Source organism: Capra hircus, chromosome 11 (genome assembly GCF_001704415.2).
Source record: "Capra hircus breed San Clemente chromosome 11, ASM170441v1, whole genome shotgun sequence".
NCBI classification, from domain to species: domain Eukaryota; kingdom Metazoa; phylum Chordata; class Mammalia; order Artiodactyla; family Bovidae; genus Capra; species Capra hircus.
Window position 1 is genome coordinate 7,327,230 of NC_030818.1, and position 144,179 is coordinate 7,471,408.

At 44.3% G+C, this 144,179-nt stretch overlaps 1 protein-coding gene across 2 annotated transcripts; it reads left to right on the forward strand.

The window, feature by feature from the left end:
• Positions 5,845-55,842, forward strand: TMEM182 (transmembrane protein 182). Of its 2 annotated transcripts, XM_005686303.3 has the most exons (5): positions 5,845-6,161; positions 6,399-6,498; positions 8,136-8,234; positions 37,404-37,541; positions 52,978-55,842. In XM_005686303.3, exons 1-5 carry the CDS (start codon positions 6,030-6,032, stop codon positions 53,196-53,198), a joined length of 690 nt encoding a protein of 229 aa, XP_005686360.1. In that variant the 5' UTR covers positions 5,845-6,029; the 3' UTR covers positions 53,199-55,842. The 2 variants fall into 2 exon arrangements, with proteins under 2 accessions (XP_005686360.1, XP_017910455.1); XM_018054966.1 differs by lacking the exon at positions 37,404-37,541.

Genomic DNA, 144,179 nt, shown 5'->3' on the forward strand with positions numbered 1-144,179 from the left:
GAACTATGGAATGAGGTTTGTGACATTAGGAGACAGGGATCAAGACCATCCCCATGGAAAAGAAATGCAAAAAAGCAAAATGGCTGTCTGGGGAGGCCTTACAAATAGCTATGAAAAGAAGAGAGGCGAAAAGGAAAGATATAAGCATCTGAATGCAGAGTTCCAGAGAATAGCAAGAAGAGATAAGAAAGCCTTCTTCAGCGATCAATGCAAAGAAATAGAGGAGAAGAACAGAATGGGAAAGACTAGAGATCTCTTCAAGAAAATTAGAGATATCAAGGGAACATTTCATGCAAAGATGGGCTCAATAAAGGACAGAAATGGTATGGACCTAACAGAAGCAGAAGATACTAAGAAGAGGTGGCAAGAATACACAGAAGAACTGTACAAAAAAGATCTTCACGACCCAGATAATCATGATGGTGTGATCACTAATCTAGAGCCAGACATTCTGGAATGTGAAGTCAAGTGGGCCTTAGAAAGCATCACTACGAACAAAGCTAGTGGAGGTGATGGAATTCCAGTTGAGCTGTTTCAAATCCTGAAAAATGATGCTGTGAAAGTGCTGTATTTATGCCAGCAAATGTGGAAAACGCAGCAGTGGTCGCAGTACTGGAAAAGGTCAGTTTTCATTCCAATCCCAAAGAAAGGCAATGCCAAAGAATGCTCAAACTACCGCACAATTGCACTCATCTCACACACTAGTAAAGTAATGCTCAAAATTCTCCAAGCCAGGCTTCAGCAATACGTGAACCGTGAACTTCCTGATGTTCAAGCTGGTTTTAGAAAAGGCAGAGGAACCAGAGATCAAATTGCCAACATCCGCTGGATCATGGAAAAAGCAAGAGAGTTCCAGAAAAACATCTGTTTCTGCTTTATTGACTATGCCAAAGCCTTTGACTGTGTGGATCACAATAAACTGTGGAAAATTCTGAAAGAGATGGGAATACCAGACCACCTGACTTGCCTCCTGAGAAACCTATATGCAGGCCAGGAAGCAACAGTTAGAACTGGACATGAAACAACAGACTGGTTCCAAATAGGAAAAGGAGTACATCAAGGCTGTATATTGTCACCCTGTTTATTTAACTTATATGCAGAGTACATCATGAGAAATGCTGGCCTGGAAGAAACACAAGCTGGAATCAAGATTGCCAGGAGAAATATCAATAACCTCAGATATGCAGATGACACCATCCTTATGGCAGAAAGTGAAGAGGAACTAAAAAGCCTCTTAATGAAAGTAAAGGAGGAGAGTGAAAAAGTTGGCTTAAAGCTCAACATTCAGAAAATGAGGATCATGGCATCTGGTCGCATCACTTTGTGGGAAATAGATGGGGAAACAGTAGAAACAGTGTCAGACTTTATTTTGTGGGGCTCCAAAATCACTGCAGATAGTGATTGCAGCCATGCAATTAAAAGACGCTTACTCGTTGGAAGAAAAGTTATGAGCAGCCTAGATAGCATATTCAGAAGCAGAGACATTACTTTGCCAACTAAGATCCATCTAGTCTAGGCTATGGTTTTTCCAGTAGTCATGTATGGATGTGAGAGTTGGACTGTGAAGAAGGCTGAACGCCGAAGAATTGATGCTTTTGAACTGTGGTGTTGGAGAAGACTCTTGAGAGTCCCTTGGACTGCAAGGAGATCCAACCAGTCCATTCTGAAGGAGATCAACCCTGGGATTCTTTGGAAGGACTGATGCTAAAGCTGAAACTCCAGTACTTTGACCACCTCATGCGAAGAGTTGACTCATTGGAAAAGACTCTGATGCTGGGAGGGATTAGGGGCAGGAGAAGAAGAGGATGACAGAGGATGAGATGGCTGGATGGCATCACTGACTCGATGGATGCAAATCTGAGTGAACTCCGGGAGTTGGTGATGGACAGGGAGGCCTGGCGTGCTGCGATTCATGGGGTCTCAAAGAGTCAGACACAGCTGAGCAACTGAACTGATACTATGTACAGGATGAGAATGCTTATAAAAATAATCTCATGAAATTACAGACTGTGGTCCTGTTGTCATAGTGTTGGATGGGGGAGGGAGCAGGGAGGAGGGCATACAAGAGACTCAAGAACCACAGCACGAAACAGAGACTTAAAGAGGTCCTTAGAGCCACAGAAACCGGCAGTGACGGTTCATGGGCAGTAAAAATCTGTCTCAGTAGTGATCAAAGGGGAACAATTGATTGTAGGGTCATCACTCAGCCTATTGTCTGTGTCTAGGACTTGGGACCACAAACCTTTATACATAACCTTTAGGGCCAGGTGTGTTTAGAACTCAGAATTTGGGGGATTTTGAAAAAGTAGCAATATGTGTGTGCTGTACATTACCTGCCACCCCCGCCACCACACCCCCATGGAACCTGGTGAGCACTGTAACCAAACACATTTGTGCTTGTGCAGTCAAATGTATAAGAACTCACACTATAGTTTATTTGCATCCTCGTGCCAGTCAGATTTGGTTTGCTAAAAGCTTTTATTTTTCAGAAATTTTGAATGTTGGAATGGCAGATAAAGATTGTGGATCTATAACACAGTATTCCAAGACAGAAATGAATTTACCCTCAAATCTGCACAGAACCACTTTGGTTTCTGAAAGTTAGACTTCTTTTTTTATTTACACACTTGTTTGCACTTTTGGACGTTAAGCATTGTCATTCCTGTATTTTTTAAGAATAAAGTAAACCAGAATTAATTTTTTTTGTAGAATGTTTAGATAGCTTCAGTAGATATGTTGAGATAATTAAGACTATTGCAATATCAAGATTGGAAATTATGACCTTAAAAAAAATGTTTTGCTCCTTATCACTCACAAACTAAACATGACTTGGGATTTCTGCTAAGTTGTAGTGTGTTTACTGATTTAAAAAAAAAAACACAGTTAAGTAAATAAAAAGACATTTAAACCAGTTAAATAGCTCAGGCTGTGTACTTACATTACAGCCAGGAGTCATAATACAAGTAGATTTTTATTTTACTTTGGTGCTCCATGTATGTCAACCATGATAAACACTGAGGATAACGATAACTGAGCTAAAGGAGTTAAGTTTTATGAAATCAGAATTAGTCTCTAGTATTTTTCTCAAACAGTTGCCCATGAATGAATGGTTGAAAACAATTAGATTGGTTAATTCGTAGCTGCTTTGGTATACATATACACACTCACACGTGTGTGTGTGTATGTGTATATATATATATATATGTATATACATTTTTATAATGATGCTTATTCACTTTTGGATAAACCAAAAATGGTGAAAAAAATATTAGTTGATGAACCTCTTCCAGAAAGGTGATATTTTGTGTGTGACAGAGATCAAAATTGAGATGAATTGTAGCAATAACAAAATCCTACACTATTTTTATACTTATTTAAAAAAATCTAGTTGTTTGTATATATGTGTGTGTTTGTGAATGCATATGCTAAAGATTTGGTATTCATGCATAGGTTTTTTATCATAAGCCATTACGATATAAATAAAATAAAGTAAACTTTTCCTATTAAGATTCCTTTTCCTTTCCAAATAACAACATCATCACCTACAATAAAACTGCATGACCACAACTACTGTTACCTTGGGAGGGGGTGTGGGGTGACCAGAAGCTTATTACTACAACCTCTGTGTACCTCATTCCAATGAATCGTTTCTTCCCCACTAGCTCATGAACTCCTCATGGTCAGGGCCTGTGTATCTAATGAAATGCCTGGACAGTCACAAGCTCCCAATAAGCACTTCTTGAAGATGCATTCTTCTTACCCATCCCCCAAGAAAAACCCCTTAATTTGATCTTACATTGCATTAACTATAGAACAGCATCTTTAATAGTTTCCTACTGCTGCCGTAAAAATGTAACAATACAAAGTTAGTGGCTTAAAACAATACGAATTTCCTTTTCTGCAGTTGCAGAGGTCAGAAATCCCCAAAGTCAAGGTGTTGGTAGGCAGCATTCCTTCTTGAAGGCTCTTGGGGAGAGTCTGGTTTTTTGTTCGTATGTTTTTTGTTTTTACCTCTTCCATGCTCTACAAGCTGCCCACATTCCTTGGCTTGTAGCCTCTCTCCTCTGTCTTGAAACTGGCAAGTCTCTAACTCTTTCTGGAGTCACATTTCTTTCTCTGACCACTGTCAGGAAGGATTCTCTACTTTTCTTTTAAGGGTTCATGTGTGTAGATTGGGTCAACCTGTATAATCTAGGTCATTGCTGTGTAAGGTAGCGTATTCATAGATTATGTGGTTATGTTTAGGATTAGGGTGTGGACATCTTTGGGAACCCATTATTCTGCCTGTCAGGGGCTTCCCAGGGGGCTCAGTGGTAAAGAACCCACCTGCCAATGTAGGAGACGCAGGAGACGCAGGAGACGCAGGTTTGATCCCTGGGCCAGGAAGATGACTAGAGGAGGAAATGGCTACCCGTTCCAATATTCATGCCTGAAAAATTCCATGGACAAAGGAGCCTGGTGGGCTATAGTCCGTGGGGTTGCAAAGAGTCAGACACAACTGAGTGACTGAATGTGCACATGAACACACACACACACGCAGACACACACACACACACACACACACACACACACACAATTTCGTTTCTAAGGATCCATCCCATGTCAAACAAAAGTGGTGAAGGAAGCTGGCAGAGGTCAGATGCCTCTTCAGAAGATGCAGAAACCCATGTTACACCTGAATACAAAAGACAGTAATCACTAGAGACAGTGAAAGTTTTCAAATATTGCACAAATACTTTAAAAATTCCCTGTGGCGTATTTAGACATGGAGTGAAAACAAAGAAATGAGCCAGAGATGCTAGACATGAAGAATGTGTAGACACATTGCTATTCGGTGACTTGTATGGGTGTCAAGGAAGACCCCCTGTTTTAAGGAGGTTGAATATTTAAAATGAAAGAAACAAAAAGAAAATGTGGGCTGTATTTTCTCATTTTAATCTAGAAAATAATATACTTTTGAGACTTGTTTCGTGAGTCTACTTTGGGGATGATCATTCGGAATACCTTGTATAGCATCTGGGAACTGCAATTTATGTCATAGTATGTGCTACGTAAAAGTATTTTTGTTCTACTTTAAGAGTTTATGTTACCATATTCTTGATCTTTTAAATATACTTATGAATTTCTAGGTTATGAACGTGAACTGTACTTGGTGTTATGTTAGATCAGTTGACCCACTATTTTATATTCCAAAAATATCCGGAAAAAAAAAAAAAAACTAATTGCGATCCTCAGAGGACCTCACCAGGCTCCACCGTCCCTGGGATTCTCCAGGCAAGAACAGTGACTGGAGTGGATTGCCATTTCCTTCTCTAGTGCATGAAAGTGAAAAGTGAAAGTGAAGTCGCTCAGGCCTGTCCGACCCTCAGCGACCCCATGGACTGCAGCCCACCAGGCTCCTCCATCCATGGGATTTTCCAGGCAAGAGTACTGGAGTGGGGTGCCATTGCCTTCTCTGGTGATTGCACTACTCACACCTTTCTTCCAGTTATATCCAAGAGAGGTCTTTGTGGTTCTTTACACCTGTGATTTATCTTCCCTTGTAGCGGGTCTTCAGTGTCTCCAGGGTTGTCATGGTCATTCGGCATCAAGAGGAGCCTGTTCAGACACTTAAGACTTTGGGCCAGTGTGGCCGTGACCTCACACCATTCTGTCATCTTTCCACTCCCCTGGATTGCCCCACAGCAATAAGGATGATTCTGGCCAGTTCCTGATACTACCCCCTCCACCGTCAGGGGAAGGTCAGCTATTTTTTGATCCCCTGGGGAGAGAGGCAACTCCTCAGTCAGTGTCCTAAAATAGCCTGCCATTCTCAGCTGCCGGACTGGAGGCCCTCCAGGGGAACGCAGAGGCAACACGAATCCACCGCCCGTGTGAGTAGGACTCCACTGAAACACCAGCTAAGAGCCGCTTCTCAAGAAGATCCTGCCTGCTCAGAAGTCTTTATTCTTTTTTTTTCAACTGAGGATCTGGGTGTCCGCTCTCATTTATTTTCTCATTTTAGTTCAACAGAAACCAGTGAACTGAAAATGAGACTAAATATTGCCATCTTCTTTGGGGCTCTCTTTGGCGCTCTGGGGGTTTTACTCTTTCTGGTGGCTTTTGGATCAGATTACTGGCTTCTCGCGACTGAAGTAGCAAAGTGTTCAGGTGAACAAAATGTGCGTTTCTTCTTCATAATATTGTTGTACTTGGTGGTAATGAGAATAGCCTCATGTATCTTCTGAGAATCCAAAAATAGCAGTGGAATGTCTATTTCTTCTCAGAAGAGAGATGTAGAAAGCTAATGATCATCATTATTTGGGAAACAATACGTTGCTTAAAAAATTTCCCAGATGTAATTATTCAGATTGTGTTCCTTGTGTTGATACCAATTACTTCATTTGTGTTCTGTACAGGTAGAAAACGTCACTTTCCACCATGAAGGATTCTTCTGGAGATGTTGGTTTAATGGGATTGTGGAAGAAAATGATTCCAATATCTGGCAGTTCTGGTACAGTAAGTACAATTCAGCCTTATTTCCCCCCACCCCAACCCCTAGCTTGTCAATAAAAAAGAACAGTTTCTTATGTTGGTGCACGTCACTTACAAAACAAGATTGGATTCTTAGCTGTGGAATCTCAGTGGGGTATCTTTCAAAGGTTCCTTTCAAAGGTTCCTGATTCTTTTTCAGTAAACAGAATTGGCTATAGAAATAACTATTTTATTTTCTAACATAAAATTGTAGTCCATATTTACAGCAGAATTGGACAATCCACTGTTTCCTTGCTCACATTTAAAATACATCATCCTTAACAAACAAATATTCTCTATAGTGTGTTTTTGGAATGTCTATTATTGCTATGTTGCAAATAAATGTTTTTATTTTGAGAGCTATGAATCCTTGAAGTCACAAATTTAAAAATTCAGAATTAGAGATGTATTATTTTATAGTAATAGCTTCAAAATTAAAAAAAATCTTTAATGAGCAGTGACAGATGAAAGCTTGCTCTATTAAGGCTTAAACCAAGTTTGTGGGCAATATCAAGAAATACTTTGCTTTTGATGTTTCCATTCTCTCACAGAAACTTTAAAGTTCTTTTTTGAAATAAAATAGCTCCTTAAAAATACAGTTGCATTCTTTCAACTGTATTTTCTATATTGTTGTTAATCTTTGAAAATCAATTCACTGAAAATAGCTAGCCTTTATCTTATTGCATCCAACAATGAAAGAACTGTTTATTACCTTCTGACTTACTGTGGGTTGAAATTATTAGTCTTCTTCTCAAAACTACTCCTGTGATAAATCAAAGTATGGCACTTAAGTCAAGATTATGGAGTATATCGTAAAAATTTGAGATCACAGAAGATAGGCCAATAGTAAATTGGCATATGTTAAAGGAACAAAGTTATGATGAAATGGCGTTTTGAGAGAAATATTTCATAGAGTTTCTGATTGTCATTTGGGGGAGGAGAATAAGCATGTGATCTGCCGATGAAAATTATCTAGGCTTTGGTAAAGTGAAGTAAGTCAGACTTTGCAAGAGGAAGAGTTTGCCAAGACTTAGAGAAGGAAAAAATATTTTACTCCTTAAGGGGTATATGATGAAGTCATCAAGATTTCAAACAACATTAAAGTTCTTTCTTGTGGTTTCTTCAAATACTAAAAATAAACTTTAATCATTAACTTGTATGGTCTATCATCTACATCTCTTCCCTGAAAGTAGAATATAGAAGAAAATTTGCATTAGTTAGAACCAATCATAGTTAGATCTAAATTTATTAGGTTTTTAAACAACAACATTTTGTGTGTGTGTGTGTGTCTGTGTCGGGCATTATGTTAGGAACTGGAGAATACTGTTGTGAAAATGAATGAAATCTGGTGATTTCAACTGTAGGTGATATTAAGGGCATTCTCTCCACTGGATTAGGTCATGAGCTAGATGTTTTAGATGAATCCACTTTCCAGGTCTCCTGTGCTATTCCATGTGAGACTTTTAAGGAAGTTCCTCCCTATTCAATAATTCTCTGAATTTGTTGATCTGTAGTTTTATTTTGCTTGTGTACCCCCCACCGCCTGTATTTCTCTGCTACTGGGAACAAATCTTCAGGCAGCCTCTCAGTAACAAATACGTCTGTCTTGCCTTCCTTCCCAGCCAATCAGCCCCTGTGGAAGAACTGCACCCACGCTTACCTGTCGCCATACCCCTTCCTGAGAGGCGAGCACAACTCCACCTCCTACGACTCTGCAGTCAGTAAGTACTCAGTCCGCAGGGCACCTCCAGAAGGGTGGTCTTTCTGAAACACTCCCCCCATAGCAGCTTTGTGGGCAATCAAAAAATAATTTATAATTTCAATGTGTTTTTTTAATATCAGTCATGTATAAAATAGTAAATAAGATGTCATTTTTATTTATTTATCTTTGATGTGGACTTTTTTTTAATCTTTATTGAATTTGCTGCAGTAGTGCTTCTTTTGTATGTTTGTTTGGCCATGGGGCATGTGGGATCTCAGTTCCCCGACCAGGGATTGAACCCACATCCCCTGCATTGAAAGGTGAAGTATTCTCCATTGGACTGCCAGGGAATTCCCAAAATGTCATTTTTTAAAATACCATTTATAATCTTAATAAAATACAACTTTGGTCCAAAATCAAAGCCCATTTGTTTGTTGCTTATCATGATAATTTTTTACAAGTGTGTTTGTTTTCTGATATGAAAATAATGGTATTCATCAGGAAGATGGGCTTCCCGGGTAGTTCAAATGGTAAAGAATCTGCCTGCAATGCGGGAGACCCAGGTTCAATCCCTGGGTTGGGGAGAACCCCTGGAGAAGGGCATGGCAATCCACTTCAGTATTCTTGCCTGCAGGCTACAATCCATGGGGTCGCTAAGAGTCGAACACGACTGAGACACACACATCAGGAAGAACTGCTGCGGAAGATGTAAAACTCGTCCTACAATGGAAACCACTGTAATATACACCCTGATTTTGAAACATTTTTGCCATTGTCATACATAAGAACATGATTGCGTGCTAAGTCATTTCAGTCATGTCCGACTTTGTGACCCTGTAGACCGTGGCCCTCCAGGCTCTTCTGTCCAAGGGGATTCTCCAGGCAAGAGCACTGGAGTGGATTGCCATGCCCTGCTCCAGGGCATCTTCCTGACCCAGGGATTGAACCCACGTCTCTTATGTCTCCTGCATTGGCAGGCAGGTTCTTGACCACCAATGCTGCTATTGCTGCTAAGTCGCTTCAGTCGTGTCCGAGTCTGTGCGACCCCATAAACGGCAGCCCACCAGGCTCCCCCGTCCCTGGGATTCTCCAGGCAAGAACACTGGAGTGGGTTGCCATTTCCTTCTCCAATGCATGAAAGTGAAAAGTGAAAGTGAAGTTGCTCAGTCAGGTCCAACTCTTAGCGACCCCATGGACTGCAGCCTACCAGGCTCCTCTTGTCCATAGGGATTTCCAGGCAAGAGTACTGGAGTGAGGTGCCATTGCCTTCTGCGATGCTGCTATTAGGTTACTGTATTTCTACCAAATGATGAAACTTCATTGTATATGATATTCCGCAGAAGAAGGAGAGCCCTATGCTGTTGACTGGGAATCATGATTGCCCAGCTTCTTTCATGTTTTCATACTACTATTTCTATAGGAACTGTATAAACTTAGTTTCTGTAGAAAGTATACAATATTTAGCACATAAATCTAATTTTTAAAAGTATATAAGCTCAATATGTCAACTTTATTCTCAGCTGGTTTCATGAAGTTTTTCATAAGAGAGTGCTTATCCTAAGCTGAAAACTAAGGGTTGGTACAGAATTTAGTGGTGTCATTAACAGGGCCAAAAAAAAAATCTGTTTTTCAAAGAGAATACATAACATTTAATATTCTGGATAAATGTGTATTAGTCAGGATTCTCCAGAGAATCAATAGGAATTGTATGTGTGTGTACAGAGAGGGAGACTGAGGTTAATTGATTGATTGACTGAAGGAGAGATTTTAAGGAATTGGCTTGCGTGTAAGAATTAAAGATTAAAAAAAAAAAAAGAATCAGGAAAAAAAATAAAATGAAATAAAAAGAAGATAAAAAAAAATAAGGAATTGGCTCATGCTGTTGTTTGAAAGGCTGTTAAGTTTGAAATCTGTGGGGCAAGGCTGCAGCTGGAGATTCAAATAACAGCTGATGTTGAGGCCTTGACTCTGAGTGCTAGAGACTTGGGTAGAATTTCTATGGTGCAGTCCAGGGGAGGGTTCTTTCTTCTTCAGGAAGCCCTTTTTTGTTCTTTAAATCCTTCAGCTGATTGCACGAGGCCCAGCCCCTCATACCGTGGGATAATCTACCTTACTGATAGTCTGCTGATTGTAAACACTGACACATCAGAATGCCTTTATAGCTGTTTTTAGGCTGTTTGATCAAGCAGCTGGGCACCATCGTCTAACTAAGCTGACACATAAAATTAACAACCACAGAACTCAATGAACTTTTACATCCGTCGTCCATTTTTTCGTCTTTATGTACAATATGAATTTCCATACATTTTAATTTTGTTTTGAGTTTGTCAGAGGGGAAAGCATCTGCTTATATCACATTATTAACATGACGTGTTATGGAGCAGGTGTGGATCCGGGTAGGAAAAGGGCTGAAGCTGTGCTTGTCCACCAGACTTGCCTGTGCTCAGAGGGCCTGTGGCTGCTGGTCTTGATTATGAGGGTGGTACAGATGCTCTTTCCCGTAAAAATCTGCTTGGCTGCAACCAAAAATAGATAAGTACAGTTCCCCCATCACTTCATCATTGTTTTAAAAAACAGTCGTCTCAGTCACACTTGCCAAACCTTCTCTTACGTCATTTACGATGTGGACCTTCTCACTGATGATAGAGGACGTGGCGTGGGGAACAGGCAGATACACTGCTTTATGTTATAAAAAGTTACATTACAGAGAGTTACGGAAACGCTATCCCTTGCTTGTCATTCTTTCTAGGACATTAGCTATTTGCATAAATATTTGCATATTGCTGTTGCTGATACTCGTGTGTTGGGGTCCTGTGATAAGATAGGTGCGGTAGGCTCCATATACTTAAAAGTGAATCTGCATATTTGAAAAATTCGCACCTCGAAGAGATAGTGTGTGTGTGCTAAGTTGCTTCAGTTGTGTCGGACTCTTTGTGAGCCCATGGACTGTAGCCTGCCAGGCTCCTCTGTCCATAGGATTTTCCAGGCAAGAATACTGCAGTGGGTTGCCATTTCCTCCTCCAGGGGATCTCCCCAACCCAGGGATCAAACCCAAGTCTCTTAGTCTTCTGCACTGACAGATGGATTCTTTGCCATTAGCGCCACCTGGGAAGCCCTAAGAAGATGGTGGCGAACTTGCAAAGCAGGGTAACGCTATCTGTGCATAATAATGATGGGGAAGGGGTGAGTGCATGTCAGCGAAATTGCGCTGCAATTATGTTTAGAATTATGCTGCGTTACATATAATTACTATGTCACTTTTTGGATCAAGTGACAAACCGTGTTCCATTTTTTTAAAGTTGTCACACTCCTCTTTGGCATACATATTGCAACTTCTTACTTTAAGCAAAAACACTAAGGAAAAATGACCGAGGTGAGAAGAGGTATGTCCTATAACAGAAATAGTATATGCAGGTGATACCTGACATTATATTTGGGTGATTATTTTATTGTTTCTTTTATCCAAGAGAAAGATACAGACTTCATCAAAAAGATTCCATCTGGTTGAAAGTGTGTGTTTCCTACTTGATAAAGCCACGAGATTTCACTAGACTCCAGAACTATCTGTCAACTTCATAGCTCAATAATTATCAGGCATTATACATTTGCTGGGATTTCCTGATGGCTAAGATGGTAAAGAATCCACCTACCGATGTAGGAGTCACAGGTTTGATACCTGGGTTGAGAAGATCCCCTGGAGAAGGAATTGGCACTCCTGTATTCTTCCCTGGGAAACCCCATGGACAGAGGAGCCTGCTGGGCTACAGCCCATGGGGTCGCCAAGAGTCGGACACGACTTAGAAACTAAACAACAACAACGGTGCCTTTGTCAGCTTATCTTGGGAAAATTCAAAGTATTGTTTGTGAAATCTGATGTATTGTGGCCAGGCAAATTACTGGCAGAATTGCCATTAGCTAGCTACAGTTAGCTAATACTAAAATCACTGAAAATGATACAGTGGTGGATAGCTTTCTGGAAAGACTATTTTAGAATTATTGGACATTACTGATGAAATTATTTTATTTCACGATAAGGGGGCTGAGACTCAGAGAAACCGTGTGATTTCTGTCTTCACACAGTTGATCACTGGCAGAACTAACCCAAGGTCCAAGCCTCTGGGTTTTGTTTATTGATGATCTTATCAACTACAGTGAATGAAAAAAGGCTGATTTTAGTTCTTACTATTAAATCTTTTAAAGTAAAGTCTTTTAGTTGGATCTCAATAAAAGAACAAAGTAAACTTATGTTGGCTTTTTTTACCTTTCTGTTTGATCCTGACTTGTATGTATGTACAGTCTGGTCTAATTCACTGTTTCCTTTATTTGTCTTTTAATCTCAAATGCATATTCTAAAATCCATTTATGTTCAAATCTTGTTATTTGGATGGTTGCCCAAGCTTAGAGGGGCTGATCTAATTCTCAGAATTGTTTTCTGAAGTAGTACTGTGTACTTCGAAGTCCATTAAACAATTTCATTACCTCTCGATATCTGTCAGAATTCAGATTTTCTGGTTTGTTTCATGCTTAAATTTAGTCATAGTCCATTAATTTGCTAACATCAGGTGATGGTGTACTGAACGTAGATTAATTTTCAAGGTAACTCAACCCTTGAGCGAGTCAGTCATTTCTGTATGGCGTCCCCTTGGCCTGTAACCACACCCACCAAGGTGCTCCTCTACCTAACTGCAGCTGTTCGTGAATAGTCAGCTCTTTCATTGTTTATTGCAGTTCCCTGAAGGCACAGACTGTGACCTAGTCATGTTTGTATCACCAGCACTTAGCATAGTGCTGGATACTTAGAAGATCCTTCAGCGTTTGTATGACACGACAATGCCAAATTGCGGTTTGTATTTTCAGCGATAAACTATTTTAACTTTATTACTTCCAAGTGGAAAGGGCTTCCTTATGAAGTAGAATGTATTGAACATAATTTCTGTTTTTCCCTGATGAGTTGGAACAAACATGCGGACACAGGCTGGCCACACGGCCTTCTTTGCGCTGCTCAGAACCAGCATTTGCGCTCTCACTGCAGGGCCCAAGGGTGTCCACCCTTCTCCCCAGGTGTTCCTCCCTCCTCCCACGCCCTCCTCCCCATTTCCCTGCTGAAGCAGGATCACCCACCGAGCCAGTTCAGACTTCAGCTCCTAAGGAAGACGTCCTTGCTGCCCTTGCCCCCTCTAACACGGAGGCTAGACCAGGCTCTCCTTTATAAAACCCAGGCTTTCATTTGATAATTTATAGCACAGAGTTTAAATATTTACTGCAGAATTATTTTGTTCATATATCCCTTCCCGATTTAACTCTACGCTCCACAACTGTAAGGTCTTTTATGTTTGACTCACCGCTGTTTCCACTCTTGACTGAATATTTTTGTAGAATTAGTATTTCTTGAGAGTCTGCACTAACTAGACTGGACTGTGTGCTGACACTGATGCCTTGAATAACTACTGACGTGTGTAGGAATTTTTAAACCTTTACTCAGTGGACCTCGTTTACTCTGAAAATGGTTTTTTCATACTTCTGGTAAATTTTTTAGGTCTACACCATTGTTTTCATGAGTCAGCTCTCTTTTACCTTTATTGCCAATATTTATTTACTACTCTTTTCTGGTCTGCTCATTCTTCAGTCTGATAAAAAAAAAAAGGTAGGGTGCTGTGAATGATACAAGACTAGAAGCAGGAAGGCAACTAGGCAAGGTGTTAGTCAGCAGTTCATGAAGCTGGAAGTAGCCAAAAACAAATAGCAACTGGAGAATGAGGGTTACTTTTGTCCCACAGTAAGAAGGTCAGAAGCAGCTGCTGTCATGATGCTGTCAGGGACCCTGGCCTTTCAAAGCCTTTGCTTCCACATCCTTGGCAGATGGCCAGCCCCTGTCATCCTCTCCCATCTTCAGGAGAACAGGCGTGTCCCTGGAATTCTCCAGTAGATTGCTGCCAATGCTTCCCTTGTCAGAACCATGTCACATGGCTTTGCTGGGCTGGGGCTTGGGGTTGCTTGCTTTCCAGGCTCTATGGCAGGGGAGGAGAGGAAGAGGAGAAGGGGAAGGGGGAGAAGAGTTCAGAGGGCTGATGGACCAACCTACAGGATCCTCCTCACGGACCAGCATCTTGGTCCTCCCTGGATGTTATCAGGGCAGGACAAGGGATGGGGCAACAAAGGTCAAGAGGAGCTGATGGGCATAAAGGATATTAAAGAGTTAACATGTAAATTTCGGAGCCAAACAGAAGAAATCTAGGGGCGTCTAGGCTGATAAAGAATCTAGGGGCATTTAGGCTGCTCTCTAAATAAGATGTAATTCAGTTTATATAACATCAGTTCAGTTCAGTCCCTCAGTCGTGTTTGACTCTTTGTGACCCCATGGACTGCAGCACCCCAGGCCTCCCTGTCCATCACCAACTCCGGAGTTTACTCAAACTCATGCCCATTGAGTTGGTGATACCATCCAACCATCTCATCCGCTGTCATCTCCTTCTCCCACTTCAATCTTTCCCAGCATCAGGGTCTTTTCCAGTGAGTCAATTCTTTCCATCAGGTGGCTAAAGTTTTGGAGTTTCAGCTTCAGCATCTGTCCTTCCAATGAATATTCAGGGCTAATTGCCTTTAGGATGGACTGGTTGGATCTCCTTGCAGTCCAAGGGACTCTCAAGAGTCTTCTACAACACCACAGTTCAAAAGCATCAATTCTTCTGTGCTCAGCTTTCCTTATAGTCCAACTCTCACATCCATACATGACTGCTGGGAAAACCATAGCTTTGACTAGATGGACCTTTGTTGGCAAAGTAATGTCTCTGCTTTTTAATATGCTGTTTAGATAGGTCATAACTTTTCTTCCAAGGAGCAAGCGTCTTTTAATTTCATGGCTACAATCACCATCTGCAGTGAGTTTGGAGCCCAAGAAAATAAAATCCGTCACTATTTGCACTGTTTCCTCATCTATTTGTATGAAGTGATGGGACCAGATGCCATGATCTTCGTTTTCTGAATGTTAAGTTTTAAGCCAACTTTTTCACTCTCCTCTTTCACTTTCACTAAGAGGCTCTTCAGTTCCTCTTCACTTTCTGCCATAAGGGTGGTGTCATTTGCATATCTGAGGTTATTGACATTTCTCCTGGCAATCTTGATTCCAGCTTGTGCTTCATCCAGTCCAGCATTTCTCATGATGTACTCTGCATATAAGTTAAATAAGCAGGGTGACAATATACAGCCTTGATGTACTCCTTTCCTGATTTGGAACCAGTCTGTTGTTCCACGTCTGGTTCTGTCTGTTGCTTCTTGACCTGCATACAGGTTTCTCAGGAGGCAGGTCAGGTGGTCTGGTATTCCTATCTGTTTAAGAATTTTTCACAGTTTGGTGTGATCCATACAGTCAAAGGCTTTGACGTAGTCAATAAAGCAGAAGTAGATGTTTTTCTGGAACTCTCTTGCTTTTTCAATGATTCAGTGGATGTTGGCAATTGGTGTCTGGCTCCTGTGCCTTTTCCAAATCCAGCTTGAACATCTGGCAGTTCATGGTTCACGTACTGTTGAAGCCTAGCTTGGAGAATTTTGAGAATTACTTTGTTAGCATGTGAGATGAGTGCAATCGTGTGGTAGTTTGAGCATTCTTTGGCATTGTCTTTCTTTGGGATTTTTAGAATGAAAACTGACCTTTTCTAGTCCTGTAGCCACTGCTGAGTTTTCCAAATTTGCTGGTATATTGAGTGCAGCACTTTCACAGTATCATCTTTTAGGATTTGACATAGCTTAGCTGGAATTCCATCACCTCTACTAGCTTTGTTCATAGTGATGCTTCCTAAGGCCCATTTGACTTTGCATTCCAGGATGTCTGGCTCTAGGTGAGTGATCACACCATCTTGATTATGTGGGTTATGAAGATCTTTTTTGTATAGTTCCTCTGTGTATTCTTGCCACCTCTTCTTAATATCTTCTACTTCTGTTAGGTCCATACCATTTCTGTGCTTTATTGTACCCATCTTTGCAAGAAATGTTCCCTTGGTATCTCTAATTTTCTTGAAGAGATCTCTAGTCTTTCCCATTCTATTGTTTTCCTCTATTTCTTTGCACTGATTGCTGAGGAAGGCTTTCTTATCTCTCCTTGCTCTTCTTTGGAACTGTCCATTCAGATGGGTATATCTTTCCTTTTTTCCCTCGCCTTTTGCTTCTCTTCCTTTCGTAGCTATTTGAAAGGCCTCCTCAGACAACTGTTTTGCCTTTTTGCATTGGTTTTCCTCGGGGATGGTCTTGATCACTGCCTACCGTATAATGTCACAAGCCTCTATCCGTAGTTCTTCAGGCACTCAGTCTATCAGATCTAATCCCTTCAATCTATTTGTCACTTCCACTGTATAATCATAAGGAATTTGATTTAGGTCATACCTGAATGGTCTAGTGGTTTTCTCCACTTTCTTCAATTTAAGTCTGAATTTAGCAATAAGGAGTTCATGATCCTAGCCACAGTCAGCTCCCAGTCTTGTTTTTGCTGACTGTATAGAGCTTCTCCATCTTTGGCTGCAAAGAATATAATCAATCTGATCTCGGTGTCAACCATCTGGTGATGTCCATGTGTAGAGTCTTCTCTTGTGTTGCTGGAAGAGGATGTTTGCTATGACCAGTGCGTTCTCTTGGCAAAACTCTATTAGCCTTTGCCCTGCTTCATTCTGTAATCCAAGGCCAAAGTTGCCTGTTACTCCAGGTATTTGCTGACTTGCTACTTTTACATTCCAGTCCCCTATAATAAAAAGGACATCTTTTTTGGGTGTCAGTTCTAGAAAGTCTTGTAGGTCTTCATAGAACTATTCAACTTCAGCTTCTTCAGCGTTACTGGTTGGGGCATAGACTTGGATTACTGTGATATTGAATGGTTTGCCTTGGAAACGAACAGAGATCATTCTGTCATTTTTGAGATTGCCTCCAAGTACTGCATTTCGGACTCTTCTGTTGACTATGATGGCTACTCCGTTTCTTCTAAGGGATTCTTGCCCACAGTAGTAGATATAGCTACTACATAACATACAGTCTAGGTAAAATGGTCACTTTCCTCCAGACAATAAATATTATTTTAGTGTATTTCTTTCCAGTCCTTTTTACATGCATATTGTACTTTGTTTTGATCCTTATAAATAAAAACGTGTATCTCACTTTTTAATTTTTAAGTTAGCTAATATTTCTCCATGTTTGTGCCTAATAGTTTCTCAGATTTTAAATGTTAGCTGCCACCTCCACATTAAAAATACTTTTATGTGTATAACATTTGTCATAATTTGTGTTAGTTCTTTGGATTATATTTACATAAATGTGAATCAAAAGGTAGGAATAAAATTGCATTTTTATTATTTTGCCAAGGTGCCAAATTGCTTGCCAACCAGTACTGAACCGTGAAGTATTTCAACTAAGAACATGTGGTAGGAAGATGGAAATATGAGAATCAGGAGGAGAGGGCCTGTTTTGGAATGAAGACTGGGAATTTAGTTTGGATTTAGACACATTAAATTTGGGTTGAGAGTGGAATACCAGTTTGAAATAATTCAGCCAGTAGCTTGATGTGCAGGACTGATTTAAAAGACTTTAATTAGCATAACAGATACCAAGAATTGCAGAGATGGTTTTTGAGACAATATGATCTTTAAGAGAGGTCATAGTAAAGAAGGTGGTAAAATATCAGTTATCCTTAGAAGGAAAGAAGCAAAGGCAGTCCAGGAAGGAGAAAGAGAGAGAAGCAGGGAGAGGCGAGGCGATGGCTGGCTGGTGTGCTGTCAGAGGGGTCTGCACAGGCAGCAGTCTTGGGAAGAACAAGGCTGACCTCAGTGCAGGCGTGGAGTGGATGAGGATGAGAACAGGCAAGAGAGGTTGGCAATACCCCGGTGGTGCAGAGGTTCTGCTGAGCTCTGGTAGCTCCCTCGCCACCAAGGTGAGGCCCGTGGAGCCAGCTTCTTTGAAGTCTAGACCTGCAGGCGCTGCTGGCTTGGCCTGAGACCCCAGCCCTTCTGCTCTCTGTCCTCCTTTCTGTGCACGGGCCATCCCCTAGGGCTGAGCCCAGGGCCCAGCTCTCTCTCCCTGGCAGTGCTTTTTCTCCATCATTTTCCTGTACATTCTGACATCGGATCCTCCTGGGAGCCAAGCCCTACCCCAGGCTTCTCCTCCTCTTCTCCCGAGAGAGAAGTCAGAAGGCAGTGATCCTCCTCATGGGGCAGGGCAGCAGAAGGACGGAACGTGAAACCTCACACCGGGTGTCCAGGGAGCCCGGCAGCGAGGAAGTGGAGAGCTTTGCTGTTAGCCAACCCTGGGCCTTGAGAGAGCAACTCAAAGAGCACAGCCTTTTAGAAAGCTGCTGCTGCTGCTAAGTTGCTTCAGTCATGTCCGACTCTGTGCGACCCCATAGACGGCAGCCCATCAGGCTCCGCCGTCCCTGGGATTCTCCAGGCAAGAGCACTGGAGTGGGTTGCCATTTCCTTCTCCAATGCATGAAAGTGAAAAGTGAAAGTGAAGTCGCTCAGTCATGCCTGACTCTTCGCGACCCCATGGACTGCAGCCCACCAGGCTTCTCCATCCATGGGATTTTCCAGGCAAGAGGACTGGAGTGGGGTGCCATTGCCTTCTCCTTAGAAAGCTGCAGGTCCCCGCAAAACAGCCCCATGCTTTACTCTGCAGGGCAAACTAAACCATAAAAATGCATGCCCTTGCACTGGACAGCTTGAAGCAGTGAACAACTGAATTAAGGTTTCAGTCTAGGGTCAACATAAACGCTTAAACAATTGAGGAGACAGATCAACATGTCAGAGGAAACTAATCTCACTGGAGTGTCTCGCCGCCACCCCCACCCCACCCCACCCCACTCCACTTGGAATTCCAGTATGCTAGTGTAGCGTGTCTTATTTGCCAATTCTTTTGTTCGCATACAATGATTCTGGACATTGTCATAAATTTACAAGATAGTTTTAAATACTTCTGCTCTGTGTTAGTTGTGTAGGGGAAAAAAGCATGCTCTGCAAAGTTTAATAGAAAATACAATTCAGTCTTTCTCTCTTTTTTTTCTTTTCTGGTCACAAATGTCAAGTACCTAGTTATTTGGAAATACGTTCCATGCTCAGTTGCTCGGTCGTGTCTGTCTCTCTGTGACCCCATCGACTATAGCCCGCCAGGCTCCTCTGTCCATGGGATTCTCCAGGCAAGAATACTGGAGTGGGTTGCCATGCCCTCCTCCAGGGGATCTTCCCACCCCAGGGATCAAACCCAGCGATAGAATCCGCATCTCCTGCATCGGCAGGTGCGTTCTTCGCCACTGCGCCATGTGGGAGGCCCCTATTAAACAGGACTGCTGGTCATTTATATCAGTGTACCTTGGCCTCCCTTCCCAGAGGACCCGCTGCATGCAGCCTGGACAGAGGGTGTCGGTCATATCTGTGACGCTGTCAGCTACATGCACAAGTAGAAACCCCCTCTAACGAAAGGACACCTCCTGGCCCCATGGACCAGGGTTTCTCAGCCTTGGCACGTGGACACTGGGGCCAGATGACTGTGGTGGGAGGACGGTCCTGTGCATTGTAGGACATTTAGCAGCATCTCTGGTCTGTACCCACTAGATGTCAGAGGTACCTCTTGGTGTGACCATCAAAAATATCTCCAACCATTGCCAAATGTCCTGGGGTATCTGGATGAGCACAGAACCACCTCAATGAGAACTACTGGGACACTTTGGACATTCATCCCCAAGATTCCAACCCAGGGCCCAAGCTCCTCTTCAGAATTATACCTGTATTATCCACACTCTGTGTCCAATTCCAAGTCTGGACCCCAAATAACACTTAGTTTCCTCTGTCTTCTTTTGTATTGGATATTTAAACCAGAAAGGAGCAAGAAGACCACCTTGGCCTCAATTTTATCTTTAACTAGCATCGCTTCTGCCTCAGGCTTCAGACCTTTTTTTGAGAAAACAGTATTAAGTAGATTTGATGAAAAAAAAAAATGTATTGAGTGTTTGCTGTATGTTGGGCACTGTTCTGGGTGCTCTAGAGCCAGCCCTAGATTCTTGCCCTCATGGGGCTTTCATTGCAGTGGGAGGCAAAAAATAAAGCAGTCACATACTCGGAGAGAAATAGAAGGAGAAAGAGTGTGTGTGGAGGGGACCTCAGTATTAACTACGGTGACGGGGAGTCTGCACAGAAAAGGTGATGTCTGTTTTGAGTTGACAGCTCTGAGTTGGATGGGGCTGCCACCAGCTAAACTGTCAGTTTCCTGACCCCTCTTTTGGGACCTAGGTAAATGCTGTTTGGAGTGCTCAGCACAGGGACTGGCTCTTGGCACAGGGTCTGTGGGCGTTACAAGCTGGGCTTTCGGTCGGCAAGTCTGCGTTCACTGTCTGGGGCCGTGACTTCCTGTCTCTGGTCTCCCCCAGATTCACCTCACTTGTCTGTGAAAGGAAGATAAGCTTAATATCAATCTCATGCTGTGGTTAAAATAGAAAGAGAGAATAGTACAAATGCTTAGCATAACGGTTGCCATGTCTTTGGTATTCAATAAATGTCAGTCATTCTTAATATGCTATACTAACTTACAAGACCCTAAAGAAGTCATCCCCAAGGCATGTCAGTTCATCCTAGCTTCTCCCTAGTGGAATGCTCTCTGCTCTCTGAGTGCATGCGTGCGTGTGTGTGTGTGTGTGTGTGTGTGTGTGTGTGTGTGTGTGTGTATGACCACATCAAGCATTTGGTACAGTTTCTGGTCAAGAATAAGAACTTCATAAATAAAGCTCGTTATTAATGTCATGATCCCCATCATCCTAGTACATGAGAGTTAATATAACCACATGTACTGGCCAAGATTGGCTACTATTTATGTGACAATGTTGATTAATATGGACTCAACAAACACTTGTGTATTCACTATTCTAAGTTCTGGGAAACAACAGTGAACAAAAGAGTTGGAAATCCCTGCCCTCATGGGGTTGCCATTCCAGTGAGGGGAGGCAGAAAAAGTGGCATAAAGGGAACCAATTTTGTAGTACCTTGGAAGATGACAGGTGTCCAGAGAAATGTAAGATAGGGAAGGAACCTGAAGACTAAGGAGCCTGGGGTTGCAGAGGTGGAGGAGATATGAGCTCTGTTATGGGAGGTGTCTATCAAGGTCTTTGGACCATTTTTTTTTAAGGTGTTTGTTTTCTTATTGTTGAGTTTTAACAGTCTGTTATCTACTTCAGATCAGTGTTTTTATCAGTTGTCTTGTGCAAATATTTGTCTTTTCATTCTCTTGCCATTGTCTTTTCCAGAGCAGATGCTTTTAATTTTAATGAAGTCCAGCTTATCAATTATTTCTTTCATGGATTGTTTCTTTGGTGTTGTATCTAAAAAGTCACCACTATACTCAAGGACATCTAAAAAGTCATCACCATACCCAAGGTTCTCCCTGTAATATCTTTTAAAGATTTTATAGTTTTTCATTTTACTTTTAGGTCTGTGATCCATTTTTAGTTAATTTTTGTGAAGAGTGTAAAGTCTGATTCTAGATTCCTTTTTTCCTGCATGTAGATGTCCACTTGTTTCAGGAGCATTTTCTCTCTCTGCTCCTTTGCCAGATGTCAGGTGGTTATACTTCTGTGGGTCTATTTCTAGGCTCTCTGTTTTGTCGTTGATCTGTGTATGTCTACTCCTTTGCCAGTACCACGCTATCTTGATTACTCTAGCTTCACGGTAAGTCTTGAAGCCGGGTAGTGTCAGTACTCCCACGGTGATTTTCTTCTTCAGTGTTGTATTATTCTAGGTCTTTTGCTTCTCCATATAAACTTTAGAATCAATTGTCTATATCTACAAAATAACCTGCTGGAATTTTGACTGGAGTTGTACTGAATGTCTGCTGCTGCTGCTAAGTCTCTTCAGTCGTGTCCGACTCTGTGTGACCCCATAGACGGCAGCCCACCAGGCTCCCCCGTCCCTGGGATTCCCCAGGCAAGAACACTGGAGTGGGTTGCCATTTCCTTCTCCAATGCATGAAAGTGAAAAGTGACAGTGAAGTCGCTCAGTCGTGTCCGACTCTTCGCGACCCCATGGACTGCAGCCCACCAGACTCCTCCGTCCATGGGATTTTCCAGGCAAGAGTACTGGAGTGCGGTGCCTGAATGTCTAGATTCAGTTAAAAAGAACTGACAGCCTGATAATGTTATCTTACTACTCTAGACATGGAACATCTCTCCCTTTATTTATTTTTTTCTTTTGTTCATCAGATTTATAGTTTTCTTCATATAAATCTGATATATATTTTGTTAGATTTAAACCTAAATATTTATTTTGGAGGGCTCTAATGTAAATTATAAGTTTTTAATTTCAAGTTCCACTTGTTTATTGCTGGAATAAAAAAAAAATTTGTATATTAACCTTGTATCCTGCAACCTTGTTATAATCACTCCAACAGTTTTTTTTTTTATGGATTCTTTCAGATTTTCTTCATAGACAATCATATCATCTACAAAGACAGCTTTATTTCTTCCTTCTCCATATGTTTACCTTTTGTTTCCTTTTCTTATCTAATAGCATAATTAGGATTTTCAGGGCAGTTGAAATGAGTGGTGAGAGGAGACATCCTTGTCTTATTGCCTAAGTTAGTGGGAAACTTTCCAGTTTCTCGCCATTAAGAATGATATCAGCTGTCTGTGTGTGCTTATAGGGTTTCCTAAATATACATTATCAACTTGAGGAATTTCCCCCTCATTCCTAGTTCGCTGAGAGTTTTTATCATGAACTGGTGTTGGATTTTGTCAAATATTTGTTCTACGTCTACTGATATGATCATGTGGTTTTTCTTTCTTAGCCTTGTTGATGTGGTGGGTGATGGGTCATAGTAACTGATTTCTGTATGGTGAAGGTGTCTTGAATACCTGGGATAAAGTCTACCTGGTCATCATGTATAATCATGCATTGCTGGATTCAGTTAGCTAATATTTTATTGATGATTTATGAGAGATAGTGAGTGTAGTTTTCTGCCGGAGCCAGCACAAGGAGTCCCGCCCGTGGCAAAGGTCATGAGGTTAAGGGGCCTGACAGGCAAAGGCGAGTCGGGCCTTAAGGGAGCCTCGCTGGATCTGCTCCTGCATCTGCCCCAAAACCAGAGTCTGCCTGCCTTACCGCATTGTGCCTTTCACCCACTCTTCTGACATTATACGGGGGGCTATCCCCCACCACCTCTCTCTGAAAAGGAGTTAACTTAGGACTCCAGTTAATAAATCTCCTAGGCGTGACAAGGGTGTTTCAGTCCAAAAACCTCTCTGCTGGCAGACTAGCTTGTGTGACAGGATTATCCACACTCTTGCTACTACGTACATGATTGTTTACAACCTCTCAACCATAAACAGCACAGAGAGTTTGGAGTATTTTGAAAGTCTTAGTTAGCATAGGGTTTTTCTAAAGATAAAAATCATGTTGGTGAAGGGTTTCATTGCTGAGTTAATGAATGCTGCCAGGCCTCCATATCCTTAGGCACCTGGGAGTATGTTAATCGATGTAATTGGAATGTAGAAAAAGAAATATAGTAGTTTTGATGTTAGCAATACTAGACTTTTGAGTTAACGAATTTTCTCTTTTGTTATAGATCACTGTCCTCCTCTTTCTTTGTTATAAATCATCGTGTCCTTGCTATGTAAAACTGTAACTTTATCACTATCTTAAGACTAAAATAGGTCTTAAGGGGAAACAAGTTTTCTGATCGATTAACCTTTATCAATAGAAAGAAAGGTGGGGCCATAAAATGTTCATCGGTCTCCAGACCAGAAGGTATCGTAAAACAAACATAAGACCCTTGTCAGAACAAAGAACTGCTGAGAACACTGTCTTTAGATAAGGGTCGGAGCAGCTGACCCTGCGTGACTCTGTTTCTTACGTTTATCTCTATGTACAACTAAAAGTATAAAAGTGGACCTGAAAAATAAAGAAACAGACCAGTTCCTGGAATGACTGGTCTCCTCATGTTATTCTTTCTCTCACCTTCTGGCTGAATTCCCATCTGGAGCGTGGAGGCTTGCCAAGCCTACTAATTTTGCCGGGGCTTCTAAGATCTGACCAGGGAGGCTTTTGTGTCTCCTCTCCTTCGGGAGAACGGGAAGACGCCTGTGGCCTACGTAGGTGGTGCAAACTCCTTGTCTCGGAGTTTTATTGGTTTTCCACGTAAACCAAGTTATTCAGCCTCTTTTCTCCACTAATATTTCCTACTACACTATCCTTTTCTAATCTCTGTTTATATCTGTAATCAAATAAGTTCTTTCCTAGGACGCCGACTCCGTCCCCACTTCAAATTCCCTGGATCCACTGGGGCTGGACCCCGGCAGTTTTCTTTCCCTATAAATGTCTGGTTTTGATATTAGGATAACACTGGCCTCATAGAATGAGTTAGAAAGTATGACATCTGCTTCTTTCCCTCTGAGATATTGTAGAGAGAGAACTGGCATAATTTCTTTAAATATTTGGTAGAACTTAACAGTAAACCCATCTGGATTGAATCCATGGATGTGGACCTGATGGCTTAGGGGGGACAACTGCATATTTATTGAAAAATTCCACGTATCAGTGGACCCGTGCAGTTCCAACCCATGTTGTTTCAGGGTTTCAACTGTGTATCCGGTTGATTGATGACCTTGTTGAGCCTGGCTGTGTCCTTTCTGATTTTCTGCCAGATGGATCTGTCCACTCTGATAGAGAGGTGTTGAAGTCTCCCAATTTAACAGTGTATCCTTCTTATCCTCCTCTAAGTTCTGTCAGTTTTTGCCCCACATGGTTTAATACTCTGTTGTTATGTACATACACATTAAGTCAAAGTCTACACTTAACAGTGTATGGAGCTTCCCTGTTGGCTCAGATGATAAAGAATCTGCCTGCAACTTAGGAGACCCTGGATCGGGAAGATCCACTAGAGAAGGGAATGGCAACCCACTCCAGTATCCTTGCCTGGAGAATTCCATGAACAGAGGAGCCTGGCAGGCTAGTCCATGGGGCTGCAAGAGTTAGAATGACTGAGTGACTAACACTTTTACTGTTTTTCATCCTATTTATACTTAACGTTCTTATTGATCTTAACCCTGCCGTTTTAATTTTCGTTTTCTGTTTGTTCTCTCTGTTTTTCATTTCTCTTTTCTTTATCCTGCCTTTCTAAGGGTGACTTGGATTTTTAAAAATTTCATTCCATTTGAATTATCTGAAGTTTTTTTAGAGTATCTCTCTTCTCTGTGCCATTTGACTGTCTAGATCATCCACTGCATTTTTATTTGGGGCTATTATATTTTTCATCTCTAAATTTTCCTTTTGGTTCTTTTTTATATCTTTCATTTATTTGCCAGTAACTTTTGTTTTCTCTTCAGTTTGGGTCAAGCATGTACATGTTTACTCTTTGAGACATTTTTATCATGACTCGCTCAAAGTCCTTCTTAGATAATTCTAACGTCTCTATCTTCATTGCCATCTACTGAGTGATCTTTTCCATTGAAGTTGAAATTTTTCTGGTTTTTGGTATGACCTCATTTAAAAATGAAGCCAGATCTTTGACTTAACCATTGAAAAACTCCATAAAGTTAGAAGACTGAAAAAACACAGAGGGTGATTGCAGAGAAGAAAGCATTTAAATGAGAGATTAACATCAAAGATCCTTTAAAAAAATCCCATGTATTTGGCAATTAAATGTCTGCTGCACCTGGTCTTAAGTCTCTGGATATATTCCAGTGTCTCCTAGTTTAAAGTCTATGGGAACTTGAATAGAATTTGTATCCTACTGTTGTGTGAAAATTGTATAAATCTTAATTATGTGAAATTGGTTCATAATGCTCTCCAGGTATACTATATTCTTCTACTTCTCTGTACATTCATTCAGTTAACTTCTGAGAGTTTGATATTGAAACTCCAACTAAGAAATCTTAATGTATCTACTTAAAACAATTGTAATATATAGTGAAACTATATATAACTTTGTTCTGTATTTTCCAAATCTCCTGTAAATGTGTCATCATATTTCACAATTTAAAAAATAAAAAAGAACGATGAAAAAAAATGAAGCCAAGGATTTGGACATATTATGTTAGTAAACACGAGATCGTCTGTTTTTTTTCTTTTGGCTTTTTTGACACTGCTCCTGCAGGAGAAGGGTGGGCATTGCCTCAATAAAATCAGGTGGGATGGAATTCCAGGTTCCCCATTTAGACTGTGTTGACATAAGGAGGAGCCCTCCTTGGTAGTTCTGGGGCATAGTGAAAGTTCTGGCTTCCCACTATGCTTCCGTTGATGCCATCCTGACCAGGAGGGGCAGGACTGAATCATTACAACTTTAACTATAATTTCCACTTACATGATAGGTTTGCAAAGGAGTCCTCATTACTATGGTTGGTGGGGAAAGTCCTAAATCTTCACTGGCCTCCTCTCATATCGCCCCAGGGAGAGGGATGTCTAACTTCCACGGTGCAGGGGTGGAAGTCCAGGGTCCCCACATGGTCTCCACTTTCACTGTGAATGGTGGCCCCGTTACTCTACGAAAATCAAAGTCTTGACCCCACATTCAGCTTTGTCTTCTGCATCCTTGCCTGTGAGTGGAGCAGGGAGGGCACCTTACTACAGCCTCTCGGGAGTCAAAGACTAGGCTCCCTTCTTGGTCTTTGCTCATCAGAGTGGGGTTGGGACCAGCATTTATTCTCTGTGTTTTTTTTAAAATTATCTTATTTTTGACTGCATTGGATCTTCATTGCTGCGCTTGGGCTTTCTCTAGTTGCCTCAAGCAGACAGCTATTTTCTAGTTGTGATGTGCAGGCTTCTCACTGAGGTGGCTTCTCTTATTGCAGAGCATGGGCTTTAGGGTGCGTGGGCTTTAATAGTTGCAGCACACGGGGTCAGTACTTGTGGCTTGTGGGTTCTGGGGTGCACGCTCAGTAGTGGTGGTAAAAGGGCACCATGTGGAATCTTCCTGGACCAGGAACTGAACCCGTGTCCCCTACATTGGCAGGAGGGTCCTTGACCACTGAACCATCAGCGAAGCCCTCTGTGGTGTTTGACTTGTGTCAAGTGGTTATTTTCTAAAAGTTTCTTGCTTTGATAGGCAGTCCCTTACCTGGTTCTTTGGTGGTGGTGGTGGTTTAGTTGCTCAGTCGTGTCCCACTCTTTTGCGACCCCCAGGACTGTAGCCCACCAGGCTCCTCTGTCAACGGGATTTCCTTCTCCAGGGGATCTTCCCGACCCAGGGATCAAAGCAAACTGTTTTTGTTGGAAAGTGTTTTGACTGTGAATGTTGGCATTTCTGGATTGCTTACTTTTGCATATGCGCTGCACGTTAGTGCCTGGTGGTGATAAAAGCCTCGCCTCCCTTCCCTCTTCAGCACGACCCCAGCAGGGGGCTGGTCTGCTGCTGTGGCCCTTGCTGTTTCCCAGTTGTTGGCTCCCTGTGCTCTAAGTATTGGATGAATGAGCGAAAATAAAACCTGAACTCACCATCCCATCATTCCCTGGACTCCAGGTTTCCCAGTCGGCCTTCTTCTCTCCCGTCTTTCGGCCTCTTCTGTTTGTTTCATAGATGATCACCAGGGATTTTCGTGGTGACTAAAAGAAGCAACAGGGGAAGGTACGTGTGCTTCATCTTCCTGGAAGCAGAAGTTCACTTTATCTAGTTACATTCTGAAGGCACAGCTGACCGGATTCACGGATGGCCTGGTGTGAGGTGTGAGGGAAAGAGCAGAGTGAATGAGGACACTTTCTTAGCAACTGGAGGGGTGAAGCTGTTATTTTTAGTGGTCGGGAAGGCTGAGATAGATTGCTAAGAGGAAGCTTGGGTAGTTTTCGGACATGTTGAGTTCAGGACACCTAGTGCAGATATTATGTAGGCTTTGGGGTCCCAGAGTTTGGAGTTAAAGTGGCCCTTTGGGCAGAAAGTGTGCATTTGGGAGACATTGCTTGGGGGTGTATTTAAACCATGAAGAAAAATAAGACCATTTGGAGAGTGAGATAGAGAGAAAGGAGGTCGGTCCGAAGTCAGAGCCCTGAGATGATCTGTTGTTCAGAAGTCAGGAAGAAGAGGAGAGACCCACAGAGGAGACTGGGGATAAGCAGCGAGGGAAGAGGGAAGAAAACCAGGAGAGCATGGTGTTCTGCAAACCAGAGAGGGAGTGCTTTCTAAGAGAAGGGAGTGATATGCTTGGCCAAATGCTACCTGGAGGTGGAGTGAGGCGTGGATGGAGGTCTGACCCTTGAATTGAGCAGGCTGTCCACAATAACTTGACCTCGTGCTTTGCAATCTAGATTTATTTCTTCTCAGGCTCACTACCCCTATATCCCCTTTAACACATACATCACATTTTGTGTAATCTCTCTTTTCTTTCTTTTACCTTTAAATGAGAGTATATGAATGATGCATGTAAGTGTCTTGCTTGATAAATTTCAGTACTGACATGTGGGATTAATTAGATCCAGTGAGTTTATCAATTATTGCAGCTGTTAATTGCTCAAAGACACCATCATCATTGCTTCAGAGTTGTTCACTGATCCATATTTCTTGTTTCTGCGTATTAAAACCTACTAATCTGCTGACAAATATATAAGAAGAAAAAAGTTATAAAAATCTTTAATATCACAACAAAATGACTTATTCCATTTCCTGTGACAGGCTCCTATTATGTGCAGTCATTGAACAAACCCACCTACTTTATTTTACAAATACTGCCTCCCTGGATCTTGAGACCATACTGTCAAGTAGAATTCATTGCTACCTTTTCAAAGCCAAGGAAACCTAGAGCATTTGGGTTTCTCAACTCAGAGTTCAGCTCTGCAGTGAGCTGCTTCCATTTCCGCAGTCGCCTTCTTGATAACATTGTAAGGGAAATTATGCCTTATTTTTCTAACAAGCAATATATAGTTTAAAACAAAATCTATTTGTTATTTAGGAGAGAATTGGCGAGTTCTACTATATTTAGTTTTGGTATGGTGACTCAATGTGAGTTTTTTTCTTTTCTTTTTTACTCTTTATTGCTCTTTACAAACAAGTTTGGGGTTATAGAAGTAAAACTCAAGTGATTTTTAAATGTAGTTATTTTAAAACATGACTGATTTTTATAAAGTGCTTTTTCTGGGACTCAGATCCATTGCTCCGGGACTGCATGTGGCCGTGATAGAGCATCGATCTAGTGTTGTTAAGGGAAGTGTCACGTCTTGTGAAAAGCCAAGTGTTAACTTGTTCCCAAAGCAACAGCTGTTGCGACACACTGTGAAGGGCATTTGCCCTAATAGCTGGTTGTGTTGAGGAGCTCCAGAGGGAAGTCTTCCAAAGATGTATCTTATCACTGCAAATAAATAAATAAAACCAGATCCCCCACTACATCATGTACAAAGTAGCTATGGGAATGCTGTGTTTGATCTTTTCAATGGTTTTCTGCCTAAAATGTGCAGTTTCAGCAGGCTGGTCTTCTCTAGTGGAGAGCTGGAAGTTCGGTCTATGCAGTTCATTATCAAAGGGAAATATTGACTATTCACTTGTTGAAACTCTAACCAGGGAAGTTGGAAGTGACTCCTGACTGCTCTACCTTTTTTTTTTTTATCAGGAAACAAACAGAAAACCAGGGAAGCTGGATAGTGATCACTTCTCAAAGCACGCAGCAAATAGAAGATAAGTCGGTGAAGACTCAGGGGTGCCGATAGGCATATCTGCCCTGTTCCTTCAGACTGAGCCCCAGAAGAGGCCTAGTCAGTGAGAGATGGGGAGAGGGGTTTAGGTCCTTGGTGAATGCTGACTTTGAACAGCAAAGACCAGTGGAGAAATTGTGACTCTGTTGGTGAATAAGCAGTGTGAGAGTTTGTTTTGGAGTGAATGAGGCAGGCTTGCCCTGCTAGGGGGACAAGCCATCTTGTCTGTCCCCAGGAGACAGTCATTTCACACCTGCGAGCTAGCACTCCTCCCTTGGGGGTTCACATCCCAAACCGTGCAGGTCTGGGTTCCAAGCTGGCCAGCTACTCTTCCAAGGTGTTCGCTGACGGGACCGGCCCCTGCTTGCCTGCAGGGCCCTGGCACCGCAGCAGCCAACGGGTACTCTCAACTCTATTCCTTTATTTTCTTCCTAGAAACTTTTAAACTCCCTTTTGTTATTACAAAAGTCCTTGATAAGGTCTCTTGCCATTACATTTTACTCATAGACAGGCTAGTTTCCATGAAGTATTGTTAGATCTTTTGGGGTGCCTTTATCTCTAAGTATTTTACCCTTTAAAAAAAAATCAAGAAAATGTAAATGTATAAAATAAAGAGAAGGGAGTATGGGTTTTACTTCCTTTGTTTCTCTTTCTCTCTGAACAATGACACCCCCTCACCCAAAACCAGACTGCAAACCTTTTGCCAATGGTGTGATTATTGATAGATTAAAGCTCTATGTGGATGAAACACCTGTTTTAATTTATCAATGATTTTTTGTGTTGTTTGTAGGGAAAGTTTCATGTAATGTGGGCCAAAGTGTTCTCCTGGTGAACAGCTGTATTCTACAAGGACCCTTGTGACGTCCCTCCGGCCTCTCTCTCTCTCACCACTTCCCCAGCACCAAAGCTTTCCCTCTCTGTGCTCTCACGCTAAGCTCCCTGCACACAGCTCTTTCTTCCTTGATTTTTGTTGATGGTTTCTGCTCTCTGCCTCCATTTCCTGTATTCCTGCTCTCCCGTTTAAGAAGCAATTCCTCCAAGGAACCTTCTGTCATACGCCAAGACTGGGTCACGTGCCCTTCTTTACTCCTGGGCGCTGTACCACGGGGTCCTGCCCTGGCACTTGGCATAGCTGCAGTCATCTGACTGTGGCTTTCCCTCCCAGCAGACTGCTTGGTAGCACATGTTGGACATTCTTCATGGCATATCACCTGTATGTACTTATCTAGCACAGTGCCTGGTACACAGTAGATTTCTCAGTCCGTGTTTGAGGGTGGGTGAAGGAAAAAGTGGAATTTAATTCAGTTGTTAATCGCTTCTTTTGTTGGTGTTTTATGAGAAAAATAGAGGAGAAATCTCAAATCATTTTAGTGCTGTGCAATTCCTAAACTAACTTTTCTGAGAAAGAAGTAGAGAAACTACTTTTGAGTCAACTCCCTTAGAGAAAGATTCCTGGATGTACAGTTGTGACAAAAACCCATAAAATTCCTCAGAGAAATGTGTGTCTAGGGTATTACAGATTTTTTGAGGCAAATCATCTGAAAGATATGGCCTCAGGGGTCCTAAGAAACTTACAACAGAATATTCACCATCAAATAAACAAGGATTTGCTATACTTATTTTCAATTGTCTGCCCAAAGATTTGGGTAAACAGGTTCATATTTAATGTTTAAAAAGTATGTGAATAAAGGGATCCTAAGATTGTTCCTTTTCTGGCTCAATATGAAGGACAGCAGGTTGTCTCAGGAATAGACCTGACTTTTTCAGAGGGAATCCATTAATGAGGAAATCTGTCTCTCTGCTAGCATTGTTAGAGTTCGGCAGGGTCACCTACAGAAGTTCCCAGTGTTCTTGATCATTTCTGTGCACTGGGTGTTGAGGAGTGTAGGAAGGACAGGGACGCAGTCCTTGGTGCTCCCAGCATCTAGGTGTTCACATCTCCCCACTTGAATGCTCAGCTCTTCTCTTCCTGTGCCCGCTTCTCCCTAGGAGTGATTCCAGTGATAATGGCCCCCTCCAGTCATCGTGATCAGAGGCCAAGACCATCGAGGGGTTGCCATTGTGAATGAGTGTGCTTTGTTCTTTCCCATGGTCATTAAACATCTCAGCAACCTTGACTGTATATGTTGAGATTTCAGTGGGGACTGAGTGATAAGTTAGCAATCATCCGCTTATTCGCATTTTGTTGAGCATCCATTGCATGTCAGGTATAAAGCTTTCCCTAGAGTAGGAAAGATGGGCCAGACTGCGTCGTTGCCCTGCAGGAGGGCCCCGGCCAGAAGCGGACGTGGGAATGTCAAGAAGGACAGTGCAGAGCGCTGTCCAGTGATGGGCAGGCTTCGGGAACTCTGACAGAGTGTGAGGCCAGGCTCCACTCCACGCTGACCTGCATCCGCTCTTGCAGCCTTCTTAAGGGCGTGGTAGGATAGCTGTCAGTTATCACAGTATAGAGACAGAAGAGACGGACTGACAGAGGAAAGCTTGACGATTATGTGTGCGCACGGAGGCCTTTGTAGAAAGGTGAGACCTGAAGAAGCTGATAGGCCTGGGAACTTACATATCTTTTAGCAGAGTGATGAACATGGAGGTGTGACAAGACAAAGGAAGAAGAAATTTGAGCCTGGGTTGTGAATTGTGGGAAAGTGACCAGGAGAAATATATGAGAGAAACTCACAGAAGACATGGTTTGTTTCGGTAGGTTTGTTTTGGTAGGTTTGTTTGGTAGGTTTGAAGACCCATCCTTATGCTGACTTGCTGTCTTTTTTGTGGCTGTGAAACTCCTCCTCTGGAGGTCCTCATTTCTCCAAAGTTTCTCCTTCCTCCCGTCAGACAATAAAAACTCCTACCAGCGTGTGTTGATTCTGTGTGCATTGGTCCCCATTTGACCCCAGCTCACAGTAACCCTGGTACCAGCCTGGCATGTGTGGGGGTGGCCTGTTCTGATGTCCTTCACCTGGCTTCTGAGAACCTTGCCCTCCTCCCTGCCACGACCTTGAGGACGCCAGAAGGGCAGCCCAGACAGTGACTAACGACCGTGGGTGTGCCCCAGCTCTGCCAGTGAGAGAAGCCACGCTCCTCGGCGTCGGGGCCTTTCCCAAGGTCACAGCCACCGCCGGCCGGGTGGCAGGGGCCCCGCACTCCGAGGCACCTTCTGCCTCAGCTGTTCCTTCGCAGCCAGGCTTACAAGAGGAGAGTAAATGGTTCTCTTTGTCCTGAAAGTCCACGGCCTGGGCAGAGCACGTGACTTGGCGCGTCCTCTGCTGTGGCGCTCAGACACGGCCGTGCCGGGCAGCCTGTCTTTCTGCTCCGGTGCTGGCATCTCTGTATTTTTAGACCTGACGTCGCCACGGCAAGCGGTGTGCGGCGATGCAGGGCCGGCTCGCTGGCCTGAGCAGCAGAAGCGGCTTGCCCGAAGCTACCGCAGCATATGCCGCGGGCCCTCGTTGGCCGACGAGGACAGGGGAGGGGGTGGCAGTGCTTTGTTTTGGCTTCATTTTAGAACGGCTTATAGCACTCCACACTGTCTGTGCTCCAGGATGTGTCGAAACACAGGACCGGCTTTCTGAACTAGCTTCATGAGGTGTCTGAGGCAAGATGGCAAGCTTTGAAAAAGGAACACCACTGAAGTTTACCTTGAAACTGCAAAGACAATATTTACATTTTTATAGACACAACAGAGTAATTAATCAAAACACTATAGATTTGGAATCGTCATTTGGATTGACTTTCCCCTCTCTGCGCTCTGTATGAAAGAGGGTTTGTTGTGTAAATTAAAGTATTACAAAAGCCAGTCCAGGTGTCTTGGTACCTTAATGGAACAGCCTGTGCGGCGTACAGACCTCAGCCATGAAGACAGCCTTTGTCCTGCTGGACTCTCACCGCCCCAACAGCAGAATCACTAAAGCTCGGGGTGCTTCTGCTGCCCTCCCCTCTCCCCACCCAGCCGCAGCCCCCCGCCCGGAGGCTCTAGTAACTGCTTCACTTGTTTGCCCTGGTCTGTCCTTTCTCCTGCCAGTTCATTCTCTGTCCATCTACAGGAATGATGTGTGTGTGTTAAGTTGCTCACTCGTGTCCGACTTTGCGGCCCAATGGACTGTAGCCCGCCAGGCTCCTCTGTCCATGGGATTGTCCAGGCAAGCATACTGGAGTGGGTTGCCATTTCCTTCTCCAGGGGATCTTCCTGACCCAGGGATTAAACCTGAGTCTCCTGCACTAGCAGGTGGATTCTTTACCATCTGAACCACCAGGGAAGCCCGTGAAAGTAGTACTGTAAGGGTGAAAGTTTAATCGATTTAGGAAAATAAACTGAGTACTTCAGGAGAACCATTTCGTCTGTTGTTAGTTATTTAACAACAACGTCTGTTGTTAATTATTCATCCTCCTCCTCATTACAACAGCCAACCAAGGACCACTTTGTTAGGTTAGTTCACCAATTATTTAGAATTAACAACTTCATTTCTTTGAAAACAGTAGTTAATTCTGGCTTCTCAGAGAGTGATTCAGATGAAGCTTTCCTTTAATTAATCCAAATTGTGATGATGTAGATCACATGTAAATCTATTCATATTGTATATCTTACTTCTAAGTTCTAAGGAATTAATAGAAATTCAATATTATTTAAGTTGAGCTTTGGGTTGTATTTAATGGTAGAAATGGATTTTTAGAGATGTTTTCACTTGGCACAGTTCAGAGCTTTCAGAGACAGAACTTGCAGTTTTCATGGGCTCATATTAAGAACAAGGAAACAGATCGAGTGTTCTCGGAGATACATTCAAGATCTGGGAGTCTTAAACAATATATAAATCACTAAGCAGACAAGAACATACCTTAAACTTTTTAGTGCCTATGTACTAGAATTGAAAGCTTGCCGTATCCTAGACCCATGAGGTTAATAGATATCTTTTATATATTGACTACATTGTTGACAAGAGCATTTTATTACAAAGCATGTAAAAATAATAGTAATAACAAATATTTTTGATTCTTTATTACATGCAACTACTGTCCATGTGTTTTCAATCCTTCCTATAAACTTATTTTAAGGATAGTGCTTTCTGGTTTAGAAAACTGTTCTATTGGAGTCACACAGTTAGTAATCTCTCAAAACACATGCAACGTAATTCACTTCATGTTGAAAATTCTCGGATCGCCTCAGTTTTACTTCAGACAGTGAAGGAACTACCCAATTCCGAGACGATTCTTCATTACAACCGAACATTTCCATTCTGGAATCGAAGAGTGCCACATATGCAAAGTAGGTAATATAATTAGCTAAGAAACAGGAAGTTCTAAGAAATTCTGAAATAGGCTGAGAGTTGCGCACTTTGGAACGCCGAAGCGCGGGCAGAAATAAAGACTGTGGTGACTGCCGTAAGGAAGTTCACTTGGAAGCTGTGTCTGTATGGTCGCAACTCTCCAGGCAGCCAGAACCCCCTCCAAGAAGTACCAGGCTGTTGCTCCTGCCTTTTCCCAGGGACTGAGAATCCAAAGTCAAGCGGTTGTGCTAGAGCAAACCAGGGCAGGAAGTAGCAGGTCTCAGGGTCAGCAGTTCTTGGGGGCGTTTACCCCCCATCTCCCTCCGGCTCTCTTTTGCTCTCACCCTCCCTGGATGCTTTCTCTCTCTGGCAGTCCCTTTGATATGGTTAGGAGTGCTTTTAAGGGCTCCAAAGTGCTGTGGTACCCAGAGCTGTCAGTCTCCGTGCAGAAAAGAATCCAGCAAGAGGCAAAGGAATAGATGAGAAGTGATCTCTTAGAATAAGGTTAGCTGTGAGGTTTATGAGCAGACAAGTGAGAAATGCAGTGCCCTGGAACTTCCTGGGCTACAGTTTCATAGTCAAAGGAGAGAAGTGGGGAGGGGGAGAAGAGCTTCTTTGTTTTTCTCGAATGGATGTCATGCTTCCATTAGCGGCTCCTCCTCGAGGTTGAGTGGGCAAGTATTCTTGTCTCTGCATGGTCAAGCTAGGTCCACACATTATTGGGTTTTTGTGTGTACAGAAGGTGTCCTAACGGGTTGCTAATTTCCTGAGCTCACTGGACAGGATGTGGGGTGACTAACACCTAAGTTTAAGTAACTGTCAGTGGTGAATACTCAGGTCACTCTGATTCCAAAAGCTGTGTTTCTCTACTGTACTATGCTTTATAATTTGTCATGCTCCACTTTCCCCGGACCACTGCTTATTGACATTTACACCCCGCTTGCCACCAAACCACCTCCTAATAGTGCAGTGAATGAGGTGCATGAAAGTGTAAGCTGTGAGGCTCCTCTGTCACCTAGTAACTCTGGTCGGACAGGGAAGGCAAAGGTTTGTCTCAAAGCCTTCCCTCTTACTTCCCACAGTCAAGTCGACCAGTACTTTCCTGCCCTGTGCCCTGCGGAGCTGGAATATAACCACAGAGAGTCTCCTTACACGGTCAACCCAGCAGCCATGCCCCACGAGGCACATTAGCGTGTGAGGTGAAAGCCCGCCCTTGTGTTCTTGCCTTCAAAACCCAGTTACACAAAATGTAAAATTCCTCTTCCTATTTAACTACAGTGGCTCCTCTGCTCAATATTCCATCTTCCCATCCTCTTTCCTCTTAAAGATTCCAGCTGATTTATATACATTTTGCCAGGTGGGCTTGTTGAGAAAAATCATTCTTTACTTTCTTATGAAGTTTCTGTATTTTCATAAAAAGTATAATTTCCCCAGTATGTTGTACTACACTTTCCCTCATTTACACATGTAGGAATTTGTTTTTGTGTTTTAGCCTTTGGGAAATGACAAATTTGTTTAGTGGATCAGTAATTATCCCACTCAAAAATGGTCATTAGAATTCCTCTTTATTCGATTACTATATGTCACCAAATCTATTTATTTATCACCAGCTGCATCCATTAATTCAGACTTACTGACCCTTGACTAAGAGACCACTATAACTTTTCAAATCTTTCTAAGAACAAATATTAATAGAAAGTAGTAAGTCTTAAAAATATTTTAAGTCTCAGTCTATACAAACCTTTTTTTTTTGGCTTTGCTTGTCATTTTTATTACCTTAAGACTATTTTCCAATAGAGTCACAATCTAAATAAGAGCCCACTTTTTGTTTAGGAAACTTGGGGGACTGTTACCAGCTTCTCAGGGATCACTGCAGTACAAGCATCATCTGGGCAGGAAGTAAGAGGCAGTGTTTGTGGATGCGAATGCCTTTTTATGTCTTTGTCCATTTGGTGTAAACTCCTGTGTGTGACCCATCTGGGAACTTGCTCAAGAGGAGTCTTTCTAGAACTCTGAGTGTTCCCATTTCTAAATGGATAAGCTGGTCAGAAAAAGAGCTCCCAGAGTATGTTAAGCTTGCACGTGGTGTAAATACCAAGCTTGTGTTGATAGAAGTTCGGCATCATTGAATCCAAAGTCATCTGGTGAGGCTTCGTTTCAAAGATAACTCAGGACCACAGCCTGGGAGGCTGCCCGGCAGTGCTGGGGCTGAAATTAGAAACATGGAGAAGAGAGAAACTTACTGTGCGACAGTCTGCCGTGTTCACAATCTAAGTGTGCCTTACTCTTCTCCTTTTCTCCTGGGACCTGCAGTTTACCGTGGCTTCTGGGCAGTCCTGATGCTTCTGGGGGTGGTCGCCGTAGTGACTGCAAGCTTTCTGATCATCTGCGCAGCACCCTTCACCAGCCACCTTCTCTACAAAGCCGGGGGAGGCGCCTACATCGCCGCAGGTACGTCCAGTGTGAAGGCTGTGATTTCTAGCTGTGGACTATGTCTTTATATTTTCCAGTTCTGGTTTCAGAGGTGAGACTTCTAGGAGTTAGTAATATGCTAATATGCACATAGAGTATTTCCTGAGTACTGCCTAGGTGGCACACACATTTCCAGGGACTTTGTGTTTTCCATTTGCTCATTGTATCCAGGTTCTGTGAATGAAGACAATAGGCAGGAAAGCTCTGCTATAGGAGCCTTTTAATCTCCCTTGTCCTGTTAAAGTTCCACGTGTAAAATGGGTATGTCGACACGTCTGTCTATAACATCTGGATGTTTGTGAAGCCTCTTGTGTGTGCCTAAGAAGATAGCCCATTACAGTATTACAAACCCTCATGATTTATTTATCTCAGGTGAAAATCAATTTTTTTACAACATCATCATTCCATTTTCATAACTGTGGTTCATATGTGTTATCTAAGCACCTTCTCTGTAAAACCTGCATTTAAAATAAAATAGCTATTTTAAACTAAAATAGTCACCTTCTAAGTGAAGTCACTCAATTGTGTCCGACTCTTGGCGACCCCATGGACTGTAGCCTACCAGGTTCCTCCATCCATGGGATTTTCCAGGCAAGAGTACTGGAGTGGGTTGCCATTGCCTTCTCCAGAGCATCTTCCCGATGCAGGGATTGAACCCGGGTCTCCTGCATTGTAGGCAGACGCTTTACCGTCTGAACCACCAGGGAAGTCCACCAGTCCTTCTAAGTGCCATTGAAATGATCATACAAATAGTACAAATAGAAAAATAGCCGAATAGGTGAGTTTTGTGAATTTTAACACTTTTTTCTCTTCATCTGGAATTAAAATTCAGAGCACCAACCTGAAAACACAAGTGCAATATCTTTTTGTAAACATAAGAATTCTAGGAATTTAGACAAACTTCAGCTTAAGACCCAACTGTGGAGGAGGAAATGGCAACCCACTCCAGTATTCTTGCCTGGGAAATCCCATGGACAGAGGAGCCTGGTGGGCTACAGTCCATGAGGTCAAAGTCGGACACAACTGAGCACTAACAAGACCCAGCTGGACCTGCCTTTGCTGTGTTGCAGGATCACATGAGAAGGTCCAGGGGCTTCACCTGAGACTGTAGTGGCCGTGGAGGGCGGGACAGGCTGGGCGGCTCAGTGGCCTTTGTAGTTGCTGCAAAGGCAACTCATGTTGCTGCCCAGAATCACTTAACCAATGGTCAGTTAACAAAATGGCTTCTTTAAGCATTATGTTTGTATGAAAATTATACTTAATTTTGCAGAGGGAATAAGAAGAGTAATCTCTGCTCAACAAGCTTAAAAAACCCCACAAAACAACAGCAATGACAACAAATGAGACCAAAGCCCACCCTGGGGACAGGGGCCCTATGTAACCTATTCTGTCTTTCTATTCATCTCTTATTTCAACTGTTCTCTTCACTGAGTCTTCAGGGAGCCTTTATCAAGGGCCCAGATTTACCCATCTGAGCTCATGATTTTAAAAATAACTTTAAATATGTGGAATATAGTTTACATACCACAAAATGTACCATTTTGAAGTGTGTCATGCTGTGTTTTGAGTACCTTTCCAGAGCTGGACAAAGATCAGCAGTATCTGATTACAGAATATTTTTTTTCTTATCTTATTACAAAGAAACCTCATCCTCCCCTCCCCTTCTCTCCCCTCTAGCTCTGGTAACCACCAGTCCACTTTCTGTCCCTGTGAGTTTCCTCTTCTGGACATTTCATGTCTGTGGAATCACACTGTGTCTGGCTTCTTTGACTTAGATCTCACAACTGATAATCTCTCTATACTTCATAATTCCATTAGACCAAATCCCTTATTCAGATATTAAAAGATGATGCTGTGAAAGTGCTGCACTCAATATGCCAGCAAATTTGGAAAACTTACCAGTGGCTACAGGACTGAAAAAGGTCAGTTTTCATTCCAACCCCAAAGAAGGGCAATGCCAAAGAATGTTCAAACTCCGGCACAGTTGCACTCATCTCACACACTGGTGAAGTAATGCTCAAAATTCTCCAAGCCAGGCTTCAACAGTATATGAACCATGAAATTCCAGATGTTCAAGCTGGATTTAGAAAAGGCAGAAGAACCAGGGATCAAATTGCCAACATCCATTGAATCATAGAAAAAGCAGGGAGAGTTCCAGAAAAACATCTATTTCTGCTTTATTGATTACATCAAAGCCTTTGACTGTGCGAATCACAACAAACTGTGGAAAATTCTTTAAGAGACAGGAGTAACAGACCACCTGACCTGAGCAATCTGTATGCAGAGTACATCATGTGAAATGCCAGGGTGGATGAAGCACAAGCTAGAATCAAGATTGCTAGGAGAAATATCAATAACCTCAGATATGCAGATGACACCACCCTTATGGCAGAAAGTGAAGAGGAACTAAAGAGCCTCTTGATGAAAGTGAAAGAGGAGAATGAAAATATTGGCTTAAAGCTCAACATTCAGAAAATGAAGATCATGGCATCTGGTCCCATCACTTCATAGGGATGCAAATAGATGGGGAAACAATGGAAACAGTGAGAGACTTTATTTTCTTGGGCTCCAAAATCACTGCAGATGGTAACTGCAGCCATGAAGTTAAAAGACGCTTGCTCCTTGGAAGAAAAGCTATGACCAACCTAGACAGCATATTAAAAAGCAGAGACATTACTTTGCTGGCAAAGGTCTATCTAGTCAAAGCTGTGGTTTTTCCAGTAGTCATGTATGGATTGAAAGTTGGATTATAAAGAAAGTTGAGTGTTGAAGAATTGATGCTTTTGAACTGGAGAAGACTCTTGAGAGTCCCTTGGACTGCCAGAAGATCCAACCAGTCCATCCTAAAGGAAATCAGTCCTGAATATTCATTGGAAGGACTAATGCTGAAGCTGAAACTCCAATACTTTGACCATCTGATGGGAAGAACTGACTCATTGGAAAAGACTCTGATGCTGGGAAAGATTGAATACAGGAAGAGAAGGGGACAACAGAGGATGAGATGGTTGGATGGTATCACTGATTCAATGGACATGAGTTTGAGCAGTGTCAGGGAGTTGGTGATGGACAGGGAAGCCTGGCGTGCTGAAGTCCATGGGGTTGCAAGAGTCAGACACGACTGAGTGACTGAACTGAACTGGAATCCCTTATATGCCTTAAAACTGAGCATCTTCTTCACCAAATATATTTTCTCACCCAAATCACACTCTACTCTCACTTCATTCAAAGGTCTAGTTATGGTGTATATTTCCCCATGATCCTCCCAGAAATAATCTCCCTCTACTAAAATGTGTAAACCTTTCTTTCTTCTTCTTTGCTTTTCCATCTTCTTAAACCTTTCTCCATAAAGGGAATATGAACTAGCAGTAGTCCAGTGGTTACATTATGGGCAACATGTTTGTTTTAAACTCAGAGATACTGTGATCCTGGGTTTCATCTTATTAGAGAATTGTGTGTGTGTGTGTGTGTGTATGCAGTGCTGTTGAAAAAACTGTTGGTCATTTTTTTTCCATTTTATAATTTGTTTGAGAAAATTGTGTATCTAAAGAATTAGTTTGGTTGAGGACTCTGAAGAAAGATGAAGCATCTGATTAATATTTGACTAGTAGGTTTTCTCTCTTCCGTGGCTCTCTGGCTGCATTGGGTATAGGGCTGAGGTCCTCTTGGCTCAGGACTTTATGCAAAAGGGAGGAGTCAGTGTGTTCCAGGAGCCTGGTCCTGAAAGCCACTCAACCAGATAGTTACAAGATTTCAAATCTGACTTGTAATTTCCTTCACAGACCAATTATTTACTGTTTGTGCATGGCCGTTTATTTCCTAAGAACACAAGGAGGTATTCCATTGGATGAGATTTTTTTTAACTACTTTTTTTTTTTTAATCAGTTTAGACAGTAAAAGTGATATTCTCAGGAATACCTGAAACTTACTGTCTAGTAGCAATTTCCACCATGAGACACATCTTTTAAAGCAGTTATGGGGCTTTAATAAATCATCCATAGGCCTGAGTGTTAGAGACAAATTTAAAAAATTTTTCAGTTGTCTACTATTTCCACCCCCAGATATTTTAATAGGCAATTAATACTCTCAGAATTGGAAATGGAAACTTACAGACTATTCTATAGGGACATTAGGAAAAGGTGCTCTGATCACTGGGTTTTGGGGGCAGCCAGGATTTTTCTGTACTGTATTTAACATGGAACCATGCATGTAGTCATTTACTGAGTTAAACTGGATCAAATTTATCAAGCTTTCTAGTGGTTAGAGGTCACGTTTTCAAAACGATACCCCTCATTCCAGGGGGCAAGTATTCCAAAACCCCTCCTTTTCAGGGCTTGCTGGTCACTCCAGACCTCGCTGTCTCCCCATGCCAACTCTCCGTACTGGGCTTGGCAGTCGGGAACAGGTGTGGCCCGGGCCCGCAGTTGCCGGAGCTACTTCATCCACACCACAAACAAGACACTCTCTTTATTTGGACAGACGGCCTTGAGAGGGCGGAACGACATTCCGACTGGCCTTGCTGGTGTGTGCACGCAGGACTGTGGCATCAGCACGCAGAGGACTCTGGCATCAGCACGCAGAGGACTCTGGCATCAGCACGCAGGCCGCGTGGGCACATCCCACGCACGGCCGTGGCGTGCTGACGTCACAGCTGTCAGTGTGAGCAGGGGCGGGGTCCGCGGTCTTCCTCGCGCTCTGTCCGCGGCTCGGGCAGAGTCCGAAGGCCCTGTGTCGTCACTTCCTGCTCTGGGCCAGACGCCTTCTCTGGCCGGGCCATGTGTTCCCCATGGAAGTTCAGTTCCGGACCAAGTGCAAGGTGGTCATTAGGATGCGACAGCCCCCGAGTCTGCTTAAGTGAGCCTCTGCCACACCACTCCAAGGCCCGAAGAGTTGCTGAGCCTTCTTCTCGTGTGAACTCCGTGGGGCAGCTATGGAGGGCTGACTCACGGCTTCTCCGCACCCTGTGATACCCGATATGATGGGAATGATGTCGGAAGGTGTGGCATTAAAAACCATTTGAACTATGTGGAGAAGATCATTGTGTGGCTGAGTGTTCCTGCTGCTGCTGCTAAGTCACTTCAGTCGTGTTCGACTCTGTGCGACCCCATAGACTGCAGCCCACCAGGCTCCCCGCATCCCTGGGAACGCCGGCCAAAGCGACGTCAATGTAGGAATTGCTGTGCATGAGTAAAATCCCGGAGTGTACAGGAAATAATGAGGACAGGGTTTGGGATGTTCTGGGACACTGACATTGGGTGAATTTTATCAGCTTATCAGGGTATAAAGAAGGCTGAGTGCCAAAGAATTGATTGTTTTCTAACTGTGCTGGAGAAGACTCTTGAGAGTCCCTTGGACCGCAAGATCAAACCAGTCAATCCTAAAGGAAGTCAACCCTGAATGTTCATTAGAAGGACTGATGCTGAAGCTGAAGCTCCAGTACCTTGGCCACCTGATGCGAAGAGCCAGCCACCTATTTAGATAGGACCCCGATGCTGGGAAAGATTGAGGGCAGGAGAAGAGGGCAGCAGAGGATGCAATGGTTGGATGGCATCATCGACTCAATGGACATGAGTTTGAGCAAACTCCGGGAGATGGTGAAGGACAGGGAAGCATGTTGTGTTGCAGTCCAGGGGGTCACAAAGAGTTGGACACAACTCAGTGACTGAACAATAGGGTAGAGAGATTCTTGAAATTGAAATCACCTTTTCCTGAATGACAACCTGGGATTATATATTTTTCTGCTGGATGTAGAGCTCCACAGAGTCTCAGCTGGGTCAAGAGGGCTGGGAAACTTCTGAATCTTGGCTAAATGCCTTGTTAGCATCTCATGTTAGTGAGACTGCACACTCGTCTTGTAAGTCAGAGGAACATCGAAGCCCACACTCCAGGCCCAGGGTATGTTAGCCAAAGGAAAGGACACCTTGGCAGTGCAGTGAGTCCTTTGGAAGGTGATGGAGGCCAAGTTGTGGCCTGAGTCCTGCCCCACTCAGTAACCACAGGGCACATCCTTTCCTTGTCCAGACAGCTGTTTCACACGCTGCCGTGGCTCACCAGGGACGTGAGCGGAGTGAGTGGGGTGAGCTATACAAACCCTCTGCCCCCTGCGACAGACACCGTAAGCATGTCCTTCTAGTCTGGAGGACAGTGCTTTCTAAGAGGGTAGGAATGGGAGCCCCTTAAAACGGGTCAGGGGGTAAGTGGATGTGAAGGGAACATGACATTCTTCTACAAGAGGGTAAAACTGACTCAGAAGCACATCGGGTTTGTGGTGTGTTTTCTTATTCCTTTAAAAGGTCAGTGGAATTTGTAGTAGTTCATGGTGAACCACACTCATTTCTAGAGAAAACGCAGATGTGATGGATGCATACTGCAGGAGACGTTTTTTACCTTAATGCCAGAAAAAGTAGCTCATAGAATCCCAGGGACGTATATCGGGTATTCACTCTCCTTTGGCTGAGACCAAACACGTGGCTCACAGGAGGCTCGGGGATCATGCCCGGCTCCTCACATCTTCCTCCAGATAAAGCCAAATAGTCAGAGCGGAGGAGAGTGTGGAGGAAACAGACCAAGAGCAGGACGGATCAGAGAAGAATTGCTGATGGCCTGGAGGCAGGCGTTCTCCACTTACAGGCACACGCACCTCTCTGAGTACCCCTGCCCTCTCCAGTCCCTGTAGTGAGAGACCCAGACTATAAATAGCCACTGACCCCAGGGCAGCTGAGGGGAACTGGCCTTGGAGGGCCTGCAAGGGCTTGCCGGTGGCTTTGCTAACGCTTCTATCTTCTTAGCAGGCAAGAAGTGGGCTTTCAGAGAAAATCAAAAGCATAACTTCTCAGTATGGAACCAAATATGTACCAAAATACAGGACTTGAGCATTTTATTCAGGGCTCCGGTCTGTTGGAGGTGGGCGGTGGAGGGAAATAGTCATGAATACTAAGTAGGCACTGCTGATCTGTCAGGCGGATGTACTGTTGAAGGAGAATTAGTGTCTTGGACTTTCCGGAAATGCAGAATGGCTGCTCAGCTTTTCCTTGTGCTCAGTCCCGAGTCTCAGGTGTACAGGTCTGCCTTCTAAGTAGGAACAGAGGAACCAGTGACTCTTATGTTTCTAAAAGTACCTGTTTTTGTACACTTGCTTTGCATCTTCAGTTGTCACATTTGGGGATTTGTCTAGGAAAATCATCATGTTGGATTCTGATACTATTCTCATGTGGAATTTTAATGTCCTCAATCTGACTTTTTTTTTTATTTTTATAAATATCAAGTACCAGAGTGAGTCAGCCTTGGCTGGTATTAAATAGGGAAGAGCTTAGAAGAGTTGTTATTTACAAAAATACTTTAAAGTCTTAGTGCTTTTCTTTCTCAGATGCATCTTTGAAAGTTGCTTTTTTCCTCCACATTGCTTCTCAGCTGAGATTTGCGGCACAGACTGTTAGAATCAGACTTGCCCTCTCTTGGTTTTGAATGGGAGTCAACGTGATAGACACAGGGGCACCTCACAGAAGTGGTGGGTTTGCTTCCAGACCCTTCTCTGCTATAATCCATTAGTGTGCAATACCATTATGTCTAAAAAGCGGTTGAAATAGTGTGAGGACGGCCACGATGTGACGCAGAAACACAAAGTGAGCAAATGGCGTGTGGAACGCAAAGTGAGCAAATGGTGTGTGGAAAAATGGCACTGACAGACTTGCTCGGTGCAGGCTGCCACAGACCTTCACTTCACTACGAAATGCAGTATCTGAGACGCACAGTCAAGTGAGGGTCGGTAAAATAAGATCTGCCTGTATGTGGCACTAAAGCGAAGGGACAAGTCCCTGGAAGAGGAGTTCAGAAAGGACGCATCACAGTCAGTTTAACCTCTGAGCCAGGTGATGGCTGCAGAGGGGAGGCGGGTGTGAGGGGGAGAGAGGAGTCACCCCCGCCCCCACCACCCCAGCCTTGGTTGCACCATCCTTGCTGGGGACCATCTGGACTGTGGTCAACTCCTGCCCAGGTGAATCGAGGATGTGAGAAGCCTGCTCAGTAATAGCTTTGGTGAAAAGTTTTTGAAAAAAGCTTCAATTTGAAACTGGGATAAGTAAATGCTCCCCACCCCCTTTTAAAAGATGTGTCTGAGCTGAGAACTAGAGTAACAGGCCTGCAAATGAATGCATTGAATAATTAACCTCCAGCCTGAGGAGTCTTAAACATGTCAGGTGACAAGACTTTCTGGCCTATAAATAGGATCTCTGGTTTGGAGTGAATTCTGCCAAGGTGGACGGGCAGAGTGTGTTTCCATCTGCCTCCTTTTCCTCTTCCAAAGTACGTGGATTATTAACATCTACTGTTTACTCGGTACTGTGAGGGGTTTAATTTGTTTGCAAATATTCTGTTTCATTCCACACCCTTTCCCCAAACTGTCATTTGCTGGAAAATAACTAGTATTGAGTGGACAAGGCATATTGCTTTCTTCACTAGATTATGTTATGTGTTTTCTGAGGCCTTTTTTCTCTTCACATACACTTTCTTATTAGAAGAGAATCACGTGAGGTATAGATTTGTCTGAATGATCAGATCGACACGGGCTGGATTTTCCTAGGAAGAATCTCTGCTTCCTATGACCAAGGGGCTGCTGTGGAGGGGAAGGAGGCTTGCTTGACTGGACAGTGGAAACAGAAAACGTCCTTAATACGACTAAGCACCAGTCTGGATTCACCTGATGCGCTTTCTGAAATATCCCCTAGACGGGGGCTGTGAGGTGACGGACGCCACCTGGTGGAGGATTCCAGCAAGGCCCGGGCAGACACGTGAAACCACCTTTTCCCTCTCTGCTTCCATGAAGTCTCAGAAAGGAGAATCCACGGCAAGCTGCTTCTGTGCCTCTTGGCCCGTCCTGAAATAGTCCCGTCACATGAGAAGCTCTGACGCGTCAGAAGGTTTCAGAGGATGATATTTCTAGCCACAGCAAGAGCGTAGGCCAAAGCTCAGTGTTGGCTATGTGCTCGTCCTGTCTGGGGCATCTTACTCCTGGAGCGCTTTCCTCTGTTCCTTTCTCTTATTGCCCTCTTCGGTGGGCACTTGCGTCATCTGTATTTTACCAGTGATGAATCGGAGACACAGAGACGTTAGAAACATGCTTAGTGTTGCTCAGCTACTAAAGTTTAAACTTTCTAAGCAGTAAACCTGAACCTGGGTAGACAGATTGCAGCCCTGTGCTCTTCAACCACCAAATACTTCCTGAAACTCAGTTACCACCAGCAGACCCTTCCTTGGCCTTAAATGAAACTGCTTCTCAGATCAAACCCCTCACTACTTAAGAGTAGATATGGATATACGTGCACAATCATTCTCTATCTATCAATCGTTGTTTCACAAGAGGGTACAGAGTATTGAGACTTCCCTGGTTGCCTAGCGGTTATGACTCCATGCTTCCAGTGCCCGAGATGTGGGTTCAATCCCTAGTCAGGAAACTAAGATCCTGCATGCCAAGGGGAATGGCCAAAAAATTGAAAAAAAAAAAAAAGTAGAGGGAGAGAGAGAAAAAGTACAGAGTATTGAATATAAAGGGTGTTAGTGTTGGAAGTTATCATGCCAATCTAAAAAAGTAGTATTTGAAAAATCTGATAGATAATACCCAATACATAGGCTTCATTGACTAAAGACATTAGACCAGCAAATGACCTTTGTACAAAAAAAGTGCTCTCCAGGTTGCATTGGTGACATTTGTGACAGAAACTATGCGTAGTGATAAGCTTGAATGACTCCTCACCACATGGCCAATAAGAAACCCGCCTTGTTCGTGGTATGCCATAATTATTTGTCCGTTTATTTGTTTTATTATGATCACAAAGCTTCATGGGCTTTGGGACCATATTTTGATTATGCTTCCAGTAAGCTCTTTTATGAATTTGTATTAGACTTGAAAAAATAGAAATTATAAAATTCAATTGGAGATAAGTTACACTTTCAAACTGTATGACCTAATTTAAATATAACTTCATTTAAAACAATTATTACCTGAATATTGGCAATACTTTCTAAAATCACTGTGGCAAGTGGGTTTGAAATATCATACACTTGTCTCTCAAGACAGCTATTGCTTATGTTTTTATGAGTTTCTTTTTGTAGTTAAGATTTTTCCATAGTATTAGTGCTTCACTTGGGGGGTGGACCAAATCAATAATTGTTGTTGTTCAATCCCTAAATCGTGTCTCACTCTTTGTGTCCCTATGGACTGCAGCACGCCAGGCTTCCCTGTCTTTTTACTATGTCCCAGAATTTACTAAAACTCATGTCTGTTGAGTAGGTGATGCCATCCAGCTATCTCATTCTCTGTTGCCCCCTTCTCCTCCTGCCCCCAAACATTTCCAACATCAGGGTCTTTCCCAAGTGTTGGCTCTTTGCATCAGGTGGCCAGAGTATTGGAGCTTCAGCTTCTGCATCAGTCCTTCCAGTGAGTATTCTGGGTTGATTTCCTTGAGGATTGACTGGTTCGATCTCGTTTCAGTCCCAGGGCCTCAAGAGTCTTCCCCAGCACCAGTTTGAAAGCATTGGTTCTCCATCGCTCAGTCTTCTTTATGGTCCACCTCTCACACCCATACATTCTTGATCCATACATCAATAATGCTGCTGTTCATCAGCAGTCACGATATCCCACCAATAGGAGACGCATCTCTCTGGGTGTGGACACACATCCTCTCCTCCCACCCACCCCCACCACATTCACTTTCCAGCACAGGTAGCCGCACACTTCCACCATACTTTTTTTTTTTTTTTTTTCTCATTCATTTTGTTTCTGGTTTTGTTATATTTTCAAACTTACAGAGAAATGGTAAGCCCCTTCACCCGGAGACTCCCTTGGGAACATTTGGTAATTTTCCCAGCAATGTCTATTAAAGAAAGCGAAAGAATCAAGCCCTGGAATACGCCGTGTTTAGAGGTGTCATCCGAGTATCCATCAAACCAGAACAAGTCCTTCATTGACCTTCATGAGCAGGGCTCTTTCGAAGACTACAGGCCTGTGGTTTTCTGGCACGTTCCTGAGTTGGTTTGCCTGATGCTTGCCCAGTACTGGGCTTAGGTTCGTCCCTTTGCTGCAGCCGCACAGCCGTTACATTGTGTTCTCACTGAATCTCTTGAAGTGGTAAGTGACACCAGCCTGTCATGTCCCTGGTTTTACCAACTTTGATCCCTTGAGTGAAGTGGGATTTGCCAGGTTTCTTCAGTGTAGCGTTGATGTTTTTTCTTTACGACTAATACGCATTTCGTGGGAAGAGACTCTGAGCCGGTATAAACATTTATTTCCCATCTAAATTTCATCCACTAGTTTTAGTATCCATTTTTGTTTCTTGCCTGAATTAATTCTGACTTAAATGATCGCCGAGCGGTGATTTCTGATTCAGCTCTTCCTTCTGTATTTATAAGTCAGCATTCTGAATGAAAGGCATTCCCGTCTCCCTACTGAAATTTATTCACTTGCTTATTTATATCTCTGTGGACTCTTGGATCCCTCTTTTATTTGATGAGATGTAATGGGCTTCTATCATTATTTGTTTAATCGTCAAATGTTCTTAGAACTGGCTAGGAGAAGCCCCAAGATGTGTTTTCTGAATGCCCACACTGTTCTCTGAGCACATCTGCACTTTTTTGGTATAACATGATGTTCCAGATTCGTCTTGTACTTTCTGTACCAGCCTGGACTCAACTGTTTCTCAGAGATGCCCCGAACCCCTGTTTAGAAGCCAAGATCTAGATGCCCAGTGTGCTCCGTGGAACTGGGGTGGTGTTGCTCCCAGACTTTCACAGGGAACAGCCAGGAAGTGTAGCTAGGTACACACACGCACAAAGGTGTGTGCACACATTTGCCTCCGTATTCATTCATTTATCCATCTATCTAAAACCACGAATTCACACCAACACATTCAATTCTAAAAAACATCATAGGGTTCATTCTAGCTTTCCCCCCTTTTCAAATTTGTGACTCCCTTCTCAGGAGTGAAGAACTTGACTCCAGTTCACCTGGATATATGTATGTGGATGATCAGTCCCGCTGGAAGCAATAGTCTCCTGACTCTTCTTTCAGCTACTTAACTTCATGCAGCCCCCGTCATAACTTTTTGCTGCCGTATTAGCTAATCTGTTGGCCTTTGGTGTAAATACTGATAGTTTCCCCATGTTTGTTTGTTAATTTTCCTTCTCTTTTGTCTGTCTGCGTGCAAGCACACACACACACACACACACACACACACACACACGACACTGGCGATGTAATGGGTTATGAAGAGTAGGGAAGCAGTTTTACCCCAGGGGTATAATCATAAGCTGATCTGTTATGAAGTAAATGGACTATTTCTCCAACCAGTGAACAAGACTGTATTGATAGAAACCACTATTATTCGTTGCTTTCAGGATGTAATTGCTCTTCAAAGAACAGCAATGATTAAATGTAACTGAATTCTTCCTTATCATGGATCGTCTGCATGATGTCCTACAATACTTTTTAATAATTTTATTTATTTATTTGTTTATTATTCTCGGCCGTGCTGGGTCGTCACTGCCGCCTGGACCTTTTCTCTAGCTGCGGCAAGCGGGAGCTACTCTCTAGTAACGTGCGAGAGCTTCTCATTGCTAGGGTCCTCTCTGGTTGCAGAGGACTGGCTCTGGGGCACGCGGGCCTCCATAGTTGCAGCTCCCAGGCTCTAAAGCACAGGTTCTGTAGCTGTGGCGCACAGGCTGCGCTGCTCCACAGCGTGTGGAAGCCACCTGGCCCAGGGATCGAACCCATGTCTCCTGCATTGGCAGGCGGGTTCTTTACCGCTGAGCCACCTGGGAGGCCCTACAATACTTTAAAAAATATGGTCTAAATTCAGTAAGTTTACAATTCTTGAAGAAAAGATGTATAAAGCTACTAGTTTTTCACCAAGGAAATTTTTTAAAATAAAAATACCTGAAAGCAAAAGAGATTCATGTGATGCAAGGAAAATTAAAAAAATATATATTAACAAATAATAAAAAATGGTTTGCAAGGTGTTTGCATAAGGCAAAGGGTATGCAGATGACCAAGCCACACCTTTACATTAGCAGAGCACACTGTCTGTGTATTTGCTGAAAAACATGCATTGAGAGGCGCAGAGTTGCTAGGCAGCACATGGCCTCACCATACTGTTGTCACAGTCTGAGGCGTGGCTCTGCGAGAAGCTTGCTGGCCGGCTCCGGCTTCGCTGCTGCCTTGTGATCAGCCGTCGTGCAGTGATTAGACTGCTCTATTCTGTGCTGCAACGTTTACGGTCACGTTCAGAAGGCAGCGTGACGGATGGTTCTTATTAGTGAAGCCATTGTGTTGACCCTTCACAACTCTGGAGCTTGTATCGCAATCAGGGTAAAGTTTCAGCTCTGGTGATGATATACTTTGACATAACGTGTGGGCCCTTCTTCTCAAGATTCTTTATGAAACTGATGACCCAGGAGGGTGAGGACACCTAAATACTTTAGGAACATGGTTAACTCCACAAGAGCGATGGATGGCTAGACTTGTAACCCACGTTAAAAGCTCTCTTCTCTCCGTGTTTCCTGGCCTCTGCACCTGATCACAAGGTGGTGCTTACCTTCCAGACAGACTAGTAATTAGAATGTGGAGCTTTTATACCCGATAGTTCAGTTCATTCATTCAAAGGGTACAGTAGATCCTTAACAAGTTTAGATTGAACTTTTTGAGAAATTATAAGTGACCTCAGGTATATTCTTGTTGTTGTTCAGTTGCTAAGTTGTGTCTGACTCTTTGCGACCCTGTGAACTGCAACATGTCAGGATTCCCTGTCCTTCACTATCTCCCAGGGTTTGCTCAAACTCATGTCCTTTGAGTCAGTGTTGCCATCCAACCATCTCATCCTCTGCCACCCCCTTCTCCTCTTGCCCTTAATCTTTCCCAGTGTGAGGGTCCTTTACAGTTAGCTGGCTCTTCGCATCAGGTGGGCAAAAGATTGGAGCTTCAGCTTCAGCATCAGCCCTTCCAGTGAATATTCAGGATTGATTTCCTTTAGGATTGACTGGTTTGATCTCCTTGCTGTCCAAGGGACTCTCGAGAGTCTTATCTAGCACCATGATTTGAAAGCATCAGTTCTTAGCACTCAGCCTTTTTTTTTTGGTCCAGCTCTCAATATCCACACATGACTACTGGAAGTATATTTTGCTTTGGGACAAATTCGTGTATGGGGACCTGTCCCTCATTCAGGGATGCATCAACTTAGCAGCTCTCGAGACTGCAGCTCAGTGCAGTGGTACCACCTCCTTCTGTCACGGTAACAGTCACGTGGAAACACATGTGCCTGGTAGTAGCCTCAGATTTCCGCATTCATAAAGCTCTTCTGTCATGTTATTTGATAAAGTCCAAGGTCCAACACTATGGCACTTCTCTGCCCTTATAATCCCAACAGTATTTTTGAATAGGTGGATTGCAGTTTTATATTGAAATGGATCATAAGTTATGCTGCCTTCTGGTTAGGAGTTTCCCTCCCTCCTCTCTTTCTTTCTTCTTTTCTTTTATTTAATAAGGCTCTTGATCGCAAATCCACAGAAAGTTTGTTAAGGAGTCACGTGTGTTCTTTTATATTAGTTCAGTGTTACCATCTCTGTTTTTTTTCTGGTACTTATCTTACTTGGCTTCTGTTTTCACTGTCACATTTAACTACAGCACCAGTTAGCTGTAATTATAAATGTTACATTGTTATAACAGTAGTCAGAAAGACTTTGAACTAAAAATCAGCTAGGAAAGCTACCAGCTGAGTTTGCATAAACCTGAAACTAGGGGTTCAGAGTACCTGTTTCATGAGTATGTTGTACATGTTGAAAGAAATAACATATAACAGTGCTCATCACAAATAAGACATAAAATAAAGACGGATAAATGTTGGAAAGTAAATTCTGCTAGGCAGGGCTTCCCTGGTGGCTCAGACAGCAAAGAATCTGCCAGCCTTTCAGGAGACCTGGGTTCAATCCCTGAAGATTCCCTGGAGAAGGGAATGGCAGCCCACTCCAGTTTTTTCCCTGGAGAATCTCATGGACAGAGGGATTCCTGCCTGGCGGGCTGCAGGCCACGGGGTCCTACAGAGCTGGACACGACTAAGCGGCCTCCACGATAGCGCAAGGGCCCTTTGACTCTAGGGTTGGCCAGCACCTGATGCAGGCCCTGGCACACGGTACGCGCTCGGTCAGCGCAGGTCAGCCACCGTCCTCGTTCTTCTGCAGCTCTCGCCCCCAGGACCCTGGACACTGAAGAAAAGTGATGTGCCTGGGAAGGTGCAGTAGCAGGTCTGACACCAAGTAGGCGGCTTAGCTAAAACTGCCCTCTCACAATTTTATCACCGGGCGTGTGATTGGTCTGCTAGCACACTCGGGCAGACATCTTCAGAAAGGCTAAAGGTGTCTTGTTCTGTCCCCTCAGGCGTCCTGTTTTCCCTGGTGGTGATGCTGTACGTCATCTGGGTCCAGGCGGTGGCTGACATGGAAAGCTACAGACACATGAAAATGAGAGACTGCTTGGATTTCAGCCCCTCTGTGCTGTACGGCTGGTCGTTTTTCCTGGCCCCGGCGGGGATTGTTTTCTCCCTGCTAGCTGGATTACTGTTTCTGATTGTTGGACGGCACATTCAGATACATCACTAGTCAGACTGCTGCCTCCAGTGTCTCCTTGAATGATTTTAAAACAGAGCTTTTTTTTTTTTTAATTTTGTCTCCATGATCCTGGCATAGAATGAGTTGATGTAGCTTGTTAGTTGCTATTTGAATTAGCCATTGTGATTTTCTCTCATAAGAGGGTCCCAGGTGCTTCAGTCTTGTCTAAGTGCCCTCAGGAACCTAGTTTGCAAGTAACATGGGCCTCATCCCTTTCACCATACTTGTTGGAGTTTGCAGGTAACAAAGGCCTGAAAGTGCAAAATACCATCACCAGGGGCAAATCATGATTTGATTTAAGCCTCCTTTGCATTCACTTCTGCTGCTGTTAAGAAAAATTCTTGGGAGAGTAGTTATGAACAACAAACAAATGTTGTCAGAGAATTAACTCTGCTTCTTTTCTCTGTACGTAAATACCCATGTACACAGGTACCAGTTCCTGTGAGCAGATTATTCACCACTTAAAGATAAATCAAAGTTGCTCCCTTAGCAGGAGCCACACAAACTCATCAGTTAGAATCGGCCCCCATAAAACCAACGTGTATTTATTCTGCTTTCTTAACCAAAATTAAGTTTGGTTATGTTAAGTTATTCACTTAATTGTGCATGCTTATATAAATCTTAGGCTATATTTAAAAGAAGCAAATCTCTCTACCAAATCACAGATAATGCAGATTGGATTTTTTATGAACTGAAAGTGGCTTAATTGTATATGGAATATGGTTGAAAGTATGTAAAAACCAAGCGCCTGTGCTTTGTACATAATTCTATTTGATATTTTAAAATTTCCAGCTAAAAATTATATTGCTAATCTGTCCAGCATGTGAAGATTTACTGATGAAATGTGTTTTTAATATGCACTCACTATAAACGCCCAAAATGCTTCCAGATGAGGGTGATAATAGTCTTGCTTTATTAAAGACTATGGAATGTTAACTTTCCCCAAGATCTTATGGGTCGTGGCTCTTCCCATCATTTGATGCCCTTCACTGTTGTCCCTCCCTGACTTCAGCTTTACAGCAAGTACATTAGCATTTACGGATCTGCTATTTGCTTTAACCTCTTGGAGGAAAACCTGGGGGGGGGGGGTGGGCATGTAGGAATGATTATATTCACTAGAGTAGACATTTTGCATATCAAAGATGTTTGTTTGGCACTATTTTTGATGGAAACCGCATCCATCTGAGAAGCCTAGGTCTAATTTGCATTTTGGAAGCCCCCTGGCAGAGGACTCGCCTAGTGAAGGCACAGAGGCCCTGCGTGGTGTGCAGACTGACGTGTTCCAGACACAGCACTTTACTCCGCAGCTGCTGCGGACACCAAGGGCTTGAGTCAGAGGCAGGCAGAAGGGTGACCCCTTAGGAGACGAGCCTGGGGTGGAGCAGAGGCTCTGGTCCCCCGGTGCCTCACCCCAGTCCCTAGATTGTCTCTTCTGTGCACACCTTGTACTTTCCGTTAAACCTGGTTTACTGGGAGGGTGCTCTGGGGGGAAAAATGAAGGTCTGAGGTGTGTGCAGATCACGGGGCATTTTAGGGGTTACCTACCGACCGGATTTTCCTGTTAAAAAAATAAAAGAAAGAAAAGACTTCAGGGCCTTAAACTGGTTTCTCAGGCGGTTTCAGTTTTATCATACACGTTTTCCTGGTACTTTCCTTTGTGTTCTTCTGTTTCATTTTTATATTGCTTCATTTATTTCTTTGCTTTTGGCCTGATTATTACAAAAATAATTATGGGTTCTGTTATGCATGTTGACTGTGATATTAAGTTGTGGCATGCTATTAAGTTTTCCAGACGATGCTGGATGTATTTGATTAACTCATGGCATCTGTAAAAACAATTCCTTTTGGTAGAACTTTGGAATGGAGCCTTCTTCTAGTGTATTATACGTCATTCGAATTCCATGTGCAAGCTGTTTTTTTTTTTTAGTAAAGGTTTGACTATTTGTAGTTTTCAGATGGTTAGTCTTACTTTCTAATATTTGTGTGACTACCATATATTTATCTTAGGGCAACTGCCTGAATATCTGATCCACACTTTGGAAGTAATGGTTGTAATGCACTGATCCCATTAGTTCAAGCATATTGCCTGATCTATTTCAGCAACAATCCGTGGAGGAAAGGTGAGTTGTATTCACTATGTCAACGAGTAAAATACACTTATATATTCTTGTAACAGTCTTATATCTGCTTTGGGATAGTATGCTTCGTTTAATTTTCTATCTAGTGTATCGATTTATTTCCAAATCTTTCAAAGTTTTGAAAATCTTTTTTAAGAGGATTGACTTTGCGTCTTGAAGTTGCAGTTCAGTGAATAAGGTAGCTTCTTGGCGACGCTTGCAGAAAGAGTGAGGTAAGAGGACAGTGGGGTGTGACCTTGGACTCTGGTGGAGACTGTGTTCTCTCCTTCTCCTCCTTGCCCGAGCAGTTTAGTTCAGTCCTGCGACAGGAAACACAGGAAACTGCTGGACAAACCCTGCAAAGGTGCTGAATGAAGGTGTTTAATTTGGGGTTGAAGGTATGCTGTTAGCTAATACTGTTACGTGTACTGTTCCTGGACACTGACTGCTTTTATGACTAATCTATGAAATGTATTTACTGAATTTGAAGATTAAATCCACTTATAAGAGTATATTTATATGATGGAAGAGGTGTCAGTGCTTGGTAATTATTGATTATCTATGTGTGTGTGTGTGTGTGTGTGTGTTACGTTTATAAGTTTGTCTTTGTGTTTGTTTTTTCTTTCTACTGCTCTCTCTCCACTTGACCTGACTACCAGCACAATTGGCAGACCATCTCAAGGCTACTGGGAATAGGGGCCACATCATATGCTTGTAGATACTTAGTTTTTGATCGATTGATCGATATAGCATCATCAGTACAGTTTGTGATTTCTGATACTTTTGCCTGTCCACATGATAGCATGACGTTTCTAATTAATGCAGTTGCTTCATAATGTTGCTGTCTTAGTCATAAAGTGGTGAACCCTAATGCCTACCATTTTACCACTTACCCAACTTCCAGAAAAACATGATTTCCAAGGTCTGTTACTTCCTATTCACAGACGCAATAAGACAGAAAAAAAAAGACATTAAAATTTGTTTACCTCTCCAAATTGTTTTTCTTTGCAAAAGTTATGCATATTCATTAAACCATTCAGGAAGTATAAATGAGTAGAAAGAAAGAAACTTCATCCATAACTCCAGCAGTAGAGTCAAGCAGTACATGAACAGTTCTAGTAGGTCACTTAAAGTTCTTAGTCGCTCAGTCACGTCCAGCTCTTTGTGACCGCATGGACTGTAGCCCGCCAGGCTCCTCTGTCCAGGGGATTCTCCAGGCGAGAATACGGGAGTGAGTTGCCATGCCCTCCTCCAGGGCATCTTCCCCACCCAGGGATCGAGCCCACCCACCTCTCTTCTGTGGGCTCCACTTGCAGGTGGGTTCTTTACCACTAGGGCCACCTGGGGACATTAGACAACTTAAAGGGTCATACAGAAAAGTGCTTTGTAAATGTAGATTTTTACCGAATATGACAGTTTGAACAATTCTATGTCATTAGATATTTCAGAGATTATCTACACTCTCAATAGCAGCCAAGCCCACGCATCTCAGAGATGGGCCTGCTTGGTCTGTGTTAGAGTCTCGGATTCTGGAGATCCTGCTGTTTCTGAGTCACTTTGCTGTTGGACATATTTGCATATGGACACTGAGTCACTTTGCATATGGACATATTTTAAAATGGAGAAATAACAAGGCGTGTCCACCCTAGGTTATGGGCTTCCCAGGTGGCTCAGTGGTAAAGAATCCACCTGCCAATGTAGGAGGTGCAAGAGGTGGGTTTGATCCCTGGGTCAGGAAGATCCCCTGGAGGAGGAAATGACAACTCACTCCAGTATTCTTGCAGGGGAAATCCCATGGACAGAGGAGCCTGGTGGGCTACAGTCCCTGGGGTTGCAGAGAGTTGGACACAGGTGAGCGACTGAGCACATCCCCTAGGTTATTGAGTTAAATGATTGTGGACAGTTGCAAATCATGTTAATATTTTCTAGACTTCCAGTGGATGACAGTCCAGACAAGATCAAGAACAGGCTGACTCCGATTCCTGAGCACTTCCTGGGTGCCACTACCCATTCCTACGCCATTTGGTGGTGTCACTCCCTTGGGGAGCTGAGGGACTGAAATTGAGAAGGTGTGGAAGTCGCCCAAGGCCACACAGTGAGGAAGGATTGGAGATGGTTCTCTAGGTGTTTGGACTCCATGCTCTTTCTATGACACCTCTTGGCTTCTCCCTAATAGGGAAGGAAAATATTTTGGACATATTTGAATGAAAACAGAAAGATTTCTGTGAATGATTAGAGCTGCATGTTGGTTTGTTGCATGAATGAAGAAGCACAAAGTGAGCTACTTCCAAATCCTCCGCTGACCAGCCCCTCTGCTGCAGGCTTTGGGCTCCAGACATTAAACGGAGTGGTTCAGAAGTCAAGGATCCCAGGGCATACTCAGTGACATCAGTGACCTAAAATATGTGTGAGGCTATAGGAGTCTGAAGCCACCTGAATGGCTTATGCCGCCCTGAGTGCAAACTAGAAAGCCCAATATTAGAAAGCAGGTGCCGCCTTGCAGAAGTGTCCTTCTGGCCTTATCTTTAGCGGCCATTGCTCATGGGGGGGCTTTCTGGTGGCTCAGCTGGTAAAGAATCAGCCTGCCACTGCAGGAGACACAAGAGCTACAGGTTTGGGTTTGATCCCTGGATCAGGAAGGTCCCCTGGAGTGGAAAGTGGCAACCCACTCCAGTATTCTTACCTGGACAATTCCATGGACAGAAGAGCCTGACAGGCTACTGTCTATGGGGTTGCAAAAGATTCGGACACAGCTTAGTGACTAAACAACAGCAACGGAGAAAATAGGACTGCCAAAGAAGAGAAGTTATCTCAGAAGTTCCTGGGGTGGATTTCTATATCTGGTGGGCTAACCAAAGGAGAAACACACACACACACACACACACACACACACACACACACACATATATATACAAATTGAATTAGTGCCCATATATATATATATATATCAAGGAAAGCACAGAATGATAATGAAAAATGCCTCTCCTGGACATCAGCCCTACTTGCCCCCTTGTTATGTGACTTCACTTTGAATCAGATCGGTCTCCTCGCAACCCTAGCCTGCTGCCAGCCCCCACATGGCTATTTGGCAGCTATTTAAAGCATAGCTCATGTTACTGCACTGCAGGTCTGGGCACCCATGTTCCAACTGGGGCACAACTGATCTAAACAGACATCAACCTCAGGTCTTCTCTGAAATTAAATGTGAAGGTGTGAGCTCTGTGATCCCCTTTTTCCTTTCTTTTGCATTATTTCTTTTTCAAACCATGTCTTACTTGCACCACAGGGGAACTTCTGTTTGATTGTCAGTCTGATCAACTGAATCATCAGAAATGTTAGCTTTCCTCCCTTCTCCATTTGCTTAAGAGCTTTGGAACTCAAAGATAAAAAGTGGTAAATGGGATGAAGTGACCTGTCAAGGGTAGATCCAGCATCTGTGAATGATTTCAGAGAATCCCTCAGCTTCGAGACTTTCCAGCCTGAGCCCTTTTTATTTGGCTTTCCTCTCCTCTCCTCTTCTCAAACTGAAGTGCTTTGTGCATCATGGGATCTTGGAAGCTTGTTTCTTGAAAAGAAACCATTTTCCCCGAGCCTGAGAAACCTCAGACAAGGTTTGGAAGTGTGTGGTGGAGTGCTGAGCATTAGAGGAGCAGTGTAAAGCCTCACCTTCATTATCATACAGTGTATTTCACAGAATGGTCAAGAAAGACAAGCAACTTCCAAAAGATTTGGCTGATACATACACAGAGGAGCAGTGACCTGTGGTTTCAGGATGAGACAAATAAAATTATTCTGGAATGTGACTTGGTTAGGAGACACCACTCTGTGCAGCTGTTAATCAGAAAGGAGAAATCCAGTCCCCGCCCAAAGGTGATCAAAGGGTGTTAACCTCTCAGGTCACTCATGATAGAAAGCTACCCTTAGTGGAAAGAAATAGTAAAACTGCTAGTGAAACGGGCAGGGTGTAACCTTTAAAAGGGTGACACAGCCCGAGGACATGACGTAAATTGATTCGAACCAAATATGTCCAATATGGCAGACAAGTCAACTTCCACTAGACCTTGAGCCTCAGTTTAGCTCATTGTAACACATCAGCAAGCTAAACAACACGCCCACAGACTCCATGACAGTTCCAAGTTGGTTGGTTAGTGTTAGTAGTCACTCAGTTCTGTCTAACTCTTTGCAACCCCATGGACTGTACCCCACCAGGCTCCTCTGTCCATGGGATTTCCAAGGCAAGAATACTTGAGTGGGTTGCCATTTCCTTCTCCATGGAATCTTCCTGACCCAGGGATTGAACCCAGGTTTCCTGCATTGCAGGTGGATTTTTTACCATCTCAGCCACTGGGGAAGCTCTAAAAAAAGAGTGGTGAAGAATTTCAAACACAGAACTACGGCTCTTTGGATATGCTTCTTTTTTTTTTTTCTTTAAGACTTAAACAATAATCACTTTGATTTTGTCTGCTGGTCTTCACTGCTGCGCTTGGGCTTTCTCTAGTTGTGGTACGTGGGGGCTACCGTCCGCTTGCAGTGCCTGAACTTTCTCTTGTGGTGGCTTCTCCTGCAGAGCACAGGCTCCAGCTGCGCAGGCTTCAGCAGTTGCAGAGCGTGGGCCCAGTAGTTGAGACACAGGAGCTCAGTTGCCCTGCAGCATGTGGAATCTTCCCAGACCAGGGATGGAACCTGTGTCCCCTGAATTAGCAGGCAGATTCTTACCCATTGGACCACCAGGGAAGTCCCTTGGGATAGGCCTCTTATGTAAGTTTCCACCGTGACTTATGACAGACAAGATGTGCCCAACCCACACGGTACTTGTAAGGAAAGGCCAGGCGTGGTTTTTGCTATGGGTATTTTTTCCCCATAGGCTACACACCTACATTTTCTTATGTATTGTATGTATAAAGGTGAATGTATGTGCCAAGTAGAGAACGCTTAAGAAAAATGGAAAATGTGGACGTATTTAGTGTTTGCGTGCTCCTGTTTCCCTGTGCCCAGCATAGAAAAGTGACTGGGAGAGACACAGCAGTCACAGTTTTCAGCGGGCTTCACCTGCCCTCATCGTTTATGCCGCCAGGCTTCCGCTTTGTACGTAATCAAGCCATCTTCCGAGGATCTATTTCTGAATGAACTCTTCTGTTTAACAGTTCTCCTCGATCTTCCTCCAAGTCCTATCTCCTGAAAATCCTTCCTGTTTTCACTGACATCATAGCTATTGTTGCCCTTTTCTGCCGGATTTATACGCCCGTGAGTACATTTCACAGTTTTCATTGGAAAAGGCCCCACTCAACTTGATAACACACAGTCGCTTGAGCAAGTGGTGGCCCTTATTGGGTTTTGTTGTAGCATTCATTCCTAGGCCATGTTGACATTGTTGCTAAGATGTCTGAGCCAGCGGCAGCCTTGTACACAACTGTGTTCAAATCCAGCACTTCAGTATAAGCCAGACGTTGGAACTAGGACAGACGCATTTATAATATCGTTTGAGGGACAGCTGGGGGTCAGTGCTAAATTTTAATTTATCTGATGCAGAGGCAACTCTTGCATAACAATGAGCCCTAGCTATCACACACACTGAATGGAAAATAACCACATTTTCACCTTGGAAAATATACTCCAAATAGAACAGCAGTTGTTTTCAGGAAGCTATTCATGACTTACTCCCCCTGCCCCCAGCCCCTTCCCTCTAGAATCATCCAGGGATAAGGTAAACTTTTTAATCATCGTTTGTACATGGTGGTAATTTTTTGACTAGTTGAGAATTTTTACAGCCTGGGGACGGATCTGCCAAATCCTGCACAGCCCTTGTGCACTGGCAGGGAGATGGGCTTGGGTGACCTGCTAGGTCCTCCTTGAGTCTTTGAAATCCATCCCAGAGCTTAATTATGACAGCAGTCATCATTATTTGGAGCCCCTCATGGCATCCTTCATGAGAAAGATGTAAGGAGAGGAGAGTCAGCATGAGAATCGGAACAGATGATGATCTCACGGAGGATTTTCTCTTTTCCAGGCAGGTGGGAGGTGGGAAGAGGGGTGGAGTGTTAGTAAATAAGAGGGCTGCTGGCAGGAGCTTATCAAATAAACCCTCAGTTATTTGTTCACAGTCTGGCATAAACTAGTTATGAATATACTCTTTGTATTAACTGAGATAACAGCCATGTTCATTTTGACCCTTTGCATCAAGCTAAACCGGGTAGCTATCATTCCCTTCCCCCACCACAGGCAATCCAGGCTCCAGAACCTCCTTGGAATTGTCATGCACAGGGCCTGGGGTACGAAGCACTGGAATGTTTTCAGAACTTTTTATTTGTAAATAAATTTGAACTTACAGAGCAGTTTTAACTGTAGACAGAGAGAGCACAGGGCCACTCTTGAGAAATTAGCTGTGCTATAAAAAGCAGAGATACCGCTTTGCCAACAAAGGTCTTTATAGTCAAAGCTATAGTTTTTCCAGTAGTCATGTACAGATGTGAGAGTTGGACCATCAAGAAGGCTGAGTGGTAAAGAATTGATGCTTTTGAACTGTGGTGTTGGAGAAGACTCTGGAGAGTCCCTTGGACTGCAAGGAAATCAAACAAGTTAATCCTAAAGGAAACCAACCCTGAATATTCATTGCAAGGACTGATGCTGAAGCGGAAACTTCAATACTTTGGCCACCTGAGGTGAAGACCCAATTCACTGGAAAAGACCCTGATGCCAGAAAAGATTGAGGGCAGGAGGAGAAGGGGCAACAGAGGATGTGATGGTTGGATGGCATCACCGACTTGATGGACACGAGTTTGAACAAACTCTGGGAGATAGTGAAGGACAGGGAAGCCTGGTGTGCTGCAGTCTGAGGGGGTGCAAAGAGTCAGACATGACTGAGCGACTGAACAATAACAGCAACAACAAGACCCCCAAGACTGCATGCTCTTTCAGGTTCACCAGCCTTTCCTCCGGTGTCTGTCTGTGTCCCAGGATCCGGGGCAGCAGCCCACACTGCATTTAGTTGCAGGGTCTCCTGGGCCTCCTCCCATCTGTGACCTTTCCTCAGGCTTTCCCGGTCTGTCATGACCTTGACAGTGTTGAAGTGTACCTGCCAGTTACCTTTTCAGGTGTCCGTTATTTTGATTTTGTCTGATAGCTGGATGAATTGGAGCCAGGGCTTTGGGGAAAGAATGTCACAGAGATGATGGAGTCTTCTTGGTACCTTATATCCTGGGGTGCAGGACATTAATGTCCCATTAGGTGATGTGACTTAATCAGAGTGGGATCTGCTAAGTCAGCAGCACGTAACCTATTCATTCCACTTCTGTGACTGGGTCCTGAGTTAGCAAAGGCGCTTAGCTACCCTTGTGTTAACTGCTAGTCCAGAAGACACAGCGTGGACACTGCGTGTGTGTGCTGTGAGGAGTACTTGGTGCCTTAATCGTTGGCTGGGCCTCGGTTTTCATGTCAGTTCTCTGTGATTTGTGGCCAGCGTGATGCACAGACATCTAAACACGTCTCTGATGAGGCTGTGGCTCTTTGCGGCCGCTGGCGAGTCAAGCCCTCACCCCACTTGGCTGTGGTCTTAACTCTGGGACCGAAGGGTCATCCATTGATGAGCTTTAGGCACAACAGCCTGCTTGAAGGAAGAAGCACTGCCCCAGTTACACCTCAGGAGTTGTTTCTTATCTGCATGTGTTAACATTTGTCTTTTTTCTTCTCGACCTGGTGAGGTGTAAAAATCAGAGAGCCTTATCATCACTCCACAAATTAAAAAAAAGAAAGAAACCAAGACACTGATGAACTGATGCTGAGGAAATTTCAGGTACTTGCCAGGGTGCTAGCGCCATGGCAGTGCTATATCACTGATGGGACCCAGGCGCCCGGGTGCTTAGTCCACTGACCTGCCTGGACACTCCAGCCGAACAGCCTGGGGCTGCCGCCGGTCCAAAACAGTCCAGCCCGTAAGCAGGTGGCTTCTTCTCTGAATTTGTTACCAAGTAATTGTGAAAGCCAAGTAATGTTAGTTAATCACACTGGCTTTTCCGCTTGGTCGTTGTTATTTCAGGAATAAAATATTCCTGGGGTTTACTTCTAATTTAATGCCAAGATGCAAATTGTGCCCCACCTGTTTCACCTGAGGTGTTATTTATGCCCAAATAACACCTCCTCGATGAGGGCCTATTGTGCATGTCTCCTCCTTCGGAAATTAAAGATCATAGTAGTCATCAGCAGCACACAAAGAAATTGCAGGGGGTGGGAAAGGCGCAAAAATTATAGCAGCTCGGGAAAAACCAGCATCAGGGCAAAGTGCTGTGGAAACGCTCACTGCAGAAGTCAAAAATTCTGACATCTCTGCACATTCACCACCAGAGGCCAGGATAACACAAATACTCCATAAACATGAACTTCATCCTACAAATACATACTGGCTACATAGAAGGCAAGAATCTAAAGCTAGAGGCAATTTTATATAACAGTAACCACAGCTAAAAAGATTTTTTTTTAGTAGATTAATTTGTTAAGAACAGTTTTAGGTTCATAGCAATACTGAACAACGGGTGCAGAAATTTCCCACAGAACCTCTGCTCGCACCCCGATCCCCACAGGGTCCCCCCACTGAAAAGGTACACTTGGTATGATTAATGAACTTGCACTGACATGTCATTATTGCCTGTGATTACATTCGAGTTCACACTTCATGCTGTGCATTCTGTGAGTCTGGATGCACATACGATGACGTGTACCCACCGTTATAGTACCATACAGAGTAGGGTCACTGCCTTGAATAGCCTGTGTTCTGCCTAAGTATCCTTGTCTCCCCTTAACTCCTGGCAGTCACCCATCTTCTTCCTGTCTCCTTAGTTTTACCTTTTCCAGAGTGTCATATTGTTGCCTAGTTGCAATTATACAGTATGCAGACTTTTATGCTGAAGCTAAAGCTCCAATCCTTTAGCCACCTGATGCGAAGACCCTGATGCTGGCAAAGACCGAAGGCAGGAGAAGAAGGGGACGACAGAGGATGAGATGGTTGGATGGCATCACCGACTCAATGGACATGAATTTGAGCAAGGTCCGGGAGATGGTAAAGGACAGGGACGCCTGCAGTCCATGGGGCTGCAGAGTCGGACATGACTGAGTGAAGAACAAGTCTTTTCAGATTGGCTTCTGAAACCCATTTAAGTTTCTTCTACATCTTTTCTTGATAGCTGATTTCTTTTTAGCACTGAATAATTTTCTGTTGTGTGACTGTACCGCAGGTTTTTTTTTTAAGTCTACTCACCTTGATTTGTTGTTGCTTAGTTGATTTGTTGTTGCTCAGTCGTGTCTGACTCTTAGGAGCCCCACAGATTGTAGCCCACCAGGCTCCTCTGTCCATGGCATTCTCCAGGCAAGAATACTGGAGTGGGTTGCCATGCCCTTCTCCAGGGAATCTTCCCAACCCAGGGATTGAACCTGGGTCTCCTGCATTGCAGGGAGATTCCTTACTGTCTGAAGCACCAGGGAAGCCCAGGTCCTCATTATTTACCATAAATTTTCAACTCCCTTGGGTAAATACCAAGGAATGCCCTTGCTGGATGGTATGGTAAAAGAATGTTCACCTTTGAAGAAACAGCCATGGTATCACCCACAGTGTCTTCTACTTCGCATTGTTGTTGTTTAGTCACTAAGTTATGTCTGACTCTTTTGTGACCCCATGGACTATAGCCCCCCCGCCCCAGGCTCCTCTCTCCATGGGAAGAATACTGGAGTAGGTTGCCGTTTCCTTCTCCAAGGGATCTTCCCAACCCAGGCATTGAACCCACGGCTCCTGCATTCTCAGGCAGATTCTTCACCACTGAGCCGCCAGGGAAGCCTCTCTACTTTCTACTTTGCATACCTCCCCCAACAGTAAAGAGGGTTCCCGATGCTCTTATCCTCTCCAGCACCTGGTGGTGTCCGTGCTCTGGATTTTGGACTTTCGAACGTGTGCAGTGGTGTCTCAATCTGCCAGGAGTTTCTGAGGGCTGACTATGTGGCAGACACTGGGCTAAGCACTGTAGATGAGGCTCTCATTTCATCCTTACAAAACCCCTATTAAGCAAGTGCTATGATTTCATCTTCCCACCTCACAGAGAGGGAAGCAGTGGCTCGGAGAAGATAACATCACTTGCCCAAGGCCCTGTAAATGATGAGTGTGTTCCAAGGAGCTCCCTGAGAATGAAACAGTTCATCCTGTGAGTGCTGCTGCATGCCTCCACAACCCCTTTTACAAGGACGTGGGCTCCAGATCTCTGAAGGGCCCCCTGGAGGTCATGGCCGCTTAGGGACAGTAAGAGCACTGATCCTTAACAGGCCTCACCCTCTAGACCACCCCCAACTTCTCAGCCATCAGTCATGCCGGGAGTAGCTTCCAAGATAATGTACGCAGTCCTTGACTTCATGCTTCCTCGGTGGCCTAGTGGTAAAAGAATTTGCTTGCCAATGCAGGAGATGCATGTTCGATTCCTGGGCACGGAAGATCCCCTGGAGGAGGAAATAGCAGCCTGTTCCAGTATGTTTGCTTGCCTGGGAAATCCCATGGACAGAGGAGCCTGGCGGGGCTACAGTCTATGGGGTCACAAAGAGTTGGACACAACTGAGAACGTGTGCATACAGGCCCCTGTTTTATATAGAAGAATCCTGATATATGCGGCTATGCCAAGATCCTCAAATCCAGTGCTTATTTTGAATGTACTTAATTTAACTCTGAGATTAGAGATGGAAGACCTCTCTTGAGTGCAACACATAAACTTAGTGTCGCCTTGCTATCTGCTTGAAATATACTGCCTGCCCTGCACGGGAGCTCTAGGCCCAGATGAGCACTCTGTGCTATTACGGGACCTCCCTCCAAGGCTAATTGTCTTCTCAGGTGGTTTCCATCCCCAGCTCTATGCTACCCCGTGGTGTTTCTGATTTTTTCATATGTAGTAGAGAATTCTTAGAACATTAGTTCCAACCCAATTCAATTTTAAAAAACAAATGTTAGACACAGAGTGACGTTTGTGGATTTATTTTCAATTTAGGTGGCTGTAATTCCTCAAATGTCAAGAATTATAAAGTTGCTCATTCAAATAAGAAACATCATAAAAGCCCTGACTGACTTTACAGATTTCTTGTGAATGCTTTGGTGTGGTTGACAGGATGGAGATGCTGTTCTTGCAAATATGAGAGCATGTAAAACTGATGGCAGAGTTAGGGTGAAAGAGGCTAGCGTGGGCCTTGGGAGCATTACGTGCCGTGATAGTGATGCTGGGAGCAGGCTCTGTGGGGCCCCGGGGCCCTGGAGGCCAACTCGAGGGACCCCGGAACCCGCCTGAGTCATGGGGTTCCTGGAGCAGCAGGGGAGCTGAGCAGAGGGTGGGGATGTGCTGGTGCAGGGCTGAGGGGTGGGGGCCCAAGTCATCTCCACACTAGGACTTGCTTTAGCTGCACTCTCCTGCTTGCTATTCTTGGGACAAACTCCTTCACAGTGAGATCAGTAGTAAGAAATGCTGATTCATATGCAGAGATGCTCAGTTGCTCTGTTGTGTCCAACTCTTTGCAACCCCATGCACTGCAGCCCACCAGGCTCCACTGTCCATGGGATTCTCCAGGCAAGAAGACTGGAGTGGTTTGACATTTCTTCCTCCAGGAGATCTTCCTGACCCAGGGCTCGAACCCGTGTCTCTTGAGGCTCCTGCCCTGACAGGCGGGCTCTTTACCGCTGAACCGTCAGGGCAGCCCCGGCAGCGACGTCTTGAGCTGTCAGGATCCTGAGCGCACTCTGGAAACTGGTGCAGAGGACAAGGAGGTCCCTGATGGCGTCTGCAGCAGGACTGGGTCTGCAGGGGAATTTTAGAATCGGGGATCTGTGCAGAATGGGGAGCCTGGGGTGAAATGACTGCGGGGACTTGAGCCCAGAAGAGTGTCTCAGCTGTTCAGGCAGACTCAGAGCCCAGCCAAGCCACTGGCGCATGAAGGGCAGCAAAGGATGAATTTAGATGCATCGTGGGTGTGAGAAGTGAGGGGGGAGGGGTCCGGGATGGCTCATCCTCTCAAAAGTGCGTGAGCCAAGCCCTGGATTCCATCTGAGGCTGGGAGAACTCCATAGAAACTCAAAGAACCCAAAGTGACGGTGCTTCTGTTTCATGCTTCTGATGGGCTCGGCTTCCCAGCTGAGTCTCACCTGTTTATTTCTCTCTTTATCTGACCATGAGCACTTTGGTCTCCAGGAGTTTTCCTTTTGCCTCTGTATTTAATGTTTGTCTCACATGGCATGGGTGCCATGGTGGGTGCTAAATACATGCCGTTTTCTAACTGATTAGGATCCCAAAAAAGACCCCAGAGCTGTTTAAGAGGCTGCATGGATGTACTCTGTGGATTGAAATGGTTTGGAGCGACCTGCAGCCCACCTGAGTCAGCACTGATTTCTGATTTCTTTGCTCCTGGCAAATTCACGTCATCCCCAGCATCCTGTCCTAAACCGTCAAAGTGCCCCTCTGCAGTTTGTTTGGAGCGCTCCGAAATCAGAAGTGTTAACATATGACCAGCATGGAAGACGGTGTGACTTTGGGGGTCAGTATCGGAACACCTTGAAACTGAAATGCGTGGTAGCTGCAGCTCATGGCCAAGCCAGTCAAAGACGGCTTTGCTAGTCTGCCTGCCAGTGCGGTGCCGCTGTTCTCGGCACGCGGCTTGTGCAGTTACAACACCAGCGATTCTCCAGCAGAGAAACGCACAGGGACCGAGGACCCCAGACTGATGGGTGAGAGTGAGCTGCAGGGATTACAGCAGGCAAAAAGATCCTCGGGGATGCTGCACACTGGGGAAAGGAGAGTAGAATGGTGTAGGGGGGTACGAGGAAGGAGTAAAAAGGAATGGAATTCCGTCCTTTCACGGTGAGAACTAGCTCTGGGTGCTTCTTCAGAAGAAGAAATTGAACTCACCCCCTTGAAATCTTAAAATAGAGGCTGTAACTTGCAAAATCGCCACTAGAGGGCTCGCTTCCTCTATAGTGAAAATTTTCCCTCGGAAACCCGGTATCTTTCCAAAAGGCTGTTGAGCCTGTCTGGAAGGGTGGTGGGAACTGGGGTGGGGGCGGGGAGGACCCGGGAAGCCGGAGACAGCGGAGTTCTGTCCGTGTGTGTGTCTCAGTGTGAAGTCCCCGCGGCTTAAGAGGCTAGTTTTTCCTGATTGTTGTAGCCTCAGTACTCACAGCACAAATTCCAGGGACGAACTGCTGCTGCTGCTGCTGCTGCTGCTGCTGCTGCTGCTAAGTCGCATCAGTCGTGTCCGACTCTGTGCGACCCCATAAACAGCAGCCCACCAGGCTCCCCCGTCCCTGGGATTCTCCAGGCTAGAACACTGGACTGGGTTGCCATTTCCTTCTCCAATGCAGGAAAGTAAAAAGTGAAAGTGAAGTCGCTCAGTCGTGTCCGACCCTCAGCGACCCCATGGACTGCAGCCTTCCAGGCTCCTCCGTCCATGGGATTTTCCAGGCAAGAGTACTAGAGTGGGCTGCCATTGCCTTATCTGCAGGGACGAACTAAAGGCTGTTTATTCCAACATAACTCTTCTGTGTTTGTTGGCAGGGGGGAAGGGGGGCAGTCCAGACCTGGTGACTGCTGCTGTCCTCCTAAGATGGGGCAGGGACCAAGTTGGACACAAGCATCTTTCTCAATCTTTCTGAGCTGTGTTTAGTCACTCAGTCATGTACAACTCTTTGTGACCCGGTGGACTGTAGCCCGCCAGGCTCCTCTGCCCATGGGCTTTCCCAGGCAATAATACTGGAGTGGGTTGCCATTTTCTTCTCCAGGATATCTTCCCAACCCAGGGATTGAACCCAGGTCTCCCGCATTACAGGTAGATTCTTGACCATCTGAGTCACCTGGGAAGCCTGCTTTCTGAGTTGGGAAGATGCTATTTGGGCACAAAGAATAGGGTTAGTGTCCCAGCCATCTCAGCATCACACAGAGGCTGACATAGAGACCTGAAGGATAAAAGCAAAGGTGGGAGAGAGGTGATTTAAAAAAAGAATGTTTGACAGACAAGGTAAAATTCCAATTTCTTTCACGGAAAGCAAACTATTCCCAGAAAGAATTGAATTCCCGACAACAGGGGGAGTCAGAGCCCAAATAAGAGCTCCAGCTGTAGGCACACTCTGTGGGTAATCGCTCAGTCCTTCTAACATTTTCCAAATCTGCCACCACAGGAACTGCGTAACTGACAAATCTTCAACTCTCATGAAATTTAAGTGGTTTCCCCCATCACCTCTCACAGTTAAAAATACATCACATAAATTACGATCCTGCCTGGTGAAATATGCAGTGACTCTGTTGTCTGCTGTGTATTTCTAAAACATTTTGGCACTTTCCGCGGAAGTCATCTTCTCAGTTATGCCGAGGGACTTCTTTTTTCCAGTTTCACTTTGTTGTTAAGTACAGTATCCCGGGGACCCCAGGATGGTGTGACGGCTGGGGTGTGACAGAGGGGACTGATGTCTGCACACAGGGGCCAGGGAGAGAGCTGCACAAGGACACAGGGGTGTGTCCTCTCCAGTTGCCAGTCCTGGGGTGGGGGAGGGGTGGGTGGCGGTTCTGCAGATTAGGGACCCGGCTGGAACCCGCCCAGCTCAGAGGGCACTGGAATGTGGGTGTGAATCATCGTCCCCTCACCTGATGAGCAGCAGCTGCTGGAGGAGGGGGAGACCCCCCCCTTTCCCGTCCCCACCAAGGCCCGGCAGGACCTCTCATGGGAGGAGAGTGCGACTGAGCCACGGTTTCTTCCCAGCAGGGGTCACTGTGGAATTATTGAACTAGGGAGAGGAAAAGCAGCTGCATGTTAGCTAGCTGGGCCGCCAATCAAAGACCTTGAACCACAACTGTACCCAGGCCACGCAGCAGTGACTCGGAGGAATTAGAAACACCGCCTCCGCTGACTCTGAGGCTGGGAATCTGCAGTGACTGTTGTCTTTGATCTCTTTAGTTCAGCTGGATTTTTAAGTTTTAAGAAACACAGTTGTCCATAGGGACACTAACAAGGTAGATGCCTACATTTCCCGGTGTCTGTAACTGTGTTCCTCCTATTTGCTGATTGTCCATATACATATTTTGTTTCTTAATGGGAAGGGGTGATGATGTTATGGGCTTCCCAGATGGCACTAGCTGTAAAGAACCTGCCTGCCAATGCAGGAGATGTAAGAGCCTCAGGTTCCATCTCTGGGTCAGGAAGATCCCCTGGAAGAGGGCATTGCAACCCATTCCAGTATTCTTGCCTAGACAATCCCACGGACAGACGAGGCTGGTGAGCTGGAGTCCACAGGGTCCCAAAGAGTCAGACATGATTGAAACGACTTAGCACGCATGCACAAAGATGTTACAGCGAGAACTCAGGAATTCAAAGTCTGGGTTCAGAATTTTGCTTCTCCACCCGACATGTGTGTTACTTTGGACAATTTACATAATTTAGAGCTTTGAGGCTCAGTTCCATGACAGGGTAATTGCGAAGGTTAAATAAGATAATATTCATGAAGGCACCTTGTATGGTTAGTTACATCTGAATCCAGATGCATTGCTGAGATACTGTTTAGATTTCATTATTATCTTAATACTTTAATTTCATTTTGAATAGATTCTGTTCATACGTTATTACCCATGTATAAATTACAGCCTCTGGGATGATAACATGCTTTGCTCATCTGGGTCCAAACGCCTGCTGACGGTCTCTGCTCTGAAGTCCTGCTCGACACCAATGTAAGATCATTATCTCTGTGGGTCAGTGTCCTTTCTGCTCTCTCTGTTCCGTGTGATGGTGCTGTCTCCTTTCCCTGACCTTGAACTGTGGGAATCACCTCAACTTCTTAGTCACGGTCCTCCATTCCCAAACACATCCCTAAAGGGTCAGTGTCCTTTTCAAAGCCGGCACTGTCTCTTTTGTCTGCTGCTTTTTTTTGCATTGCTTGTTGGCAGGGTGACTGGTCTGGCTTCCTGGCTCAGAGACTCTGAGTCGCTGGGGAGCGCTCCCCAAACCCCAGTTCCAGCCGCCCGCGCCCGATCCATGTCTTCAGAGTTGCCGAGTACGGGGGTGCAGGAGGACATGGCTCTGCCATACACTCCGGATTTTGTTGGGGACCACTGTCACATACACCTCTGACCTCGAGTCTGTCCTACCTTTAAATCCAAAGGGCGCATCACTCATAGCCTGTCCTTCTTAAAGACGTATTTTTATCTTGTTCCTTCCCTCCTATGCATCTGTGTGTTTCATAGAGAATGGACTTAACGTCATAGTCAGGTGACGTCATCATGTAGCAAAGCACCTGGTACCTGGTCCTCACTTACTTACAATAGATACCTCTCCATGGTCCCCCGAGTTACCACCATTTCCTTCTCCGGGGACGACCGCGATACACAGGAGGGCCACTGGCACTGCCCCTTGGCCGCAGCTGCTGATGCAGAGAGCAGGTTTCTGGTTCAGTGGGTGCAGAAAGATGCTACTGCCAAGAAGAGGAGATCTGAAACACAGACACATCGAGGTCTGATGTCATGGCCTCTGAGCCCCATGAATGGCAGCCCATCCCTTAAGACGCTGAGGCTTCCAGACACAGCTGGGTTCTGTCCCCCTGAGCCTCAGTTGCTCAGGTCAGCCCCTTATAGGACACCCTGGCATCCCCCAATCATGCTTCGTCATGTCCGACTCTTTGCAACCCCATGGATTGTAGCCAGCCAGGCTCCTAGGTCCATGGGATTCTCCAGGCAGGAATACTTGGAGTGGAGTGCCATTTCCTCCTCCAGGGGATCTTCCAACCCAGGGATTGAACCCTAGTCTCCTGCAGCCCCTGAACTGGCAGGCGGATTCTTTACTACTGAGCCACCCGGAAAATCCCCCAGTAACTAGTCTTTTTTCTCCTTCTTATTCAAGTCATTCAGAGTCAATCTCTCTTGTTAGCAAATTGACAGAGCATAATCTGATACATTATTGGAGATTTAATCTGTTAATGATATAGTTCCAATCATACTATTTCGCACAATCCGTTGAGAAATCTCTTCTCTAAAATTAAACAGTTCTCCTAATAAATTTCACTCTTTATGTGGAATTTCCAGTTACTTGTCTCTCGAAGGCTTTCTGTCCCAATCCCTCCTGAAACTTCTTCAGTAGACAATGGTAACCCACTCTCCACTCTCTTCCACCATTGCTGGTATAAACCAGCACTGAACAAGAATTACCTTGGGGTGTAATGGCCATTTATCATTTCATTTGTCAATAATGCACCTTCCCAATTAGTTGCAAGTCACTTGAAGTGTGTGTGCTAAGTGCCAAGTTGCTTCAGTCGTGTCCAGCTCTTTGGGACCCTATACACTGTAGCCCTCCAGGCTCCTCTGTCCATGGGATTCTCCAGGCAAGAATACGGGAGTGGGTTGCCATTTCCTTCAGCAGAGAACAAATCTTGAATTTGTTTTAAACTGTTTTTAACGCCTAAATGCTTCCCTATCACTTTTATTCCTAATGCTTATTGTTCAGCTGTTTCTCCCGTACCATATCATGTCTTATAAATGTTTCTTGAATGAATGGAGGAAATGCATACCTGCTTATACATATAATTAAAGGGAGCTGGGGATTATAGTATTTGTTTTTCCAAAAATGCTTCCAATTATCCACTCCCTCAACAGTTCACATGCAGCAGGGAAATGCAACGTTCCCTCTGCAGCACGTCCGCTTTGTAATTGCTCCTGTCAGGGTGATTAATGGATGGCGCTTTGTGACCAGGAACCTCCATGCTGACCCAGTGGTCAGCAGAGGCCACTGGTCTCAGATATTTCTATCCATACATGAGGGTTTTTTTTTTTTAAAAAAAAAGAAGAAGAAGAAAAGAAAAAGAAATGACAGCTTTAGAAAATACGGAAGGCTGCATTACGGCATATTTGCATACCGATTCCCGGAGCCTGTCCCAAGCTAATTGTATCCAGGCGGGGGAGCCTCCAGACTGAAGCCAGGCCACTGCCCCAGGCCAAAGGTGCTTTCTAACCAGGGCTGCCTTCTGCTGACATCTCAGGCTGAGGCTCTGCCCTGGTCCAGCCATGGCCAGCAACGGGAAGCTGCAGAGCGTGAGGGGAATAGGGGTCCCCCACCCCTCTGGCATTGACCTGGTGTCCAGCTGTCCAATGCGAGGGGCTTCAGGGGTGGCTCAGCGGTAAACAATTTGCCTGCAATTCGGGAGACCTGGGTTCAATCCCTGGGTCAGGAAGATCCCTGGAGGAGGAAATGGCAACCCACTCCAGTGTTCTTGCCTGGAAAATCCCAAGGACAGAGGAGCCTGATGGCCTACAATCCATGGGGTCACAGAGTCGGACACGAGCGAAGCGAGTAAACACCACCACCTCCCAACGTGAAAGGGCACTTCACCCAGACATGTACACCCTCATGCTGCTGCTGTGAGTGGCCTTGTTCCCCTTCTTCCCAAACCCCAAAGCTGTTCTTGCCTACAGCTGCCCCCTGGTCACTTGGTGGAGAGTGACAACTCTCCCCCGAGGGGTAAACAGAAGTGGCTGGAGTGAAGGGCTGAAGCTGCCTACGTCCTCGGAGCAGAGAAGCTGTGGTTTTAGAGGGTGATACGCAGAGACCGTGCTCCCTGGGAAGGTCTGAGGGCTGTCATCCCATGCTGTCCCATCTTCCTGCCGGTCAGGGTTCCTGGTCCCTGGGAGCTGCTCGTCCTAGCGAAGCCATACGTGTGTCCCAGGGTATGCGACTCAGTGATGGTATGTGGGATTATGCATGTATAATGGATGTTCCCACTTAACCCTCAGGACAACCATACAAGGGACTCTTATCAATCCCATTTTGCAGTAATGGAAACTCAGGCACAGAGAAGTTAAGTAACTTGTCCAAAGTTGCACAGCTTCTACTCTTATGAGAATAACAAGAGTACTCCTGTAAGTACTCGTCCTAATTAATTCTTTCCTTGTAATCATAGAGGGCTTCCCTGGTGGCTCAGTGGGTCGGGAAGAATCCTCCAGAGACGGAAATGGGAACCCACTCCAGTATTCTTGCCTGGGAAATTCCATGGACAGAGGAGCCTGGTGGGCTACAGTCCACCGAGTCACAAAGAGTCGGACACGACTGAGATACTTAGCACGCCACTTGTACAACGTGCAAGCGCATAGGAGGAGCGCGGAACAGAAGGCAAGACTTCTCAGTTGGAACTGAGTCTGGGAGGAGTGGCATCCATTGTGAAATCACCAATAAGTGTCGAAAACCCAAGAGACACTGGGGATGGTTGGGGGACTTCACCTTCTCGGAAGCAAAGGCCAACTGGAGGCATAGAAACACTTCCGTAGGCGCTGACGGTGAAGCTGAGACTCAGAGAAGACGCGGGAGCTGGTGCAGGGAGCCGAGCAGGAAGTGGATGTCCAGGAAGAGGGGCGGGAAGGCGCAGAGCCTGGAATCAGGGGGACTGGTTGGTGGGGAGGGAAGGGCCCTGACGGGGCGGAGTGAGCACGTGGGCGGAGCCCTGGGGGAGGGCGTGGGTACTGCACCTTCTTTCTCTCTGAGCACCGGGTGGTGTAGACTTGCCCAGATCCTCCCAGCAAAGGTATGATTTCTGCCCATTTTAAGACCGAGGAAACCAAGAGATGAAATCCGTTGCTCTGCTCAGCATCTTGGTAATAGCCAGCCTGGCACCTGCCCTCTGGGTGCTCACAAGTCTATCCTGTTTTTGTTTTGTTTTTTTTTTTTTTTGGCTCCGCTGGGTCTTCGTTGCTGCGTGGGCCTTTCTGTAGTTGCAGTGAGTGGGGACTGCTCTCTAACTGTGGCTCCCGGGCTCAAGAGCACAGGCCCAATAGTTGAGGCTCACGGTCTTAGTTGCTCCGCAGCATGTGGGATCTTCTCGGACCAGGGATTGAACCTGTGTCCCCTGCATTCTCAGACCAGGGATAGAACCCGGTGATCCACCAGGGACGCTCCATCCGGCAAGTTTATGATCAGAGGCAGAGACTTTTCTGAAAGCTGTGAAGCAAAACCAATCTCCTCTCTTAAATTGAGGGAAATTGAAATGTATCCAGTGATTTTTGGCATCTTTTAATCACTGGAAGTGATATTGATTCAGAAACAAAATACTTTATTAATAAGGAGAGTTACTATGACACTGGTTATATTTGGTATGTTTATACTTTATTTATAAGGAGATTGATGAGATACTTTATTATTAAGGAGCGTTACTATGACTGGTTATATTTGGTATGTTTACTTATGTTCCACCCACTGCCAACCTCAAGAAAAATAAAGCACCCACACTAAGAAACGTATTTGGAGAAAAATATTTTTGTAGCTATTTTTTAAGTGGAATTTAAAAGGAAAGAAGTCAGTGTAAAAAAAATACCTTTGTTATCTTTCTACCTGTTTGGAAAAATTTCCTTCTCCTTCAAGCCTCTTACCTTTTGTAAACCAATGGTTGCTCTGTGTTATAGTCCTTGTTCTTATGAAATTTAAACCAGAAAAAAATCGAAACTGACCTGATGCCCAATTTAATTGGAATGCTCTGGTTTGTTGTAATTCCTGTAGGAGTAGACAAGGCCTTATTGTGAGGGCGCAGCAATAAAAAAGTTGAATGCAAAATGGAATTTGAGTACAAATTTGACTAATTTGACCTGAGTTCAGATACTATGTTGTAGGGCTTCCCAGGTCGCTCAAGTAGTAAAGAACCTGCCTGCCAGTGCAGGAGACATGGATTCAGTCCCTGGGTTGGGAAGATCCCCTGGAGGAGGGCATGTCAACCCACTCTAGTATTCTTGCCTGGAGAGTTTCATGGACAAAGGAGCCTGGCGGGCAGCAGTCCATGGGGTCAAAAAGGGTTGGACACGACTGAAGTGACTTAACACAGGTAACATATATGTATATAACTCAAAGTTATTGATATTTTTCCTGTAAATTAGCAGGTTTTTGAAATGAATTTTTATTGAAGTTACTTTCAAACTTATAAACATAAGGAACATAAGGGAATAACCCTGGATTCTAGGCACCAACATTCTCCCCATCTCCTTTCATCTACTCCCAACCCTGCTTTTTCTCTGAATGATTTTAAAACGAATCCTCCATACTGTATTATGTCACTGATGGACACTGCCTATCTATAAGTTAAAGCACCCCTCTTTTACAAATAAACCTCAATATTATTATCAGCACAATGAGTCATGATTCTTTAATATCATCTGACAAACAGGCTATAACCAGTTTTCCCCATTTGGCTCAGAAAATGTCTTGTTACAGTTGATCTGTTTCACTCAGGATTCAATGTGCCTATCTAGTACATTTCATAGGTGTGTGTGTGTGTATGTGGGATCTTAGTTCCCTGACCAGGAATTGAACCTGTGCCCCCTGCAGTGGAAGCCTGGAGTCTTACCCACTCGACCACCAGGGAGGTCCTCATCAGTATATCTCTTACCTGCCCTTTCAAGCAGCTCCCCTACTCCTCCCTGCTTCCATACGAACTCCATTTCATTCTTCTTTTCTTCCTCCCATTAACAAGTTGAAGAAAGTGAGTTATTTGTCCTGAAGATCCAGGGTTCTGACTTTGGCTGGTCGAATCCTCCATTTGGCTGTAAACTGATGATAGATCTGAGACCTGGCTAGATCGTTAGCAGGAAATCATCAATCAGAGGGTTTTTAATTTTTTTATTTATGTAAGTCTCTCCCAGGAATGACCACCTGGTGGCAGTGTTGGGAACAACATCTCCTAGGGCGCTTCTCCACATTGTTAAAGTGACCTTGCCCGCCTCGGTCTTGATTTTCTGCATTTTCCGGGTGTCCGCCAGACGCAGTACCACGTGCATGAGCAAAATGAATAGCTCTAGGCCAGCTGGCAGCTCCTTGTGCAAACCCCTTTCCTTGGGGTCCACTCAGTGCCACTGCCTGTCGTGAGGGTGACCAATAAGATCTGACCAGCCTGGTTTGCCTGCCTTGTCATAGAAATCACCACTGCTCCTCCTGATTAGTTCAAAGTGTAAGAAAGTTTTTTGGTTGGAGGCTGAGGGTTTTTAATTTGAGTTGAAAGAAGCAATAAGACATTCGGGATGTTTTAGATAGTTTGATTGGAAATTAAGGCAGCCACTTCTCTGGTGGTTGAGACGGTAAAGAATCTGTCTGCTCATGCAGGAGACACAGGAGATGTGGGTTTGATCCCTGGGTCAGGAAGATCCCCGGCTCAGGAAGATCCCCTGGAGGAGGGCATGGCAACACACTTCAGTATTCTTGCCTGGAGAATCCCTTGGACAGAGAAGCCTGGCGGGCTACAGTCCATGGGGTCACAAAGAATAGAGCGTGACTGAAGGTCTAACACACACACTAAGGAAGCCCAAGGTGTTTATTTCAGCCACCATCACTTACCCAGCTTCCCGTTTTCCCAGAAAGAGAAAAATGGACTTTGTTGGTTTCACCTTCAGTTACCAGATGGCTTCAGGGAAGCAAGAAGTGCTGAGGTTTTCATGCTAATGTTAGGTGCCTCCTGGATAGGTCAACATCTTTCCAAAATTGCTGCATCAGATACCAGGAATAGAAACAGGCACAGCACAGGCAATGACAGTGTTCACCTGGAGGGGTTCTCCATTAAGGCTCTGGCACCCGATTACGGGTTTCAGTGTTCACCTGGAGGGGTTCTCCATTAAGGCTCTGGCACCCGATTACGGGTTTCAGTGTTCACCTGGAGGGGTTCTCCATTAGGGCTCTGGCACCCGATTACTGGTTTCAGTGTTCACCTGGAGGGGTTCTCCATTAAGGCTCTGGCACCCGATTACGGATCTGTACTTTGTTATTGCTGTTCAGGGGCTAAGTCGTGTCTGACTCTTTGTGACCCCATGAACTGCAGCATGCCAGGTTTCCCTGTCCTTCACTATCTACTGGAGTTTGCTCAAACTCATGTCCATTGAGTTGGTGACGCTATCCAACCATCTCATCCTCTGCTGTTCCCCTCTCCTCCTGCCCTCAGTCTTTCCCAGGATCAGGGTCTTTTCCAATGTGTTGGCTCTTCACATCAAGTGACCAAAGTATTGGAGCTTCACCTTCAGCATTAATCCTTCCAATGACTATTCAGGGTTGATTTCCTTTAGGATTGACTGGTTTGATCTTCTTGCAGTCCAAGGGACTCTCAGTAGTGTTCTCCAGCACCACAGTTGGAAAACATTAATACTTAACCTCAGTTTATTCACCGATACAGTGTGATCCCCTATCTGTAAGTGACAGTTTGAGGATTAAAGGAGTAGTCAATGTACCTGTTAATTTACAATAACACACAAGCAAACAAACTCAATTCCACCGGATCTTCAGAGTGGGAGTTTGGTGAATTTAGGGACCTTTACAAATCTGAATGACCACATTGAATGAGCTGCCTGACGTTCAGATGGTAGCACGGGGCCGTATCGGAACCACTGCAAATTAAAGGAATGAGGAGAAGGTAATTCACAAGCAGTGATGGCACACACTCAGCTTCTGCACCGGAGATCTACAATTGATTTGTTAGTTACAACTGGCTAAGAGCTATTTCACCTGGAATATTTCCTTCCTTGTAATTTAAAAGTAAACCTTCAGCCCAGGCAAGCAACTTAAATGTCAAAGGATTTTTGATTCCTGAGGTTCTGACTTCTGTCTGCGTCTTTCTGGCTGGATATTCCCTGTGCTTTCGAGCATCTTTGCTGCCGAGGTCAGCTCGCTAAAGCGATTTATTTTCTTAATGATTCTGAGTGTATTATTTAGAGCATTTAAACTGCTTTTAGGGAAATTACTGACAAGCGTATATAAACTCAGACCCAGGTCACGGTGAAGAAGAGAAAGAGAAAGAAGAAAAGCACTCTTGTTGGACATCCAAAAACCATAATTATGGTCATAAATAATCATATGCTCCTCTAATAAATTGTTGGGTGTGACGCCAATATAACTTGTACGAGATCATTTAAAACATTTCCTGAAGTTAAAAAAAATGTAATCATATGGTTCTTTCTGTCACATCTTGGGTTTAAACTGATTTATTTGATGATACACCAATGATGAGAAGAAAACAGGAATATTTAAGGAATTAATGATAGAGTGCCATGAGAACTCTGCCAACCACATACAAACCAAAGCCAAAATATTAGCTGTATAAAACATGTTTATATACATTCAGAATTTTAATGAGATTCCTCTGATATGTTATACATTAAATGCCAAATTGATCTGTGCTTCAGCACAGATCACACAGGTATTAAAAGGAATTTAGGTAGGTGTAGGTGCAGATTTAAAAGTTCGTATTTAGGGAATTTTAGGAAAAATGCCTTCTTCAGTTTGAACAGGTAAAAAAATTCTTAGAGATTATTCTGTTTGTATCCACTGAAAAACAAAAGCTGAGAAATTTTATGGTTAGCTGAGAAAAACTGTGGTAGTTTTTTTCCATAGATCCCTTGGCCCCATTTAGAGTATCGCTGGATGACTCTCATTTCTACACTGTAATTTCCAGCTTATCCTAAATATAGACACTGGATTTGAGCCATCCTAATTAAACTGTGAAATTCTTTTGTCGTGAGGGCTGATGCTTCTGAAATCAATTTCAAGGCTTACACAAGCAGTGTATGTCACCTTCCTGGTTTTCTTTCACTTTAAGAATTTATCTAGAAATAATAAACTGCAAATAATATTTTAGTGGCAAATCTATGCCATCTTTTTGGTCCAGGCTGTATTTTCTAAAAAATATCGTTATCAACTTGCTTCTGTGTAATAGAGATTGAATTCCTTTTTTCCAGTTTCCCACTCTAAAGTAACTCCCCTCTTTCTACACAAAGTTTAAGTCTTTATATAATAAGCCAAGAAAGTGAGCTAAAACGGTTTTGCCTAAGGCTACCTAGAAAAACAAGTATGGTATCCTTCTGTTGTTACACAAAATCCATGTCTTTTCTTGACACACAGCTGTTAGAGATAATGGGATTTTCACTAAGGGAATAGAGGTGAGAATCAAACACAAAATTTCAGCTCAAATCAACTCATGGGATAAGGCAGCAGGCCTGGTACAGAATCTGGCTCAGGAGTGCCAGTGGTTTCCAAGCCTTCCTGGGAGCTGGCCCCCAGCCTAGAGCTGCGCCCAGGAACTGTCTGGGGCTGTACAGTTCACCTTCCGGGCTAGCGTGCAGACCCCTCCCTGAGGGAGAGCACCCTTAGCCACGCCCCAGCTCCTACTTGGCGAGCTCCAGGCTGCAGTCACTGGGCTGGGACTGTTGGAGACCACATTTCCTCAGCCACAGCATGGAGCAAAGCAGGAAATATAGGAGGCAGGAACAGTTCTATAAGAAGATTGCAAACCATTTGTTTTTATTTCCTGCGCTGGTTCTTAGGGACTTCGTAGGGGGCTCAGTGTCAAAGGCATCACCGAGAGTCCAATGCAGCTGAGCACATGTGCATGCCAGGCCTTAGTTGTGGCTTGTGGGAAGCTAGTTCCCTGACCGCAGATTGCACCCAGGGCCCCTGCATTTCGAGTGTGAAGTCTTAGCCGCTGGACCACCAGGGAAGTCCCGCAAATCATTTTAAATGTCTCTGGGGGTGCAGTCTGAGTGTAATTTTAAATGGACTCAGATTTGTTCTTGGACTTCAGCTTCCAGAATGTCATTTTACTAGAAGAAGTCTTCCTGATGGTTCTGAGGTATTAGTATTGTGTTTGTTGTTTAAATTGCCTTTGAAAGGCAGAAATACTTGGAATCATGTCCTTGTTCTAGGGCTTCTGGGGTCAGAGAGCAAAAACCAAGCACTCTGTGAGCTGAAGTGGGCCTCACAGTGTTTCTCAATCCTAGAAAGCCACCTCAGGGCTTTTGAAATAGACAGAACCTAGTCCCACCTCAGACCAACTGAGTCATTTTCTTTTGGGGGGGGGGGGGAAGCAATGTATGCTGCTGCTGCTGCTAAGTCGCTTCAGTCGTGTCCAACTCTGTATGACCCCATGGACTGCAGCCCACCAGGCTCCTCCGTCCATGGGATTCTCCAGACAAGAGTGCTGGAGTGGGTGCCATTGCCTTCTCCAGCAATGTATGCTGCTGCTGCTGCTGCTAAAGCACGTCAGTCATGTCCAACTCTGTGCGACCCCATAGATGGCAGCCCAATGTATGAGTCTATTTTAAAAGCTCCCAGGGCACTCTAAGGGCCATCCCAGGTGGTGCTAGTGGTAAAGAATCTGCCTCCTAATGCAGGAGATGCAAGAGATATGTGTTCATTCCCTAGAGAAGGAAATGGCAAGCCACTCCAGTATTCTTGCCTGAAGAATCCCATGGACATAGGAGCCTGGTGGGCTACAGTCCCTGGGATCACAAAGAGTCAGACACAACTGAGCGTACACACACACACACACACACACACACACACACACACACACACAGAGGACTCTAACTTGTCCCCAAGTACTGACCAGAGAGGGGATTCCAAATCGTGATGTTGTCAGCAGACCATGGAGGTATCCTGGGGATTTCCTGGAGAGTTGCAAAAGTTTAAATATTAGTGTTAATATGCTTTATTTAAAACAAAGTTGTAATTCTAGATAGCTATCTTAGAAGGTAGAAGAAGCCAGAAGGATGCAACGAGAGGTAAAATAAACACAACAGGATGGTCCCAAATTTAGTTTTCTCTCTGTTGGTCTAAGTTAGGAAGAACCAAAATAAAGGGAAATGGGGGCTAAGATATAGAAATCATGACAAATTTTGGTATGCAGCATTTTTTTCAATTGTAGTAGTAGTAGTAGTATCAGTCACTCAGTCGTGTCCGACTCTTCTTGAGCCCGTGGACTGTAGCCCTCCAAGCTCCTCTGTCCATTGGATTTTCCAGCAAGAATACTGGAGTGGGTTGCCATGCCCTTCTCCAGGGGATCTTCCCAGCCCAGGGATCGAACCCAGATCTCCTGCATTGCAGGCAGATTCTTTAACGTCTGAGCCACTAGGGAAGCCCATAAGAATACTGGAATGGGTTTCCATGCCCTCTTCTACTTCTGGGTCATGTCATTTTCTGGACCACTGGAGCAGCCATCCTCCATGGACCTAAGCCTGCCAGAGGACAGATATGCCAGCTGGCACCACACACAGGCTCATAGGTCCAAAGGCTCCCAGCATGAGGGACCCATTCCAAGGTCCAGTCCGAGGTTTAGCTGTTGCTAGGGTAACTTCCACTGGGGGAAGGCAGGGGTGCCAATCCAGAGTAGGGCATGAGTGGACACTGTCAGTAATTAGTGCTTCTCAGATTATTTGCTGTGAATGATGTGTTTTAAAATTTTTCATTGACTCCTGGGCCGCTGTCTCAACAAGTGCTGCTGTACCAGGCTGGCATGAGCCTGGTCACATGTAACTCATGCCTGAGCTCAGCAACTCCAGATTCGGCCAAACCCCGTCCAGCTGAGGAGACCCTGACCACACAGCTGGAGCTCATGGAGATGCCAGATTGCCCCACAGGTTTCCGGATGCTGGCTTTCAACTTTCTGTCCTTCTCTCCCTGTGAACTGGTGACAGATAGCAAACCAGGATGCCTGCAGACAACTCTGAGTAGTGCGGGTATAGATTACTCTAGGTCAGATCCTACTGTTATGCTTCACACTTCCCTTTATTATGTACGTCATATATCATAAGAAGTAGAGACAGCAGTTTATCAGAGGCTTAGCAAAACCAGAATAGTATCTAATGTTCAGTTCAGTTCAGTCGCTCAGTCGTGTCCGACTCTTTGTGACCCCATGAGCCACAGCACGCCAGGCCTCCCTATCCATCATCAACTCCCGGAGTTCACCCAAACTCATGTCCATTGAGTCGGTGATGCCTTCCAACCATCTCATCCTCTGTCGTCCACTTCTCCTCCTGCCCTCAATCTTTCCCAGCATCAGGGTCTTTTCAAATGAGTCAACTCTTCACATCAGTTGGCCAAAGTATTGGAGTTTCAGCTTCAGCATCAGTCCTGGGTGTTCATTGGAAGGAACTGTAATTCTAAGCAAACCATAACTATGAATCTTGTGTTTCTGTGCCAATATGTAGAAATAGGGACAGATGAATTGCCACTTTTAAAGTGAGTCATAAATGCGATGTCATATAATAAACATGTGCGTTTAGAAGTTACTCACTAATGTTAGCTCTGGTCCCTTTGTCTCTGTACGATCCAGTGAGCTTCCTACTGATGTTTTAGTAATGACAGCAGCATCGATTTTGTGTTTTGAGTTTAAAGGAAAGGCAGAGGTCCAAAAAATTGGCATTGGCTCTTGGCCATCTTTTCTCCGAAGGATAACTAACGGTTCATAAGGCAGAAGCTGAAAACGGGAGAGACTGAACATTGCTCCTGCCAATATCTAGGACCTAAGACACCAGGGTTGGCATCCAGGGCCTGTTAAAAGGGGGCTTGCTCTGATGAACCACCTCAGCCTAGGGTTGGAGATCCCAAGGGTTGCATTGCATGTATGCACTCTCAGTTGTGTCCTACTATTTTCAACCTCATACACTGCAGCCCACCAGGCTCCTCTGTCCATGGGATTCTCCAGGCAAGAATACTGGAGTGGGTTGCCATGCTCTCCTCCAGGGGATCTTCCCAACCCAGGGATCGAACCCGAGCCTCTTGTGTCTCCTATATTGGCAAGCAGATTCTTTACCACTGAGCCATCTGTTCTACCCGGAAGTGGCACTAACTTGGAGGCATCTTACCCTCTTCCCTCTGGCCCCCAGTGATTTCTGTCACTTTAACCTATGAAACGCATCAACACTCTCCAAGGCCCACAACAGTTTCATCACGTTCTAAACTCAGCTCAAAGTTCAGGATGCCATTATTTGACTCAGGTTCAAGTGAGGATGAGGTTTCTCAGGAATAGCTCTTAAGTGCAACTCTGATGGGGAGCTCATTTCTATCTGTAAGTCTAAAGAGAGAAGTTATGTGTCCTCTACGTGCACATACAGTGGTGGGACAGACACAGGATAATCACTGTAAATATTCTTGTTCAAAAATGGGGAAAATGCAGGCCAAGAAAATGTCATTGATCCATAGCAGTTTTGAAATCTTGTTGGGAAAAAAAATCTTGGAAGTTCTGGGATTAGCTATGAAGGCCCAGAAAAAGGTCTCCTTGACTCTTGACTTCATCCCCCAAGCCATCCTCCTTTTTCAAGAAATGTAGCACTTGTTTGCAGCTGAATACTTTTCTTGACCTGCCTCCTGCCAGTGGAATTTCAGGAGTCCAAATGCCTCTTTATTTTGTGCTTTCTTAATATTCATTCCAGGCCAGTTATATTTCTCCTAACAAAATCCTCTCAAATTTTGTGGGCTGCCTTAGAATCCCTTTGTGGTTCATTCCATTAAACAAAAGCCATGCCTCCAAACCCCTTTCTAATGAAACCTTAGGCTTTTCAGGGTCTGGTTGTTCAACAGAGAGGGTCTTTCACATATACCCCTACTCTTTTAAAGGCCCTCCTGTGTGACTGAGTAGTACTCGGGGGCATCGACTTCGATTGTTCTGTAGACGTAACAGAAGACTTTATACTCCTACCTTCAGCTTCGTCTCTGGGCCATATTTTGCTGAGAGTGCCCTGGATGTAACTTTTACCTGGAAACCATATTTAACTTTGAAAAAGAGAGTGAAAGTGCTAGTCACTTAGTCGTGTCCAACTCTTACTGACCTCATGGACAGAGGAGGCTGGTGGACTACAAGAATACCACCGCAAGAAATGCAAGAATTCTGGCAGGCTGCAGGAATACTGGAGTGGGTTGCCATCCCCTTCTCCAGGAGATCTCCCCAACCCAGGGACTGAACCTGGGTCTCCTGCATTGCAGGCAGATTCTTTACTGTCTGAGCCACCAAGGAAGCCCTTTTAGCTTTAGCGATAGCTGTTTGTTATCTTGAGGGTCTGAGAACTTTCAAATCCAGTAAGTCCTGGCTCCTTTGTGACGAATAGTCCTTCCCACAATTTATGTCTTTTCTCTCGCATGTACTATAAACAGCAAAAAGAAACCATTTGGTACCTTCAACAACTTGCTTGGAAACCTCCTTAGTTCATCTGACATATGTTCTACTTTCCACGTTTCTGCAGGTGATAATGTTGCAAACCTTTCCACCGCTATTTAACCAAAATCCCCTTCCTCCGGTTTCCAGAAATACATTTGTGATTTCCTTGTAAGTCCTAACTCAGAGTCCTCAAAACCTATGGTGCTACTAACAGTCTGTGCAAGGAAATGTATCCTTCTCTAACATTTCCCAAAAGTCCAGGTTCCACCAACCATCTTATTCCAAAGCTACTCCCACATTATAAGGTATTTTTTTATCATGACATCAGACAATGCCTGCAAATGTAGGGGACCCAGGTTCACTCCCTGGGTCAGGAAAATCCCCTAGAGAAGGGAATGGCTACCCATTCCAGTACCCTTGCCTGGAGAAGTCCGGGGACAGAGGAGTCTGGCTGGCTATAGTCTTTGGGGTAGCAAAGAGTCAGTCATGACTGAGTAACTAACACTTTCACCCCATTTCCAGGTACCAAAGTATATGTTTTTTAGCTATATCGCTTAGTCAGGAAGATGCCCTGGAGGAGGAAATGGCAAAGCACTCCAGTATTCTTGCCTGGAAAATCCCATGGACAGTGAAGCCTAGTGAGTTACAGTCCATGGAACATGCACCCATGCAAACCTCCACAAAATGTTACCTGAAAACTTAGTATCTTAGATCAGAAAAACATTTCTTATTTCATAGTTTCTGTGGGTCAAGGGTCTAGGAGTGGCCAGCCAGGAGGGTTGTTGCTCAGGGAATCTCATGTGGCTACATCACAATATTTTCTGAGGCTCAACTGGGACTCAGTGTCAACTGGGTCTGCAGAATCCACTTCTTAGCTCACTTCCGTGCCTGCCTTAGAAGATCTGCTTCCAAGCTCACTTATGTAGTTGCTGGCAGGCCTCAGGTCCTTGCCATATGGGTCTCTGTATAGGCTGCCTGGATGTTGTCATGATGTGGTGGGTGCTGATGAGAGACAGAGAGAAAGAATCAGAGGCTAGGAGAAGGTGGCCACTAAGGAAGCTGCGGTTGTTTTGTAACCTAATCTCGGAAGTGACAGCCCATCACATGTGCTGCGTTCTGTTCCAGGAAATGAGTCTGTAAATTCTCAAGGTGAGGGATTACGCCAGGGCATGGATTCCAGGAGGCACAGGTCCTGGAAGGCTGTCCTTACATCCCACCACCCTAGATTGTGCTTCGGTCACAAATGACCCCAAATAGCATTAAGAATGCTCTGGTTCTTCCCCATGTCTTCATTATATGACCTGACATAGCAGAATGATTGAAATTGTGAAAGACGGATAATGTGTTCCAGGAAAAGGAAGGAATATTAATACTTTCACACTGCTAATGATGGCAAATCTTAGTAGAATCACTTTGGAAAATAGTTTATAATTATCTAATAAAATTGAAAATTATCTAATAAAATTATAAAAGTTTATAATTATCTAATAAAATTTCTGACTCAGAAATGACATACCTAAAAATGTACCCCTGAAATGCATGCATATGTGCACAAAGAAATATCTGTATCTTTCTGTATCTATCTCTTTACCTACACATACAAGAATATTTTAACAGCTTTATGACTATTATCTCAAGCAGGAAAAAAAGTTACCATGATCAATAAAATGGATAAATAAATTGTTTATCTACACAGTGGCATGATACACAGTACTGAAAATTAACAAATTTACGGCTGGATGAAAAAGCAGGTGAAGCTCACGAACATAGTGTTGAACAAATGTTCCCACACAGGTGAAGCTAAGCCTTAGTGTTTAGGAAAATGCATGTTCATATAAGACCCTGATGCTGGGAAACATCGACGGCAAAAGAAGAAGAGGGCAACAGAGGATGAGATGCGCAAACTATGGGAGATAGTGAAGGACAGGGAGACCTGGCGTGCTGCAGTCCATGGTGTTGCAAAGAGTTGGACACGACTGAGTGACTGAACAACAGCAATTATACAAGCACACAGAAAAACAAAAATGCGACTTCCGTGAAAGTCAGGACAGCGGTCACTTTTGATGAGAGCAGGGAGGGGGCTTCCGAGAAGAGGTAGTGTCCTGTTTCGTCATCAGGCTGCAGTAAACATATTTAAATTTATTAAACTCTCATGTTTAGTTCATTGAACCCCAGAGTGGGGAGATGATGTCACAATTTCTCCTAAACCTTTCATATCCCCCCTTAGAGAAGACAGAAAACAGAGGGAAAGAGGCTGATACAATATGGACCTTAAAATCTGGCCGTCGTTCCCCTAGAGGCCCTTCCTCTCTGAGTGCCTCTGGGTCCCTGGAGCTTTCTTGCAGCTCATGTCGCCACGCTCACTGTCATCTCCCCCATGATCTTCGTCACCAGTGGAGTTATTGTCATGCCCTGTGACCTAAAAGAGCTGATGCTTCCTAGTCTTTCATCACAAGCATAGAACATAGTTGGCATTGTTGTTGTTCAGTCGCCAAGTCATTTCTGATTCTTTGTGACCCCATGGATTGCAGCATGCCAGGCTTCCCTGTCCTTCACTGTCTCCCACAATTTGCTCCAACTCATATCTGTTGAGTCAGTGATGCCATCCAACCATTTTGACCTCTGTTGCCCCCTCCTCCTCCTGCTTCAGTCTTTCCCAGGATCAGGGTCTTTTTATAAGAAAGTAAATATTTTATGTTCAGCTACGTAGTAATTGGAGAAGGAAATGGTAACCCACTCCAGTACTCTTGCCTGGAAAATCCCATGGATGGAGGCGCATGGTAGGCTATGGCCCATGGGGTTGCAAAGAGTCAGACACGACTGAGCAGCTTCACTTACTCACTCACCTAGTAATAATACATGGCTATAACTGAAGTCTTCAACTTCCAGATGGATAACTTCACAACCCATTTTTAGATGTGAAGGCTTTAAACTTAAATTCTTAATTTAGGCTTTTGCTGGTGGCTCAGCAGTAAAGAACCTGCCTGCCAATGCAGGGGACATGAGTTTGATCCCTGGGTCAGGAAAATCCCCTGGAGAAGGAAATGGCAACCCACTCTAATATTCTTGCCTCGGAAACCCCTTGGACAGAGGAGACTGGCAGGCTACAATCCATGGAGTCACAAAAGAATCAAATACAACCTAGTGACTCTTGAGAATCCCTTGGACTGCAAGGAGATCCAAGCAGTCCATCCTAAAGGAGATCAGTCCTGGGTATTCATTGGAAGGACTGATGCTGAAGCTGAAACTCCAGTACTTTGGCCACCTCATGCGAAGAGCTGACTCATTGGAAAAGACCCTGATGCTGGGAGGGATTGGGGCAGGAGGAGAAGGGGACGACAGAGGATGAGATGGCTGGATGGCATCACTGACTGATGGACACGAGTTTTGTGAACTCCGGGAGTTGGTGATGGACAGGGAGGCCCGGTGTGCTGCGGTGCATGGGGTTGCAAAGAGTCGGACACGACTGAGCGACTGAACTGAACTGGACTAGTGACTAAATGATAAGATACAACAATGTATACTTTAAAGTCAGGAGTGAGACTGGTGCTCTGTGTAATAAAACCCTGTGAGTTTTAAGGAATATAACTAAATAATTTGCCCCCACTGTATAACTCTTGTGCATTGACTGGTTCCCTCATCTGTTAAAAAGGAAAGTTTGCCCTCGATCTTCAGGCACTGAACACTGTGCTTTGGCAGGAGGAAGCCATGGTGCTGGATGCTCAGGTGGAGAGGAACAGGGCAAGACGGTTCCTACTCGCTCAGGGAGCCTCCAGTTAAGGAAACAGGAGAAGCGCAAACGAGGCTGGATCAGAGCAAGGCTGTGATGGCTTTAAAACTCTGTTTGGAAATAATCAAAGCACTTGGATGTCCACCCGTGTGGTCAGAGAAGCTTAGCTAGCCTTCATGGGCACAGTGACTGGCTTGCTCGGCACTGAGCCACAAGCTTAGGAATGCTGTAGCATTGTTCTTCATGGTCGTGATGCTCCTCTGCACGTTAGAAATTCTGATTCCATAACTACACGAGGGGACATTTTCTTTGATGATAGCCTGAGTGTGATGCCCTCATTCACACTGTGCAAATAAATGAACTTACTCTACAGGGACAAGTTGCCACCGCTAATGTCACATGACACCAGTATAATCCAATATTTCAAATAAATATTTGCAACACTCTGACAGGTGCTGTCAGGCTCTAATGCCTCCTTTTTTTGTCATGGTGCTCTAACAGACTAAAATGACGTAACATTCGTGTGACGGTAGATGACGGCACTGAGGAGGTGAGGCACTGGTCCCTCAATCCATGTGACAAAAGCTGAGTGCAGAGAGCAAGTGCTGCACAGACACTCAGCCTCCCAGGCTGCCCATCCCACTGGAGTGCAGGTACGGGCGCAGAGTCCCATCGCTGGTGTACCTGCTGCAGCTGAGAAGGAAGAAGGGCCCACAGGGAAGCTGAAGGATGCAGACAGAATGGTCCCCCAGGGCGTATTTTTTTTCTCAGGGTGACTCAAAAGGGATTGTCCTTGTTGCTGCTCAGTCACTCAGTGCAACTCTCTGCGACCCCATGGACTGTAGGCCGCTAGCCTCCTCTGTCCATGGGGATTCTCCAGGCAAGAATACCGGAGTGGGTTGCCATTTCCTTCTCCAGGGGATCTTCCTGAGGGATCAAACCCATGTCTCCTGCATTGGAAAGTGTTTTTGTTTTCGTTTTTGCTTTTTACCACTGAGCCAAAAGGGAAGCCCAATTTATTATTTTGTTAAAGAAATCCTCATCACCACATGTTTAATTTTGATATTAGAGTGTTTAGGTCATTTTCCATGTTCACATAAAGTGATTTTCTAATAGACATTTTCGGGAGTCACAAACTTAAGTTTTTCTTCCGTAGATTCAAAAGATACAGTGTCAGGAAGACGGAGGAGAAAACAGTAGAAAACAGAAGCTGTCTGAGCCTGAGTAAAGAAGAGCAGTGGGTACTGTCTCCCAGTGTGATGTGTCTTCTGAACCCAGTGGACTGGAGAGCTTTGAGAGCAGCCTCGGGCTAAAGCTGAGCATCTCCCATTCCAGAATAAGCAGACTTTTTTTTTTTAACAAACCTGAGTTAGGATAGATTCCTCAGAGGTTAATTTGTCTTCAAAATCATTGCAGTAAGGTCCTATCTATGGGGTGCTGAAAATACTGGAAGTGGTTAGATTTTATCAGTAAAATATGAAATGAGTATTTGATGTCCTGTAGACAACCTACCTTGTGGACTTCCTGGTGGTGCCAGTGCTAAGGAGTCCACCTGCCGAGGCAGGAGACACAAGAGACATGGGTTGGATCCCTGGGTCGAAAAGATTTCCAGGAGAAGGGAATGGCAACTCACTCCAGTTTTCTTGCTTGGAAAATCCTGTGGAGAGAGGAACCTGGGGGGCTACAGTCCCTAGTTGGGCTACAGTCCATAGGGTCGAAAAGCATTGGAGATGACTGAGGGGACTTGGCACAAGCACCCACCTAAGGTCTCTGTGACTATGAAGAGCCCCAACGCTGTGTCATTGATCAGCTCCTAGCGTCCAGAGTTCAGCCCTGACTCCCTGTAACTGTGAGACCAGCCAAGTCTCTGGTCCTGTTGAGATCTCACCTCTTTTTCTTCTAGAAAGACAGCAGATTAAGTCATTAGTAAGACCACTTCCTCACCTAAAATTCTGTGGTTCTTCTGTCAAATCGCAGATTACAATGAGTGAAGACTCAAGATATCATTTCTGGAAGGTTGCTGACCTCTAGTGTCAGCACAGATCTGGAAAGGAAATTCAGACCTCAGTGTTAATTTCCTGTTCCCTGGTGGCTCAGAGGTCAAGAATCTGCCTGCCAATGCAGGGGACCTGGGTTTGATCCCTGGGTCAGGAAGATCCCCTGGAGAAGGAAATGGCAACCCACTCCAGTAACCTTGCCTGGGAAATCCCATGGTCAGAGGATCCTGGAGGGCTACAGTCCATGGGGTTGCAGAGAGTCAGACAGGACTTAGTGACGGAGCACACTGCATGTGTTAATTTCACATTCCTATCAAGACTTCCCCACCCCTTTTCCAGTTTCCTTATGGAGGAGAAGAAAATGTAAAACACTTCAAATTAAAGTTCTATTAACTAAAGCTTCATTTACAGAATAAATATTTCTGCTGACATTTGACAGATTATATCAATTTTGAACCTCAAATTTTAATAAGGTATTACCAAGCCCAAGAATAAACAAGCTAATCAGGCCCACTTTTCTATTTCCTCCTTTGTATTAAATGATAAGTGAATTTAAAGCTATGCTTTGTCTTATTAATATCTGCTAAATATGGATGATATACTGAATATATATTTATTCTTAAACTCATTTGGAGGCAAATATTTACAAGGCTTTTCTGTTATAATCTGATTTTAATATCTCAACTGAAACTGATTTATAGCACGTGACTTCAAATGTGGTGTTAGTTAAAGAGGCCAAGAATTAATTAGCTGATTCTATCAAGGGTTTTTTTGAAAGTTATTTTTAAAGGGAGGGGGGAGAAACTTCTTTTTTTTTTTTTTAAGTCAAATTTTAATTGTAGGAATTTTCATGGCAAATATCAGAGTTCCAAGTAAACAAATCTTTAATAATTTGCCTGTGCATATTTGGTTTTACATAACATTAACTGAGTGAGCACCTCACTTTAATAGCCTCTCCATCCTGTGAAGACCATTTCTAGCATGCAAGCGGATGTTGTGCATGCTGGAATTAGCTCCTGAGGAAGTTAGTCAGTTCTGTTTCTTGGAGTTCTTTAAAACTTGCTGGATATGAACCACGGGTGGGTGGAAGCTGGTGACAGCCAGTCTAACGTCTCTCCGCTTCTGGCTATCAGCTAAGGAACGCTGTACACCTGCCACGTTGTGTTTAGAGACCTCCCATCTTGTCTTGTAGATGCATAGAGAGGATACAGACCTCTTTGTCTAAACAGATTAGTTACATGGTATGTGTGTGTGCTCAGTTGTGTCTGACTCTTTGCGACCCCATGCTTTGTAGCCCGCCAGGCTCCTCTGTCCACGGGATTTCCCAAGCAAGAATGCTGGAGTGGGTGGCCATTTCCTTCTCCAGGGGATCTTCACAACCCAGGGATCGAACCCACATCTCCTGCATTGACAGGCGGATGCTTTACCACTGTGTCACCTGGGAAACCATATCCTTGTAATGCGGGAAGATTAACTGGTAAACCTGAGCCACTCAAAGAGTGCTTGCTGTGTGCAAGGCACTAAACAGATTGCAAGGCAATCTCAGTTTCTTCTTCTGAGAGTTTTATGCTGGTCAATTATGAATTTAACACAGAAAGTGAGTTTAAGAATTTAAAACAGAAGTGTTAAACTTTGTAACAAAGTTAAATAAGTGTTAATATATACATTGAAAATAAAATATAAGGATTCTTTATAGAACAGCACACCTAATTTAGAAAAGAAGTGTTTCAGATACTGGGCCCGTTCGTGCCATAAAGCTCTCCTCCACTGTATTAGTCATGGTCCTCCAGAAAAATATAACCAATAGGATGTACACACACACACACACACACACACACTCACATCCTGTCGGGCTTCCCTGGTGGCTCAGATGGTAAAGAATTTACCTGCCATGCAGGAGACCCAGGTTCAATCCCTGGATTGGGAAGATCCCCTGGAGAATGGGGATGGAGTGGATTGTACTCTGGTGTTCCACTCCAGTGTTCTTGCCTGGAGAATTCCATGACAGAGGAGCCTGGTGGGCTACAGTCCATGGGGTCGTGTAGAGTCTACCACGACTGAGTGACTAACATTAACACACACACACACACACACACACACACACACACACACACACACACATATAGAATGAGTGAGAAAGAGAGGGTGAGAGACAGAGAAAGAGACAGAAAGAAAGATTTGCAAAAATGGGTGCCGGGGTCCAGCCCTGGTGGATCCAGGGTAATTCGAAGGGGAGACGGAGTAGGCGTCCTAGGAAAAAACTTATTTAATTACAGATATAAAGAGAGATTAGAAAGGAATAGTGTAGTAGGAAAATTAGTGGAGAAAAAGAGGCTGAATAACTTGGTTTACGTGGACTACCAATGAAACTCCAAGACAAGGAATTTGCACCATCTCCTTTGGGCCACCGGCGCCCGTTTGAATATCGGAGGGTGCCCCGCCTTGGGCTCCCTCTCTCATGGATCTTAGAAGCCAGGGCAAGTAAGTAGACGTGGTGAGTACCCACACTCCAGATGGGAATTCAGCCAGAAGGGGAAAGAAAGAACGACACGGGGGAATCAGTCTTTCCAGAAACTGATCCGATTTCTTTATTTTTTAGGTTTGCTTATATACTTTTTGTTATACATAGGGATGAATACAGAGTCACAGGGGGGTCAGCAGACCTGACCCTTCTCAAAATCAGGTGCTTCATATAAAACTATACAAAGGTCTTATGGGTTTTACATCATCTTCTGGCCATGAGGCCTGCTGACATTTTATGGCCCTTTGTGATAATGGTCAGTTAACCAGAAAACTTATTTTTTCCAGAGGTGATTTTTTCTTAAACCAGGTGCCACCCTCCGAATAAAGTTGCATTCCTATAGGGTGAGGGTGTAGTGGGTTACAATCAAGAAAGGAATTTACTTAGCCTACAGTTTAACATGATTAATCTTAAAGGTTAATACTTATTTCTCCTATATGCTAGTTATATTCATTGTAAGGGCAGGGAATATGGAGATTTAGCAGCAAATATTGGCTCAACAAATGAAAACCCTTCACCAATATAATTTCTAATCAACCCACTATACTATACTAATAATTTTATAACTTCTCAAAAGAGTCTGTATTTAGAAAATTTTAAAGCATCTCGTGCCTCTCACAGTTGGGAGGCTGTAAACAATCACATGTGGCTGGACGAACCCGCTCAGGCAGGCTAGAGAACCTTCAGAGGAGTTTGTAAGTTGAAACACTCTTGTCATGCCCAGGAATTTTTATTAACTGGAGCTGCAAGTTAACTCCTTCTCCGAGAGAAATGGTGATGGGGGAGAGCCCCCCGTAAAGTCAGAGGTGTAGGTGAGAGCATAAATCAGACTCTGGGTTTGGGGGTAGATGCTCAGGAACAGGGGGTTTCCTGAGGCTTGATCCCACCTTTGCGTATGCCAAAGCCTCCTTCCTCATGACCTTTGCCATGGGCGGACTTACTCACGCTGGCTCCCGGCAAATGGGCTTGTGTGAATATGCTCCTGCTAAGTTGCTTCAGTCGTGTCCGACTCTGCGTGACCCCACAGATGGCAGCCCACCAGGCTCCCCCGTCCCTTGGATTCTCCAGGCAAGAGCACTGGAGTGGGTTGCCATCTGATGTATGGCAGGTGGGCAGGTTGGACATTTAGCAGAAGTCACAGTTTCGAGTCTAACGGCAGTCTGGAGGCAGAATTTTCTCTTTCTCAAAGGACCTAAGACTTTTCTCTTAAGTCCACCCGCTGCATGAATGAGGCCCACCCGCATCATGAAGAGTCACCTGCTTTACTCGGAGTCTGCTGGTGTTAAGTGTTAATCACATCTGAAAATACCTTTGCAGCCTTATCTGGACTGGTGTTTGACCAAACAGTTGAGCACTAGAGAATAACTAAGTTGACACATACAATTAACCATCACACCCTGTAACACTACTATACATGGGCTTGATTTAATATTTTATTAAACGATCTTTTGCTTTTCTCATAGAGTTATTCACTTGACCCGATTTGAGAGAAGCTGAAATGATGAAATTATTTTACTTTGTGAAGAAATTGCTCATCATGATTAGTCCCACCTTGGCTTTTTTCTCTTCTTCATGTCTGGGACTTAGAAGAGTCCATTTTTATTTGCAGATTTATTTCTTTTATCTTTTCCCTATAAATGATGCTGTGGGTCCTTGCCCAGATAGTCATTCAACTTGGTCTTAAGTATCAAGTCCATTTAGAAACCGTGAAGGTTGATTCTGTGCGTTAACTTGGCTAGGCCACTGGGGACAAATACTTAGTCCCACGTACTGCGTGTTCCTGTGAACGTGGGTTTTGGATGAGATTAACATCTAAATAAGGGCTTCCCTGGTGGCTCAGATGGCAAAGCATTCAGCTCCAATGTGGAAGACCTGGGTTCTATTCCTGGGTTGGGAAGATCCCCTGGAGGAGGGCATGGCAACCAACTCCAGTATTCTTGCCTGGAGAATCCCATGGACAGAGGAGCCTGGCGGGCTACAGTTGGACTGTAAAGAGTCGGACTCAACTGAGCAACTGAGTACAAACCAAAAGCAAACAAACAAAAGTCTAAATGAGTGGAGTTTGAGTAAAGCAGATGGCGCTATAATGAAGGTGGGATTCTCCCAGTCAATCGAAGGCCTGAATAGGACAAAGACTGACCTCCACCCAGCAAGAAAGAATTCTGACAGCTGTGAGGCCCTTGAACTTCTCCCCATCTCCTCCTCCCCACTGCCCTCCTCCATTGCAAGCCCTTGGAAATTCAGCATAACTACTGATTGATTTCCTGTTGCTTCCTTACCCTCCAGACCTACTTTGCTTGAAGAAGTCTACATTCTTTTGTTCTTTGGTATGTCTGTTTCATCATTCATAGTCTTTATCACATAAGCTTTTTGGGAATCTAAGGAGTTAAATTAACCTGTCCATGAAAGTTTGCTTCCCACGAGAAGGCCAATAACCTCCAGAGAGGGCTTTGAAGACATTTTCCCATCAAATCTTTTTTCTCTATAAATTAAAAAAATAATAATAAAGATGCTTGCTCCTTGGAAAGAAAGCTATGATAAACCTAGACAGTGTATTAAAAAGCAGAGACATCACTTTGCTGACAAAGGTCCACATAGTCAAAGCTGTGGTTTCTCCAGTCATCATGTAAGGATGTGAGAGTTGGACCATAAAGAAGGCCAAGCACTGAAACATTGATGCTTTCAAATTGTGTTGCTGGAGAAGATTCTTGTGAGTCCCTTGGACTGCAAGAAGATCAAACCAGTCAATCCTAAAGGAAATAAATTCTGAATATTCATTGGAAGGACTGATGCTGAAGCTCCAATACTTTGGCCACCTGATGTGAAGAGCCAACTCACCGGAAAAGAACCTGATGCTGGGAAAGATTGAAGGCAGGAGGAGAAGAGGGCAGCGGAGGATGAGTTGGTTAGATAGCATCACTGACACAATGGACATGAATCTGAGCAAACCCTGGGAGATAATGAAGGACAGTGAATCCTGGCATGCTGCAGTCTGTGAGGTCACAAAGAGTGGGACAGAACTGAGCAACTGAACAACAAAAATAACGGTATTTTTTATATGTTTACTTGGCTACATACGTCTTACTGACCTGGGATCACACCTGGAGCCCCTGTTTTGGAAGCACAGAGTCTTAGCCACTGGGTCACCAGGAAAGTTCCCCCCTCCCACTTCTATAGCCTTAGTCTTTCTGGTCTCTGACAGTCTTCTCCAATGTCTGCATCTATTTGAAATTTTTTGAAGAGCAAGTTTAGGAATTAAAGACAGCTCTTGTTGAGGCCATTAGAGAGGACCATGTGAATTACTGGATGATCCTGGAGACATAATTGAGACCTTGGCAGGCCTTGGTCTGTGAACACTCAGCCAGCAGGTGGTAGCGAGTTCCAATACCAAGCTCAGAAAGCATGCCTCCAGGATCTGTGATGGACACAATCCAATTCTAATACCTTGTGTCAGGCGTTCCAGCTGCCCTCTAACCATTCTTAATAATAAGACAAAAGTGATATTTTAGGGTAACAGTTAATAAATAATGTGACTTATCCAATCACACCTTTCACTAAAATATTATTATCTTTTGGCAGATTCATTACTGTAGAGACATCAGGACCTGATGAAACATCCTCTAATTCTACCACTAGTACATTTTCCAGAGTTGTCTTTCTTTTAATTTAATTCTCCCACTCTGAAAGCATACTGTCCATTGCAATTACTGAATGTACATTTAATCTCGCATAACTAAGGCATTTTAATCTTTTCTTATGGAGAGATGATTAAAAGGTCCTAATATTGCTATGATATGGATACATTTCATCCCAACCAAATGAATCAAAGTTTCCTTTGTTCTCATAACTGTGAGTGAAGACAAATGAAATCTCCAGACACTTTGTTGCGGAGGTGAAGCCACCTCTCAAGGTGTGATAAATAACTATTTGTAGACAGAGTCTATTGAATAGAAGGTTTCCAGAGCTTCCTTGGGCAGAGGTGAGCCTAGAGGTGTAGAATGGTAAGAGAAATTTTCATAGTTGTTACTGTAGCTTGATTTATAGTCTTTTGTATTTTCCCAAAGCAATAAATCTCAGCACTTTTTAAAGGCTGTGTTGCACAAGAGAGCTATTGGATCACGTTAAAACTTCAAGGGGATTATTTTGTTATACCATGGGGTTGCAAAGAGGCAGACATGACTGAGTGATTTTCACTTTCTTTCTTTCTCTTCCAATCCTAAAGGAAATCAACCCTGAATATTCACTAGAAGGACTGATGCTGAAGCTGAAGCTCCGAGACTTTGGCCATCTGATGTGAAGAACCAACTCATAGGAAAAAGACCCTGATGCTGGGAAAGACTGAGGACAGGAAAAGAAGGGGCAGACAGGATGAGATGGCGATGACATCATTAACGCAATGGACATGAGTTTGAGCCAAGTCCAGGAGATAGTAAAGACAGGGAAGCCTGGTGGGCTGCAGTCCACGGGGTGACAAAGAGTTGGTCAGGACTCAGTGACTGAAAAACAACAATATTTTCACACTGATAGTTTCAAATTTTAGTTAACATGTCAGTACACTAGTACAGAATAAAAGAAAGCTAACAAATTGTTTAACTTCTTCAAAATCAGCACTTTTTTTTTTTTTTTTTTTTTTTTTTTGATTCTCACTGTCCTATATCCTCAGCACACAGCATGTCTCATTAAAAAGATTTTATAGCCGGAATGTTTGCCATTCCAAACCTTAACCTATTATCAGCTCTAGTGAAAATACATAAATATACATCTGCAGTGTGTTATTTATCTCAGAAAGTAATCTCCCCATGACTCTTTTGCATGGCCTTTAACCATTGACATTGGTATATTCATTATAATTTTACTGGTCACTGTTTCATGAGGAAGGGCATCACACTGTATTATGTATTTTCATAATATCTTGTGCTTGGTTGAGGGATGTCATATCCTTTTTATTCAACCTCTGTTTCTCAGCCACATCCATTCATGACCTAATTCTTCCTTTCAGAACTGTGGTTTCTAAACAGGCTGCAGATGAACAAGTTTGCATTCGGGAAACAAAGCAACTCCAATTGGACTTTTATTGTGCATTTATTCCTCCAGGATTATTTCATATTTATTGAAAGTTGGTAAAACAACAATCCTTTCCAGACTGATAGTGATCTGATAATCAGTGTGAAGTATATTTGCAAAACAGGTCAGGAGTAACCTGTTTCTCTGTGAAAGAAACATTCAGATTGCTGAAACAGCCATTTTCATGGATACACTTGAGCTTTTAAAACATACTCTTTTTTTAAAAATAAATTTAATCCCTATTTTCTTATTGGGATTAGGACTCTCTTGTTTGTTTAATTTTTATTTATTTAACTATTAATTTTTGACTGTGCTGGATCTCCGTGGCTGCACGTGGACTTTTCCCTAGTTTCCGCGAGCAGGGGCTACTCTTTGTTGACGTGTGAGGGTTTCTCCTTGCGGCGGCTTCTCTTGTGGTGGCTTGTGGGCCTCATTATCTGTGGCGCATAGGCTTGGTTGCTCCACGGTACATGAAATCTTCCTGGATTCTTCTTTGAGAAAGAACACATTTTCTTTCCATCTTCTGTGTATGCTGCTTCCTTACATTTTCTCATGAAGCTTCGTGTAAGCTTGCATGAAATGTTTATTAAATAAATTTGTAGATCATGAATAAATGGTATAAATGGGCATAAGAAACTGTTCAAGGATGTTTCACTCTTGTTTTGGGTCAGTGTGGGATATTGGCTGAATCCGAAGTTTGTAGAAAGAATATCTAAGAACTTTGAGCCATACATAAATTCATGAGGCTGTAGGAACACTTTGTTTGCATATTGCTTCTTTGTTATCCAGGAACTGCTTTGATTATTTGGGCTGAGGTGTTGACAGCTTGGGGTGTATGCCTTGATTACATAGGTAAAGGAGTATACATTAAGCTGAATAGAAAGCTGATGGCAGTGTAGGCTAAGTGCATTTAATTAGCTTCGTATTCAACTACCCTATTCATTATTTCTCCCTCTAAGGATGAGATGGGTGTGTGTTCGGGTGTGTGCTCATGTGTGTGCTCATGTGTGTGTGTGTGTGGGTGTGTTTATGGTGGGAACAGAAAGTTGATGCTATTGGCACAACTTTTTGGATGGGCTCTGGGGAGTATAAAAGAAAGCTTTTATTTGTAAAATGTAAAGCTCCATTTACAAAAATGTAAACCCTTGAACATTTCCAAGGGGACCTCAAGGGTTGAATTGTTAATGCAGCATTTCTACACTGATAAATGTGAATTTTCTGGTTAACAATATTAGTACTACACCAGGGTAAATAGACAGCTATTCTAATACCAACATGTCACTACTAAGCTCTCCTGGGTGAGAAGAGCTTTGCTGCGGTGAAATTGGGGAGTGGCCAGTGTCTTCCTTAGTTATGCAGATTCCCTGTAGGTGAAATGGAACTGGGAGAAAAACCATCATTTGAGATTTTTTGTATTGCCTTTAGAAATAAAACTTTTAATTTCATGAGACTCTTAGTAAAAGTGAAGAAACTGACAAGGCAGTAAATATCTAATATAGTGTTATTTTTATTTTATTGAGTATTTTTTTGGCAGTTCCGCGTGGCTTGTGGCATCTTTGTCCCTTAATCTGGGATGAAACCCCAGCCAACCTCAGTGAGAGCTCAGAGTTTTAACCACTGGACCACTAGGGAAGTCCCTAGTGTTGTTTTTAACTATTATCCTTTGACTGAACATGATAATAGGGAAGGAAATGCAAACCTCATTTTGTTATCTGAAGTAGTTCACCTCTGAAAAGGAATTCAATTGTAGAATTACTCAGTAATTAAGATAAAGAGATTTGAAGTCAGGACAGACCTGAATTCACACCTCAGCTCTGTGTCTTACTAGTAACAGGACTCCTGCAAAGGGTTTGAAATTTTCTCACCTTCAGTATGTAAACGGAGAATCGTAATGAAATTTCTTCATATGGTTATTGTGAAAAGCAAAACATATATAAAGTTCTTAGCAAGATACCAGGCCTATAATAATAATAATCCTAAACATATGGCTTTTAACAAATCTCAAGGTGAAAAACTAATGAAATATTTAAGAAAAACAACATCCCCCTGCCATCATTTACCGTCTCTTCAAGTTGGACTATTAGAGTTTTCCCTAAAGTTATATACCTGTTTTACTCTCTCTCTCAAAAAAAAAAAAAAAAAAAAAATCCCCAAACATTTTAAGAATAAATGACCTGTTAAAAGTACAGAAAAATCATGCCTTGACCTTGAGGCAGAGTTTATGAATTCTGAAAGGGTGAAGAAAAACATAATAATTAACTGTACCTAGCCATGCAAACAGTTATTGTGGAAGTCCTGGTCCAAGTGTTTTTATCACAGCTGTGCAGGTTTCAACAGGCTCTGCTACATTTAGTCACAGGATAGCCTTCAGGGATAGGATGGCAGTGAGCAGGATGGAAGGCATTTTTCCTTCTCATTCAGGGACTCCCAAGTCTTTTCTGGGGAAAGGAAGAGTCATTGAGCTGAACTGTCTGCTTCTTTCTGAATTAAAGTCCTCCTAGACGCTCAAGCCCTACTGTCTGCAAGAAACACATCTTCAACGCTGTTCTTGGCTGCTGGCTTGGTTTGCATCCTTTTATGATTAAATGTATACTGGATACCATATCATTATAAAGACTGACCCCAACACTACTTATGTTTGACTGAACTATTGACTTGCTGTGTATTTATGTCAGTGTCCAAGATGCAGAAATAATGGGACTTGCTTTGCCCAATACTATAATTTTGCTTGCCTTGTTATTTTTGTTCAGTCATTAAGTCATGCTTGCGACCCCATGGACTGCAGCACGCCAGGCTTCCCTGTCCTTCACTATCTCCTGGAGTTTGTTCAAACTCACGGCCGTTGAGTCAGTGATGGCATTGAACCATCTCATCCTCTGTCGCCCCCTTCTCCTCCTGCCCTCAATCTTTCCCAGCATCAAGGTCTTTTCCAATATGTTGGCTGTTCACATCAGATGGCCAAAGTGTTGAAGCTTCACCAATAGTCCTTCCAATGAATATTTAAGGTTGATTTCCTTTCGGATTGAGGGGTTTGATCTCCTTGCTGTCCAAAGGACTCTCAAGAGTCTTCCCCAGCACCACAATTTGAAAGCATCAATTCTTCAGCAGTCAGCCTTCTTTATGGTCCAACTCTCACATCTGTACATAACTACTGAAAAAAATCATAGCTTTCTATACGGACCGTTGTCAGCAAAGTGATGTTTCTTTCTTGTGTAGACACTGTCAAATTAGAAAACATTTTATAGAAATTTCCTTCCGCTCTACCCTGGTTGAATAGGCAATGCCCATCATCCCCTTTGCATTTAGGATATCACAGTTCACCCTATACTCATAAAAATACCAGTGCCAGATTCTCCTTCAGCCATATGGCCGTCACTGCTTGCTGAATTACATTGGACTGATTTAACATAATGTTTCATAAACATACATGGGAAGCCCACCACTAGACTGGAAAGGAGCTAGGGATCTCCAGAATATCAAGGTAGGGCAATTTGGTATGTGTGTGATTGTGAATATGGTTTCCCTCTCTCCTCTCGGCTAGAGGAAGACACATCAAGGTAGGGCAATTTGGTATGTGTGTGATTGTGAATATGGTTTTCTTCTCTCCTCTCGGCTAGAGGAAGACGCTATAGTAATGTTTCTGCCATCTGACTTTAGAAAGTTTATCGGTCCTTTGAGACAGCCTTCACATCCTTTTATTTCTTAAATTATAAACAAAAGATGCGTCATTTCTATGTATCTAGGCTTTTGTCTTTGATTTTAATATTTCTTTTATTTATTTGGCTGTGCCAGATCCTTGTTGGTTCCCCGACCAGGGATGGAACCTGGGGCCCCTGCATTGGGAGTGTGAAATCTTAACCACTGGACCACCAGGAGAATCTCCTTTTGTCTTTGATTTTAAATGATTAGGAAGAGACCCTAACTGTTTCTTAAGTCATAATAGGGATATACTTGGGGCTTCCCTGTGGCTCAGCTGGTAAAGAATACACCTGCAATGCAGGAGACCTGGGTTCCATCCCTGGGTTGGGAAGATCCCCTGGAGAAGGGAGAGGCTTCCCACTCCAGTATTCTGGCCTGGAGAATTCCACGGACTGTTTAGTCCATGGGGTCGCAAAGAGTCGGACACGACCGAGCGACTTTCACTTTCAGGGATATTGTTAACAATATCTGTTTAGAAGATCCTCATTTTCATTTGACACTTTTTTTTCTTATGGGCACTAATAAATGATAGAAAAATGATTTGGAAGAAGGGACAGTAACACGTAGAATAGATGACTTCTTTGACTCAGAAGATTCTTTCTTCTCTCTCCTCTTTCTCGTGCTTCTCTTTACTCCCCTCCTTTCTGTCACACATACACACAAAACGTACAGGGTGCTCAAAACTTCCCAATGAGTTAACACTGGACAACTCTATAATTAATTTGTGGTTTAAAAATAATCTCCATTATTTATACAACTTCTTAATACCAGACACCTGATATTAAATGTTGAGGTGAAATATAAAATTTTTATTGGCAGGGCAGACCAAAATTTTACTTCTATTTATTGTCATAAATTGACAAGTTAGTCTATACTCTTCAATTTTTTGCAATATTAAAACACACAAGCGTGGGACTCTCCTGCATGAATAGAATCTCTTGGTTTTGCAGAAGGAGATCAGTAGTGTCGTCTCTGGTCTCTGGGTTGAGCTGTGGTCTCTGGTTGGCCCTGGCCTGGCCATGTGGCTGGCAGAGTGGCACCTCTGACTCTGACCTCCTTGTGTCCTGCCTGCATCATCTCCTCTGAGACTTTCCTTCCTCCCCAGAAGCCCCCTGCTCTCCTGTCCTTCGCAGGGTGATTCCTGGGAGGAGGAGGAATTTGGTCCCTGGGCTTCTCAGCCTTCTGTTTGTCTCCCCTCTTTCCCTTACCTTCTCTATTCTCTTGGTCCTTAGGAAAAAAAGAGAAGCCAAAATGTGAAGAAAGTGACCTTCTTTCTCTGAGCCGCTGGTCTTTTCTCCCTTCTCTAAAAAAGAATGACTTCTCTTGGGACATGTACAAAATATTTCACCAATAATTCTCTTTATGTTTACTAGTGTTTTTTTGTGAACTCTGGAACCTGAGTCGATTATGCAAAGAACAGCAACTTCATGGATGTAGAAGATGCTATAATTCTGGATAACATAGTCATGCCAGAAGTGACCTATACAGGTCATCCCATGCCATCTTGGGAATCCCAGGTGGCTCAGGGGTAAAATTATCTGCCTGCCAATGCAGGAGATGGAGGAAATGCTGGTTCAGTCCCTGGGTTGGGACGATCCCCTGGAGAAGGAAAGGGCAACTTACTCCAGTATTCTTGCTGGGAAAATCCCATGGACAGAGGAGCCTGGTGGGCTATGGTCCACGCTGTCTCAAAGAGTTGAACAGGACTGAGAGACAGCACACACACACACACACACACACACACACACACACACACACACACACACACCCCGTCTAAAGACCACTGTAAAAAATGTAAAGACCATTCTTTTGTTTTCCTTTCTGTTTTTCTTTTTATTGAAGCATAATCGCTTCACAGTGTGTTAATTTCTGCCGTACATCCAAGTAGATCAGCCGTATGCATGCGTATATCCCCTCCCTCTTTAGCATCCCTCCCATACTCCTCCCCGCGCCATCCCACCCCGCTAGGTCATCGCAGAGCACCGAGCTGAACTCGCTGTGCTGTACAGAAGGTTTCTGGAGCCACTGACCTTTAAGGTGACCTGAAATTCAATCCACTTTTAAAGAGAGAAAAAAAGAGCATTTCTTTATACAAACACGATCTGGCCGGCTGTAGGTGTTCAGGAAAGAACAAGTACTCAAAATACTTGGAAAACTGCTTATAAAGGATTGAACAATGACCCTCAGGGTTCAGGAGATTTCCTGGGGGTTAATAAGTAGCTGGGAAGAATTGCTGGCCTTCAGCTGTACTCTGGGCAGTTAACCTCAGCCAGTCAGGCCTTGCTAAGAAACACCCTGCACGGTGGTGGTGATTGCTATTGTGAGATGTAAACACAGAGGAACACTTTTGGGCTGATTTTATTTCAATTTGCCCTTTGCTTCTGAAAGACCATGCTGTACTGCTTAAATAGAACATGGGGTAATAATACAGCTCTCCTTACCCGACCACACGCACCTCATCACATTAACCAAGTGGATTGGAACAATGTTTAAAGGGGGAAAAAATTAATATTTTATGAAAGTTAAAAAAAAAACCTGGAGAAAAACTGTTCAACTGCTTAATACACAGTCAAGATTGTACTGAATTTAGAGCAAACCAGTTATAATTGTATCCCACATACAGTTATAAGATTTTTCTAAAGAGAGAGGGTCTTTTCCTTTTTGCTGTGAGAGGATGACTTCAAAAACTTAAAACGGTTTCTGTCCTTTTCTGGCTAAACCTCCTGCTAGCAAAATAGTTAACTAAAAGATTCGTGAGCCAAGTTCACTGGGTTTTAATTTCAAGGGGGAAATAGGGAAAATTTATTTTAACCCTGACGCATTCAGACAGATACTTAGATTTTCCTCTTGTCGCCATGATTCTCAGTTGACTTCATCTTTAGAATACCTAGCCCAAGAGATTAGAGCTTGACTTTGTCATTTCTGTTATTTGCATCCTTAATGAACCAGCTGAGAGGTTGGGGTTTGGTGTCGTGTCAGTCTGACCTCGGGGGAGGACTGGGGCAGCTATCATGAACATCTCCACCTTGGTGTCACTATTCAGGGTGCTAGGGAGTCAGCGAGCTTCAGGCTAGTTCCTGACACACCCACACTCTCTTCTTTACTTCCAGCCAGTGGCTTTACTTCAGGAAGGAAAGGGCTGGTTTGAGCAACAGCTAGGTGGGCAACCTTGAAGGTTTGTAGCACACCCTCCTGGTTGGAGTGAGAATTGCCGGAGGAACGCTTCACTCTGATCCTGGTGATCTGCTCACAGAAGCACTTGTTTGGGATTTGCTGTTGCTGGTCTGAAATTCATTGCTTATTTTTTTGTTCTCCTTCTTTAGAGATTGTTTCTTTTACTTTTGATGCCATTATTTTTGTACATAAATAAATATTTTTTAATTTATCCTTTCAGGACATTGCACACTGATGAACAGGCTAGAAAAGAATAGTGAGTTCAAATTAGCCATTTTCATGCAACAAGCTAAAGGAGAATTCTAGGGAACACAGAGCTGCATATTCTACTGAAAAGCTATAAACAGACTGAATGTTAGCGATAATTTAAGAATTATTATTAAAAATATTTAGTTCCAGTATTCTGAAGGAATGTCCCTTACCTTTTAACTTTTAGCACGATAATAAACATCAGGGTTGTATTTATTGTTTTTAGGGCTGTATACCTTTTTTTCATAGTATTATTTCCTAATTGTATATGCCATCACAGGACTTATGCAGTAAAAACCTACTGTTTCATGTTATTCCTTTTCTTTGTCTCTCCTTTCAATTTACAACCATGAATATGCTGCCAACAAGTCAAACTAAAGAAATCTCTAAATAGATGGTACACTGCTTCCTCAGTAAAAGTTTGGAAGCTCTTTGTCGTGGAAAAGAGGTTGGGATTTTAGAGGCGAGGATTCAAATTCTTGCTCCCCCATTCAAGATTTTGTTGAGGGGACTTCCCTGGTGATCCAGCGGTTAAGACTTTGCCTTCCAATGCAGGGAGAGTGGATTCGATCCCTGGTTGGGGAACTAAGATCCCACAGACCTCACAGCCAAAAAAAAAAAAAAACCAAACAAAACATGAAATAGAAGCAATATTGTAACAAATTCAATAAAGACTTAAAAAAAAATGTTAAAAAGGATTTGTGCTGACTTAGGCAGATTCCCCAGGCTTCCCTGGTGGCTCAGCAGTAAAGAATCTTCCTATGATGCAGGAGACATGGGTTCGATCCCTGAGTTGGGAAGATGCCCTGGAGGAGCAGACTGAAGATTGTTTATACGGCTTCCGTGGCCACACTCTGCGAGTGCCTCATGGAAAGACTCTGACCATCTCTGAATTTTGAATAGCTTTTGACTGAATGTAAGCATGACAAGGGCTTCCTAGGTGATACTAGTGGTGAAGAACCTGCTCGCCAGCCCAGGAGACGGAAGATATATGGGTTGGATCCTTGGGTGGGAAGATCCCCTGGAGAAGGGCATGGCCACCCGCTCCAGAGCCTGGGAAATCCCATGGACAGAGGAGCCTGGCGGGCTACATTCCATGGGGCTGCAAAGCGTCGAACATGACTGGGCACGCACATCTTGGCTTGGTTAAAAGTCCAGACTTCACAAATGTGTTCCTCTTCCCCTCCCACAAGGCAAGAAGCTGTCTGCTGGCTTGGTTTTGCCAAGCTCTGTTGGAGGCCCCCCAGCTTGCCTGCCCGTGTGCCTGCATCCCGCCTCCCTTTCAAAGTCACTCTCTTTCACCCGGCAGGGGCCTTCCCAGAAGGCTACATGGAAAGACAAATAATCTCCCCTTCTGTAACGATTTCAGCCCTGTTCATCTCAGAAACGGGAATCAAGGTGGCAGATTTACTCATGTTTTTGTTGTCAGTCTTCCCCACTGGAGTGTGAGCTCCACAGACGCTGGGGTGTTTGACAGTTTCGTCTCCTGCCAGATCTGACGTGCCTAGAAGAGTGTCTGGCAGAAAATAGGCATTCAGTAAACACGTGCTCAGTGAATTAAGATCCTGTTCATCCACAGGAAGATCCTCAGGAGTAGGATGCAAGGCTCGCAGGTTACTGGCTAATGTGACGGGCTTTAGGGAAAACTAGTCCTGGGTTTGAATATCAATCCTCTCCCTTAGTAGTCATGTGCCCTTAGACATTCATTTAATCTATAAACGTCAGTTTTTCCTTATAAGAGGCAGATAATCCTAGTGGATTATTTAGGGGGGAAGTATAGGGCCTCCCTGGTGGTGCAGAGCTTGAAGCGTCTGCCTGCAATGTGGGAGACCTGGGTTCGATCCCTGGGTCAGGAAGATCCCCTGGAGAAGGAAATGGCAACCCACTCCAGTATTCTTGCCTGGAGAATCCCATGGACAGAGGAGGTTGGTGGGCTACAGTCCACGGGTTGCAAAGAGTCAGACACGACTGAGCGACTTCACTTTCACTTTCATAGGAGATCTCATCTATAAAATATCCAGTGCAGTGCTTGACGCAGAGCAGGTGCTCTGTAGGCTGTAGATACTGTTATTATTACTACCAAGTTGCGGGAGAAGGGGAAGCATGGCTCTTTAGGGCTGAGAGTGGGGGAGGGATACAAGGATAAACTCTGATGAATGGGGAAGTTCCTACCAGGGCAGGGAGAAGCAAGGGAGACCCAAGTACTTTTCCAGGTAGCTCTGGAGATTTTTTTTTTTTTTTTTAAATAAAGGATAAAGGTATGTGATCTCCATGCATGCTCAGTCACTTAGGTGTGTCTGACTCTGTGATTCTGTGGACTGTAGCCCGCTAGGCTCCTCTGTCCATGGAATTTTCCAGGCAAGAATACTGGAGTGGGTTGCCATTTCCTCCTCCAGGGGATCTTCCCAACCCAGGATCTAACCCGCATCTCCTGTCTCCTGCATTAACAGGTGGGTTCTTTACCCGCTGAGCCATCAGGGAAGCCCTCTATAGGTATATTTACAAGTATACATATGCAGTTATATGTGAAATGAGTATGCGCAGTTACACCAGCGTACATATATATATAGGTCTATGTGAAAAGTGAATTCAAACTGTTTGTATTTGAAGACATTTTAGGAAAATTTAAGAAAAGCCTCAGGTCTTAGGAAAGGGTAGAGGGCAGTGGGTTGGGAGGAGGGGATCCCAGGATGTCACAAAACCAGAAACAGGAGGCTCAGTGATCCGAACACTTGGCATGGTTTCCGAATATCTAGTCATCCTTATTTGCATGCCGCAGAAGGAGCTGAGCCTGTTTCCTGCTCATTAACTGTTTATTGGCCTCATGACTAGGGACTGAGTCTGCAACAGAGCAGTCTCTACCTGGATGCAAAGTCGAAGAATGAATGAGGTGCTGGGGGTGAGGAGGTTACCTGGAGAGATCTGGCTGTTCCATACCTAAGCCGTGTCCTCTGAGGAAGCAGTGCTGCCTGGATTTGCAGACTTCAGAGATGCAAGCCATTGACCATTGCCCTCTGGGCTGCTGCTGTTTAGTCGCTCAGTTGTGTTCGGCTCTTTGCAACCCCACAGACTATAGCCTGCTAGGCTGCTCTGTCCATGGAATTTTCCAGACAAGAATACTGGAGTGGGTTGCCATTTCCTGCTCCAGGGCTCTTCCCGACCCAGGGATGGAACGTGCATCTCCTGTATTGGGAGGTGGATGAATTCGTTAAGACAGACTGAGTGACTGAGTGAGGTAACTTCATCTTATCGCCTCCACCGTTTCATTTTAATACCATTGGTACTTAGACCCCTGGATCTGTGTGAGGATTAAGTAAGATGACAGATGCAGAAATACATGGGCCAAAAACTGTTGACTGTCCTGTAGAATTGTTGGCTCTCTTCCTCTTCTTGTTCTTCGCGACCTTCTGTTAATAGTTCCTTCTGACCCCCTTCCTCTGCCTCCCTCTTCCTCTTGCCTCCTCTGTTGAGGCCGTCATCCCTTGGGAAGGAGAAGTTAGGGAGGGTTGCAGTCAGAATCCAGTGCCTCCTCATGGAATTGACGTTGTTCTTTCTGTTCCCAAGGGGAAGAGCAGGGAAGGGAGCCTCAAGGTCGTCTAGGCAAGTGCTGCTTAGCTGGAGAAACTGTCTTTAACCCTAAACAAATCTTACCTAGAATCTGGTGTATAAAACAGATGTTACAACAGAGACACTATATTTTGAGTAGGATTATAAGGGGCTTCCCAGGTGGCACCAGTGGTAAAGAATCCACCTGTGAATGCAGGAGACGCAAGAGACCAGGGTTTGATCCCTGCATGGGGAAGAGCCCCTGAAGGAGGGAATGGCAACCCACTTCAGTATTCCTGCCTGGGAAATCCCATGGACAGAGGACCCTGGTGGGCTACACTCCATGGGGTTGCACAGAGTCAGACATGACTGAAGCGACTTGGCACACACACACACACACACACACACACACACACAAGGATGGAAGAACCACGTTCTCCAGTAAGCTGTGTGAAGACAAAACCGTCTCCAGTTTCCTCATTTTGTAAAGTACAAGAGGACATAGAAGACCTGAAAGGCAACACAACTTGAGGGCAAAGAAAGAACACCAGTGGGCAAGCCTGCTGTCATGACTGAACGACCGTGAAAATTCACTGCTCGGGGCTTTGGTTAAAGGGGAAGCAGCCTAGACACGGTATATAGGAGTGCACTGTTTCATGGGAATCTCCTTAAGGCTGTGAAATCTTCATTGCTTAGCCTGCTCTTCAGAGAGTATATCAACCTCTCTCTGAGCCTCGGTTGGTTCCTCATTTGCGAAATGAAGTGGTTGATGAAATGAGTGCTTTTGTTGTTGTTATGCCATTGCTAAGTCCTGTCCGACTCTTTGCGACCCCATGAACTGAAGCCCCAGGCTCCTCTGTCCTCCACTATCACCAGGAGTTTGCTCAAATTCATATCAATTGAGTCGGTGATGTTATCTAATCATCTCATGCTCGGCCACTCCCTTCTCCTTTTGCCTTCAATCTTTCCCTGCATCAGGGTCTCTTCCAGTGAGTTGGTTTTTCCTAGAAATGATAACTGAGATACTATAATTCAATAATTCCAGCATGCTTCTTTTTTTAAAAAATATTCATTTAGTTGCACCTGGGCTTAGTTGCAGCATGCAGGATCTTCCATTGTGACTCACGGGTTGTGATGCACGGGCTTAGTTGCCCCATGACATGTGCAATCTCAGTTCCCTGCCCAGGAATCAAGCCTGTGCCCCTTGCATTAGCAGGCAGATTCTTAACCACTGGACCACAAGGGAAGCCCCGTCATTCTTCCTTTTTAAATGAAGAAAGCTTTATATAGAACCAATATACAGTGGAGTGAAAGGTGCTTTAGATGGGGACAGCAGGCTTGTCACCCACACATATGTTTTGACCATTATGGATTAGTCACTGTTTAGTTTTCAGGGAATGAATCAGTCAACAAAGTAGGAAAAAAAAAAAAATAAAAGCACAGGTCTCAAGGGGTTGACAGTTTACCAGAGTGCAGCTGTGTGTGCATGCATGCTCAATCATGTTTGCCACCCCATGGACTGTCGTCCACCAGGCTTCTCTGTCCATGGGATTTTCCAGGCAAGAATAGTGGAGTGGGGTGTCCTTTGATGGTGGTGATCTCCAGTAAAAACCCCAGAGACTTTTGATGAAATGTCCACTTGTGTTGGGGGCTTTCAACATTTTACTTTAATCCTTACCTTAGCCCTATAAGGTAGGTGTTGTTATTTCCTTTTATAGGCAAGAACACTGAAGTCAGGGCTTTCACCCAAAGCTGCCAAAAGTGAAAAAGTGAAAGTGTTAATTGCTCAGTCCTGTCCAATTCTTTGTGACCCTATGGGCTGTAGTCCGCCAGGATCTTCTGTCCATGGGATTCTCTAGGCAAGAATACTGAGTGAATTGCCATTTCCTTCTCCAGGAGATTCTGAGTCTCCTGCATTGTAGGAAGATTCTTTATCATGTGAGCCACCAGGGAAGCCCTAAGTCTACTTTTTAAAAAGTGCAGAGAAGCTGGGATTTGCCCCAAATCCTATGACTCTTCCTCCCAGGTCCTCCTTCTTGGTCCTCAGTAACGAATGCCCTCTTGCAAGGGAAAAACCAGAGAAATACTTTCAGGGAACAACAGGCCAGTATAAGGAGTTGTATCTGGGCTTCCCTGGTGGTTAGCGGTAAAGAACCCACCTGCCAATGCAGGAGATACAGGTTCGATCCTTGGGTCAGGAAGATTTCCTGGAGAAGGGAATGACAACCAGTATTCTTGCTTGGAGAATCCCATGGACAGAGGAACCTGGCAGGCAGAGTCAGACACGACTGAGTGACCGAGCAACAAGAACAAGAAGGAAACACATTTAGTCATTCATTTAAGCTAATTCGACAAACACTCTTTTAGGAAGTCTAGGAATCACGCCGTGGCACTTACACTCCTCTGCTTTTGGAGCAGTGCTGAGTAAATAATATTCCCCGGGGTGAAGGAGCCTGAGACTTGGCATCACTTGGTGTCCCCACTACGATAGCGCCGACGGAGTGTAAGGGTGAGCTGACCCACAGTGACGGTCATGCCAACCACGTGGCTGGTGTGCCCCGCCAGGACTTCAACACCATGGCCAGCCGCTCCCACTGCATTGTCTTGGAGAGGGGCCGCCGACGTGCTTCTGTGATCCCCTGTGTCTACTGATCAGCCCCTGTCATCTCTGAGATGGTCCTCACATGCAGTTGAACCTTCCACCCTCCAGACCTGCCTCCCCGCCTCTGTACAATCTCCGGACAGCCTTTCACCTGGGCTGTCAGCACGATGAAGGCTTGATTTCAATACGCTCCCTCATTTCTCTGTTCACTGCTCTGCGGGTTAATGCAGATTCCAAACTTCAACAAGCAGCTGTTAAACATGTCATTAACACTGCTTGGGCTGCAAATGAGACGCTGCTACTGGGATTACTCCGTGAGCTATAGTTTTGTGATGAGCTTTGTCACTCACAGCTGACCCACTGTGTACCGAATGGAACTCAGATTATCTCCTTTCTTCCTCTGACTCTCGTCATTTTTTTTTTCCCACAAAGAATTACTATTCTACTCCCCGAAAGATTGATTACTTGCACAAATAAGAGAGTCTGAGACATTAATACAAAATTCACAGGCTTTTCTTTATCTCAAACCTGCAACTCCCTCCACATTTCGTCCTGGTAATTATATTAGAATTGTGTACACTAGGAATTGCCATCTGATTATTAGGAAACCAGTTTTGTCATGACAAAAATGAGCTTAAGTCTTGTTTTCCTGGAAAATGATCAGTGCAGTGCCCTGGATGAGAGAGAAGGAGATTAAATCCAACTGACTTTCATCCATGAATGCTTTCATCTCTTTTTCAAACACAGGAAATGATTACCACTGCTATAAGCTGCAGTTCATATGAGTGAAAAAGGATAAGGAAATATTGAAAATTCTGTAACCAACAGTAGGACATAATATAGGTCCTGGGCACCCGCTGAGCGACACGTACTTTATTTTTCCATACTGCCGATGTCAAGAAGTTTCCTGTTTTCAAGGGAGTCTTACCTTGAGGTGTGACATTACAAACTGAGGACTAAACAAATTGACTTTTCTCTCATTTGGACCATTTGGTTTTTCATAGAGAATTAGAAGATAGTATTTATAAAAGCTAAACACTAGGTGCTAAAGAGCACCATTAGTTCATTCTTATAATTTACAAAAGAGAGAAGGCAAAACACGTATTTCATTATATTTTCCAATACATCATCAAGTTGATAGAAGGGTCTTCAAGAGCAGGGACCACATCTTATTGTCTTTGCATCCTTGATGTCCTGATGAAAAAGTGAAAGTGTTAGTTGCTCAGTCGTGTCTGACTGTTTGTGACCTCATGGACTGTAGCCCTCCAGACTCCTCTTTCCGTGGAATTCTCCAGGCAAGAATACTGGAGTGGGTAGCCGTTGCTTTCTCTAGGGGATCTTCCTGACCTGGGGATCAAACCCAGGTCTTGTCCCAACCCAAACAGGAGGGTTGGAGGAATACACTCTTCCTTCATAAGGACTCCAAGGTCACATGACAAAGGGCATGGTGAGAGGGAGGGTTGAAGAGTTTGGCCACTTGTGGAAATTAAATATTTCCTATTAAATGGATCCCTTAAAGGGCTTCCCAGGTGGCACTAGTAGTAAAGAACCTGCCTGCCCATGCAGGAGATGCAGGAGACATGGCTTTGATTCCTGGGTCGGGAAGATCCCCTGGAGAAGGGAATGGCGACCCACTCCAGTATTCTTGCCTGGAGGATCCCATGGACAGAGGAGCCTGGCGGGCTACAGTCCAAGGGGTCACAAAGCCAGACACGACTTAGTGACTAAACCACGACCACATATATATAAACATTTTACCTATTGCTAAGTTGCTTCAGTTGTGTCCAACTCTTTGCAACCCTGTGGACCGTAGCCCGCCAGGCTCCTCTGTCCACGGGATTCTCCAGGCAAGAATACTGGAGTGGGTTTCCATGCCCTTCTCCAGGGGATCTTCCCCACCCAGGGATCAAACTGGTGTCCCTTATGTCTCCTACATTGGTGGGGAGTTCTGAGCCACCTGGGAAACCCTTTTACTTATTAACATTTGGTAACTCAAGTCCTTTATTGCCCTCAAGCCTGCTCTTAGCACTCTATTTACAGTGTGTGTGTATGTGTGTCGGGGGGGATCCTATCTCTGCAGATAACTTATATTTAATGTCAGTATCATACTTGTCACACATTGATGAACTTGATTAAACTGGAGTTTTACCTTTCGCTAGTATTGTCTTTTGAAGTGCCTTAAATATATGTGTTCGTTAAAGTTAAGGATTAACTATAAGTTACACATTTATTGTTCAAACAGAAAATAACGTTTCAATCAAGTTGATCAGATGGTGTTCCGTTATGCTCAAAATAAAAAGAGATAAATGGGCAAGTTAAAAGTAAAAAATGTAGAACTCTTTCCTGTTAAACACAAAATTGGCATTTTTATTTTTGCATCATGTACCACATTAATTTTGCTAAATGTAGTTTTATTGGTTTGTGGTTTTGTGTTTGATTTGAGCCTTCTACAGGTACGAGGTTATGAACATAAAGAGTTGAGATCTGCTTAGATATTTTTATGATTTAAATGACTTTGGGAGGCAAACATTTAATGGTGGTTGGCTGTCTGTGAGAATTTTTCCCTTCAAGAAGGGAATTCAACACCAATCTGCTGATGTTGTTAGGAGGGTACTGATGTTTTGGATCACTTTCTCTTGCTGCCTGGAAGATGTCTGTCTACATTACCATTGTCAAAAATATCTTAATTCACAGTTTGTTTTTTTTTCTTTTCATCCAAAAAAATCTATCTGCTTAGTTAAGGTTGTACTGGCTAATGAGAATATTCCCGCACATCCCCTGCCAAGTGATATTATAAATGCAGTATCCAGTAACAACACAAGAAGTTTTCAATCGTGTACTGTTGTTTAGTTGCTAAGTCATGTCAGATTCTGTGACCCCATGGACTTCAGCACACCAAGCTCCTCTGTCCTCCACTGCCTCCCAAGAGCTTTCTCAGATTCACGTCCATTGAGCTGGTGACGCTATCTAACCATCTCATCCTCTGTCTCCCTCTTCTCCTTCTGCTTTCAGTCTTTTCCAGCATCAGGGCCTTTTCCAATGAGCCGGCTCTTCGTATCAGGTGTCCAAGGTACTGGAGCTGTACTAGGCACTGCTCTTCCAGAAAAAGTCTTCAATCTAATGAAACATATGCTTTAAAAGGGGAGATAGATTCTGTGTGTTTTAAAAACTACTAAAGTGTATTACAGTGTTAGATTGTGATGAGTTCTACAAAGAAAAATAAAGCAAGTGACACTCAGCGCTGACCTAATGAGCCTTGACTTTTTATTATTAGAACCCAAAGCCTGCCAGAGAGAGAGAGGCAGGCCATCCTGTTTGAGTAAGGAGCCAGGAGAATACTGCTCAGAATTTCATCTGCTCCAACCTGGCTGCACACTGGGATCAACTGGAGAGCTTTAAAGACGCTGTGTCTGGATCCTACCCCCAGAGCTTCCTCTGTGATTAGTCTGTGGTGCTCTGGCCTGGGTATTGGGATTTTTTAACAGTGCCCTAGCTGATTTCCAGAAGCCAGTCGCTGACTCAAAGTATAAAGCTCCCAGATGAGGCATTTGCAAATTCATTTTAGCATGGATTGGAGGGTGCTGCATTCCTGCTTAAGGCCCTTCACTTGCTTACTCAGGCTGCAGTGGTGTTTCTTAAAACTGCCTGATAGAATAATATGTGGTGTGTGTTAAATATCCAGATCCTCAGGACTTTCTCCCTATCAATCGAATAAGAATCTCTGGGAGCAAAACTAGGGGTGCTCTTTCTAATGAGCAAAGCACTCAGATAATTTCCTGGGAAGAAATATTATGATAATAGTCCATTGTTAACAGTTTACCGCAAGCAGCAAAGGGCTTTTTTGGTAAAGGGTCAGGAATGGTTCTAGAGTACATACTGGGTCATTTAGAGATAATTCACAAGAAGAAGGGTTTATTGTTCCTGGTACTGTTCATTTTCTGTGTTATCTCTTATTTTTCTTCTGAAGGTTTCCTTCATGTTTGTTCTTACCTAGAGTGATAGAGTTTTTGGTTCCATCTTCCAATGCCCTAGGAGGCTCATCTGTAATAACAGTATAATAAGCTTTCATGCATTAAGTTAGGTGATTCTTAAAAAGCACATTTTTTTTTTAAAGCCGTGACAGCTTGTTTGATTTCCTCATTGCCTAAGCAATTTGGATTTATTTTGGGGGCTCCAAAACCACTGTAGACAGTGCATATAGCCACGCAATTAAAAGACACTTGCTCCTTGGAAGAAAAACTAAGACAAAACTACACAGTGTATTAAAAAACAGAGACATCACTTTTCTGACAAAGGTCCATAAAGTCAAAGCTGTGTTTTTTCCAGTAGTCATGTATGCCTATGAGAGCTGGAGCATCAGAAGGTTGAGCACCAGACAGTCGACGCTTTTGAACTGTGGTGTTGGAGAAGAGTCCCTTGGACTGCAAGGAGACCAAACCAGTCCACCCTAAAGGAAATCAACCTTGAAGATTCATTGGAAGGACTGATGATGAAGCTGAAGCTCCAATACTTTGACCACCTGAGGCAAAGAGCTGATTCATTGGAAAAGACCCTGATGCTGGGAAAGATTGAGGGCTGGAGGAGAAGGGCATGACAGAAGATGAGATGTTTGGATGGCATCACCGACTCAATGGACATGAGTTTGAGGAAACTCCTAGAGATAGTGAAGGATAGGGAAGCCTGGCATGCTGCTGTCCATGCGGCCACAAATAATCGGACGGGACTTAGTGACTGAACAACAACCGCAAAGCAGTTTGGAAGAGGAGGGACCATTACATCTGATGGAGAATCTCAGGCAAAAAAAAAAAAAAAAAAAAAATAGGGAATCTGAGAGGATTTTACCCGATGGCACAGCTGGTCAACGGCTTGCCTTTATAAATTATCCTCACCATTTACCTGACTGAACTCAGCATGGCGCTCATGAATGCTATTTTTTTTTTTTTTTTGCAATTCAAAATATGCTGCTAAGGTTAGAGAATAATAAGGTTTGTTTTAGTAAAGAATTAGTATGGGTATTTTTACTTTATCCCACTGAATTAAAAATTGTGGGATAATTTTCAAAATCTGTGGGTTATGAAACAACGTAAAAATTTTATTTTAGGCAAGTAGTTCATGTAGATTTGGATGGACAGATGGGATTTCTAATCCAAGATGCTGTGGTAGATGGTGAAAATGTCTTGCTCTGAGACTGTGGGAAGATCATTTTTGCCCCAGGACCGAAGGATGGGAGAGGAATCACTTGGTCACGTCAAGAGAAAACCTATTGCTTTTCATCATTGATTTTCTGTTAGTAATTTATAGTCAGGTTGAGCGTTTTCCTGTTTTGCTCATGTGTCTCAAAATGGGTGCGTGAAAGAGAAGCGATTCACACGTGGTCACAGGCAGTATGTAACAGTGACAGAAGAGTGAAGCCAGAATCCCACAGAGTGGGTTATTCACGTGCTTTAGTGCATTTGGGGTCACAGGTCTAGACTCTTGGCCAATAGTCAACATATAATTGGTCTAGCCATCACTGTGCTGGCTCTTCACAGGGGGTCTTCCTCTGTCTATTCCCCCTTGGCCTGTGCCCCCAGCCCCATGCACATGGCTCTCTCTCTGTTCGTCCTTTAGGTCTAAGCTTACATATTGCCTCCTCAGTGATGTCTGGCGCTGCTTTGAACTGCTGTCCCTGTTTTTCTTCAAGTTGTTGGAACTGTTTGTATCTATGTCTCCTCCAGTAGCCTTCCTGTTCACAAGAGCAGAGTCACGGTGCAAGTATCATGTTTTGTGTGTGTGTGTGTGTGTGTGAAAGGTTGCTGTACTTTCCTCTGTTAATAGAATGTTTATCTCCATGTATGTTCCTTAAGCCCTTGCATGAAAAGAAGTACAGTATTAGTCCCTGAGTTGTGTCTGACTCTGTGATCTCATGGACTGTAGCCCACCAGGCTTCACTGTCCATGGGATTCTCCAGGCAAGAATATTGTTATGGGTTGCCATTTCTTCCTTTGGGGGATCGTCCCAACCAAGGGATCAAATCTAGGTCTCCTGTATTGCAAGCAGATTCTTAACATGCGAGCCACCAGGGAAGCCCAACAAAGCCCTTGCATGTTTCTATAATTACAGTGGATGCTGAAAACTCATTAGTTTTATTTTTCTGTAGCACTAATAGCAGCCGCATTGTGGTCCCCTTCGTGGAAGAACTGTGGCTTGTTAAACTTCGGGTCCTTTTCATGTTGTGGATGATGGCCAGGTCAGCATTGTGGATGGCTGGTAGAAGGGTGGGGGAGGGACAGACCCTGGGGGAGACTGAAGCCGCAGTGGGTGCAAAAGCAGCAAATCGCTGAGCTGTCTACCAGCAGCAGACCTCCGGATGTGTGCGGTTTTGGAAGACAGTGGTTTTAGATTTGTCTAAGTCATTTCCACTTCTGAGGTTTCACAGAAGCAATGGAAAGGTACTAAGGCCAGTTGTTGGGCTTCCCTTGTGGCTCGGTGGTAAAGAATCCACCTGCAATGCAGGAGACGTGGGTTCTATCCCTGGGTCGGGAATATGTCCTGGAGGGCATGGCTACCCAATCCAGCATTCTTGTCTGGAGAATGCTGTGGACTGAGGAGCTTGGCAGGCTACCGTCCATGGGGTCACAAAGAATCGGATACGACTGAATGACTGAGCGTGCACGCACAATGCCGGTTATAACCTTCCTTCTCAGAGTTAGTTGATTTTGAATAAGTGCCTCCTTTTTTGTGAGAAATTTCCTGTAACTCATGTCCTCTTGAGCTGTATCATGGTCTCTTTCTGACAAAGTCAGAAACTGCAGCTTCTGGCTGATGCTCAGCAGCTGTGTGCTATTGGTGGTGAGTGTGCAGTAACTTTATTTGAATTGTGCAATGAAGGTTGACTACACTTTGTCTCACAGTGATCAAAGCGGTCACACCGGAGGGCGGGCCCACCGACAAGCCACACTTTAGAGTGAGAGTGTGATGAATTCACCCACTGAGGAGCCCTGGGGGGCTGCTGTTTGTGCCATTAGCCGTTTTATTATGAGGCAGGTTACTTTGGGAGGTCCATCAAAAAGCTCTTTCGTGTGTCAAGTATCAAAAGACTTTCCTATGAAGTGCCACCTGTGTTTTTTTTAAAAAGTATTCAAAGTCAGTGTGACAACAAGTCTCCATGCTTGTGCCAATCTCTAACCTTCCCTGCTTTCTCTCTCTCTCTTTTATCCTTTCCTGCTCAGGGTTTATCACTGTTATTTTTGCTTCTGCTCTGTGTACAATTTTTCTGTTTATGCATTGCTTCTTGTTCGCTGGGGGTCGGGATTGTCATGGTGTTAGTGGTAGTTTGAAGTCATGAGAGGAGAAGCGGGAGCAGGGGACGTGGGGGGCCAGAGGCAGGCATGTAAACTATGCTTGGAGCTGGCAAACCTAAGGACTTTGGAATTTCTCTACATAGCAGACTTTTGGGCTCTGAGATGGGCAGCCCAGCCCCAGGGCTGGCAGTGAGAGCAAAAGCTATAGCTGAAAATACAGTGATCTGCTCATCACCATTAGCCCCACAGCCCGTGCTCATGAGAGAGATGAAACAAAAATGAAAGGACGTTGGGGAGACTTTCCTGGCAGTCCAGTGACTAACTCTCTATACTCACAATGCAGAGGGACCAGGGTTCGATCCCTGGTTAGGGAGCTAAATCATACATGCTACAATGAAGCCCGGAGCAGACAAATACATAAAGTAAATATTTAAAAAATAAAATAAAGTTCAGGTGTTCCTAGCTGACGTTTAAAAAAATAAATGAACATTGGGTGTGGAACATCCACCAAGAAGGGAAGCAGACATTCGGGGGTCTCCCAGGCTGCCTTTGAATTCTCATCTCTCTGAGAAATGAAGGCTATTCCTCCCGTGGCCCTCCAGGAGGAATGCCATGCCTGCCTCCCTCCTTGTTTTGAAACATTTGGAAGTCTGAGCACTCCATCCCTCGCCCCTGCCAGCTTACGAAAATTGGCCTCCTCCCCTCCTTGGGATTTTCATAGCAGAGTCAGCAGTGACTCCACAAAGCTCCTTGCACACAGGGGGCTAGTAGGGCCGAGGGTAGGGGCTGGGTTTTTCAGGAGTAAGCAGAATCTTAATGCCCTTGCCCCAGATGGTGGGAGGAAATGAAAATACACACCTGAGCAGCCTACTGGTGTGACTGGGGCTGCCGGGCTGGCGGAGCTCTCAGCCACACAGGGGTTACCCAGCACTAATAACTGTCATTAGACCCAAATTAGGCACCACCAATTTATTTACTCATTTCCCCATCAGAAAGACAATGCATCACCCACAAAGTCCCAGACAATCCTTGGCCTGTCGAGGCTGGGGCGCTCGATGTAACATTCCGAGCCACGCGCCAGAGCGAGGAGAAGCCGGCCAGCGCGGCTATTTAATCAGGAGTGTTTGTTGATTTGAGCAGAGGCCCTATGCTGTGAAATGAAAACAGAAAACCAAATTTTCTTGAGCAATCTTGCTGTTCCTGCTTCAGGTGCTGGGCCATTTCACTAAAGCAGCTCAGACGAGAATGTCATTAGTTCTTAAGCCCCAGGTGAATTTGCCACTGTTCCACATGATTAAGCCAGATAATTGTGTGTTGATAGCGAATGTGGTTGGTGAAATACAATTTCTAGGACCTCCTAAACAAACACAATGTAGGAGTGAGTCAGAGTGCTGTCATTTCGGTCCTTTGTCACAGGTTTTGCAGGGCAGACATCTCTGCGGAGGGCTGGCGGGTAATTCAGTGACTACAGCCATCCCCGGGCTCTTAAAGGTGACCTGGCTTGGAAAGTGCATCGCATATCATTCCACATTTGTTTAGGGAAGGGAGAAAAAAAAAATCTCATTAGAGGGCCGGCTCCTACCGATACCTTGTTTAGGACCCTGAATGTAAATGATGACTTCAAGTTTGTTTTAAAAAAGCCTTCGTGATTTCCACGATCCTTTCTGAAGTGTGTAAAAATACCGACATCTCCAAATGATAAAAAACAACAACAACATCTGCCGATGGCAAAATATAGTCGACTTTCGGGGCCAAGTTTTCAGAAGCAGCCAATGTGTTTGCATGTGTGATTTTCTTTCTCACATATAAGTTTCTGTGGTTATGAAAATATCAACATGTATTTGTATTTATGAGTCAGGTGACTGTGTCTTAAGTGGATATAGCTATGGCGTTTTCTGCACCGAGATGTCCAGGCTTTTACCAGTTGTGGTGTGAAGGTGCAACGTTTTTGATTTGTTGTTGGTGGTGGTTGGCATGGGTGGGTTTCCTAGGTGGCACTAGTGGTAAAAAACCCTCCTGCCAGTGGAGGAGACTCAAGAGATGTGGGTCTGATTCCTGAATCAGGAAGATCCGCTGGAGGAGGGCATGGCAGCCCACTGCAGTATTCTTGCCTGCAGAATCCCTTGGACAGAGCAGCCTGGTGGGCTGCAGTCCATGGGGTCACAAAGAGTCGGACACGACTGAAGCGACTTAGCACACACGCGCACTGTTGGCAGGGGAACTTGGTGGTTTTTTTATTTGAATTTTAAAAGCAAATCTACTTACTTTTCAGAGGTTTCACTTTTCCCGGCAATGTGTGCATTATTTTATTTCCCCCTTCCCCTTAAAATTAAAAAAAATAAATTATAAGGTAATATATCCTGCTGGGTTTTTTTGCCTACAAAGTGCTCATTCCATCCTTACAAAGGAAGACAGTCGTTGATGTCTGAAGAAGAAAGAATAGCTAAAGTGGAAACCAAACTAGAAGGGCAGGAAAACCACAGTCCTGTGGCTGGTGGGAGAAAGCACACCGGTGAAGTGGGCGCAGTGTGTGGTCCGGGGTTGGCTGCTAACACGGAGGCTTCGGTGTCAACAGCAACAGGCAAAGCCATAACTGTGAAAGACCTACAGGGAATCCCCAGCAGGCATGGGAGCAGGAGTCCTTTTCTCACACCCCTGCTGGACCACTCGCAGTGATGGGAGGTCCTTGTCTGTGGCCCAGAGGGTAGTCCTGTGTGTGGCCAGGCTCCAGCGGGGTGACTACATGTGGGCGAGCAGAAATGTGACCACCCCAGTGCTTTGCTCAGACACCCCCCAGAGCTGCAACTGCCGCCACCACTAGCAACCTTGGCTGCCCTAGAGACCTTGGCTGCTTTGGGGTTTAGCACGTCCCCCAGACACTGCTCTTTTCCAGGCATCCTGGGGTGGCTTGGCCTTCCAGCACTTCCAAACTCCCCATAAGATGTGTGTTCGTGCTCATGCTAAGTTGCTTCAGTCGTGTCCGACTCTGCAACCCCATGGACTTTAGCCCACCAAGCTCCTCTGTTCATGAGATTTCCCAGTCAGCAATCCTAAGTGGGTTGCCATTCCTTTCTCCATGGGATCTTTCTGACTCGGGGATGGAACCCATATCTCTTATGTCTCCTGCATTGGGAGGCGGGTTCTTCAACACTAGCACCACCTGGGAAGCCCCTCCCCATAAGATATTTGTTTCAACTGTTGTTCGCTTTGTCCGGGGAGGTGAAGGCAGGTTTTGGATGTTAAACTGGAGGCTGGAAGACAGACAGTCCAGGACAGTGTTGTGGGAAAAGGGCCCATGACAGCGGGGCTGGTGGTGAATTTCTTTTCTGCTCGGGGGGTGGTCAGTAGTCCCCGTGGGAGTGGCTGGCAGCCAGGAGGGGGCGCAGTTGAGAGGGCCTGCCTGGGCAGCTGTCTGTGACTGCCCCCCTCCTCCCTCCCTCAGCTGGAGCGCAAGCTGAAGTCTTTGCCTGTTCTGGAAACCTGGCAGTCTGTCTTAAACACTCAGGCCATCACACATGAGAAGCTGATCACTGAGCAAGACCCAGCCTTGACACGGGGAAAGCACCGCCCTTGGTGAGACGTCTCAGGGTCTGCTCTGCCACTGACCAGCTCTGTGATGTTGTACGACTAACTCCATGAGCATGCCTTCAGCATCCTCATTTGTGAAGTGAGAAGTACGATGAGATTGTGTGTGTGTGTGTGTATGTGTGTGTGTGTGTTAGGCACTCAGTTGCGTCTGACTCTTTGCAACCCCATGGTCTGTAGTCTGCCAGGCTTCTCTGTCCTTGAGTTTCTCCAGGCAAGAATACTGGAGTGGCTTGCCATTTCCTCCTCCAGGGGATTTTCCCCACCCAGGGATCAAACCTGCGTCTCCTGCATTGGCAGGGGGACTCTTTACCGTCTGAGCCACCAGGGAAGCCCAAGATGAGATTCTATCTCATTTATTTATCTTCATTGCAGAAAGTAACGGTGAACAGTTAAGCTTCTGTGGAGGCAGAATGAGGGCCTGGGAGGCTGTTGACCTCCGGCCAGGCCACGGGAGACTTGGAAATAGAATTAAAGCATTAGATCCTAAAGTGGGATTGAGAACAAATGCGTCACAGGGCATGCTGTGGGCTGCTCATAGTGGAGAAGATGCTGGAAATGAGAGCAGCATGCTACCCCTTGGCTGACTCGGCCACAAGATGGCGTTTGCCCCCTCCAGAGAGGGGAACACACTACCTGTTTTCAGGGATCGACAGATTCAAGAAGATAAGGCACCTTGGGTACCAGGAAATGTTAGTGACAGGCTGAAGCGCTGTGGAGCTAATTGTGGTATCGGTGGTAAAGAATCCACTTGCCAATGCAGGAGATTCAGGTTTGATCCCTGGGTCGAGAAGATCCCCTAGAGAAGGAAATGGAAACCCACCCCAGTATTCTTGCCTGGGAAATCAAATGGACAGAGGAGGCTGGTGGGCTACAGTCCATGGGGTTGCCAAGAGTCGGACACAACAGAGCGAGGAAACAACAACCTGGTCGCCAGAACAGCGAGCAGAGATGAAGCCGGATCAGAACACAGTCTAGGGGATCAACTGGGACTTTTTACACTTTTAAAATTAGGATGATGGAGAGAAAAAAGGGTCTGTTAGGCATGGGAGGTCAACCTAACATTACAGCTTTGTGAAAACTCCCCGAGTCTGTAGGGACCATGTCATGGTAAGTATAAAGACATTTTTAATTTTAATTTTTTTAACACCAAAAATATTTTGTATTGATATATTAGCCAATTAACAATGTTGTGATAGTCTCAGGTGAACAGTGCAAGGCCTCAGCCATACATATACATGTATCCATTTCCCCCTAACCCCTCTCCCATCCAGGCTGGCACATAACACTGAGCAGAGTTCCATGTGCTATACAGTAGGTAAAGGCATGTTTAAAAGTAAATTTAAATAGCAACCTAGAAGAGTGAGATGGGAGAACGGGAGGGAGGTTCAAGAGGGAGGGGACATGTATATACCTATGGCTCATTCATGCTGATGTATGGCAGAAACCAACACAATAATGTAAAGCAATTATCCTCCAATTAAAAATAAATAAATTAAAAAAACAAAAAAAAATATTCTTGAAACTAGGAGGATAGGTTTACAAAAGTACAAAACATCAAAGGGTCAGCTCTGGAACTGGCATCAGGCACATTTACACAATTTGTTCAGATTGATGTCCATTTCAAAACACATCTTTGAAAAAAAAAGTCGCTGGGTTCCTTTTTCGTAATGTCACAGGAAATCTTTCTGTTAATGACTGTAGTGTGTGGGTCTCTAGGAACAGATGGAATAAGGCAATTGGCAGAGGCTAATTCTGCCCGGAATCTTGAGCCTGCCCTCCCGAAAGAGCTGTGATCGGCGTGTCCAGGCTCGCGGCGTGTCCAGGCTCGCGGCGTGTCCAGGCTCGCGGCGTGTCCAGGCTCGCGGCGTGTCCAGGCTCGCGGCGTGTCCAGGCTCGCTGTCCTCGCCGGCACGCGTCTGTTCCCCGTGACCAAGTAGCAGGGGCGGCTGTACTGGGCAGTAATCAGAGCTGAGGCTGGAGCCCAATCACCGGTTCAAGACCTTGGGTGTTTACTTCACAAAGTGTACCCCGTGTTTAATGTGGAAAAAGCGGGGTGCAGTTCTCTAATGAGAAACTGGGATGCTGTACTTCTCCACTGGGAGACTGCAGCTATAAGCGCGTGGTTTCTGTCACCAGGAATGGCAGGCGTGCTCTGCATGAAGGCGCCTCTGGCCTCCTCTCCAGCCGCTTCGCCTCCTCCCAGCCTTACCCGTGTACATCTATTAATGCCACTAAAATGGGGGGAAGGGGTTGCATTTACCCCCAAAGAGTCTCTAAGGTGCTATAAAACAGAGGCCAGGTGAGCAAGGCTAAAACCTAGTTTCATCAGAATGATTAATTTCTAGTCTACGAAGTACTTCACCGAGCATCACTCCCCTGAGTTCTCAGATGTCATTTTTGCCCTCTTTCTCCATCTTCCCAACCCAGGAATCAAATGCAGTTCTCTCTAATTGCAGGTGAATTCTTTACCATCTGAGCCACCAGGGAAGCCCTTTTGTGGCTCAGGAATGCTTTTTATTTGTTAAGTGATCACAGCCAAATGAAAGAAAATGTGGCAGCCAGCATTTTAAAATAAATTACTGTGGCCCTTAACATTGTACCTGTTCTGTTCAGTTGCTCAGTCGTGTCTGACTCTTTGTGATCCCATGGACTGCAGCACACCAGGCGTCCCTGTCCATCACCAACTCCCAGAGCTTAATCAAACTCATGAAGTCATAAATTTCAGCTAACACCTTATTTCTTGATTCTTTTCCTGTATGCCGGTTAGGAAGCAACAGTTAGAACTGGACATGGAACAACAGACTGGTTCCAAATCGGGAAAGGAGTACATCGAGGCTGTATATTGTCACCCTGCTTATTTAACTTCTATGCAGAGTACATCATGAGAAACGCTGAGCTGGAAGAAGCACAAGCTGGAACCAAGATTGCCGGGAGAATATCAATAACCTCAGATATGCAGATGACACCACCCTTATGGCAGAAAGTGAAGAAGAATTAAAGAGCCTCTTGATGAAAGTGAAAGAGGAGAGTGAAAATGTTGGCTTAAAGCTCAACATTCAGAAAACTAAGATCATAGCATCCGGTCCCATCACTTCATGGCAAATAAATGGGGAAACAGTAGCTGACTTTATTTTTCTGGGCTCCAAAATCACTGCAGATGGTGATTGCCTCCATGAAATTAAAAGACGATTACTTCTTGGAAGGAAAGTTTTGACCAACCGAGACAGTATATTAAAAAGCAGAGACATTACTTTGCCAACAAAGGTCTGTTTAGTCAAGGCTATAGTTTTTCCAGTAGTCATGTATGGATGTGAGAGTTGGACTATAAAGACAGCTGAGTGCTGAAGAATTGATGCTTTTGAACTGTGGTGTTGGAGAAGACTCTTGAGAGTCCCTTGGACTGCAAGGAGATCCAACCAGTCCATCCTAAAGGAGATCAGTCCTGGGTATTCTTTGGAAGGACTGATGCTGAAGCTGAAACTCCAATATTTTGGCCACCTGATGCGGAGAGCTGACTCATTTGAAAAAACCCTGATGCTGGGGAAGATTGAGGGCAAGAGAAGAAGGGGATGACAGAGGATGAGATGGTTGGATGGCATCACCGACTGGATGGACATGGGTTTGGGTGGACTCCGGGAGTTGGTGATGGACAGGGAGGCCTGGCATGCTGCAGTTCATGGGGTCACAAAGAGTCGGACATGACTGAGCTGCTGAACTGAACTGAACTGCATCATGTATGTCTCTTGAAAGAGTAAGTGGCCTGGGCTCTTTTGAAGCCAGAATCTTTGCTGAAAGAAACAATCCAGCCCAGTGTCACACCTACCATAGACTCAGTGTACCTGAGAGGTCCTGGGCTTCATGCTAGCAAATGGAGGGGAAACCAGAAGCGTGTGTAATACTTATAAATAATTGTGTCCAAATGGCCGTGCTCTCTCCTTAAACAGCTAAATCTTTTTAATGCCCCTCACAAAGGGTTCCAAATGGATTTAAATGGGTTTGATGAATGGGAGATTTCCCTCTTGACTGGTAACATTTCCAGAAACAGTGCAATTAATTTGATTTGCGTATAGGTACAAATCATTAGTAAATCAGGTGCTTGAAATAAGATTGGTTTCAGTCTTATTTATTTTACCTGGTGGCTCAGACGGTAAAGCGTCTGCCTACAAGGCAGGAGATCTGGGTTCAATCCCTGGGTCAGGAAGATCTGGAGAAGGAAATGGCACCCCACTCCAGTATTCTTGCCTGGGAAATCTCATGGATGGAGGAGCCTGGGAGGCTACAGTCCATGGGGTCGTAAAGAGTGGAACACGACTGAGCTGCTTCACTTTCAGTCTTGTTTAATCCTTTCAGATGAGGGGATTTGGGTCAAAAATAATCATTCTATGAATTTTGAGTTCTCAGTACTGGGTTTCAGTGTTGTTTTAACACTATACATCAGGAATTTCATGTAACAATCAAATAACTGGTCATCTCCTGTAATAAGGACTTTTCATGCAGAAGAATTGGACATGACTGAGCTACTAAACGGGACTTCCCTGGTGGCTCAGAGGTTAAAGTGTCTGCCTGGAATGCAGGGGATCAGGGTTCAATCCCTGGGTCGGGAAGATCCCCTGGAGAAGGAAATGGCACCCCACTCCAGTACTCTTGCCTGGAGAATCCCATGGAGGGAGGAGCCTGGTAGGCTACAGTCCATGGGGTCACAAAGAGTTGGACACGACTGAGCGACTTCGCTAAACAACAAATAGCACTCATCATAAGAGCTTCTCAGGCTATTAAGCCTTTTTAGGTCAAAAGATTTTAGATTCTCTCATGAATGTATTTTCTTTTATTTACTAGAGTCAGCTGTGCATGAGCCTGCTCCAATGGTTTGATCACTCATCTTTCAGCAGGATTCAAATGTTGGGATTCAGATAGTTTTCAATAATTCCCTTAGGATTTTGTTCAAACGGACACTTGCAAACTGTTCTCTCAGTGTTTAGGTAGGAATTGAGCCTGGCTAAGAATGAGAATGTTCTCTGGAAGCTTTGGAATTTGTGGGAAGAAGCCTTCCTGCTGGGAATGCAGTCATGTCATGCTCAGTGTCTGGGATCCTAGGCAGAAAAACAGGTATCCGCCTGGCAACACTCACTTGGATGGTCATTTTCCATCACCTTAAATGTGACCTTCACATGAACACAGAATCCCTAGCTTATATCCTAAAGAACAATAAAAGAAAAGTGAAAGTGTTAGTCGCTCCGGCGTGTTTGACTCTTTACGACCCCATGGACTGTAGCCCGCCAGGCTCCTCTGTGTATAGAATTCTCCAGGCAAGAACACTGGGGTGGGTTGCCATTCTCTTCTCCAGGGGATCTTCCTGACCCAGGGATCAAGCCCGAGACTCCCACATTGGCAGGCAGGTTCTTTACCACTGAGCCACCTGGGAAACCCCTAAAATAATCTTCTATGAAAACATTTGCTGAAAAGCCATATTGGTAGACTCAGATAAGTTAATGTAGTTTTAATACTAAAAATCAAGAGGAGTGTTTGTGTATGATCATATAGTATTATATTATCATGGATGGTATGGTATCATAGTGTGTCATGATAGAGTATTATTTTAAGGCAAATAAACTCTAAGTTAAAGATGCATATTTTAAATGCTAGAGCAGTCACTAAGAGGAAAAACAAAGCTAAAAACAGAACAAACAGACGAGCAAAACACAAAACAAAACAGTACCAAGCGTTATCCTACCTGAAAAAATTCAGCTGGGAGATGTTTTGCTGGGTATAAGTGTGCATGGCATTGTTTGAAGTGTTTGTGTACACAGTAAAGTTATCTCTTTTTTCTTTGTTATTTTCTTAAAATTTTTCTTTTTAATTTTGTGTTGGGATATAGCTGATTACAGGCTTCCCAGCGGCTCAGCTAGTAAAGAATCTGCCTGCACTTTGGGAGACTTGGGATTGATCCCTGGGTCAGGAAGATCCCCTGGAGGAGGAAATGGCAACCCAGTGCAATATTCTTGCCTGGAGAATCTCATGGACAGAGGAGCCTGGTGGACTACAGTCCATGGGGTCACAGAGTCAAGATATGACTGAGAAACTAACACACACACACACACACACACACACAGCTGATCAACAACGCTATGGTAGTTTCAGGTGAACAGCCGAGGGACTCAGCCGTATGTATATCCATTCTCCCCCAGATTCTCCTCCCCTATCTCTATTCTTAAGCTCATTCCACAAAAATGTGTGAGCGTTGCTATGTGTCTGCTCATTGCTATAGCAGGCAAAGGACCAGAGCGGGCAGACCCCTTCTCAGAGCTTGGGTAGTTCACTTGGGCTTTCCTCCTTAAAAAGAGTCAAAATTCCTTGTGGTTTTGTTTAAATGAAGCCTGGGAAAGAGGAAGTCTTCAGAAGAAAGCAAAGCGAACAAATAGCACCATTGTTCATCCTGTTGCAAGAAGGACGGGAAGGTGTCCCCTGAGCGTTCACCCTACAGGGGATGTGGGGCTGGAGGCACCAGGAGCCTGTGGATGTGCGCTCCTCCTTATCTGATGTTCAGCACAAATGTCCAAGAAAGCAGCTGAGATCCTTCAATCACGGGTTGCAGTTAAGCCTCCTCACCATGGTCCCATCCCACTCCTCCGTCTCTGTTTTCTGATGATGTCTAACATAATTAGGACAGTTGTTGTATGATCTCACTTGAGCCATATATTTTAGTAAAATTCCCTTGTCATGGACTGAATATTTGTTGTTGCTGTTCACTCAATCATATCTGACTATGTCCCACCCCATGGACTGCAGTATAGAGGCTTCCCTGTCCTGCAGTGTCTCCCGGAGTTTGCTCACGCACGTCAACTGAGTTGGTGATGCCATCCTGCTGTCTTATCCTCTTGTCCCCTTCTCCTCCTGCCCTCAATCTTTCCCAGCATCAGGGTCTTTCCTCATGAGTCCGCTCGTCACATCAGGTGGCCAAAGTATTGGAGCTTCAGCTTCGGCATCAGTCCTTCCAGTGAACATTCAGGGTTGATTTCCTTTGTCACTGAGTCATCATCATCCGTTCAGTTACTCAGTCATGTCTGACTCTTTGTGCAGCACTCCAGGCTTCCCTGTCCATCACCAACTCCCAGAGCTTGCTCAAACTCATGTCCATTGAGTTGATGATGCCATCCAACCATCTCATCCTCTGTCATCCCCTTCTCCTCCCACCTTCAATCTTTCTCAGCATCAGGGTCTTTTCCAGTGAGTCAGTTCTTCACATCAGGTGGCTTAAGTATTGGAGTTTCAGCTTCAGCATCAGTCCTTCCAGTGAATATTCAGGACTGATTTCCTTTAGGATTGCCTAGTTTGATCTTCTTGCAGTCCAAGGGACTCTCAAGAGTCTTCTCCAATGCCACCGTTCAAAAGCACCATTTCTTCTGCACTCAGCTGTCTTTATAGTCCAACTCTCATATCCATATGTGACTACTGGAAAAACCATAGCTTTGACTAGATAGACCGTTGTTGGCAAAGTAATGTCTCTGCTTTTGAATATGCTATCTAGGTTGCTCATAGCTTTTCTTCAAAGAAACAAGGCTCTTTCAATTTCATGGCTACATGATTTTGGAGCCCTCAAAATAAAGTCTCTCACTGTTTCCATTGTTTCCCCATCTATTTGCCATGAAGTGATTGGACTGCATGCCATGATCTTAGTTTTTTGAAAGTTGAGTTTCAAGCCTACTTTTTCACTCTCCTCTTTCACTTTCATCAAGAGAGGAAAAAAAAAAAAATCTTATTAGAGGGCCAGCTCCTACCGGTACTTTGTTTTGGACTCTGAATGTAAATCAAAATTTCAAGTTTGTTTTTAAAAAGCCTTCATTATTTCCACAACCCTTTCTGAACTGTGTAAAAATACCGACACCTTCAGTGATAAAAAATAACAACACTGAGTACGATCACTCAAAAACAAAACTGATACATTTCTGTCTTTTCTTAATAACTTGAATCAGCATCAGTTCAGTTAAGCTCAGTCGCTCAGTCATCTCCGACTCTTTGCGACCCATGAATTGCAGCATGCCAGGCCTCCCTGTCCAGCACCAACTCCTGGAGTTCACTCAGACTCACGTCCATCGAGTCCATGATGCCATCCAGCCAATTCATCCTCTGTTGTCCCCTTTTCCTCCTGCCCCCAATCCCTCCCAGCATCAGGGTCTTTTCCAATGAGTCAACTCTTCGCATGAGGTGGCCAAAGTATTGGAGTTTCAGCTTTAGCATCAATCCTTCCAAAGAACACCCAGGACTGATTTCCTTTAGAATGGACTGGTTGGATCTCCTTGTAGTCCAAGGAGCTCTCAAGAGTCTTCTCCAACACCACACTTCAAAAACATCAATTCTTTGGTGCTCAGCTTTCTTCACAGTCCAACTCTCACATCCATACATGACCACAGGAAAAACCATAGCCTTGACTAGACAGACCTTTGTTGGCAAAGTAATGTCTCTGCTTTTGAATATACTATCTAGGTTAGTCATAACTTCCCTTCCAAGGAGTAAGTGTCTTTTAATTTCATGGCTGCAATCAACATCTGCAGTGATTTTGGAGCCCCCCAAAATAATGTCTGACACTGTTTCCACTGTTTCCCCATCTATTTCCCATGAAGTGATGGGACCAGATGCCATGATCTTCGTTTTCTGAATGTTGAGCTTTAAGCCAACTTTTTCACTCTCTTCTTGCACTTTCATCAAGAGGCTTTTTAGTTCCTCTTCACTTTCTGCCATAAGGGTGGTGTCATCTGCATATCTGAGGTTATTGATATTTCTCCCAGCAATCTTGATTCCAGCTTGTGTTTCTTCCAGTCCAGCGTTTCTCATGATGTACTCTGCATAGAAGTTAAATAAGCAGGGTGACAATATACAGCCTTGACGTACTCCTTTTCCTAGTTGGAACCAGTCTGTTGTTCCATGTCCAGTTCTAACTATTGCTTCCTGACCTGCATATAGGTTTCTCAAGAGGCAGGTCAGGTGATCTGGTCTTCCCATCTCTTTCAGAATTTTCCACAGTTTCTTGTGATCCACACAGTCAAAGGCTTTGGCATAGTCAATAAAGCAGAAATAGATGTTTTTCTGGAACTCTCTTGCTTTTTCCACGATCCAACAGATGTTGGCAATTTGATCTCTGGTTCCTCTGCCTTTTCTAAAACTAGCTTGAACATCTGGAAGTTCACAGTTCACGTATTGCTGAAGCCTGGCTTCAAGAATTTTGAGCCTTACTTTACTAGTGTGTGAGATGAGTGCAATTGTGCTGTAGTTTGAGCATTCTTTGGCATTGCCTTTCTTTGGGATTGGAATAGATCTTTCTAATTCCCGTTACTTTTATTATTAAAAAGTGCAGGTTTTACGTCTGCTGGGTTGGGTGAAATTCTCCACTCTTATCCTCTCTAGGGAGTCGTTCTTGGTGATGTGAAGAGAAATTTGTAAAAAGTTTTCATAGTTTTCAGTCTTTGCATCTCTTCCTCAAGTTGGTTACTTTTGCAACAGTGGCTAAGTGGAAAAAAAAGAAAAAGAAAATGTTTTACTGTCTTAAACAAGACCTTCCCTCTAACAGTCAGTTCTTAGAATCATATCCAATATATAGTAAGTGTTCATGTAGCAAATGTTCAACTAAAGTCAATACATAAGGAATGAACGCATTCTGAAATGAACGGTCATGACTCTTTGAAGCTCAGTTTAAAGGTGATGCTTCTAGAGAATCCCATGGTGGTCCAGTGGTGAGAACTCCGTGCTTCCACTGCACAGGGAAGTTTCCATCCCTGGTCAAGGAATTAAGATCCTGGAAGCCAAGGGGCAAGGCTGGCCCCCCCAAAAAGAGTGATAATTCAAAACCAAACTGTCTTTTACTAGCTTCTGAAATTCACAGGTTAAGAAATATTTTGATATGTAAATGAAAACTTTTTCCCGGGGTAATTTTCCTACATGGTGAAAAAAAAATCTTTAATTAACTGAGTAATTTAATCTCCATAAAAGCAAAGAGCAGTTAAACTTTTCCTAAGTGAGTCCACCCAACAGGACGGTTTGGGTGGACAAACCAAGCCTGATGGGTGTTTCCTTGGTCGTTGCTGACCTGTGCTAATCAGCTTCACTAGTGTTACCATAGGTCATGGTCTCCACCAATTTATATGCCTGCTGCCTTTTCCTTACGCCCTATAACTTCAAGGAAAATGGCAAGAGATCCCACTTCCTCCAGGAGATGACTTTCCTTACAAATGCCTGCTGAGAGGTATTCAACACAAAAATTTTCTTTCTGAATCATCTCCTTGTACAATGTGTATTCTTCCCCACGAACACACACACGTTGTCCCTAACTGTTGGCCCAAACTTACTCCACCTGCAGTAATCTGTCATCTTGTGCAATGTTGGGAGATATCATTAATAATTTAGAGTAGAATTTAACATCTTTATTTCTTTTAAACTTTTATTTTGTATTGGAGTATAGCTGCTTAACAGTGTTATGATAGTTTCAGGTGGACAGAAAAGGGACTCAGCCGTACATACACATGTATCCATTGTCCCCCAAACTCCCCTCCCCTCCAGGCTGCCACATAACATTGAGCAGAGTGCAGGTCCTTGTTGGTTATCCATTCTAAATATAGCAGTGTGTACATGTCCTTCCCAAACTCCCTAACTATCCCTTCCCCCCATCCTTCCCCCAGCAACTATAGCTTACATCTTTAGATATCATAAATCAGAGCTTCCTTTGTCAGGGTCAGATGTTTACTGTAGACCCTAACGTGGTGTAAAGGCTTCCCAGGTAGCTCAGTAGTAAAGAACTCGCCTGCCAATGCAGCAGACACAGGTTCGATCCCTGTGTCCGGAAGATCCCCTGGAGTGGGGCATGGGAACCCACTCCAGTATTCTCGCCTGGAGAATCTCATGGACAGAGGAGCCTGGTGGGCTATGGTGATCCGTGGGGTCACAAAGAGCTGGACAGGACTGAAGCAACTAGGCACACGTGCACGCCTTCTTCATAACAGCAGATGACATCTTCATGTTCTAAAAGGTCTCTGTCTTGATGAAGGATTAAAACATACAAGGCAAGAGCATGTGTTAAACCCTCTTTTGACCTCACAGACAGCGAGGGGGATAAACCGAGGAAGGCTAATGAATTTGCGGGGCCTCAGTTTTGTGTCATTGCTCACATCCTGGAGGCATGTCTTCAGACATAGTGGCAGGTCACAGGTTGCCTCACATCGCAGCTGCTGCTCCAAATCATCCCTGTGCCAGGAGTTGGGGTCAGAAAAAAATCACAATGTGGCACATGGGCGCTGTGGATGTTTCTCAAGGCACGCTCCCACACCCGAGCGCCTGCCTCCGTCATGCCCTCTCTTGCATCAGAAGACCGACAAGAGAACACATGGTTCCTTGTCTTTCCCTTCCCATTTCGAATCCCAAAGTTTTGGTTCACACTACATTATTTTGCAGGGAAAAAGCCTTTGCAAACCTGCCAGGAGACAGAGAGGCCTGAAGAATATTAAGCAAGGGAGAGCACTTTTGAGTTGAGCTGGCAGACGCCACTGTGTTTGCTGCAGGGGAGCAGATTAAAAGCATCTGAGCACTTCGTTTCCCTATGGGGCCTGCCTGTATGAGAGCAATTCAAGGTCCACTGCACAGAGCGATGCGACTTCCCTTCTGCACCAGCCTGCCCCCCGCAGTCTTTATCAAATTCAAATGACCCGAGCCCACTAGGACAGATAGAGACAGTTGTGAGGTATGGGCTAGGTATGCCTAGTCTTCGATGCTGATAGACTTCTTATGCATGAAAATATGGATCGGTGGCCCAGGATACAAATTATATTTTAATATGATCAGCAAGATTTCAAGGAGACCCCCCTCCTCCCAGGGTTCCCAGCTGTGGGGCTTTGACATGCGTTTGAGCTGAGAATCCGGAATCCTTCTGAAGTCCATCTTCCAGGTACAACTCTGATGGAACGATCCACCTAATAAATTGTTCTTGTCCCAAGTCAGTGGGCCACAGAGTGGTGTTCAATGCTGCATAGAAGGCTGCCTGCCACCTTATCAGAACAGCAGTCCTGCCCAGGTTGGCTGGGTCAAGGGCCAGAATGCACTCAGTCTGGCGGGAAGGTTCCAGCTCCCTGCCCATCTGGGGTTGAAACCTTCCCTGTAATAGCTCACTCTCAGAGGAAGCTCTCACCCTTTGCATTGATGCCTATGGGAACTCTGGATGCCTTGAGAATCCCAGACCAGCCTGTATAGCCTTTTTTTTTTTTTTTTTTCCTGTTCTTCTCTGAAGAGGTTCACAAGGAAGGACACCCATAGCAAAGAGACCTCTGTGTCCTGGCTGGAAAGGGTGTTGCGAACGCATCAGGAGTTTGGGTGAAGGTGAAAGTTGTCAGGCTGTGAAAAATGGCATCAGTGTCGGCTGACCTGAAATAGGGCTGTAAAGTTCTATTCCTCACAAAGGCAAGATATATTATTGCTGTAACGCCATTATTCCGCTCCATCACTTTTAAACCTTGTTCCCATTATCTGCAAGTTAAATATAACCCTATGTAAAAACAGGAAGGACAGCGCCGAGTTGTCCGGCTTAACAGTGCACACTTAAAACATAATAGAGCACTTGTTACTGTATTTTATGGAACGGAAACTCCAAATGTAGAGATGTATTAAGGAAATATCTCAAAGTTATTAGGGAAGGATATTTACAATTACAGATTGCTTTATATTATGCTTTTATGAACATCTCAGGAAATGAAATAGCCCTCAGCTGTAGAGAGTGAAGAGGGAGGTAATTTTCCTTAATACGGGTGATAAAATTAATCTGATTGAAATCGCAGGCGATTATTTCTCAGAATACTGAGTGGCAGTACAATCACTTACACTCTTTTATATTTTTTTAGTCAAAGCTCGTGTAGATGAAAGCTAATTACAAAGTAGTGATGTGAAGCGCTAAGGAAATAGTTTGTATCGCAGAGAACAGGCACAGCTAATTGGGGTTTGTGATTACACAGATTGTTGTTAAGGAGAATTAACTACCAACAGTCTCTCCTGCAAAGCTTCTCATCAAGGCAAAGTAAAAATAGACACTGGATCTGTTATTTATCTAATTATGCCTTGAATATTTTCACAAGCGTGTTACACACTCTCAAACGGTTTGTTGTTCAAAAACTTTCGGTCCCACGCTGCCTATGATCAAAATGTCGATATGGATTTTTCGACACCGGGCTCTCCTCAGATCACTCTCTCCACCTGCCTGCTCTCAGGTGGCAAGCATGAGCGCCCACGGCCCTGCAGGCTGGGAGGGAATTATTGAGCCCGCTGGTACAAAGTATGTGATCGGAGGGAACCGTCCTGTGTAACAGAGACGTGTGGATATTCAGATGCCACCCGTTCAAGGTATTTATATCTGAGTCAACCTTATCACAGGCAATGGAGGAACTTCAGGACAGCTTTGAGACCTCCAGTGAGTAAAAATGAATTCATTGGAAAGGTGCCAGATACCCTTGACCAATGGCAATAATTTATTGCCTTCTTGTCACTGTCTTAGGCTTCCCTGGTGGCTCAGATGGTAAAGAATCTGCCTGCAATGCAGGAGACCCCGGTTAGATTCCTGGGTTGGGGAGATCCGTTGGAGAAGGGATAGGCTACCCACTCCACTATTCTTGCCTGGAGAATCCCATGGACAGAGGAGCCTGGTGGGCTGCAGTCTGTGGGGTCGCAAAGATTCAGACATGACTGAGCAACTAACACTTTCACTTTCTCGTGGTCTTGCTTCTAATCCTTATATGTTCCTGAAAGCCCTCACTTAGGATGTGTTGAAGCTTATATCAGAGTCCATGGAAGAAATAATTGGTTCCGAGGGGCACCTATTTATTTAAATATTTTATTTTCTATGATTCACTTGGCTGTGCCTGGTCTTAGTTGCGGTGTGTACGATCTAGTTGCACCACCAGGGATCGAACCTGGATCCCCTGCATTGCAAGTGTGGAGTCTTAGCCCCTGGACTACCAGGGAAGTCCCTAGTGGCCACCTGTTTTAATCGGCGTTTCTTGAATTGAGGGTCAACACAGTAAAACCTTCTGGCAGGAGCTCAGGCAGAAGCTCCATCACTTGCTTGTCCCCATATCTTTACAAGCCTTCCTCCTGCTCTGCGAATCCCGAGTCCTCTCGTCACCAGCTCGGTTATTCACTGTCCTGCCATCCTGGCTTTCTTTCAGCCATGCATTCCTTCACGTAGCGTTTACTCAGGGCCTCGTCCCTGGGCAAGTCCACAGCTCCTCTCCAGGAGGGAGAATTGTCTCATCTCTCGCCTTTCTGGGATCAGAGGGATCTCACCTGTCTCCTCCTGAACCTGTGGCAGCACTGGGAGCTACTCTGAGCCAGTGGGACATGAGTAGAGGGAGCTGCAGAGATGCCTTGAAGACAAAGCTGTGTGAATCGTAAACAGTTGGAACGGCCGTGCCTTAAGAACACCATTCTTAAAAACGCCTCCTGGAATAATTCTGCCGCATATGAAATGCAAATTTATTGACAAGGTGATATTTTCTGAAGACAAGGTGTCTTCTGGAAGCCTCATTTGAATGGTGGCAAACAGCATTTCTCAGGATGCGGACAGGCGTGAGTAGAAGCGACTAGTGTGGGAGCATCGCTGTCTGGCTCAGTGATACCCCTCAACTGCGCAGACCAAGCGTAAAAGCTTCACAAATGGCTTTAATAGACCGGAGATCCACCCGCAGCATACATTAGGAGCCCAGCTTCGAGATTTCAACCCTTGCCTATTTGCTTGTGGTTTCGTTCATTTTTATTCGTCTGTCTGCTTCTTGTCTAATCTTCATGGTGAAGATGACCAAGTTGCTTTGGGAAATTATGCGCTCAGTTTAATTTCGAATGTGGGGAACAGTAACAGAGCAGAAGAGTGGGAGGGAAACACACATCCTTCCTTCCATTTGCTCTAGTTAGCATCCGAGAAAGTTCTCCTTGTGTGGATAAATAGAGCTGGTTCCTAAAATTGAATTTCCCGCATTCTTCTCCTTCTTATTAACAGTTTTGCTACGATCAATATGCCAGGCAGCGGTCTGTGGACAATATCTGCAATTTCACTGCCTTCCTATGTGAAAAGAAGATAAAAATTATATTATATGGGTGCATGCAAATTACAGGGGCCCTGGCCTCCCGCTTCAGTAATTCTTCGATGTGCCTCATCCTTGTCCACTTGGAATGACGGGTACTGAAAATTAAATGGTTTCCAATAAAAATTCTGCAACCTGAAATGAATCCCCACTGAATAATTAGGGTATCTCGTCCATAAAAAGTGATCAAGTGTCTTCCATATTTTGAAGACGCCCCTCTTCCTGATCAGCATCGATGGAGCCTTGGTCAGATTAGATCTTTAATTCTTATGAAAGAGACATAATACTCAATCTTGCCAATGAGCCTTCCGTTGGGGCTGACAGCCTTAAATGGTCTCTGTTCCTGAGGATCAGAACTGAGCCCTGTGCTTCGTCTGAGAGACACAAAATAGAAGGAAGTCAGGGGCTTCCCCTGTGGCTCAGTGGTAAAGAATCCGCCTGTCAGTTCAGGAGATGCAGGTTCAATTCCTGGGTCAGTAAGATCCCACATGCTTCAGGGCAGCTAAATGCGCATTCATTGTGCATTAATTTTTTAAAACACCATCCTTGTAGAGAAGAGGGACAAAAAGAAGCTAATGTAGAAAAATATGGGAAACCTATTGAAAATGTGTTCATTTCACGTGCATCAACTCCTGAGCCTGTGCTCTGGAACCGGGAAGCCACAGCTCCTGAAGGCTGGAGCCCACGCTTCACCAGGAGAGAAGCCCATTCACTGAAGCAGAGAGCAGCCCCCGACGGCCACAGCTAGGGAAAAGCCCAACCAGCAGCCAAGACCCAGCACAGCCAAACAAACAGATTTAAAAGGAAGGAAACAGGAAGGTCTCTGCATTCCTTTAGATACCTATGGAAGAAGCATCATCTTCCCCAGATCCCAAGATGCATCTGCAACATCTAACCCATGAGGTGGACGCACTTTGGGGTGAAATGTCTTGGTGCCACTGTAGGGCCTCATGAGCACTAAACTTCCCAGTGTTGCTGACCATCAAATCAAAAAGGTCCCTTCAGGCTAAAATTTCTTACTACTGATGCAGCGTCTCTTCCAACATGCTAGGGTCAAGGTGCAAGGATTTGGGGATGAGAAACCGGGATTCAGATCCTGGCTGGCCCCCTGGAAGTCCCTAGCTGGGAGGCCTTGGCAATTACTATGGTCTCTGATCCCATTTCAGCACCTGAAAGACGCTGATGGCGAGAGCCCTTTCTATGGATCTGAGAAGTTAGTCTGCCCAACAGCTGTAGATCCTCTTTGTTCTGGTTTGCTTGGACTTTGGGGAGTGGTTTTAGACCAGAAAATGGATCCCCCTCAAAGCTTAACTATTCTTTGAAAGCAAGCTGGGCAGATCAGTGGTAATGGATACACAAGGCAAGCCATTTAGAAGAGAAAATGCTGTCAACAATGATGGAGAAACAGAATTTTTTAACAGAGAATGAGAGTGTACTGAAAATTTGTTAGCAAAGCTCATGAGCTGAGAACCCTCTAAACCATCAGCATAACAATGAGTAACAGTAGTTTGGTTCCAATTTTCTGTAATTTATTTATAATATGAAGAGCCCCCTGTCCCTTGTCAAAAAATCTACAAATCACTCCTAAAACACAAATAATCGTCACATTAAGAGGAATAAATTATAACACTGAAATATGTCCTTGGGCTGGAAACAAGGAAACAGTATAAAAGAGGAATTGCACACTACAAAAATATGGCCTAATGATATGTATTAAAATAATTATACATAGTTAGCAATTCTCCTCAGATAATTGATTGAACTTGGTCTCATGACTGTCAAGTTTGCCAGCTCTCTGGTATTTCTGTTTCAGAGGATTTTGACATTGATGTCATTTTTTACTCCTTACAAAGTGGGGAAAAAAAAAAAGGAAAAGTCGGAATTTGCTCACAGACTTAGAGAAAATAGAAATTCATCCTGTACATGCAAACAAACACGATTTTTGTAAATGTAAAATAAAGGCAAATATTTAATATCTGGATTAAAGGTTATTTATTGAATCTCTGGACAAATATTGTACAATGTATTTTAATCTAGAAATATTTTAAATTCAATGATGCCAGATTCACTGTGATAATTATTACAAGAGATGTCTAAATATATGACTCCTAAAATATTCATATAGTGCCTCAAGGTTAAGAATTTTATGTTACAATATTTTGGTGTTTTGAATACATACCAATGTAAAAGTCCTTCCCTGACTACTTAGCAATTGTAAAATTTGGTATCTAAGAATAAGACTAAGTTACAGATAGCTGCTTACATTGGTCTTTATGCAAACATACAATATTATTGAAACCCAGAGAATACAAGCAACCATAGAACTCTCCTTTTTTTAGACCACTTATTTCCTTTCCATCTGCATGCATAAGGATCTACCACTGTGAATGGATGAAAATATATAATAAGTATTTTTAATTGATAGATTTCTTCCTCTGATAATATCCAAAGAAAAGTGAAAGTGAAAGTCACTCAGTCCTGTCCGACTCTTGTGACCCCATGGACTATATAGTCCATGGAATTCTCTAGGCCAGAATACTGGAGTGGGTAGCCTTTTCCCTCTCCTTGGGATCTTCCCAACCCAGGGATAAAACCCAGGTCTCCCACATTGCAGGTGGATTCTTTACCAGGTGAACCACAAGGGAAGCCCAAGAATACTGGAGTGGGTAGCCTATCCCTTCTCCAGAGGAACTGGGGTCTCCTGTATTGCAGGCAGATTCTTTACCAACTGAGCTATGAGGGAAACCTCATATCCAAGGACTGACAGAAATTATATCTCGAGTAAATATGCTGAATTCAAAGTTCTCCCTTATATCTTAGATTTATTAAAAGTGGATTAGAAAGGTTAAATGTATTAAATCCATTTCTTTCTACCAGCTAATTTAGAAATTGTTGTTGTTCAATCACTCAGTCATGTCTGACTCTTTGCAACCCCTTGGATTGTAGCCCTCCTCTATCCATGGAATTTTCCAGGCAAGAATACTGAAGTGGATAGCCATTCCCTTCTCCAGGGGATCTTCCTGACCCAGGAAATGAACCCAGCCTCCTGCATAGCCCTCAGTACCCTCTCAAGATTGAGAAAGGACTGCAACTGGGCTGAATGCTATCACCCTGTATGTTTAACCTATATGCTGAGCACATCATGAGAAAGACCTGACTGGATGAGTTACAAGCTGGAATCAAGACAGGCTGGAGAGACATCAACAACCTCAGATATGTGGATGATACCACTCTAATGGCAGAAAATGAAGAGGATCTAAAGAGCCTCTTGATGAGGGTGAATGAGGAGAGTGAAAGAGCCAGCTTCGAACTGTGAAAGTCCTTTGGACAGCAAGGAGATCAAACTAGTCAACCTTAAGGGAAATCAACCCTGAATACTCATTGGAAGGACTGATGCTGAAGCTGAAGGTCCAGTATTTTGGTCATCTGATGCAAACAGATGACTCATCAGAAAAGTCCCTGATGCTGGAAAAGATTGAGGGCAGAAGAGAAAAAGGGCATCACAGGATAAGATGGCTGGATGGCATCACCGATGCAATGGACATGAACTTGGGAAAACTTCTGGAGATGGTGAGGCATGGGGAAACATGACATGCTGCAGTCCATGGGTTCGCAAAGAGTGGGACACGATGGGGCAACTGAGCAACAACAACTCCTGCGCTGCAGGCAGACGCTTTACGTCTGAGCCACCAGGGAAGCTCCCCTGGTAATGTATATATGCCAGTGCTCCTCTCTCAATTCATCCCACCCTCCCCTGCCTACTCTGTCTCTCTTGGAGTTGTTTGTTGGACAGCCATAACCTATGATGTAGGAAGGCTAGGCCTACCTCTTCACCACCTGACCCCAAAGCACGAGCATCACTTCCACACACATTTTCTGGGTAAGACGTTGTCCCTTGGTCGTTTTGTAAAGGCAGCATTTTCTGGCAACATCTCTGCACTTTACCCAGGATGCGGTTGTGCTCCCACTCAGGTTTCTGGGGACATCTGCTCCTGGAGGCTCATGGGGGGTTGTCCCATCGGGCATCGCCCACGGCTGACGCCTGGCTGAGGCAGGCGTTCACTAACTCAGGCTCCTTGCCTTGATTTGGGACAGTTCTGGAGGACTGTCCCAGCTCGGGTGCCCTCCGTGGGTTCCACTGTCTGTCAAGCCTCTCTCTCTCTAGTGAATCCTGCCTCTCACTGATCAGTGTCAGCATGTCTTCCAGATTATTTATCTTTTACTAGATTATTCAATGGAGAAGGCAATGGCATCCCACTAGTGTTCTTGCCTGGAGAATCCCAGGGATGGGGGAGCCTGGTGGGCACCAGCACAGAGTGAGACGCAACTGAAGCGACTTAGCAGCAGCAGCAGCAGCAGCAGCAGATCATTCAATGATAGTATATTAACGGCATCTTTATTTGATCATTTTTCTTAGTGTTAAAGTGGTAGTTTATAATTAATATGTTGTAGTAAAAAGCGTGTGATGCCTATATGCTTATAGTAATTATATCTCCCTTAACTGTACTTTTTAGAAAAATTATTCCTTGCCTCTTTTAAATATTTTATTTCAAATTCAGTTTTCTTTGATGTTAAAACAGCCATTTCTGATTTCCTTTTACTGTGCTTGTTAGATCTGTCTTTTCCTATCCTGTCACGTCCTCCCCCCCTTTTTTTTTTTTTAAACATCTCTCTGTGTTTGGTGTATTTTTCCCCAAAAATAGTCAGGTTTCCATATCAGTAGGTTCTATATCCACATATTCAACCCACAATGGATCAAAAGTATTTGAAAATAAATTCCAGAAAGTTCCAAAAGATAAAGGTCGGGTTTGCCATGTGCAGGCACCTTTTTATAAAGCATTTACAGTGTCCTGGGACTTCCCTCTTGGCTCAGAAGGTAAAGAATCTGGCTGCCAATGAAGGAGACCCGGGTTCAGTCCCTGGGACAGGGAGATCCCTTGGAGAAGGAAATGGTGACCCGCTTCAGTATTCTGGCCTGGAGAATCCCCCTGGACAGAGAAGCCTGGTGGGGTACAATCCATGGGGTCGCAAAGAGTCGGACACAGCTGAGCAACTAAACACCACTGATAAGGGGTCCTGGAACCACCCCCCCCATGGATACCAAGGAATTCAGTTTTTGCCTAAAAAAGCCTTTTCATCCATAACAGGAAGTTAACTGGCTTATTTATTAATTTTTACAGTGTTGAGTTCAACTTTACTAGTGTCATCTTCGTGCTTTCTGTTTTGGGTGCATGTCCATATACTTGCTTGTTATAGCATTTTATTTATTTCGGAATACATATACTGGAATTTGCTGTTTTTATCTTCTTCACTATTCTGGATGTACATATTCTGTTTTATATAATTCTTAGAAATATTCTTCAAGGGAGAACGCTATCATTAGAGCACTTGACTTTGTATTCTACTTCTGATGCCTGCTAGCTGTGTGATCTTCGTGAAGTTGCTTCCCCTTTCTGTGACTGTTTCTTTATCTGCAAAACAGAAATAATGACAGATGAATTAAATAAATGCATCCACTTAGAGTGCCTAGAAGCATTACTAGCCCAACATAAGACATCAATGAATGAAATACTTTAAATTTCAAATATCGTCCTTATTGTTTCATTGCTCTAATTTTCAGAGTGAAAGCAAAGTAACCTATTTTGAATTCTCTGTGTTCAGGAATACCACCTGTGGAAATATTTTTAATTAATTTTGCCTCCAATAAGGTGAGCAACCGTAAATCGGTCGAGCTAGGACTCTTTCATCTCTTTGATTATAGCTTCTGATCTATTTGCTTTCATCTCGTCTTCAAGAGCAGAAGTGATCTCTGTGCTAATCAGACTTCCTTTCTTTAAACTTATCTTGCGCTTTGGAAGAGCTTCTCAGATTTGTCCCCTCCCTGATGAGATTCCTACCTTAACACTTCTGGTCTTCATTGTTTTCAATCTGGGTTTTGCTTTAGTTTGTACTTTTAGCTTCCTTGTTAGTCCCCTTTATATAATGCCCTTCCCTTTTCACTTGTTCTGCTTTATCAAGTGATATTGCTTATTAACTTAGCCTGTCCCCTTCTCAGTGCTCAGTGCTCCTGGTCCATAGAGGCCTGTCTCCTTGAATTTTCTTGAGGAGTTGTCTCCAAGTTTTCCTCTGTGTGTGCACGCTCAGTCAGGGCTGACTCTGTGCGACCCAATGGACCATGGCTCGCCAGGCTCCCCTGCCCATGGGGTTCTGCAGGCAAGAGACTGCCATGCCCTTCTCCAAGGGATTGTCCCTACCGAGGGATCAAACACCCGTCTCTGGTGCCTCCTGCATTGGCAGGTGGATTCTTTACCACTGGTGCCGCCTTGGAAGCCCTTCTGGTTGCTGCCAAGAGTTGTTTTTACCCAGGGTTCTTCCTCTGGACGCTAC

What these genes read in the sequence shown, in the direction of transcription:
- TMEM182 (XM_005686303.3), top strand. Translation starts at nt 6,030, where the DNA reads ATGAGACTAAATATTGCCATCTTCTTTGGGGCTCTCTTTGGCGCTCTG. An exon ending in TATCTGGCAGTTCTGGTACA is followed by an intron (nt 6,499 to 8,135) that starts GTAAGTACAATT and finishes CTTCCTTCCCAG; the next exon opens with CCAATCAGCCCCTGTGGAAG. An exon ending in CTCCTACGACTCTGCAGTCA is followed by an intron (nt 8,235 to 37,403) that starts GTAAGTACTCAG and finishes TGGGACCTGCAG; the next exon opens with TTTACCGTGGCTTCTGGGCA.